General features: G+C 41.2%; 11 protein-coding genes across 14 annotated transcripts in view; 4 read left to right on the forward strand and 7 right to left on the reverse strand.

The window, feature by feature from the left end:
• Positions 1-327: 327 nt before the first annotated feature.
• kdm4ab (lysine (K)-specific demethylase 4A, genome duplicate b) lies at positions 328-15,798 on the reverse strand. Of its 2 annotated transcripts, none has more exons than XM_061295219.1 (22): positions 15,664-15,798; positions 14,231-14,391; positions 12,075-12,250; positions 11,857-11,971; positions 11,333-11,526; positions 11,198-11,247; positions 11,010-11,113; positions 10,793-10,930; positions 10,345-10,568; positions 10,057-10,220; positions 9,388-9,983; positions 8,601-8,715; positions 8,332-8,507; positions 7,877-8,087; positions 7,346-7,425; positions 6,687-6,742; positions 3,294-3,402; positions 2,267-2,458; positions 1,930-2,100; positions 1,731-1,850; positions 1,568-1,660; positions 328-1,481 (listed from the first exon to the last, which is right to left on the reverse strand). In XM_061295219.1, exons 1-22 carry the CDS (start codon positions 15,674-15,676, stop codon positions 1,344-1,346), a joined length of 3,396 nt encoding a protein of 1,131 aa, XP_061151203.1. In that variant the 5' UTR covers positions 15,677-15,798; the 3' UTR covers positions 328-1,343. The 2 variants fall into 2 exon arrangements, with proteins under 2 accessions (XP_061151203.1, XP_061151204.1); XM_061295220.1 differs by having other exon boundaries at positions 15,533-15,702.
• A 314-nt stretch (positions 15,799-16,112) lies between these two features.
• Positions 16,113-21,870, reverse strand: LOC133165506 (protein ABHD8-like). The gene is made up of 5 exons (XM_061295221.1): positions 21,606-21,870; positions 19,799-20,617; positions 19,197-19,367; positions 18,811-19,027; positions 16,113-18,735 (listed from the first exon to the last, which is right to left on the reverse strand). The coding sequence occupies exons 2-5, from the start codon at positions 20,596-20,598 to the stop codon at positions 18,523-18,525; spliced, it is 1,401 nt and encodes a 466-aa protein (XP_061151205.1). The 5' UTR covers positions 20,599-20,617; positions 21,606-21,870; the 3' UTR covers positions 16,113-18,522.
• Positions 21,871-22,721: 851 nt separating this feature from the next.
• Positions 22,722-23,856, forward strand: mrpl34 (mitochondrial ribosomal protein L34). The gene is made up of 2 exons (XM_061295222.1): positions 22,722-22,849; positions 23,263-23,856. Exons 1-2 carry the CDS (start codon positions 22,794-22,796, stop codon positions 23,567-23,569), a joined length of 363 nt encoding a protein of 120 aa, XP_061151206.1. The 5' UTR covers positions 22,722-22,793; the 3' UTR covers positions 23,570-23,856.
• Positions 23,857-24,259: 403 nt separating this feature from the next.
• On the reverse strand, positions 24,260-33,451 carry ano8a (anoctamin 8a). The gene is made up of 18 exons (XM_061295684.1): positions 33,298-33,451; positions 32,703-32,813; positions 31,669-31,801; positions 31,370-31,508; positions 31,133-31,229; positions 30,701-30,817; positions 30,493-30,620; positions 29,796-29,957; positions 29,442-29,594; positions 29,125-29,251; positions 28,986-29,041; positions 28,810-28,884; positions 28,226-28,723; positions 27,798-27,974; positions 27,472-27,663; positions 27,238-27,369; positions 25,744-25,854; positions 24,260-25,489 (listed from the first exon to the last, which is right to left on the reverse strand). Exons 1-18 carry the CDS (start codon positions 33,449-33,451, stop codon positions 24,872-24,874), a joined length of 3,180 nt encoding a protein of 1,059 aa, XP_061151668.1. The 3' UTR covers positions 24,260-24,871.
• Positions 33,452-37,479: 4,028 nt separating this feature from the next.
• plvapa (plasmalemma vesicle associated protein a) lies at positions 37,480-41,289 on the reverse strand. The gene is made up of 6 exons (XM_061294793.1): positions 40,641-41,289; positions 40,160-40,229; positions 39,325-40,049; positions 38,062-39,235; positions 37,912-37,972; positions 37,480-37,827 (listed from the first exon to the last, which is right to left on the reverse strand). Exons 1-6 carry the CDS (start codon positions 41,034-41,036, stop codon positions 37,794-37,796), a joined length of 2,460 nt encoding a protein of 819 aa, XP_061150777.1. The 5' UTR covers positions 41,037-41,289; the 3' UTR covers positions 37,480-37,793.
• A 6,492-nt stretch (positions 41,290-47,781) lies between these two features.
• nr2f6a (nuclear receptor subfamily 2, group F, member 6a) lies at positions 47,782-52,789 on the forward strand. Of its 2 annotated transcripts, none has more exons than XM_061294794.1 (5): positions 47,782-48,050; positions 48,547-48,641; positions 49,678-50,006; positions 50,093-50,339; positions 50,482-52,789. In XM_061294794.1, the coding sequence occupies exons 1-5, from the start codon at positions 47,782-47,784 to the stop codon at positions 50,751-50,753; spliced, it is 1,212 nt and encodes a 403-aa protein (XP_061150778.1). In that variant the 3' UTR covers positions 50,754-52,789. The 2 variants fall into 2 exon arrangements, with proteins under 2 accessions (XP_061150778.1, XP_061150779.1); XM_061294795.1 differs by having other exon boundaries at positions 49,681-50,006.
• A 21-nt stretch (positions 52,790-52,810) lies between these two features.
• Positions 52,811-65,987, reverse strand: LOC133165279 (uncharacterized). Its single transcript, XM_061294797.1, has 14 exons — positions 63,885-65,987; positions 62,288-63,331; positions 61,145-61,326; positions 60,887-61,058; positions 60,752-60,802; positions 60,505-60,613; positions 57,497-58,041; positions 57,227-57,430; positions 56,975-57,136; positions 54,955-55,109; positions 54,637-54,873; positions 54,306-54,477; positions 54,075-54,116; positions 52,811-53,758 (listed from the first exon to the last, which is right to left on the reverse strand). The coding sequence occupies exons 2-14, from the start codon at positions 63,305-63,307 to the stop codon at positions 53,657-53,659; spliced, it is 3,153 nt and encodes a 1,050-aa protein (XP_061150781.1). The 5' UTR covers positions 63,308-63,331; positions 63,885-65,987; the 3' UTR covers positions 52,811-53,656.
• Positions 65,988-67,758: 1,771 nt separating this feature from the next.
• Positions 67,759-107,950, reverse strand: kcnn1a (potassium intermediate/small conductance calcium-activated channel, subfamily N, member 1a). Of its 2 annotated transcripts, none has more exons than XM_061294791.1 (9): positions 106,482-107,950; positions 89,001-89,474; positions 87,559-87,654; positions 86,588-87,006; positions 76,291-76,432; positions 76,116-76,226; positions 75,742-75,869; positions 72,775-72,844; positions 67,759-71,470 (listed from the first exon to the last, which is right to left on the reverse strand). In XM_061294791.1, exons 1-9 carry the CDS (start codon positions 107,859-107,861, stop codon positions 71,165-71,167), a joined length of 3,126 nt encoding a protein of 1,041 aa, XP_061150775.1. In that variant the 5' UTR covers positions 107,862-107,950; the 3' UTR covers positions 67,759-71,164. The 2 variants fall into 2 exon arrangements, with proteins under 2 accessions (XP_061150775.1, XP_061150776.1); XM_061294792.1 differs by lacking the exon at positions 106,482-107,950 and adding an exon at positions 100,522-100,570.
• Positions 107,951-128,391: 20,441 nt separating this feature from the next.
• Positions 128,392-130,818, reverse strand: si:rp71-39b20.4 (potassium voltage-gated channel subfamily V member 2). The gene is made up of 4 exons (XM_061296019.1): positions 130,292-130,818; positions 129,583-130,216; positions 129,266-129,391; positions 128,392-128,709 (listed from the first exon to the last, which is right to left on the reverse strand). Exons 1-4 carry the CDS (start codon positions 130,816-130,818, stop codon positions 128,392-128,394), a joined length of 1,605 nt encoding a protein of 534 aa, XP_061152003.1.
• A 799-nt stretch (positions 130,819-131,617) lies between these two features.
• rps28 (ribosomal protein S28) lies at positions 131,618-132,702 on the forward strand. The gene is made up of 4 exons (XM_061295396.1): positions 131,618-131,683; positions 131,975-132,022; positions 132,304-132,426; positions 132,562-132,702. The coding sequence occupies exons 1-3, from the start codon at positions 131,645-131,647 to the stop codon at positions 132,424-132,426; spliced, it is 210 nt and encodes a 69-aa protein (XP_061151380.1). The 5' UTR covers positions 131,618-131,644; the 3' UTR covers positions 132,562-132,702.
• A 7,333-nt stretch (positions 132,703-140,035) lies between these two features.
• Positions 140,036-142,104, forward strand: part of angptl4 (angiopoietin-like 4) — a 6,098-nt gene continuing 4,029 nt past the window's right edge. Inside the window, exons 1-3 of the mRNA XM_061295892.1 lie at positions 140,036-140,645; positions 141,438-141,548; positions 141,951-142,035. Coding sequence (XP_061151876.1) covers positions 140,160-140,645; positions 141,438-141,548; positions 141,951-142,035 — 682 coding nt within the window. The 5' untranslated portion in view covers positions 140,036-140,159. The remainder of the gene's footprint in view (positions 140,646-141,437; positions 141,549-141,950; positions 142,036-142,104) is intronic.

The following is a 142,104-nucleotide window of genomic DNA, read 5'->3' on the forward strand; positions in this document are numbered from 1 at the left end:
CTTACCTGTTTTTGACGTTTGGGCATATGAAGTTTACAAGTTGAGCCCTCGGGCATTGTTAAGTCATTTTCAGATGACAGAAAGTGACAAAATGGCCGCCTCCTGAGATGGATACAAATAGATGGATTTTGCTGCTTAATTCCTAGTTCACGAATGCAATCAATATTTATCTGAATATGGGTTAGACAAGTGGGGGCACAAAGAACAGAATTTGTACTTAATTGTTTGGGGGGGGGGGGGCACAGTATGTCTATTTGGACATAAAAACCGTGAAAAACTGCAACATGCTTAATTCTATTTCATCAAAATCACTGACACACAAACATGTTTTTCTTATCCCAAACTTTACTCAAACAGTCGAGGGTTTAACAAAGACCGACTTAATGGTACTTTTGCTCGAAACCAAACAGTGACCAGTCACTAAGCAGTACAGATATTATTTGTACTTAAAGCAGTTAACTAAAACGGAATGTCACCCTCACCGTGTTTTTCATTTGGGACTGAACAACTACTTTTTTATTTTGATATCTAAAGCTAGCAGTCACCAGACAAAAAGGCTTAAAGTTGAGCTCTTTAGTGGCCACGTGTTTCACAGTGGCAGGTGAATCCAGGAAAATTGACCCAAAACAAGTAGCTGGAAAGCTATTAACAGTGTGCCTGAAAACCTGCCATTGTTTTAATAAATATAAATACATCTGATGTTTTCTACAGATAGCGAAAGGGACAAAAATAGTTTATTTCCTCAAACTGAAGTCACCCGCATAAATTATTTCGTAACATAGCCAAAATAGTCCATAGGCTTTATGGGGGGGATAAGGCTAGAGTACATTTCTCCAGTTGTCACAGTTGATGGCAAACAAATTGTAATGAAGTTTGATGGGATGGGAACGCGATTAAAACCTTGTTGACACGCTCCATGAATAATGTTGAATTTCTTTGGGCAAATGCGATGTGACAGTTTGTCAGATAGTTAATGGAGTGATTCGGTCCACACTCGGCATCTTCACAGTTCTGTTCATATCATGCTCCTTAAAAGTCACAAGTGGATGAAAAGTTGTTAAATGAGAAAAATGGCTTCTGAGCTGCATATAGCTGACATGGGGGCGGAAAAAAAACATCTTGCCTCAATAAGTAGTGCAACTTTTGCCTACTTAATTACTGGCTGATGGCTTCTTCCCCTCCCAAAAATAAATTAAGCAAAAGGAAATTTTACAGAGCCTGATATGAAAGAGTGTGATTCAAAGCACAACAAAATCTTTAGAGTCACAGCCGTACTTTATAAATATGAAACCTGGCAGGCTGTGGAAGCAAATGAGCCAGGAGGAAGGTAAAACAAACCAACGTCACTCCATAATGGCTCGATAAATGATGGGCTCGATGTAGTCCTCTCTGTAACGGGAGTTGATGACCCGTTGTCGTTTGGAGTTCTGTTTGACGTCGTCCTGTGAGAAGAGCTCAAAGCGCATGTCTGACGCCACCGACTGTTGAGGGAAGGATGAAAAAAAAAAAAGTGGTAGCTGGGTTCAAATTGGTACGTGACATGAGTTGTAAAAATACTGAGACTTACAAATCGCGATTTGACCCGTTTGGGCAGATCTTCATCCAAGGTGTACACGTCTTCACGCTTGACGGAAATTTGGGATTCATCTTCAAACTCCACCTGAAAGCCAGCAGATGTGTAAGTTGTCTGGCTAAGACATTGCAATTCATCTGCAATATTATTGTCCTACCAGGTACATGGGGATGGAGTGGGATGCCACAAACTTGCCGCCATACAACAATCCGTCAGTCCATCGTACTGACACGGCAGCACCCTTTGCAGGCGGCCCAAGTCTTGCACAGTCCCGATTCTGGAGGGAAAGAACAGCTAACTGTCAAGACGGACTGAGTGAATGGAGCCCAGTGGACTGACGTATGACGCTTGCTGACCTCAATGTCCTCTGGGAAAAGGTTGTCGCTATACGAGCCGTCGTCAAACATAACCTCGTAGAAGGTGGCGCTGGTCAGGCCCACCACCTCGCTGTGGTAGTAACGACCATTTCTGTATTTACTTATCACCTTCTGGCCCACTGACAGCTCTCGCATGGAGTCTTTATTACGCTGTGGACCACAAGAGGATGATTCATTTAAAAAAAAAAAAAAACTATAGTGGACTAAATATGGAATTTAGCTATGAAATGGGAAACCACAGTCTTTCTTTAGAGTTATCATCTTCTGGGAGGTTTTTTAATAGCATTTGTACTAGTTGCCAGCGACAGATAGTTACCTCAATAATGCCAGTGGCTTTGTGCCGGTGACAAGTGATGAAGACAATAAACGGCCAGTCGTCCGGGTGCATGAGGACGCCGGCGGCCTGTGCGCAGCTGGGGTGGAAGGCCGTGGAGCAGCGTCCGTGGGAGCACTGCACGCAGCAGCCTGTCGACTCCCTCTTCATCCGTTTCCTGCAGAAAGCGCATTTCTGCCAAAGACAAAAGAGTCACGTCAGGCGGGGGTGTAGAGGGGAAAAGGTTTCAAGCAGTGGGGTAAAGTAAGGGAAGTGCAAGTGCAAGGGGAAGGAAAGGAGGAGAAAGGAAACAAGCGTGGGAAAGATTAAAAAAAAAAAAAAGGTTTCAAGGGAGTGTTGAACACAACAGCAGCAATTTGGGGGATATTTAACAGCTTCCTTCTGGAGTAAAAATGACATCACATGCACTTTTTAATATACCGTTTTTTTCCATGTATAATGCGCCCCCATGTATAATACGCACCCTAAAAATGGCATGTTGATGCTGGAAAAAAGCCTGTACCCATGTATAATACGCACCCAAATTTTGACTCCTACTTAAGTCCGTAAATGTAAAATTATTTCAGAAAAAAGATCATCTTTGGGAACAACCGGATGTTATTCTGCCGGTCAGTATCACTGCGCATGGGCTAGCAAACTCAATAGCCAAGAAATGTTTCGGATTTGTGTAGGGTACATTGTGACAGCAAACGAGCAGGTGATCGAGCAAGGGTCTGATACGAGACCATTGTGTTCGTATGGAGCGTGTTTGAAGTGAACACCAGAGAAGAAAGCGCATCTGTAATGGCGGCATCCATATCATATCTGGATTAAAAAAAAATAATAATAATAATTTCATATATATATATATTTTTTTTGTACCCATGTATAATGCGCACCCCAGATTTTAGGACAATAAATTAGTAAAATTTTGCGCATTATACATGGAAAAAAAACGGTACTTTGATGTTAATTAAAAGGTTGGCGGGTTAGGGCTCGAGTCATTTATGATCTGTTGGGCCTCTCTTACCAGTCTGAAGCGAGGCAGCGGGATTGCAGATAGATCGATGGGACGCCGCTCTGTGATGTTTACAAAGCGAGCTTCGAGCACAGTGATGGCGCACAGCACATGAACCCACCTGCCACACAAATAAATATGACATTGACTCAAGACAAACAGAACAATGTCCAGGGTGCAAAATTCAGCAACATTCCTACATTTTCGACATTCAATAAGACTTCCCTTTCAAATATAACTGCAGTACGTATTTTAAACATGTTTAAATTGTATAGTTTAGAGCAGGGGTGTCCAAACTTTTTGCAAGGAGGGCCAGATTTGATAAAGTGAAGGGGCTTTATGCCATGCAAATACACACTGTTATAAAACAAATTTCATTGTCACAATTGTCTTTATTAATCAAATGACAAAATAACCAAATATGAGTCACTCAGGCAGATGTGAAGAACTCTAAAAACACAAATTCTGCCTTTCATTCATATCTGAAGAGTCAGATAACATTGAACAAACTGTATGAAATATCTTAAATTTACATGAGTTTAAAATTACTTTTGCCTCATGAACATTTTAAACGGGAGTTATAAGTAATGCAAAGTTGTCTGTTATTATTAAAACTTAAAACTAGTGAATTTTGCCCGTCATTTACATTATTTTTCAGAAAATAATAGTTTCTGTCAGGTCTACAGGTCCATAACATTAACAGTCTTAACATGGCCACTTCGTAGCTTGCTTTAGTAATATTTATTTTTGACTCACAGTCCCGTGTGAAGAATCGCTGTTGTGATGCCAGTTCAGCTTGGAGCTGCTTCACTTTATCGGCGCGGTCACTCCCTGTTAGCTGGTAGTTTGTGTTCGCATGTTTAGTCTGACAGTGTCTATTTAAATTGAAATCCTTAAACAAGGCAACCGTCTCTTTACAAATTAGACAAACACAATTGCCTTGATTTTCAGTGATGTACAGTAATCCCTCGCTACATCACGGTTTGTTTATCGCGGTTTCACTACATCGCGGATTTCTTTCGCGGTTTCACTACATCGCGGATTTCTTTCGCAAATTGAAAAAAAGAATTAAAAGTTAAAATAAAACTTCTAAATTGAGGAATTATGGCACAAAACTTGCCCACACGCCAGCAGAAGGCAAGGAGTGCCCACACAATTGCAGTGCGTACACTTGTACTTTTTTTTTTTATATTGTTATAGAAAATTGTTATAATAATAAGAGTTCTAAGAACATATTTACAGTATATACCATTTTTTCCCATGTATAATGCGCAAAATTTAACTAATTTATTGTCCTAAAATCTGGGGTGCGCATTATACATGGGTACAAATTTATTTAATTTTTTTTGAAGAAAATCATGGTACAACAATTTTTGAAGAAAATCTTGTCACGGATGGAGTGTGGAAAGGAGCGGGGCGACCAAGTGCAGCTTGGACCAGGGTTTATTGGAGGAACTTAAAACACAGACTTGGTAAACTAATTGTGATAAATAACTGGAACATCACTCAAATATTGGTGATCCCGTTGAGAGTCTCACATATTTCTTTGCTATCGAGTTTGCTACTGCATGCGCAGTGATACTGACCGGCAGAATAACATCCGGTTGTTCCCAAAGATGATCTTTTTTCTGAAATAATTTTACGTTTACGGACTTAAGTAACCCGGCCGGGTCATACCAAAGGCTATAAAAATGGGACCCATTGCCTCCCTGCTTGGCACTCAGCATTAGGCGTTGGAATTGGGGGGTTAGATCGCCAAATGATTCCCGAGCGCGGCGCCGCTGCTGCTCACTGCTCCCCTCTCCCCCAGGGGATGGATCAAAATCACACGGGGATGGGTCAAATGCAGAAGACAAATTTCACCACACCCAGATGCGTGTGTGACGATCATTGGGACTTTAAAAAGTCAAAATTTGGGTGCGTATTATACATGGGTACAGGCTTTTTTCCAGCATCGACATGCCATTTCTAGGGTGCGTATTACACATAGGGGTGCATTATACATGGGAAAAAAACGGTATACTTCTACCTTGTTACAAAAAAAATGTATAATAATAAAAGTTGTTCTAAAAACATATTTACAGTTTGTGTTAAGAATTCTCCATGTTATTCAGCCATGCTTTGATCTGAGGTAGGGTGATTTATTTTGAAGGCCGTTTTCAGGCGATACCACTTCCTTTTTTACGTTCTTGTACATATGTTGGTTACAGTGGTACAGGAGTCATTGGCGATGTAACTGTTTCTCCTAACAAGAGAAATGAATGATCACGTGTCTAACCTTTAGGACAATGTAGTATTGCTCCAAATGTTCGTTTAATTTCCTTTAGAGGCCTGTTTGCGCGTGTTAGCAGTAGCACGATCGAGAATTAGCATCTTTCTGCTAACTCGTTAGCCTGCCCAGTACTTCTTCTTTGCTGCGGGCCAATAAAAACTGGACCACGGGCCGCAGTTGGCCCGCGGGCCGTAGTTTGGACACCCTTGGTTTAGAGGTAGGGAATGGATAACTTCAAAGGTAAACCTTTGCCTGCTGTCCAGTTTCCAAAGAACATTCATTCATTCGAGTGTGAAAGATAAAAAATTGTGGGTTCAATGTGCTCAAGGGTTGGGTTCAATGTGCTCAAGGGTGTAAGAATATCTTTAGCTCAGAAAACACTTTTCATGTCAATGGTAACAAATTCTTGTTATATTTTAGCCTCAACATTGGACTGAAAGAAACTTACAAAAAGCGTACTTGTAATTGCATTCATACTACGAAAACAAGAGCAATATTAGAGCTAAAAAAAAATGCTCGAATCATTTTTAGTCACATGACAGGAGGCTATGAGGTGGGAGGGGATTAGTTGAACAAAAAGCTACTTTTGGTGGCGATTGATTTGCAGATATGAATGGGAGGGGGGCTCTCTTTAGGGCAGTGCTTCTCAATTATTTTCTGTTACGCCCCCCCCTAGCAAGAAGAAAACTATTCGCGCCCCCCCTCCCCACCGTGACTATCCTAACTTGTCTTGTAAGTCGTAAAATGTTGCACTGTCGCAAACGTCACAGAAGTAACAATGAGAGCGCCACTGCCCCCTGCTGGGAAGATGCGCAATTACACTTTATTCTAGTACTGCAAAAAAATAGCCTGTTCCCCAGGGTCACACGCGCCCCCCCAGGTATAGCACGGCGGCGCCCCACTATTTGAGAAGCACTGCTTTAGGGCAATTCTTCACACTTTGACAGGAAATAAAATGAAACACAGACGGTCACACTGCACTACACTAATCATTAATTTGCTGCTTTTTCACTTATAGCGTGTCACCAGACAAAGTCAAACAAATCAGAAGGGCTGAATTGCAGAGTTGGGCAAATCAAAAGCATCCATCATTAACGAGGTGCCTGGACGATCGGATGGCTAGGATTACTTACTTGTCATTGTTGGCTCTCTGCAGTGCGCCGCCTCGGAGAGAACACAGACAGCAGTCCTGGAGCAAGAAAAAGTGGGTTGATGCTGTTAAACACTGAAATTGAATCCTGATTCAATTATTAAAATAAAAAAATATATATATAACGGAAATTTATTTGGGTCACGGGTTTAAAAAGAAAATCAGTAAGTAAATTAAAATTCCCATTGCATTGAAAGACATGCACTGGAGTGCCTAATTGGCGGGCAGACGTGTCCATTAGTGTACAAATATTGGTCAATATTTCCGGATCGTTGCATAAAAATGAAACGGAATGCTGATAACAACAAATTCGATACAACTTAAAAACAAAAAGAGGAACAATGTAGTTCACTAACAATAACGCAAAAAAGGAAGGGAACACACCCAGCACGACTAAAACGGGAGCACAGCCAAGTTTACTTTCAAAGTGATGAAAACATGTCCCATTTAAAGTAGATCACTTTTTTTGCTAAAAAAAAAACAAAAACAAAAAAACAAGGCAGCAATTTAACCTCAAGCGATCAGTCTGGGTTCCTATCATAGTCACGCAACTTCATGTGGAACCTCGCTGTGTTTAACTTGGCTGTTCTTATCAACCTAACAACAGCTTACAATCAATAATTGAAAGCCCGGCAGACAAACCTCAAAGGTGGCATCAGCTTTGCAGCGAGCACACAGCCAGTCATCCTGCTCTGCTTCGTCTCTGGTTACACCATAGCAACCTGAGCCAGACAAGAACACATTTTTTCCATTACAGTTCATTTCTTAGGATTTAGAAGAAGGGGAAAAAATCCCAGGTCTTTAGTCATTAACTATATGTGTTTTCCTCACTGTATTTATGGTAAATAATTAAATAGGCTTCTTTCAACTACTGTGTGTGTTAAAATGTCTTTTCATGAATAATTATCTTGGGGTACAACCAAGATTCAAGAGTTTTTATTCGCCAAGTGTGAGCATGCCAAACAAGGAATTTGACTTCGGTAAATCACACCCTCTGTTCAACATTTAGGTGACTAATAACACTCAAGACATGTGAAAAATGGCAAATGTTCTCAAACATCCCCTGATCTTAAACTCCCAAAAGGGCAAGGAAAAACTCAATACTCCAGCTAGGGGAAATGAGAAACCTTGAGAAGAGTAACCAAGATAGACTCAAAGGAAAAAAAAGCTTACTGGTGTGTACTCGGACGCAGCATTGCGAGCAGCTGACCAGCCGGCTGATGCCGTCCTCTGTGATGTGTGGGTTGGACAGCTGGCCTTCCCCGCTATCATTGGCCTTGTTGGTGTGCGTGTTAAAACACATTTCAGGAATGAGGGGTTTGGACCACTGATGACCTTGGCGGTTCACCAACGTCACACTGGAATTGCTGTTGCCGGCTTCAGACTAAAAAATAAATAAACATAAAGCAAAGCTCTTCTCCGGAGATATGTATGTATGCAATATAACGCCCCCTGGTGGCCAAGGGGCACAAATACAATTTGAGATTTTAGCTTTTGAGTTACCAAGTGTCATCATGAAACAAATCATCTGCATAATGTATTGTATTCCAATGTTACATTCTAGATAGCAAAACTGTGTTTAACAATAAAAAGAAATTGAGGCTGTATATTAAGATGATGCCGCTCACCTGATGGTGGGTGTAGAAAAGAAGGCAGATGGAACAGTAAGGAGCCTGTTTACCCATTCTCTTATTGTACTCCCACTCCACCTGGGGGCTTAAAGGTCGACACTGCCACAGCCGCCGAAGTGGTTTTGCCCACTCCTCTTTCTCTTCTTGCTCCACATCCGGATCCACATACACGTCTACAGAGCAAATGTAGGTTCAATTGTCATAAATATGCTTAACATTTTGGGAGGAGTGTTTTGAGAAATCCAAACCAAATCTATTTGTCTTACCATCATCGCTGTATGCCTCTCTGAAGAGAGGATGGTGCCGTGGAAGTTTTCTGAGGGCTTCTTGTTGCTGTTTCTTGGTGACCACTGACATACAGTAGGACTGCTCTTCTGACACCTGGTGGTGAAATTAGATTTAGCGGCAAAACTTCAGCGAACAAAATCCATCCATCCATCCATCCATCCATCCATCCATCCATCCATCCATCCATCCATCCATCCATCCATCCATCCATCCATCCATCCATCCATCCATCCATCCATCCATCCATCCATCCATCCATATTGCATGACATCCTTTACAGTTCAGAGAAACCAGTATTGGGAGCTCTGTACTGGTCTTTTTTTTAGGTCCAGTCTACAAGTACTTACACTCATTGGTTTGTCGTCCGTTGTTCGGAACTGGACGAATACAATTCAACACACTTAACAAAATAGTTTGTGCAGCCGTGCCTTGAGATAGAGGAGCTCAATTACAAGGTCTTTTTTTCTGCAACATTTCAATCCTAATGGGGGATGAACGAGCAAAGATGCTCTGAGATATGAATGCGGAAAGAATTCAGTCTAACCCTCACATCTCAAGGCACCAGTGCCTGCCCCTTCGAGTTCTGCCTTGTAGTAAATTAGTCACCATTCCAAGCGCTAAAGAAAAGCAGGCAAATGAGAGAGCCACTTCAGAGCCACCCACTGTCATATTCAATTTTGTCAAGGACCAAGATTAATTGATTAATTTCATTTTTCATTTCAATTTCTAGGCATGCCTTTATAGGAGGATTTTAACAATACAGACCTTCCTTTTGTTTTGGTTCTTCAGCATCTCCACTTGGTCGACATGGGTGGGCTGTGCAACGGCGGTGCTCTCGGCAATGGCCTTCACCGTTGCGTCCTGATCGTCAACGGACACCGAAACACCCGGCGTGTGGTCCTCCACGGAATTTTCCGTTTGTACAAGCTCTACTTCGCTAAGAGCGATTGGTGATTGTGGCTCCGACTCAGTGCTTCCGCTGCCCAGTGCCTGAGATGCAGGCAGCGCGGTGCCTGAGAGCTGGAGATGGCGCGGTTGATGCTCTCTGGCATAGCTGTGCACCTGCAGCATGGTGTGAACCGGCTGTTTTGCTCGCGGGTAGTTGTGCACTTGCAGGATGTCTTTTTGAGTGAGGGTCCGATGGAAGAGCAGGCTGGCCACCCCCATTTTACGGGAAGGTTGCCCCGTGGCGCTCGACCACGTTGCCGAGGTTGACAGATGACCGTTTTGGGAATGGGATGAAAATGCAGGCGGACGAGTCTTGGTGTAGTGAGGCGTGTGCCCCGAATCTGAAGTGTTTAAGCGGTGAAACGGATCGATCAAGGTCAGCTTTGTTGGCGTGACAACCAACTTTGGTGGGCCTGTCAATAAAATCAAACAGCTGTTAAAGCAAAGCGCAAACAAAGGCCCGTAACAACGCACAAGTAACCGTACCTTTATTCCGCTTGCCATCTTGCGACGTTATACGTGGTGGCAAAAGATTCAGTCTTGGCCGCTTGGCATACAGTGTCATTTCCTCATCTGTATCTTTAGGAACAACTTCGTCGGGCAGCTGAAGACACACCCGGTGTCTCTTAGTCTCAATTCTTTGCAGTGGACTAAAGATCGCACAAAACGGAGCCATATTGAGGAGACTTGAAGGAAGGGCATTTTTCAGACATGACATGACCACCGTTGTTCACTGTGTGAATATAGCAAATATACCAAAATGGAGTCCCAAACCTTTTCCGCTCTACGTCATCCCGCCCGCAATTAACGGAAAAACTGCTGGTGTTGTAGATGATGTTAAAAGAATCGCCCAGGAATTCTTTGGCCTCTGGCGTGGGCCTGGAGTGGTCGATGGGCGCCGTATCTCGTCCTGCCAGCCACAGTTCGTAGCGATCGGGCTGAAATTTTTTGACAAACACATCCATGGAGATCTTCACCATGTCCTTGCGGCATGAACACTGACAGAGAAAAGCACAAGTGGGACACAATTGAGTTATCCACCATCTCCAGTTTGTTAGAGCCTTGATGCTATGTTGGAGAACTTGAAGAGTACAGGCTGGGATGTTTCATTGGCTTCATGTCATTCAAAATTCAGCAATTTTTGTGATACAGGGTGGGGGTATCATTTGCCTACCAGCAAATGAAGTGGAAGTATTTGACGGTCATGTTTAAAAATTCTCACCAAGACTGCTTGCTTGCCATATTCAATCCACCTCTGTGTGGCGAAATTGGTGGATTCGGCACAGTTGAAACCATGGTTGAAGCCAGCATGATAAGCATAAGGGAACGTGACCATGAACTCGCCGGCATATTGGGTAATCTAAGAAAAGCAGGTACAAAAGATCATTTAAAAACGCCTCTCGACAAGACCTCACGAGATGAAACGACTTATTTCATACCTTTTCAAACGGAATGCCATATTTCTTCAGTATTGAAGGTGATATCAAGGTCATCTTGTGCCTCAAAAAGGCCTCACAAGTTTGTGCACTGCCAGAAAAGAACCCTAGAGAAGGGGGAATGTTAGGAGAAGTTACTGTTAAATCACGTTAATGTAAATGTGTCAATAAATATTCCACTCGTGTCGCACCTTGAGCCAGACGCTCAAATCGTCTCCCATGCTCTGGAGGGATACAGTACCTGCAGACATTCAAATGTGTCTTGTCACTCAAGATGCATTTGTACTTTCAAGAAACATCATTTGTTGCCTTTATTTATTAATTACCAGGATTTGGGTTCTCCAAAGTGCAAGTAGTTGATACTGTAGAGGTCCATGTCCTCAGTGTGCCACGCAAACGTGGTCTTCCACATACCAAAATACAGGTAGGGTGTATTCACACCCTCGATCGTGATGCCACTTTCAGACTCCACTGTGTCCAAAATGGTATTCAGATGACAAATGTTCCACTCTTTGATATCCTGGAAGAAAGCACAACAACATAAGAGTTAAACTTGTTATTATGTTGGCATCATGTCATCTGATTGGTTGTGTTTATAACATGAAGGGGGGAGGGGGTGACTGTTCTCAGACAGATTAGAACAGGAAGTGCGCTTTTTAGATTTTAAACTAGCCTAATAATAGTTTATTTATACATATTCTTTTCATTTTTAATACAGTATTGTAACTCATTGTTTGCTAATTGTTCATGACTCAGCACCTTTGAATTTGATGTACATCTGACTTTAATATAGACTATAGCCCATTATTGAGAGTATAAAACAAAAGAGTGACTTTTGTCATCAACTCACTGGATTGTATAGACTGCCACCAACATCGGCCCCATATATCGGAGGATTGAATGTCACGTTCTTCCAGTACTTTCTTTCCAGTTCATCAAAATCATCATAGTGAGGGCTACAGAACCTGCAAAAATGGACAAAACATTTTTTTGTTTTTAAATCACGGGTAAAAAAAAAACAAAAAACGATCACATTTAAAACAAGGGAAATGTAAGTGTTTGCTTTACTTGTCGCTGTTTGCAAGCTTGCGAAATTCTTTAACAGACATTGATTTCTTCTGAATATTGTACTGCGTGAAAAGGCCCGACTGGCCTGTCACCACTTGCTGAATGGGTGCAGGAATCACCAAATCGTCTATGTCATCATATGTATGTCTCGGCTTCCATTCCTTTGGTGGGACCACCTAGACATGAGGGACAAAAAAAAGATCACTGGTCATTGTTTGCACGATACGCAAAACAAAACAAAAAAACACTATTAAAAAGCAGGGCTGTGGACTCGGTCGGATTTTTGCGCCGAGTCCGAGTCCGGCTGTCCATTTTTTCTGTTAATTCATGTGACTGCTTAGTCTTTATTCAAGGCTAATTTAGATAAAAATCTAAATAATTACAACAGTTTTGTGATGGCTTTGTCTTCATTAAACATATAAACAAATACAATAAACAGATACTTTCAAGTTGTAATCATTAATTACACCATTATAGCTCAGACATGTATCTAAACACAAATAATTAGTGACGACCCCACAACTATCGAAACACATCAATGATATAAGCTGGGTGACATAATAGTCCTTGACATTGGTACATAATGTAAACATTAGCCTAAGTGCAACTCAAAGTGGCCGCATTGATTGTAACTTACGCTCCATTTCCCCCCCAAACCTAGAGGCAAAACATTGTCTCGCTGCTCTAGGTGTTGTGCTTGATTTGGTTCCCCCGTGAGATCTTGTTCCCCCTGCCGCGGTAGCGCGCACGCCTTATTTGGAAAGCGAAAAAACGATGTCGTACGGCGTCAGCACTATGCTGTTTTCAATAATAACATGAAGAACTCACGTTTGCGTCAGTCAATTTAAATTTTTATAAAGGATTATTCTCATTTGATGTCTTTAAATTCACCCGCGTTCTGCCATTGAAGCGGGGTGCATTCAAAGACCAGTCGTACAGACGGAACACTCATTCACTTCACCAAAACGCAACAATATAATTACGTGAGCTCTTTGCATAAACCTCAATGCAAAGAAACTCTTTACAGGCTACAAGGAGTATATATATTACAAAGGAGACTTTGTACTTAATTGTGATCATCATTCATCCATCCATTTTATTTTATTACTCAGGTATTTTCAAACCAAATTAATATTGTTGCATTTATTAATTTGCTTTAACATGACAGCGCAATCTAATTAAAAGCTGACACTATACTATAGCAATGTCAAACGTGTTCATTTAAGAAAAAGCCACACACACGTTTTGTGATCAAATCTTTCATAACGAGAATGATTGGAGTGAATTGATTTTACAATTTTTATCCCCCCTCCCCACCATCTGTCACTTTGTTTGGGACAAAAGGAGCCTTCAGAACTGAAATTTCTTCTCAATTATTCATTCAACCCAATTCACTTTCCGTCTGTACGACTGGTCTTTGAATGCACCCCGCTTCAATGGCAGAACGCGGATGAATTTAAAGACATCAAATGAGAATAATCCTTTATAAAAATTAAAATTGACTGACGCAAACGTGAGTTCTTCACGTTTTTATTGAAAACAACATAGTGCTGACGCCGTACGACATCGGTTTTTGTCCGATTGTCAAGGGGCACTGAAATGGGCGATAATATGTATATTTTCCTTATGTAGTATGCAATACCTGCATCTTACTGCTGTTCTTAACACTAGAACAGCGGCTCTTTTGATCTACCTCTAACGGCGGGGTGCGTCAATTGACGCTCCATCGATGCGACACGTTCCCGTCGCACATCACATGTTGCCCACGTCATGTTATCGCAATCGTCTTGTTCGAGCGCTCGCCCCGATTAACATAATTGCGTGAGGATATTGCAGCGGAGGGACGAGTGTAATTGTATCATAGTTTATGGAGAAAAACAATTTAAAAGGGACATTCGACATGCTGTCAAATCAGTCATATTTAAACTTGCGCAATGACATCGGCATGCGGTCGCGGAGGAAAACGTAAGTTTTGGGGGGAATTTTTAGCAGCATGGGCGATAATTAGAGGTATCAATGTTTTTTTTATTTATGTCATTGCTAACACACACTGGGCGATTATTAGAATATGGGCGATAATTAGAATAAATACGGTAATCATCACTGTCACATCAAGTACAACGATTGCACAAATTTAATCAGCATGAAGCACATACTTTGGCCAGGCCTGCTTTATGTGCTCCTTGTGACTCCATGTAGGCAACATATCGGCTGAAATTCTTGAACTCCTCGGCAGTGGGGTAAAATGTCATGATCCCCTTGGAGCCATAGTTTGGGGGAGCTGCGTCTGAAGCCATCCCAAAACTGATGGCAACTCCTGCACCCAGCAAAGAGAACTTTTATTCACACATAGAAATGACAAGAACTGGGTTGCTTTGTTGACATTTTTTTTTTTAGCGTACAACTCCTGAGGGAACCATCCTAAGGGATGACTAAAGTTGAGTCTAAGAACTAAAGATGAAAGAACCTTGCAGTACGTTACACCTGAATTTTAGCATACAAGATAGCACAGTGCTTGTCAATTATTTTCTGTTCAGCTTGTAAACGTTACATGAGCAAAACTTAGAAAATACGGCTTTGAGCAACTGATGTCATTTTCAGTCGACAGCAGGTGGCAAAGGGCGTTTTTAAAAAGATATTACTTGTACATGAAAAATAATAAAGTATATAAAGTAGCAGTAGAGAAAATATTAACTCCTTACTAAATAAGCAAAGCATCCCTTAAAATTACTTTCTAAAATTTACTTTCTAATATGTCCCAAGTTATTTCTAAACTAAAAACATTGTAAATAACCGAATTTTGGCCCCTTTAAAAGCACTGTATATTTTGTCAATATCTATATTATTATTATTTTACAAGCGATAACACTTCAGCCGTCTCTGGTTGGTTCAACTAGCTTGTCTTATAACTCGATGCGACCTGTCGGCTAGCGTTAGCTCATATGCTTACTCGCTCTAAGCCCTATCATTATGTATTGCAATACAAATGTCCATCGCCTGCAATGAACAACATTTATTTCCCCTGTTATTTTAGCATATCCCACATTTGCAAAGCTAGTCCTGCAATATTTTAATACGCAGTTCACACAAAGCAGCTAGATAGTGGATGGATACCTTACGTGGGATATGGCTACTTCCCAGGAGATTATTTCCTTCCAGTAACATTACATCGAAAGAGAAAGCGAAAAACAAGGCCGACGAATATTTGATTGTTCTGACAATGTGTCTTGACTAAATGTCACATAACAGCTGTCCCACCCTCTATATATTATTTTGCTTCTTTCGCGTAAATGATTATTTCTCAATAAATAGTGTTCCAGGAATTAAACTACACCCCGATGGAACCACAGGCTTTAGCTGTCGTTGTAGCGGTGCAAAGCTAACAGATCAGCATTTAGACTTCACGGACTGCACGATTCTGGTCAAGTCGAAAGCAGACGCAACGTTTGGTTACTCACCTCTTACTCCACCGCGGACCAAATAATAGTCACCAGTGCTGTATATTTTGTGTGATTACCAATCCACGCAGCGATACACGTTGAGAAAAACGAGCAGTTTGGCAAGTGAGTGCAATCCGAACCTCCATTACCTCCGATGCGCATGCCTGGCCGGATGTTGTTTGCCACATTACGCACGGGAGACGTTGAGCCAATCTAGTCACGGAATACTTGACAAAACGCTGATAAACATCTAATTTATAAACATGAGAGGAAAATGAAAGAAATTAGTTATGGGGAAAAGTACAGTATTGAAATATACAGTATTTAAAAATAGTCATCGTGGCCGTGGAGTCAACGATGCAAACATGCGGGTGCCGAAGTATGCAGGAGTTGGCTGTACTAATTTAAATCTGTCTACGTCAAGATTATTAACTCATTATAGTGATTATCAACTTATTATAGTTAGCCAAAGCTAACGAAACAGCTAAAACTAAAATAAATCATTAACGAAATAACATTAACGATAACGCTTTTAAAAATGAGAACTAACTGTACTTAACAAATTCTTATAGTAAAGCAATGTAACAGAAACACCCAAGACTGTGAAGATCAGTTTTATTTCCTGCCAGGAAAAGGCACATTCATACAGTGTGACTCCAAAGGTGTGGATTGTTGTTATATGCATCCACATTCAAGCAGTGCATATCTTTTGATTCCCATGAATAAATTCAATAATCACATTAATACATTTTTGTTAATCACAAGAAGATATAGCACTGAATCACTAACAATAAGTATGCACACTTGTAGCAGAGAAGGAAGTACATGTGCACCCTGTAACTCCATACACTTTTACTGACCTTTCACATCAAAATAGACACATAGCACATAACATTACGTTGGTAGCATTGTTGATTTTGGGGTAAATCCATAAATATTAAATAATATGTAGAGGCAACAATTTGAGTTGCTCTCATTTCCACTTTGATTTAGTTGCATAAAACTGTTCTTGTAGCGTCCTCTCTCTGTCCAAATGCATATACTGTACTGTATAACAGAGCAGCATTGTGCGAGAAGCAAGATTTGTTTTGGTTAACTCATTTGATTTGAAGCACTGTACAACCAGTTTCAAAAGCACCTTCCATGATAGCCCACTGCCGACAGAGATCAATCATAAAGGTTTTCTGTACTTGAACTCTTACTTTACTGTCCCACTATGAGACAAGTCAACACTCATGAATGAATGTCTTTGAGTGAGCAAAAACGACTGAGATCATTCTTTCTTCTGGGCGGACTGGAGAGTTTGCAATAGTCCGCAAAAAAAAAAAAAAAAACACCCACACAAAAGATTTTGAAGCGGTTATTACGATAACAAATTATTACGTTGGACGACGGCTGTTTGTGACATTTCAGAATAAATTGTAATGTACAGTGGTGCCTTGACAGACGAGTTCCTTTTGTTTTGTGACTGCTCGTATTCCAAATCATGTAATGTGTTTCTTAATAAGGAAAATAGCTACGTCTCCCATTTCACTTTCTAAAATCATACAGTGATAACCTAATTGAACCGATTGTAAAGAATTAGTTTGTGCCCCTTCCCTAAATTATTGCAGCTCCTTCTGGTGGATGTGATTTGGCCACCAGGGGCAGTATACTACAATCACGAGGACACTCCTTTGACTCTCTTAAGTGCCATTTATATTTTTACATAGATGCTTTTCGTTAGCCCATTTATGGCATGTCCCATTATGTGTAAGCTAGCAGATTCATGTGACTGTTAAATACACAAAAATCTATGTGCACGATTTTCTTTGTTTTCTTTTAGATTTGACGATAAACTTCAACTACAAGTGGCAAATAACAAGCCTCTTTTTTGAAGACTTGTTTACTGTCTGCCAAATAAGTGAGTTGAATTTAACCATCCCAACAAAGGCTTTTGTCTGGAGAAAAAAAAATGTCTCCCAAGGCATCACTGTCTATTTACAGATACACTGTAACACAATTTGATTGAAGCAAAAAGCATTGGGTAAGACAAAAATCCTAGCTCTGCACAAATGCAGCGCCTCAATAATTTTATTTACTGAGGGAATTAATGTGTTCTTATTTTATATATATATATCTACAGCATGTTTTGTAGATTCTTTTTAAATATCCATGCAACCGTGTGGTAAATAACATACAAACATACCCTTTGGGTTGTCGTTGTCGGGCGGAATCATCGTAAAACCGTCGTTTCTTTTGGAATAAAACTGCATATTTCTTTGAGTTATTAGAAATTGTATCGTTAAAGAGAGCATACTATTTTTTAACTTGTAAGAATAATAGACCCATATAGGGCCTTTGCAATAGTATCAATTGATGATAAAAATGAGGAATGGAGCAAATGTAGCCATAGGTTTCCACACGACAGCGACAATATGTAATTTAAGCAGCAACAGCTCAAAATATTTTCCAATCTATAATATCTGAGTTGCAATATATGTCTGGATAGTTCTGTACTATAAGTTAACGTTGCATAATTTGTAACATGTCCCGTAAATGTCCGTCCAGGAATTTCCACTGGACAAACAGACATGAGAGCTTGAGTCAATTTTTAGTGTATAATCTTGCAGCATTTGACGCAATATAAAAGACGCAGGCAAGGAAATCCGCACATTTCATGACTTTTGCACGTCGCAGTTGTTTCCGAGAAACACGACACACTCGTCGTAACTTGTAACAGTGCTTTTGACCTCCAGTCGTGTGCACAAAAATAGGTATGAGTAAAAAAAAAATGCACAATGACTTTATATTTGCATCAGTTTCTCTCATCTTTGTTCTCTGCTTGGCAACGTGCCAGTATTCCAGCTTTATCTTCAAGCACCAGCGGCCGCCCTCTTCCTCGAGCCTTGGCCTTGTATGTAACAGCTCTCAGCCCGGAAGCAGCCTGAAGAACATTTTGACAACAGCCACAAAAAGGCCATCTACTTAATAATTCCTCGACAAGAACCCGCCGGAATCCTTATTGGTTATTTGTCATTGGACTTGCTGATTCTCGGCATGCGGAGAGAGTCACTGAATGCGACACACTTCTCCATGTCTGTCTTGCCGCTGTCTTTTTTGGACATGTCGGGCTCCCATAGAAAGAACTCGTGAAGGAGTGTGTTGACAGTGTCGGGACACTCCATCATCACCATGTGACTTCCTTCCTCGATGACTTTCAAAAAGGCAAATAGGAGGATCTAAAAAAGGGAAACACCATGAATCCAAATGCACACGTTTCTTTTTTTAATCAGTGTTACCGGGGGACCATTTACCTCTGCCATTCGTTGGTCTTCATCCATGGGCACAAACTTGTCACACATGCCATGAACCAGAAGGATGGGCACTGTGAGCTCAGCATGGTAAACCTCATCGCCCTCGGGCCAGTATTGGCCGCTCATCATGGCACGCAGTACAAATGGAGACACATTGAAGGCGTTGCCCTGCTTCAAAAGCTGCTTTTCTTTGGCACCCTGATGGGCAAATCCAGCTCTTCAATTTGAAAATAAATAAGTAATAAAATTAGACTTGATGACTGGGCAATTATGAACACCCCACTTGCAGAAGCTATACTGTATGTTTCAAAGCCTAAGAAGTCAAATTGAACTCTCCCACATCCCCATTTTTTAATCTTGTCTAATGTTGGTGCAGATGAACTTACTTGAGGAAACTCCAGGCCAAGCAAGGGGACAGACAGTGGAGGACACACGAAGGAAGTTGGAAGATGGAACAGAGGCTGGGCTCCAAGGCTGTGGGACCGCCTCCATTGATCATAACCACCTTGTGGACCAGGTCAGGATATTCGTGGGCCAGGAATGTGCAGAACGACACTCTGTAAAACATAGCATGAAGATGTTACCCACTAAAATCATGTGGTTTGAAACAAAGCTAAATGAGGGTCAGACAACATTTGGAAAGATTAGCCGATTAATCGGTCATCAGAATTTTATCCTGCTCAATATTGATATCAGTATCATGTCATACTTGGCAATTATTTTTTTGTCGAGACTTATTATGTTAATGATTTATCATGGTGATTAGGATAAAGATATATTATTCCATGCAACATTTTTATTCTGTAAATACAGTACATTTTCAAATAATCAATGTTACAATTTGTGAACCCTGTTTTTTTTTTATTTTGTGAGTATTTACTATTTTGTTAACCATTGATGGATATGAAAATCTAAAATCGATTTTTACTGGGCTGGCAGTGAATGAGTTTTGAGGAGTAGATTGGCTGGATATGGTCTAAGCACTTACCCATAAGAATGGCCAATGAGAATGTTGCGTTTACGAGCGTATCTCTTGAAGATGGCGCGTAGATCCTCCGCCAGAGCGTAAAAAGTGTACGCTGCTGCAATCTGTGGGGCCGTGCTGGCCCCGTGCCCCGCCAAGTCCGGCGCAATGATCTCATAGCCCAGCCGAGAGAAAAAGTCCAATTGGCTGCTCCAAATGTCTAACGAGCCTCCGACACCGTGCACAAAGAACAACGCTACGTCCGAGTGCGTCCCCTTGCAACTGGAGATCACTCTCTTGGAGTCGATCAGCACGGTGCGCTTAGGCTTCCTGCGTCGGCGGCGGGGAGGTGGGGCGGGCTTTTGCTCACCGGGAGGTGGAGGAACAGGAGGGGGGACAGGGTTGGGGTCCGGAGACGAGGCCAAGTCTTTATAGTCAGCCAGCTCCACTTCGACAGTACTACACGGCTCCAGATCACCATCCTGGCACTGAAGGATCTCAGAGTGCAAAACATCGCCAAGATTCTCAATCACCAGCTGGCCGTTGCGATACACTGTGATCTTCCTCTTGCAGTGGACACCGCTGTTAGTGTCATTTTTAGGCTCGTCATGAACAGCGTCTTTCTGCTCCCGGGCCGCGGCGTAATCGTTGCTGATGACCGTCTGACGCTCGGGGACGATGTGACGCACTCGCAGGACTCGTCCGGGTTTCACCTCCACGAACTCGAAACCATCGGAGGGCTCCGTCGACTCTAATGGTAAAACTAGACGGGCGGCCTTCCCAGTTAGGCAGCAAAGTATTCCTTCTGTGATGGTGGTCAGCATGGTGACTTCCTGCAACAAACTGTACATGATTTGTGTCAAAAATGTAGAATGGAAACAGAAATAAATACAGTTAATTGACATGATAACAATGGCATTTGTGATACTTAAATTGAGTATTCACTAACTATGGTTATTACATCTTCATCTTAACACATATGTCCGAGTAGGGGTGGAATAAAAAACATTTTAGCCGGAAACTGAAATTTGGGATCATTAAATAACATTTGGGATCGTTTGCTAGTTAGAAAAGGATTAAGAGCAGCTACTAGTGCGCTTCCATCTTATTTTTATTTTTATTTATTTTTTTAAACAGGCGGTAACAAAATAAATGCATAACAAGTGACAACTGACTCTGAGTCACTCAAGACGAAGATCAACTCAACGTCCCAACAGTTGACTCCAATGTCACATGTATGAATATGTAAGTGTGTGTGCGCGTGTGTGTGCGTGTGTGCAGACAGCAAAATGCTGTTCCAATTCCAATTCATCAACCCTCCAAAAAAACAGACGATGTGCTGTCTGCACTGCATAATATTTAGGTTGATCCGTCTGACAGCTGATTCACCGTGTACTGCTCTTTATTGTCATGATTATTATTACTCCAGCGTACATTGATACACATGTTGCCGCATGGCGCAGTTTGGCACAAAATGTGCGCACTTTCAGTAATGCGTAACGCTAACCTACTTCTTGCTGGTGCCAGTGATAATCTTGCAACAACCGCGTTAAATGTGCATGGCTATGATGACTCAACAACAACAACACCTCCACGCCGCATACAATCAACGCAGGCAATTTCATAACTGGACTTTGCATGATAGGACTTGCATTCTAAGATTCAACGAAAAAATTCCATCTAACAACGTCCAGGCCGTATTGTTTTCTAAATGACAACAGCTATTTTTTTGCGCCACCATATTGTTGCAGATGACTTTTATTGCACAGAAGACCATTAGACCGCATTATATTTACTGCACGTTAAAATATATTATGTTGTGTGTTCTTACCTTCTGCTCAGATTGATGAAGGTGCTTGGAAGTCAACCAGATGACCGCCGAGGGCCGACAAAACCATGTATTTGATGCTGCAAAAAAGCAAAACCCCTTGCATCAGCATTGTATGAAGACTATCACATGTTTTAGGACGACAGAGCGTGCATGAATAAAAATGCCCAGTTTGGATTGTGATCAAATGCACATCTGGAAAGAAATGCAATGTTTTTTTTCCTTTCCCTTCGCTCAGCATCAGTCATTGCGCACCAAGGCAGAAGTACCACCCAGCCCCGTTGCCTCTCTCTGCGCAGGGCCGGCTTTACTCCTGACAGGCAGCAAAATGAGCCAATAGGAGCGAGCCAAGCGCTTAGTTGTGGCCAATAGAAGCGTGTTGGTTCTTGTTGCTAAGGCTTGGCAAAAGCAGTGCAGCCCTCCTTGCGCTTGGCTGCAGGTCACAAGCAAAGGACTCGAGGACTAAGCAAAAGCTACCATGAGCCTTGTGCTTTGTTTATTTGATAAATGAACACCTGACAAATCCCAGATATTATTCAATGTCTCATCAGTATACATTACAGTATGGAAACAGTGCAGTAGGTTTTGTTAGCCTTATACTAACAAGCAGAAGTACTGATGGGTGCCAAAAGTATTTATCTTCTGTACTTAATTTTTATCATCATATAAATAAGAGACTCCTGGTAAAGTACTGTAATTTACACAAGGTGACCAAAGTATTTATATATTTAAGATGAAATAAAGATGCATGCAACAAAGACTCTGGTAAAAATAGAAGTACCAACTCAACACATTTCCTTAAATAATAATTACATGTTATATTATTATGCAATAATAATTACACACATACACATATATATATATATATATTATATATATAATTAAATATAACATGACAAAAAATCTATTTGCACAAAAAATGTTTCCCTCACTTCATTTACATGGCTCTCGTACTGAGAAGACAAAAAAAACCCCGCAAACTAAATTCATTTTGACAGGAAAATCAGGATGGAAATGAAAACAGGGTTTCAAAAGAGTTGTTGTTGTATATGCAGTGTCATTTCCGAGCTGCAGATGGCGCTGGTGTACTACTAACTTGCATACTCACTTCCACCGTCATACCCAGGACGTAGAAGAAGAGTCGTGACATTCAACGTCCACATTCTTCTGAAATTCTGCTATATTATCAAAATGAATACTATTCTCACATCTTTTTCCCGGTTGCGCCGAATAGCACATTTAAATAGGTAATCATACACTCCTTTTCTTTCTTGTAATTGACTGATATTTGCGTCTTAATTTGACGCATAAGCGTAGTATGAGGCTAGCAGCCTGCCTAGTTGACCGTGCAACCAACGTGTTTACTAAGGTAGTTGGAGTTGAACGCTTTAGAGAAGTAAGCTAACTAATGTGGAATAAAACATTAAGATTTACAGCAGTGCAATTCTAAAACGTTAGCCAAATGTGTCTCTTTGTGTTGATGTGCTAGAAAAAAAAGACGTTTTTCAAATAAGCTTCAAAAGGGACATATATATATAGTCATCTGATTAAATCTTTGATTCCCTGTTGACCAGTGCAATCCTATGCATTTATTCCACACAAAAGTGACAAAATTGTGTTGATGATATAGACTGTTCATAGTATTTTCTTCTTCCTCTAGCATCCCAGCAGTGAATGGGAAATCTCACCTCCGTTTGTTTAGCAACTGGCTTGTCCCCAGAGCTCCTGCAGATCAGCAGATGTCCGCAAGTGGACTGCTTCTTTCCCAAGCCAAGGACATGGGAGTCTTCCGGCAGCTTCCGTGGCAATACCAGCAGGTGCGGACAAGGAAAAGAGGAAATGAGTATCAGCCCAAAAACCTGAAACGCAAGAGGACCCACGGCTGGATCAAGAGGCTCAGCACACGAGGAGGAATTGAAGTGATCCTGCGGCGAATGTTAAAGGGACGCAAATCACTCTCGCACTGAACGTCGGTGTTGGAAAGCAGGGCTTGGGAGTCTTTGTGGTTCTGAAATCCTGGAGGTGCTAGCAAGCCATTAGGAACTTGTGTATCGTGTGGAAAAGCGATACTCGCTGTGGGTTGGGCATTCTTACGCGACGGGTGGGAGGATTGAAACTGGTCTTCAGAAAACAAGTCGCAGTTGCCTTGAGAAATACTATTTGTGCTTTCTGTCACCAAGAATGAATCGTTGATTGATTAAATTACCGTGATGTACTATAAAATTAATCAATAAAACATTTGTTGACCAGTCTACTTTTTGGCCCTTTTACGTTTTTAATCAATGACTGACAAAGATTTTTGTCTGAATATTGATTATACAATTACTTGTGTGTCTCTTATTATCAATCAAAACAGAGTAAGTGATCTGGGAAATACACTAACAACACAAGACAGAGGAATGAGCATTCTTCAACGACACTTTCAAAAATTATTTCTCATTTCAGAATGTCTAGCTATTTACACAGTATCCAAATTAATAACATATCCAAACTCTAATCAATCGAGACACGTTTTACTCTGATGTTTATTAAATGCATACTAATTTGACTTGATTCAAGTGATTTGCATTCGGAATACATTCACTAATTCACGTAGCAAAATAATTCATTTAAAAAAAAATCAAATTTGAGAAAAATATAAGACTTTTCATGGTCACAGTGACTAAAATGTTGACTATTGCAGAAGAATATGTTGGCTTTTTAAAGTGCTAAAGAACACATGGACAGGTGACTCGTGCACTGTATGCATTCAACGCAGGCTTGAAAAGGAGAACCAAGCCTGGAATGGGACTGAGCCATGCAATAGTTTCATTCAGAGGGTCACATTCACTGTACATCTATTTACACGGAAGCTGTAAGAACTGGTAACATAGTTTGTGCAAAGGTGCATTTAACTGTTGACCTCATACGTGTTCAGCAAGTATGAAAAGCCGTTTAAGCCTTGTTCCACATGTAATTAATGGGAAAAAATATTCTGCTGTCTAGCAAAAAACAAATCCCCCGCAGGCAAATGTCCGGAGATGAGTTTGTGCTCTTGAATTCATGCACTCTTGTGGTATTAGACAAACTAACCACACGCAACAAACAAAACAAAATGGAGGGTTTGTACTTCCCTTGTCAAAATTGGGACATGAATCCAAATGAGATCGTGTCACAGCTAGACTTGATGGCTTTAAACGACTTTCCATAGGCCAGACTTGACATGTGTCACTACTGTGCAGGTGCCTTACCTAGTCCTCTTCTTTTTTTTTTTACACTCAAAATGCTGATTAATTCTTCGAGCCTGAGCTTTCTAAGTCAGCCTCTCCTTTATCAGACTCATTTGATGGCAATTCCTCATGAGTCGAGTTGAGGTCAGCCTTGTTGGCATGGCAACTGTCCGGCTGGCCGGGAGGCTGCGCTCCATTAGCACACACTACCGTTGCCTCCGACTTGCTGAAACTGAACAGCTTACCCGGACTGAATGTCCTGTTTGGAGATTGATTGCGCTCCTGGCCGCTAGAGGTCGCCGAAGAGCTCCCCGTTGATCCTGGTGATCCCGCGGCTGTAGCTGGTTCTTTTTTCACCTCTGTCGACTTTAAAAACTTGAGGAACCCCGGCAGCTTCGCCTCTCCACCGGTGGGTGACTGAGCAGGGGAGCGGGAGCTGCCGGAGGAGAACTTACCCTGAAGGGGAATGATCTGCTTCAGCTTCATCACATTGTTATTTCCGAGCAGTGAGCTGGGTCTTTTGGGTTTTCCGCCCGCCGCTTTTTCATGGTGGTGCTGGTGATGAGCGTCTGACTTATGGCACTCTTGACGTGCCTCCGCCTGACGCTGAAGGTCCTCCTCCTCGCGGCGACGTCTGAGCTGCTGCTGGAAATGTTGCTGTGCCTGTAGTTCATGCCTCTGATTGGGAGGTGATAAGTGGAGAGGGTCGGGGTGAAGGAGAAAAACATTTTTATATTTGTCAGAACTGTCATGACTTGACAGCATGTTAAACATGATGTGTGGAAAAAAAATCAGATAAATGCATCCACTCAACATGTAGTTACAAAATACTGTCAAACCAAAAGACACATCTACACAATTATGACATCACTTCACATCAGACGCAAACCTTGCGATGGCCGAAGGTCTTTCAAGTTATATCCCAACTATACCTTGAAAGCTTCCCTTCGTCGGTATTCTAGCTTGGCCATCTCTTCTGCTACCCAAGCGGGGATATCAGGGATGGCAACATGGATGACGTACTTTAGGAGGATGGCAAAGTGCTGTAAACCACCAGACCACAGAGGGACACGCACACATCACACATCAAGGTCCATAAGTCATATTTTGATTTTCATTCTGTATACAAAAATTTACATTTGTACAAAAACTCCTGTGAGATTTTGTGTGGACCGTTACAAACACACACTACTGGGATTGCTCCACTTAGCTCTCCCTGGACCGAGAGAGGACGGACAAGCATTACATAAAATGGATAGATGGATGCGTGATGAATATAATGTATGAACTCAGCTACCTCAAGAATTTTACATCATTAAAATTCTGACATTTAGAAGATTGATGGAACATTGTAACAAAACGCACCAATTCTCATCTCATAATTCAGCAACCCAAACCGGCTTGTTTTGGATTGGATTGAATAGGCTCCATGCTCTGACACAGAAGAATAATTAATAAAAGTTTCCAGTCGACAGATTGATTCAAGGTGTTTTCAGGCAGAAGCCAAATGCTTGCAGTCCCAGACAAACTGTATAACTCGAGACGTAAACTACTCCAGAATACTAAACAGTATGCATCACAGCCTGCTTGCATGAATATTAAAAAAAAAAAAAAAAAAAGTCTCAAGCAGCATCTGTTCACTAAAGCCTGAGATATACAAACGTTTGAGGTTATTGGAAGAGTTTTATTTTTTGGGAGAAAAGCATTTTTTTTCTTATAATTGTTCAAGACACTTGAGTCATTAATTTAATGTTATTACAGTGGTAACTACCGTTTTTTTTCCATGTATAATGCGCCCCCATGTATAATACGCACGCTAGAAATGGCATGTCAATGCTGGAAAAAACCCTGTACCCATGTATAATACGCACCCAAATTTTGACTCCTACTTAAGTCCGTAAACGTAAAATTATTTCAGAAAAAAGATCATCTTTGGGAACAACCGGATGTTATTCTGTCGGTCAGTATCACTGCGCATGCGCTAGCAAACTCGATAGCGAAGAAATGTTTCGGATTTGTGTAGGGTAGATTGTGACAGCAAACGAGCAGGTGATTGAGCAAGTGTCTGATACGAGAGCATTGTGTTCGTATGGAGTGTGTTTGAAGTGAGCAGCAGAGAAGAAAGCACATCTGTAATGGCGGCCTCCGGATCATATCCGGATTAAAAAAAATAATTATATATATATATATATATATATATATATTTTTTTTTTTGTACCCATGTATAATGTGCACCCCAGATTTTAGGACGAATAAATTAGTTAAATTTTGCGCATTATACATGGGAAAAAACGGTAACAGTCATTTTAATCATCATTTAAACTTTAAATTAATCAATTAATCAGATTTAAAATGGTCTTTATTTAACAAAACGTGCTTTTCTCTGATAAATAACATTTCTAAGTGCGTATGACTGCATCGCTTACCTCCAGCAAAACAATGGAGATGACAGTCATCTCAGGACTCAACCAGGGGAAAAGACGCTGCAGCTGACCACACTGACCAATCAGGTAACAGTTAACAATAATGGCTATCAATCCCATGGCCTCCATTGCAGTCTAGGGGTTCAGAGAAAAATCCATTTTTTTGCCGCAGGCGATCATAGACCCCGATACAAAGAGTAAGCCCCGAAGGCTTTTTGGCCGTCCGAGCGCACTGACCTGCCATTGCCCGATGTTCTCCACCCTTTGGCCAAACGGCCTCTGCAGGCCCGTACAGAGCTTGAGGGCATCGCTACGGATTTCGATGATATTGTTGATGAGCGCGCACATGGCCGCCAGAGGAAACGCAGAGGAGAAAAGCACCACGTAACCAAATTGAATGAACATCTCCTGGTAGTCCTGAAGTGTATCCTGCATTAACAGAACAGTTAGGTTGACAGGTGAAATTAATATCACAGCATGTCCACCTGTACTCTTTGTGATTCAAATATAAACAAATTTGATTTAATGAAGACTAATTTAATTTTCATTTCTGGGCAAACCACCTCATACGTCTGCATACAGCTTTCAATCTCAGCCTGCGCTAGAGTGACGGTTTGGGGTTCTTCTGGTGGATCCATCCAGGATTTCTTGTCCTCTTTGGCCTCATCCATGGTCTTTCTTCTCTGACGGAGACCATTTGATTCTTTTGAAGAGGATACGGCGCTAATCTCTTTGTTGTCCTGTCAATGCAAATGAAAAGAAAATGGACTAAGATGATTTTGAAACATTATTTTAGTAATTTGGGATCATAGTTTGAGGTATATCTGCAACCCTGATTTTTGTCCGTTATAAACATTTTGGAGTGTGTCAGGGGTTTTGGGTCTTTAACCTCCATAAAGAATTGTATTTGATTTGATTAAACTGGGGGAATTCCAAACAGAAGCATCTTACGTTTTGGAAACAAAATGGAAATGAAATACTGCAAGCACACCTGAGCCAGCAATTCAAGGTCGCTGTCCTCATCACAACTGTCAAAAATGCTAGATGGATCCATTCCGTCCTCTACCAGAGTGGGGCTGTCCTCTGGGAAGTTGTCATCTGCCGTCTGCCCTTCCGCGGCGACATCCTGGTAGTCAACCTTCTCTGTGAAGCTGACTTTTCGTTGCTTCAGCGCACTGTCATTCATATCCCACTCTTCTTCCGTCAGCCTAAATCCAGCTTTCAAATCCCCTCTCGTCTTTAGCTGAGTGTCGACACCGGTGCTGTCGCTGGCCGGGAGTCCTCTGCGCCCCAAGAAGGAGTAAGCCGTCATTGACGCTTGGGCCTTTCCCAGAGCCAGGCGGCCATACTTGAGCATGATGGCTTGTAGAAGCTCCCACAGCACCTTGGGGGTGAAGACACCCAGCTTGTTTTGTTCGTAGAGGTAAGGCTGGAGGACCTCCTTAATGTTCTGGAGGAACTGACGGAAAATCAATAGTGTCGCAAGCATCTGTGAAGAAATGGGAAACTTGAATCATGTTCCATTTTATGGGCAAAAAATGAATGAAGAATGAATAATAATTATTCTTGTCTCACCTCCTTTAGTCGCTCCATATCCTTGAGGTAGAATCCAATGTAGAAAAGACTTAGGTAAGAATTGATGAACTCAAACTGTACAACAACAGAGAACATCGCAAGTAGTCAGTCACACTTAAATGAGTACTGTGATACAACTTGTAAAAGTCAATGAGGGTGGGGGGGGAGTGACTCACAAAAACCATCTTGATGATGAGATTATTGTCATAGGCACTCTGAAGTCTATAGTTTTCTGGAAAATTAACCAGAATCATCGAGCCATTAAAGCAAATCGTGTGTAAATAAAAAAGAAAAAAAAAAAAAGGTGATGCTTACCCATGTCATTGAGCCAATAGGCAATCTTCTTATAAACCTCATCACATATGGTTACAGTGATGGCCAGTAGGATCTTGGGAATAAATCTTGTGATGCCAGGAAGTTCCTGAATCTCCATTACCACTTCCTGGAAGGCCAGTTAGTAGCTATATTATACCTATTTAATAGGGGCTATTCATTTATATTTGTACATCAAATCCCTGCAGTTCCTTGAAAGCACAGGATGAATTGTATAGTATATTTAAACGTGTTGTTTAACCGAGGATGGAACATATTGAAAGACACACAAGCTTTCTATTGTGTTCTGTGGGCCAAACCTGCAGTTCCAGACAGAGGAGCATGATGAGGAAGACAAAACAGAGACAAAGGAGGCAGATGGGGAGGCTGACTAGCCATCTGAACATTGCCCTCTTCCATGGTGGATAGTAGAACTCTTCACAGCCTGTTATGGGACTACAGCGTTTTACGCCCTTGGGGTAGAACAACAACAAACCAAACTATACCATCACAATGACCAATGTTAATGTATTGGGAAATAAAAAATACATAATGGTTTATTAAAAACGTTTTTTCACATTTACATTGGCTGTAAATAATTTTCTTTTTTAAAATACCCAAAAGACTTCATTCAAAGGTATCATACCTCTCCTGAATTTAACAGTGATGCTTACCCTGAACTGCGGTCTTGGCTCCTCCAAGGACTCTGCAGGGGTGTCAAGGGTCCCCCACCTGTAGGCCAACTCGGCTTCTCGCCTCTTCCAGCGCTCCAAAAACAAGGTTGCCCACACAACATTGAAGAGAGCAAACACCACACAGCAGATATCTTGGCTGGTCTAAACAAAACAAAGACACAGATACTGTCCTTCAATATCAGTATTGGGTCTGTGGAAGGGGCTGCCCCCAGACGTGATGGCCCAAACATGCATTCCTAACAAGCCTTCTATTTCTGAGGTCCCTGTGTCAACCACATGCTATGATATATGCTTTAAAGCGGAAGTCAACCCCCAAATTTTCTTTGTAATAATATTTTCTGTGGAGCCCGACTAGTCGAAACACTGTGTTCGAATTATTGTTTCATTTGTGGAATATGAATTAAATTTACCTGTTTGTATCCATCTCAGTGGCGCCCATTTTGCCACTTCCTGTCGACTGAAAATGACATCAAGATGAGCCGTGATTGGTTGCGACTTGATACAACTGTCATGTCATTTTCAGTCGACTGAGATGGATAAAAACAGGGGAATTTTGTTGCTCACCTCATTTTGCACAAACACAATGTTAATCAGAATATCGTGTTCAGACAAGTAGGGGCAAAACAAACATATTATTGTAAAGACAATCTTGGGGTTCACTTCCTCTTTAAGGTACCTGATCAGCCTCTGCAAGTATCCACAGAAGAAAGCCAATGACAGCAGGGTAAAGCATAGAGTTGGTGTAGAAACCAAGCCAGGCAAAGTACATGCCGATCTTCACTCCAAAGTAGTCGCAGATATCGTCTGCATCATGGGGGTAAAGGTACTTACAGCAGCAAATATCAAACAACTGACATTTCTGTTGGTGATTTCCAGTTACTTACCCAGAGGCTGCCTTTCACAAACAGCCTGGACCCATGATGTCATCAGCTGATTAAGGATCCTCTGCTCGTGGAGAGGAAACATCTGATGGATCACACCACGGGCTACCAGCTCTGGAACTAGACCACAGACCCAAATTTCATACGTGATGCCAGCCTTTGAAAACAGGACAGTAGTGATGATAATGTATGATTGCATTGTGGCTTAAGTTTCTACAGTGTTCCCTGATGTAGCTTCTCAAAGAGAGCTAATTAAGAGCAATAAACCACAACAAGCACACTCGAGCAGGAGCTGCTGTTAGCCACAGCTCACACCCAGACACTCACAGAGGTCACACCCCACCGCATTAGGCTGCCAGACTAAAAAAATAAAGTTAGGTTGTTCAAAATGTATCCCCAGATGGAAGAAGTGAAAGCCAATGTAAATAAGCATACTAATGGGTTGTCCCTCCAGAAAGTGAATGTTGTGAAGCACTTCTCCCTGTTTGGCTCGCAGGTTGTCTAGCCAATACTTGATGATGCTCTGACGCTCCTAAAAGGAAACGAGACACATCTTCCTCACTTGACATATTTCAAAGAATAATTTTTGCGAAAGAAATACGACATCCTGTTATCCGACATTAAGCAGTACGATCCGAGATTGTCATCAGAGCACCATTTTTGACATCCAACCTGGGAAGTAAAAAAGCAGAGCTCGCTCTCGATGTTTTCATAGATGTTGTCCTCTTCGCAAGAAAAGCGTCGCATCCCGCCACCAAACTGTGGCTTCACAGCCTTGTGCATGCTCATCTGTTCCGCTCCCTGCAGTAAACTGAAGACAAAAGTGCAGCAGGATTAAACCGGAAAATAGCACTGTGCGCAAGCTAGACTGTTTCTGTTTTGAATTAGTGAGTTCATTAAAAGAAACTGTCGAATGTTTCCACATTTAATGAGATAATACGATAGAGCCGGCATTCCTGCGAGAGTCTTACTTCTCAAACGTAGTGGTGATGAAGAAGGCATAAGCCTGCGTATGTTTATGCTGTCGGACTTGAATACTGACTTGTGGGACTCCAACACGGATCTGGTTCAGGAGCCACAGCAAAGTGTGGTCATCCACTGAATCTAGAGAGACAAAGCAAATTATAAGAAATAGAATGTATTATATGACCAACGAAATAAATAAGACAGCCATTAGTGGACTTTCTAACCTCCGACTGCACCACTGACAGGAAAAAAAGATTGCTTGTTCCTTTGGGGTACACTTTAATGGTACTGCTCATCGTAACTTTAATATTTAAGGTACAAGGTGGTCTCATGATTAGCGCTACTGAGCACTTTAGTTTCAGAAGGGCATCATTTTATTTTTACTGCTGTTCTATTCCTGATTATGCGTCCAATTCTTCCAAAGACTGACACATCATGTCTTCAATCAATGTAATACGTTTGCACGTTAAATATACACAGGCTGTCTTTACATAGGTGAGCAGTCCGTATTGATGGAGTTGTTTTATTTTGGACTATGTTAGGAAATTCAAGTAGCCAGACAGCATGCAGGTGACATGCAATTTATAACTGTTAGATGGATTTGGTATAATACAGAAAAGATTTTGAGAATGCTACCGATACCAGTTTCTGTACTTTTAAAACTTCTCTGATACCGTGAACCAATACCACATCGAGTCAAGTTTTGCATCCCAGTGTTGCTATTGAATCTTGAATGTCGAGCGTTATGCAAGGTTGTGAGCTAATGCGTAAAATCTATTCACGACGTGGTAGACAAGGTGGAATAAATCAAGCTAGCTTGCAACATTGTTATAGAAGGACATCTGCTCACTGTCTGGCGGAGACTCTCTCCTATAGCTTGATTTTCAAAGAGAACTTCTTACAATAAAAACAGTTCTGAGTGAAATGACTGTGACGTGCTTCCGTCTAGGAAGCATGCAAAAAATGTATTTCATATTTGATCAGTCTTTTTGGTGTTGTGCTATGAAGTTGTTTGCAAAACAGAGATGCTTTACGGTACCTGGGAATGTCATCAGGATGTCGCAGTTTTCCGTGGGAACCATCTTCAGCCAGGACTTCCTCGACAATATGTAGTGTCTGGCCTGTAGTAGCCTCTTTCCAAACAATTTATCTAGAAGGGGGATTGAAAGATGAAAAGTTGCATTGTCTGTACTAAGTCTTACATTAAAACTGCTATGTATTTCAAACGTTAGCATCAAAACAAATTTGTATGTCGATGTTACAGTTTTTTTTTTTTTAACATTTACATTATTCCAGTGTCAGGTATGTAATAATCATCTTGCCACGAATATTCACTCCAATGTTTTAGCTGTTTTTTCATTTGTAAACAGAAACTTGCCCCAATTTTGTTGTACTATATGACAAAAAAAGGCGTTCCATTTCTATTTCATTTTGTGCTGGGTGCAACCACCAACACCCTCAGTGAAACTGCATGGACTCGACTCCTAAGATTTATCAAGCACCATGACGCACTGGGAGCCATTCAGTACCACCAACTGCATCACATTGCTACCCCCCCCAACACGACCCATTAATCTCCACTTCACTTTAAGCACAAATGTGTCATTTTAATGGTGTGTATTTTGTGCACTTACCGAACACGCCGCGTGTTGCTGAAGAGGGTCCCTGATGCTGGTCGTTGTTCCGACGCTGCAGCTCCCCCGCGGGCGTCCTCTCCATCCTCTCCGCTGCACAGTGCTGGCTGTCTGCGGCATCGCTGTCAGTCGCTCCGCCGCCCGTCGCATGCATCCCGCTTCACATGTATCCAGGTAGAGAGGGAGTGGTTGGACCACGATTGCGCAACCCACACAAACACACGACTGTTAATTTAATGTCCAACTATTACATGCGAAATAAAAATCCTCGCAATCCGGACGAGGGGGAGCAGGAGAAAAATGAACATGGAAATGACACGTTAAGGAGCCCCGATCGTGACTGGCTGGTGACGACAGAGAAGGGGAAATACCGCCTTTGCACGACTGGAAACAAATGATGTGAATGTAAGTATTGTTGCAAAACAGAAGCCTTTCAACAAATCAATATAAACACAGGTTCCAATTTTATTGATAGAGCGGTGCGAATAATTGTTACACCTGCCATCTAATGGAAGAGAATGTTTAGTGCGGCCTGAAAAAAATTCAAGTTACTTAAATAAATAGGTAAAGTAAATTAATTTTAGCCAATCATTTTAGACAAATTAGGTGAAATTAGATGGTTGCGTGTTTGTTGTATACTTCACGTTAACACAACTTAAAATTTAAGTGCACCAGCAGCTTTGAAAATCTAAGTTAATGAGGATCAGAAGAATTTAAAAGTTCTGTTCATTTCTAACTTGATACTGAGTTCAAACAAAAATTGTGCAGATGATAAAAAATCATTCCCGAGTAAAAAAGTAGAAAGAAAAAATCTGCATTATTGTAATGCACATTTTCAATATAATTAATCATTCGTCATGTCTGTAAATCAAGTTGACAAAATTGTCTAGTTCGTCCAAAATGGAATTTTTCACATAGTTGCAATAATGCTATGATTTGTACTATGGTCTACATTGGCTGTCCTTCAGGTTTACAAAACATGTACCTACCCCACCAATTTGAGGTGCAGATTTGAATGTCAGCGAGTCACAACGGACACTAGAGGGCGCCCCACAATAAGCCTGAAGGCCAATATGGAGAGGACAGAAATAGCAATTATTTTCAGTTTATAATCAGTAGTGTAGTTCCATTCATTCCCTCTATAACACTTCGTCTTCTTTAGTTTTTACAGGTGAACTGGGGCCTATTCCAGCATACTTTGAGAGACAAGCGGGTTATACCCTATACTGGTTGCCAGCCGATCACAAGGTATACTGAATTATGTATAGAAAAACAAAAACTCACACATACATTCACACCCTATGGACAGTTTCGAGTGTTCAATGGATGCCACTCTATTAGAGATAGGAAGTGGTCTTGCGGATTTAGTTGCTCATTTTACAAGGCCTAATTACTGTTGAGGCTGATACCAAACGCAAGATGATAAAGACTCTGCAGTAACCAGTGAGTCTCTTGGGTTGAGGCGAAGCATCAAAAATTAAATCCCATGCTGTGGCTTTAGCTCCATTACGTGTCATTACAATGCAGATGCCCGGTAATCTTCTGCACATCGGTGCCTGTGGGGAAAGCTTCCTAGAATGCGAAGGATAATCAGTGACACAAATAAATGAGGCAGTGTTTTTACGGATTATACTAGCAATTTTGACAAACAATAAAGCATAGTGGTTTTTTTTGCTATTGGTGGGCTGGCTGGCCTGTTGTTATCTCTCATTTTTTATTTATTCTTTTACATGCCTATGATCATTTAAACTGATGTGTCAGTAATAATAATAATAATAATAATAATAATAATAATAATAATAATAATAATAATAATAATAATAATAATAATAATAATAATAATAATAATAATAATAATAATAATACATTTCTGGATAAATTGTGTGTGAAGGCTATTTGGCTGAATCAAAACTTGTGGAATGTTACGGAAGATCAGTAGGCATTAGCTAAATAGTTTAACGTTGGAACGGTATGAATCGGTCTAGAAATGTAGAAATTAGAGGGGAAAAACTGAACGAGTCCAAATATTTGTGGGTCTAGTAATGGGGAGAACATCACATGCCAACTCCAAGACTGTGGTATTGTTCTTAAAAAAAGGAAGCTATTGGTGGATATTATGTAAAGTATCGGAAAGCAGTAGTCAAGTCAGTCTTTTCCTCAGCATAATTCTTTCGCTGAAAGAGTCAAAGGTCAAGGTCACTGAGTGTGACAGAAGAGGAAGCCCTCAGCTAAGGGTATATACAGTATTTCCCCTCCCAACTCAATGGCTTTACCAGGCAAAGCCGCGGGCCCGAGAGACAGTGCAAACAAATAGGAAATGCAATTAGAAGTCGCAGCAAAGGAGGACATTATCAACCACACACAAAAGAGGTCAAATGTGTCCAACCCCCAGGTGAGGAAGGACATTGTAATCATAAGCAGCCATTCCCTTTCCTGCACCAGGAGTGCCTGGAAGGTGGTCGGCCAGGCTGCGACACAATAGACGGCTCAATGTTCGTCATGTCATGTGTCATTGCTGAGAGGCGACATCCCTTAGGCACAGCGAGAGACTAGTCGAAAACATTTTTGAAACATTTCCGCCCCTTAGACGTGTACACATAGTCAAAGTGAAACGCCACAAAAAGTATATTCAATATATTGGAATCACGATAACCTTGTGACCTTGAATTGTTTTACTTTAAAATGTAATGTCCTGGAATTGTGATGCAATGAGGTTAAATTCCTTCCAGAACACTATCAAATGTGTTATTGTGGAAGAGGAGTGAATACGGAGATGCGCTGACAATGCAGGAAAACATTTTGAAATGATGGTGAATCATGTTGGCATAGAACACTGTGCAAACATACTTTCCAGCCAGAATGTACTGGACAGTGAGATAAAGCAAGTTCCCACTTTTAATATTGTGACATTTGCCCCCGGTAGTAAGCTCTTGAGTCTATATGTGGAAAAGTACTGGATATTATACAAAGGAAATCCTTTGGAATAGCATTCAGTCGCATCCAAGCATTAATTGGCACGACAATATGAGACAATGCACACTGGGATTTAGCCTAGGCTCCAGGCATCCTCTCACAGTCAAACAGACAGGATGTTTGTGCGTTCCTATAGTGATGTTTTGCTTGGGTGTACGGTTCGTTTTGTCTCTGTGGCTGAAGAAACCAAATTGAATGGAAATCATCAATATCATTAGATTGTGTGCTGCAAAAGTGATGCTTTGAATGATAACAGTAATGATAAAATGCTTTATTAGGAAAAGTAAATGAGTCTCATTTGATTCTATATATATACTATAAATATTTAAAGTTCTTTTTTTTAAATGTTTTTGGAAAACAAGAAACAATAAGTTCAAATTTAGAGTACAGTCGCTGTGATTACCATGACTTGGATGACTGTTCTGTTTTGTATAAGACAAAAAAAAATATCTACTAAACGTGTTTCTATTAATATTATGACAATAACTCAAAAATGATTTAAGTTTGAATTATGCAATTAGGCTAATGAAATATTGTTTTATATAGTTCACAAATGTTCAGGTTTTTTGTTGATATTGTGACAATAAATTAAAAAGAAAAGGCAATTATGCTATCAAGCTGACAAAACAACATCATAAGGTAGTTTATATCATTTTTACATTATATGTACATTTATAAAAAATTTGTTGAAGTCATTGCAGCTCCCTGAAGAAAAACCAGAACTACGACGTGGCCCACAGTGAAAAGAAGTTTGCCACACATGCTCTACTAAACTGTACGCTAGCTTTTATCTCAGTGGTTGTGGAAATCAAATTTAATGCAAATCTTTCTGAATCATTCTTTTTTAGTTTTACAATGTTTTATAATAAAAGGTCTTGACACGCATTAGAGTCAAATATAGCTGCCCCTGTGAACACTTGCAATATATTTAGATTTTGTTTATATAGTGGATTTCCATGTTCTTTTTACAGTCAAGTACAGTGTATTGTTTTCATGGACATTTGTGGATGTTCCACCCATCTGCCACCATCAGGCTGCTGAAAGGTTGGCAGGTAAAAGTAAACATGGTGGATGGATTAATTACAGCGGCAGTAAATCTGCTCTTCAACTCAAGGGGTAGGGGAGGGGGGGCTTAAGTGAGGTGTTTGGAGATCATTGCAACACAATAGGTGACGCACAGAGGGACAAACACTTACTTCCGAGTCGGAATGCAGTAATATCTCAAGTAGATTTGTTTATCAGAAAGAGAAGAGCACAATTGAACAAAGACTTCTGTATTTACATGTTTAAAAGTACTGCATGAACTTATTCTCACAGTTGTACACAATTAAAGATATATAGTATGATTAAAACAGACTTCACATTCTATATAAAAAAAAGTGCTTAAGTTTGTCTGTCCTTTTAACGTGCATATTTTTGTATTCAACAGTGTATATCATAAAGCAGATTTATTAATACCATGGTGAACTTGGCGAGCTGTGTTGAATTGATAAATCTCTTGCAGTGTTCCTCGTCATGATGGACTAACCCAACATTCTGGAAAGCTCTTGTCGCTCTCTGAAAGGAAAAAAGGCAGATATTGGATGCAGATTATTATTTTGTCAACTACTATCTGCAGCTCTATTCCATGATCATACTCACTCATAGCCGTGAGACGGATTGATGATACGTTGCAGATCTTGAAGGTGCTGAGCAACGCTGACTGTATGCACAGAAAACAAAAAACATTCATCTGTCATTTTCATTGACAACACTGTAAGCAATACAGCCTTTTATTTTTTTTTTAATTACCTGATCCACCTCCCAAACCACCAGTCCTCCCCATTCCAGGTGAAGATCCACTTGATGTTCCTCTTCCTATTCCAGTTCCCGGTTTACTTTGTCCTGTGTTACTGTTGCCTAACCCTAATCCTAAAAAGGGAAATCCAGAACTGGATGACCCACTTGACCCGAGGCCCGACGAGCTTTTCAGACTCGAAGTTGGTTTATTATTCATCGAACCAGTTGATCCTTGTTTGTTTAATCCTAACCCAGTAGAGCCAAGACCCGAAGTGCCCAAACTTGTTGATCCTTGCCTGTTTAATCCTAACCCAGTAGAGCCAAGACCCGAAGTGCCCAAACTAGTTGATCCTTGTCTGTTTAATCCTGACCCAGTAGAGCCAAGACCAGAGGAACCCAACGCTGTCGAGCCAAATTTATTTAATCCTGACCCAGTTGATCCAAGACCAGAAGAACCTAAACCCGTTGAGCTTTGTTTGTTTAATCCTAACCCAGTTGAGCCAAGCGTCGAGGAGCCCAAACCATTTGATCCAAGTTTATTTAAACCTGACCCAGTGGACCCCAGAGTCGAGGAACCCGTCCCAGACGATCCCAATTTGTTTACTCCTAACCCAGTCGACCCAAGGCTCGAAGAGCTCAACCCCGTTGATCCGAATTTGTTTGATCCTGACCCAGTTGATCCAAGACTTGAGGATCCTAACCCTGTTGATCCTAATTTATTTAATCCTAACCCAGTTGAACCAAGGCTAGAGGAACCTAACCCAGTTGAGCCTTGTTTGTTTAATCCTGTCCCAGTTGAGCTAGGATTCGAGGAGCCCAACCCAGATGAACCTAATTTATTTATTCCTGACCCAGTTGAGCCAAGACCTGATGAGCCTAACCCCGTCGATCCTTGTCTGCTTAATCCTGACCCAGATGAACCCGGATTTGAAGAGCCCAACCCCGTTGATCCAAATTTGTTTAATCCTGACCCAGTCGACCCGAGACTAGAAGAGCCCAACCCAGTTGACCCTAATCGGTTTAACCCTGAGCCAGTTGACCCAAGGCTTGGATTTGAGGAGCCCAACCCAGTCGATCCTAGCTTGTTTGATCCAAACCCAGGTGAGTTGAAGTTTGAACCAAAATTAGCTGACCCTCCCCTCCCAAACTGTCCTCCACCAGCTCCCGGCAAGCCACCGAATCCACTCTGGAATCAAATGAAATATATGTTAACTTGGGAAAAACAACCTTCATTAAAAATCAATAACATAGTCACACACCCACACATAAACTCACCTTGGCCATGCAGGACATGTTGAGCCTCCTGAGTTGCTCTGTGAGGAGTTCAACATCTTTATTTCTGTAGTTGACACTGTTTTCAAGGACTTCGATATCTCCGTTCAGTCTCTTTTTTTCCAATAGAATCCTCTCATAGTCCTTGTCGTGTTTGAGCTGAAGCTTCTGTATGGTTTGTTTGTGCTCTTGGATCATACCTGTGCGGTTTTGACTGCACACGCGGTAGTCATCAGACCGTCGCATGTTCTCAGCCTTCAAGCGGCTGTTCTCCGACAGGATCTCAGACACCTGACTGCCTACACTATTCAAGTAGCTTTGGAACCTGTCTTCCACCTCTCTAGACAGACTGGTGCAGTTGGTGCGGATCTGCTCCAGATGCTCCCTCTGTTTGTCACAGGTGAGCTGGAAAGCAATGTGAGTTGGGAAGAGGGATTCAATCTTCAGTAGAAAGGTTCTTGAGACATTGGAGATGCCACTCAAGGACTGAACAAAGTCGTGTTTGCATCTTAGAGTGTTGAGCTCAATCTCCTTCAGATGAACTGCCTTTTCCCTCCTTAGATGGATGGCCTCCAGGTCAAGGTTATCCCTGTCTTTGGCAATCTCTTCCATTTCCATCTTCATTCTCTGTATTGTTTGTGTAAAATTGGACTCCACAAGTTCAAGTTGAGCATTCACCCGCTCCATTTGCAACTCACAACCTAGAGCCGTAGGCATAACTCGCAGGTCTTTAAATAAAGCGGAAGACACGTTTTAGCATTTTTGACAGTATATCAGCAGTTGATTTGAATTTGAACATATATTAATTAAATGATTCGGGCTGAAATGTTGCACTTACCTATTTGTGGGCAACTGGGTGCTAAACGTGCCTGGTTCTTGCACATCAGCAGCTCTATGTTTGTCTGTTGCTGTTTGTTGGATGGCAAAGAAAAAACAGATCAGCAAAACAGTAAAAACAATAGACAACATTGATTCAACATGAAATCCTTGTGTGAGAAATCAGAATTGTATCTTATTAAAAGATAAACAACTTGTCTGGAAAAGGTAGCAGAAGTACGTATTTTCAAAACCAGCATTTTCCATATTGCGATTGTGTATGATAAAATACAAAAAAAAAAGAAAAAAACATAAATAAAAAAAGTATGATGCTGCGAATTTCTACATCACTTGCAATAATACGATGTGTGATCAAATATATATTCTTGAAAATATTAATTAACATTTTAACTAAACGCTTACATGGCTACACATCGGGTCACATGGCTATTTTGTTATCACCATTAAATATGCTCACGCTAAAACATCTTAAAGTTACTCACCTGCTTCTTGTCCAGGTCTTGAATAAACATTACAGAGATGTTTGACAACCGACGAAGTCTCAGCAGGTCCCAGTCATTGCGGGTCTTCTCCGTCAGGGTGACATTGAGTAAGGTCGTCAGGTTCTTCCTCTGTTGCCGGAGGGCGACGTTCTCGAGGGAGAGCCGACTGAAGCTCTCCTCCAGGTCCTGTATGCGTGTTGTTGAAGCGGAGTCCTGCGTCTTACCATAGACCAAGAAGAGAACCAGGCTGACTATGATGAGCGATTGAATCAGCGAGGAAAAAAAGAAGATGATTCTCAAGTAGTAGCCACAGCTTTTGCCCTTTGAGCGATACTGCATCTTCTTCTGGGCCTGCGGGCTGGTCTTGGACACGTGAGAGTAGCCGCTGCTATACATGAGTGCCGGTGGTTCAAACAAGGTCCAAGAGAAAGAAGCACAAGTTCCTCCTAAGCGAGATCTATGAAGACCCTGATTTATATGAGAGCAGCTTGGAGGCTCTGTCCACGTATTTTAGGGCTGGTGCCCGTTTGTCTGACAGAGCGCAAAACACTTCAAAAAGAGAGCAGACGTTTCCTTTGGATGGCGATGAAAACATGAGAATCGATCAGATTGTGGGTGAGGTGTAAACACGGGGTTGGAATTTATAAACTGCTTGGCCACACACTTCCCATAATGGGAAGTTAGTTTGACTTCAGACCCCTCCCATCATCACTCAACCTACTACGCAGGGTAGGCCGGCTTTTTTGGGGGATGGCACACATGTTCTGTGCATACATGCTTTGTGATCATATGTTAAAATCACAAACGAAATGTCGTCAGCCTTTTAATGTGCTTGAAAGAATCATAGTTGCTTCTAATCTTGAATGTTTTTTTTCCCATGCAACCTGGTATGAACATTTCTACAGAAGACAGTCAGTTTCAGTTTGTTATCTGTGAATAAAGCCATCCATCTCACCCTGTGATACATGTCCTCATTCATGTGCCAAAAACATTTTTTATGGGATCCTGAACAGTAATTTCCGGCGCACAGCCGCGGGGAGGACAATGGTTTATGTTGTGCTCTATGGGAGGTTCTTTGATGCATCGTGCCTCAAGTCCAACTTGATGACGTTGGTAAGCTGCCCTCTGTCTCACAGGACGTGTGCACGCACACACACATTCAAAATGAAAAGTAAGGGCTTGACAGTAGCAGTCACCACTTTTTCTTCCTGCCAGGCATTGTTGATGTTCCAGACCTCATCTTGACAGGAAGCCGTAATTCATACAGATGTTGATGGCCAAGCGTTTCTAATGTCCTGGATTGTAGATAAAAAGGCGGCAACAAACGCAGGATATTTGAGAAAATGCAAGACATAAACAGAGTGTAGATTGAAATGAATTTAAAGAGGTTTGCTTTCATACTGTAAAAACATCAAGACAGGAAGACTGCAGTGGAGCGTTTATTCGTGGTCTATTCACGGATTGTTGGCTGACAAGGTGTTCTTGCCAACTCTGTATGTTATTTAAAAAAAACAAATATGTTAATTTAATATGTCATTTGTCAAGACAAGTTAAACAGAAGTTAATTTGATATGAACCCAATTGAGTACATTTCTAGATTTCACGTGGAAAGGTGGAATGGAATGTTTGTAAGTCATACAAAGTTAAAGTGAAGTTAAAGTCCCAATGGTCGTCACACAGACATCTGGGTGTGGTGAAATTTGTCCTCTGCATTTAACCCATCCCCATGTGATTTTAATCCATCCCCTGGGGGAGAGAGGAGCAGTGAGCAGCAGCGGTGCCGCGCTCGGGAATCATTTGGTGATCTAACCCCCCAATTCCAACCGTTAATGCTGAGTGCCAAGCAGGGAGGCAATGGGTCCCTTGTTTATAGTCTTTGGTATGACCCCGCCCGGGGTTCGAACCCACAACCTTCCAGTCTCAGGGCGGACACGCTACCACTAGGCCACTGAGATGGTTAGACTAACAAAACATCCATCCATCCATTTTCTGAACTGCCTAGTCCCCACGGGGGTCGCGGGTGTGCTGGAGCCTATCCCAGCCGTCAACGGGCAGTAGGCGGGGGACACTCTGAACCGGTTGCCAGCCAATCGCAGGGCACACAGAGACAACCAACCACTTGCACTCGCACTTACACCTAAGGACAATTTGGAGTGCTCAATTGGTCTACCAAGCATGTTTTTGGGATGCGGGAGGAAATCGGAGTGCCCGGAGAAAACCCACGCGGGCACGGGGAGAACATGCAAACTCCACACAGAGGTGGAATCGAACCCGCACCCTCCTATCTGTGAGGCAGACGTGCTACCCAGTGCGTAACCGAGCCGCCACTAACAATACATCATAAACAATATTTATAATTGTGTAATGAATAGTAAATATTAAATTATATCATAAATACTAAATAATGATTTATGGACTCAGTGTTTTTCATCCTCATAATTGCTGATTACAGTGATTATGACTTCACTGCTGCTTACAATCAAATTTGGGTTATATCAGACAACTCTTATGGACTGTGGGCATATTTGGCTCAATTGTATTGTGTAATCAATTATATTACTGTATGATTCTAATATTGTTAACATATCCGTACTCAGGACAGAATTGTCTGTTTGGCTCATGTTTGTTCAATGTTATTAATTTGCTTCTCTATCCACAAAGTCGTCCAAACCAAATTGTGCACCAGAAATGGTAACAATGGCAAAAAAAGAAAAAGGCAAGCAGTCATCGTGGATTGCAGTGCCACTCAGTGGAGCACTGCGACAATTACAGTTGAACAAAATAATTTACTTGGGCCACATAACACCTAATAAAGATCTTGATTTGTTATTATGAAATAGTAGTAAGAAAAAAACATGTGGTCTAAACATTTGTTGTTATTATTACAATAGTAATAAGAGCTTCCTATCATTTGCCTGACCTTTATTTGACTAGCAATGACAACAAACAGGCAAAGTGTCAGTATGCTGCGAATTAGCTAATTTCTAACTTGCTCTGAGCTCTGGTTATTCATCTCACAGACACATGCTACAATCAGATGACTGGCGTGAAGAAAGAGCTCTCTGTACTTTGCACGATGGGGAGACGAGCTAAGAGTGCACGACGAGTCATTAATACTCCTTCTGCCTCTGTGTTGACTCACAAATACACAACACAGCGCTAAATAGGCAAAGTGGCGACAGAAAGAGTGGGGACATTTTGCTACCTTGTATGACATCTTATTTTCGGCTGTGATAGCTGATAACGTTCTTTAGAAGCGGCTTTAAAGACAAAACGCGAAACAGTTAGTCCCCCGCTTCTATCGCCAGCAGATGTTTTCCTTTTGACCTGCACAAAAGGCTTCTGTTTTGGTTTCCAGGGTCACCCTTTCTGCAAAGGTCACAGGTCACCCTGGTCTCAGGGAGAAGCTGTCACGACAAGTCTAAACAGTGACGGCCATCGGGGCGTAATGAGAACGGCGTCCTTATGAGAAGGGATGGACTGCACAGACGCTTGGTGATTACTTTAGCTAAAGACCTACTTTCCATATGTTGGTGTGGTTAAAGCGACACTGCTCACGCCCTGAGATTGAATTACACGAGTGGATGCTTAAGGGAAGAGAGCTGGCCTAACTTAACATTCAGTCATGCGGTGGGTGGGTGTGGGGGACGGACCTCTATACAGACCTTAAAGGTTAACACAAATGTTAAGTGAATCAATAGCTGACTTGAGAAGGGCTCGGCCTGCCCCGAAATGTCACATGATGAGGTTAAATGTCCAACAAGTTTGTAGCTCTGAGCTATCACACCACCCAACCCCCCCGTAGGAAACACTTGAATGCATTTGTGTTATTGACATAAAGACAGAAATGTAAAAAGGATGCAGAGTAAAAATACTACTGAGGGACCACTGTTGTGGCAATCATAAACGAACGCACAAAGTGCTTGACAGTTTATGAGAAAAATAAAATCACAAAAAAATCCCCCTATGCAATATGCTGCTTTAAACAGTTTAAACTGCAGCTGTCGGTGTGCCATTCTAGGCACGTGTTGACTCAACATGCACGTCGACAGAAATATTTTGCTTCCTCAACACGAGTTGTGGGTTGGTTCAAAGGTCATGTCACTTCTGCCCCCTTCAGTATCCATCACACCCCCACTGGAAGGGGAATGACAGACACGGGAGAGACTTTACTCACTAAAAGCGCTCCACATTCGATGGCTCAGAAATGTTACAAATATGTACCATTTGTTCAGGGCTTTGTATTTAAAAACAGATTATGCCTTTCTTAAAGTGTCATTTTTAAAACTGAGTTGTTGTTTTTTTGGTATTGCTCTTACAGTTTATATTTTCTCATACCAGTGTCTGTTAGATGTGAGGATTTTTTGGGGGGTGAGAGCATTCTTTTTGAAAAAACTCTGTATTTAATCTTATCTATGTAATATACTATTTAAAACATTTCCTATTCTTTAATTTATTTACTCACATGATGGATGTTTACATTCAGTCAAATCTATCAACTTGGACTTAATGGCATACTATCCATTTGTCGAGTCTGTTTTTAATGCGTGAGCATAGAAAAGGGTTATATAAAAAAAGTTACAAAAATAACAGTAAAACATCATTCACTTGACTTCACCTTTAACGCTAACAGTGTTGTGAAAATAGCACAAAATTAGCAAGGATGTTGCAGGATACACCTTTACATGGACACAAACATTAAGAAAGCACAACAAAACTGGTATATTCTCGATTCTGGTAAAAACGAGTTATATCGCTGCAATTTAGCAACGACTGACTACTTTGTGTCTTTCCATCAAATCTTTGTATTATCTGCATGTGAGCACCACACTGCCCCCTGAAGGCAAGTTTAGTTTAGCACATCCCACAACAGAAGAGACACGCGCGGCAAACAGTGGCATAATTAAGGGGACTTTTATTCAAATTAACACACAATATCTCCTCCCCCTACCCCTCTGAGGACCTATTAGCTGCACAAAGGGGCTTGGACAATGCTTCTCTGTGACACACACACACTCACACACACTGTGGTCTCCAAGGGTCTAGCTTGGTTTTGCTTTAGGAATGCCATAAAGGTGTTTGTGTGGAGAGTGGGGAGGGAGGCAGAATGACTTCAAATCTTTCATCACATATGAAGATAAGACAACAGGTTGCATTATCATCTGTCTTCCACAGTGCTTTCATAGGTGACGGCAACCCCCCCCCCCCCACCCACACACACACACACACACACAAAGACCATGATCAGTGCATTTACAAGCAGATTCATTACTTATCTCTTATCCAGGCTTGTTCTGGGTGCGCTCCTCCTCTTTATCTGCGTGTGACCTCGGGCTTTTGACCATAGCCAGGGGGCCAAAGTGTGTTTGACCACTCGCTGTGTGCTCGGCGATGAGCCTGAGAAATGAGCAACGACCATAAAATGTTAACCTTTTATTGGCAGTACAAAAAGGCATCCATATACACAAGAATTGAGAGGCTGGCTGGAAGGCTTGAGCATAGCATTTACATGAAATAGGGAAACAAAGTTGATATTTTAGCCATGAGGCTGACAGTGAAGCTTTGTGTCAGACAAAAGGCCAGCTTGCTTGTATTTGTTGCAGGGAGTAATCTGGTATTGTGTGGATGTGTGTGCGTGTGTTTGGAGGCCTTGGGGTCATGCTCTTTGCATCCCAGCAGAGAGATCCTCCACATTCTTCCTCTGTGTGTGTGTTGCCTCACACAGCCCACTCTTTTTGCTCTTTGACTCCAATGGCCATATAAGGCAGCCGGCACCATGGCAACCACAGGGCTTGAATAGTAGTGTCAAATCCCTCAGAACACACACGCACACACACACACCCCTCCCCCTCTGCACACTCTCCAGCGCCCTCCTTCCCTCCCTTTGCCTCTCGCTCTCTCTCACTTGCTTTGCTTTATCGGTCTTGTGCCAAACACACAAATAGGCTAGAAGAGAAAACAGGAGGGAAAAATGCAAACGTAGACAGCGATCCGACTTGTCTGTAGCTTTGGATTTTCTCTTGAATGCTAACTGGATGTGCGGATGCCCGGAAAGAGAAAAAGTAAGCGCACCCTTGCTTGCCTCCCCCACCTCTTGCCACAGGGGAAGGCGCACACACACACATCCACACATAGATGAAAAGCAGCAGCTAGGCCGCACATCATTAGTTCTTGGTGGCCAAGCACCAACAAAAGACTTGCAAACGAGAAGCTTGGAGCACAGCTAAGGCTTCTGGGAAGGAGGAAGCAAAGGAAAGGACAGCACTTCCTTGTGTTGAGCACATATTTCACTGTGTGTATGTGTGTGTGTTTTTTGGAGGTCAACTTGACAGTCCAGACGTGTTTTTTTCTTTTTTTTCCCCCATGGAGCCTTGAAGCAAAGCCTGCAGCTATAGGAGCAAATGACGTGGAATCGCTTCACTTTGTGGGTCACGATGGTGCCGCTGAGAGGATTACGGCAGAATAGTAAAGCTGCACTCGCTCTCTGGATGGAGGACACGACGATCTAGCGGGAGAGGATTTATAGCGACGGACATATTCTTGTTCAATCGGAGGTAAGCGGTGAATGATTTATAGAAGGAGGATAGCAGTATGGGGAAGAAGGAATTCAACGCCCTATTTCAGCCATTAGCTCAAAAAACTGAGCTGTCCATGTCTGTTGTTTGTGTCTTTGTGCAACATTTATCACCTCATGTCATTTACAAGAGCTTTCCCATCTCTCCACAGTCGCTAGTGGACTCATTGTTTACAGTGAAGAGGATCCCTCATCCGGATTAGACGGCGGCTGAACCAGCCTTAAGGGTTGGACAAGAGGACAAGACATTGACATTTAGAAGGAGAGACATTTAGAGCAAAGCTAAAAATTGAAAAGTTACACCACTCGGACTATTTCCAGGTCATAGTGCAGTGGGAGGAGACCGTTCTTGTTTTTTCCTGCCAAACACCCCCCCCCCCCCTCCTGTTGCCCCCCCCCCCCCCCACCTCTCTCAATACTATCTCCCTACAAAACCTGTGGATATTTTTCGTTCGTTTTTTTGTTATAAAGCTTCCAAAGAAGCGTCTGCTGATATTCATGTTACCTTGACGATTCTTAGCTGCCTGACTGTGGCGTGCTCTTCCTCGGTGGTTCGGTAACCAAGCGATGGCCATGGTGAGTGGGGGCTGGGGAGATCCCAATGGCGGCACCAACGGACTGGGGGAAAAGGGCTACCTGAAGCGGGAGGATGAGGACGGCTCTCCCCAGGCGGGAGGCAGCGACATGGAGGCCGGGGAGGACGACAAGGCTTGCGTTTTGGACTGTGTGGTGTGCGGCGACAAGTCGAGTGGGAAACATTACGGCGTGTTCACCTGTGAAGGCTGTAAAAGCTTTTTCAAGAGAAGCGTACGACGTAACCTCAGCTACACGTGCAGGTGAGAGGGGCATGACGGCAAATGTGTGTAGTCTGGCGACGAGCCGACATTTTTGTAGTTCCTTTAAACATTTGGAAAGCTCGCTAAAGCACGTAAGCAAAGATGTATTTCTCTGTAGGTTAATTTGTTGTCATGCTGTAGATTACGGGTGTTTAATGAGTTCCTACACAACAAATTGATGGATACCTTGTTTTGGAATCAAAAGTCAAGAACAATAGTTTGGTCAACAATTGTTCATATTACTGTAATAATGTAACAACAAAATTCAAGCATCAGTGCAATTGCATTTCCTGAGCACACACTGTATTTGAAAAATAATTTACTTCCTAAATGTTTTATAATATTTCTGATGGAGTGACAATATTTAACTACTAGTTTATTTTAGAAACAAATCTAGAAAATAAGTGCAATGAAGGGAATTTCATACTTCTGAACAATACCTGAGGGAGGATTTCACAAAAGTACTTGATCCTCACCAACAACGACTCATTTTCAGGTCTAATAGAGAGTGTCAGATTGACCAGCACCACCGCAACCAGTGCCAATACTGTCGTCTCAAGAAGTGTTTCCGAGTGGGCATGCGCAAAGAAGGTAACTCTTTTTTTTCCTAATATGGCACCATATGGGTTCTTTCACTTCAAAGTTTGATTGCCAGTTAGATACTGCAGTCCTGTTTTGCTTCCAACACCCTATTTTATAGCCGTTAACTATATATGCATGTCCAGTCAATGCCATGTACTAGTAGCCTTAATCTAGTTTGTGTCATAGTGACAGAGATAAATGCATTGCTAAGACACCCAAGTCCCTCAGCCTTAAGCCAGTAAATGAAGCTGGAGTAACCCTTTAGGCGCAATCCAATAAGGTAATTCACTCCATTTGGCAACACTCAATTAACACGCTGTTGGGGTTGCTTGTATCAAACGGTTTATATGTAGTTTCATTCAATACTTTTATTCATTTTTCAATACTATGGATTTTTTGTTCTGGATTGGGGGCGGTTATTATCGTTAGTTTTGGGACTAATTCAAATCAAATAACCGTGCCTAGGACATAATGAGTGTCAGCAAACTCGGACGTAGTCAGAGTGGCTAGTATCTGACATGTCTGTGTTGTTTACCTCCCATGGAACAGAAAAAGAACATAAAACAAGTTAATGAGACACATTATTGCTCCCCGTAGAGAAATTATCTTTGCCTGGGTGCGTCCATGGGAAGGTCAGAGTTCAGGGTCAGCCACAGAGTAGCATTCCCGTGGCTGATAAGAATTCTGCTTGTTGCTTTGTGGATAGCTGTAACATGGTCACGGTGCAAGCATTGTATCGTTCTCTTGATAACGCTTACCGAGCAGTGGTAAAAGGAAGAATACTCGCATTAAGGAGGTTTAATCTGCATCCCTTTCTGTTGAAGAAAGGCCGCCTAATCGGTGAACTCCGGTCTGCCTATAATCTGACATACGTATACCGATGGTTGAACCCAGTTTTAACTTTTTTTTCCCTCTCCGTTTTCTTTCCCAAATCCACCCTCCACCCCACCCTCTTCATCTTTATCTGCCCAACTCTTATTTTGTTATCCGTGAACCCTCCTCTCCTGATGTCCCCTTCCCCCTTGGTCCCCCAACCAAACTACAGCAGTTCAACGCGGCCGCATCCCACCGCAGCCTAGTCTCAGCCCGACCCTCACGCCTATAGGTGGCGCCAGCGGCCTGGGAGGCAACGAATTCTACAATAACAACAACGGAGGGAGTGGCGGTCAGCCAGTTTCCGAGCTCATCTCGCAGCTGTTGAGGGCCGAGCCGTACCCCAACAGCCGCTACGGGCACCAGTACAACCAGCAGGCTGGTCCCGATAATTCCATGGGGATTGATAACATCTGCGAACTTGCCGCCCGGCTTCTCTTCAGCACAGTAGAATGGGCCAGAAATATTCCTTATTTCCCTGAACTGCCAGTGTCTGATCAGGTTAGTAAGAGGTCTATTAATAACGAGATCTTTTACTTGATGGCAGATGGTACAAATCCACACAGTGAAACCTTTCGTGACCCCAGGTGGCCCTGCTGAGGCTGAGCTGGAGCGAGCTGTTTATCCTCAATGCGGCCCAGTCGGCCTTGCCGCTCCACATGGCGCCCTTGTTGGCCGCGGCGGGCTTCCACTCGTCACCCATGTCGGCGGAGCGCGTGGTATCCTTCATGGACCAGGTGAGGGTGTTCCAGGACCAGGTGGACAAACTGACCCGACTGCAGGTGGACTCCGCCGAGTACAGCTGTCTCAAGGCCATCGCGCTGTTCTCACCAGGTGATAGCTCTTTTTCATTCATGCCAAATGAACTGCAGCGCCGTGACAGATTTACGTAATCACTTCTGCCCCCTACTGGATGATCGTAGTCAGGTCAAATACCAACCCTGGTAACTTCCTGCTCCCTCTCTTTCTGCACTAGATGCCTGCGGTCTGACAGATGCAGTCCACGTGGAGTCTCTCCAGGAGAAGGCTCAGGTAGCTCTGACCGAGTACGAGAGGATGCAGTACCCGAGTCAACCTCAGCGCTTCGGCCGCCTTCTCCTTCGCCTCCCCGCTCTACGCGCCGTACCCGCCAGCCTCATCTCCCAACTCTTTTTCATGCGCCTGGTGGGGAAGACCCCCATTGAGACGCTCATCCGAGACATGCAGCTCTCTGGAAGCTCCATCAGCTGGCCCTATGTGCCTCTGTGATTGGAATTATTTTTCCAACTGTGATCCATTGTGTTGGCGTTGCTGAGAATTTGACAATGCAGCATCTTCGATAAGGATAGTACTGATGGACAGAGCACACGGTTCTCTGGCGGGGTCTTCCCGTTGGAAGACTTGGAAGTCATTTGGGCGGTGGGTGTGAAACAGTTCACGCTGAACAAAATGAAGTAAAACCAAGGAAAATTCACCAAAGTTCATCCTCGGATCAATGCACAAAAACGGAGAAGAACACTATCATAGTCTCTTGTGTCTGCTTGAACGTTAGCTGGTCAATGATTTGTTCCCAGCAGTGACAAGAGACTAATACCTCATTTAACATCAGGATGCTCTCATCTGATATTTAAAATAAAAAAATAATTCTGTAAATGTTCCACACCAGAAACCGCCTTCTTTTTTGACAACCGATTTGTTATTAGGTCTAGGACTCGTACATGCATCCTAAACATTCATCTTTGTTGCTTCTTTTCCAGAATGCACATATTCAACATTGGAACAAGCTCTGTCTGAAAGAGAAATCATTGTAACCATTATCTTAATGCGTGTCAATAATAATTTTATAACAAACACTAGGAGCCCTATTTTCATGCCCATCTAGCGCCAAGCGTAGTCTTAACTGTTTTGGAATTGTCCTAGACTCGCACAGGCAGAAGAAGGCGTTTGCGCCGTTGTGGAAGAGCACACAGCCTCTTGACCAATAGAATCACAGAAGCAGAAATTGACTACCTAGGGTTCGTCCATGAGATTAGGGCACCCAAGGAAAGTATATGTAGTCTGAACTGCAAGATCTCCTCATACGAAATATTTTGTCAGCCGTGTCTGTGATGTGGTCAATTGAAGACTGCCTTACACCCCCAGTCGTGCGTCTGTATGGGACCCCACCAAGGGTGATAAACTATTTTATGAAAGCTAATCATTTGTTCAGTTAATTGATTTCTCAAGGGACTGTTCCATGCTGTTGTCATGTTCATGAAATGCAATGACATCCACCACAAACGCTCACTGAGCTCAGAATCCGTCTGCCTGCACCTCAGTCAAATCCACCAAAGTTTCATTCGACCACCTTCGCCACAACTTTGACCTACTTTTAGCTAGACTAAAATTCGGTCACCAAATTGCCTGATGTGCCGGGGGCGTGCAATAGAATACGCCAGAATGCCTATGAAGGCATAGTGCGGTCTACCAAATTGAAAAGCACGCAAAACTAGACTTGTCCCGTCAGGAAAATAAAGATGCGCCCGTTTTTACGCCGAGCACATGGGCACCAGTCTACGAAAAATAGAGCTCAATGGGTTTACATGTTGGAGCTTTGTGTGTGTAAATATATGGAAGGCAACTTTGATTTCCTTTTGCATGTTCTGTTTTGGAGCGCTTCTCAGTTGTATCATCCTTTGTGTACGTAATTCCTTTAAATATCAGTGTTGCTATCTCTGTTAGCTCCTCTTTGTGTTTCTGTGTTTACATAAATACCTCTCTCTAAAGATCCACGTTATCACTAAAGACTGAGTGCTGTTGTACTTTGTACATGATGTGAGGTGACTGAGGATTTAAAAAAAAACTGCACAAGATTTTGAATACCAAAATGTCACATGTCTACCACTTGGTGGGCTAAAGAAGGCCCCTGATTCAGCAGCAGGACTTACCTCACACTAGTAGTTTTGAGACGCTTTGTTGTTGTAATGAATATCAAATATTTTAGAAGAAAGAACACAAATGGAGCGTAATCCTTTTGCTTCTTGTTTTGATCCTAAAAGTGATCTGGATGTGCTTATTTTAGTCAAGTCACACATCCATGTCATTCATGAAGATTAGCTCGACAGTACAATTAACGGTTTCTCTTGTTTTTGTGTTCCTGAGTTCTTATATTTGAGTTGTATGTATATGGCAAGGATATTAAAAGAGATGGCAAGTGTGTCTTTTGTTATGTATGCTTTTTTTTTCTTCCAAACTTGTTGAAAAAAAGTGTTGCAATTACAGCTGTATGACGAATGCCAAATAAACACTGCAACGTGCACCACAAACGTCTAATTCTATGCATGTGCTGCAAAAGAGGTCCTTCATTTATTTGTATTAAATATTCAAAATAAATATATGGAATGTTTTATTTCATTATATGTATCATACATTGGATATAAAGTCTACACATTTCTGTTCAACTGCCAGCTTTTTGGTGTGAAAATTAAATTTGTTAATGGAGAGAATGAAAAAAATCTTTTCAACACTTGCAAAATGAAATATTTTAAAATTGGTTGCAAAAGTGTGCACACCCTCTTATCACCAAGGATGTGGGTGTTCAGAATTAAACATTCGAATGTGAGCCAGTACATTCATACCAACAAGTGCATTTGATAAGCCCAAATCAAGTTTAGCTGTTCAAGTAGGCTTTTCCTGACATTTCTTTTTACACTTTGCAGCAAAAGTCTGAACATTTTGCCCAAACATTGCTTGCTATTCTGAACTATTTCTAATTGCCTTGACTAAAGCCCCATTACTAAAGCCACATCCCAATTATGGGAGGGTGTGCACACTTATGCAACCACATTGTTCCAGTTGCTTATTTATACTTGCCCTTTTGAAAAGTATAAGGTCATAACAGTGGAGAAAAGGAAATTATTTATCGAGCTCTCACCTTTGTAGCTCACAAAATCCTGGAATTTGCCCAGGGGTGTGGTGTAGACTTTTTATATTCACCGTAAGTGATTGTCTTTCACAAAGGACTATGTTTTATTTGAGATTTTCAGAGCAAAGTTCACTAGCTGTGCCGGTAACATTAGTGCAACATGGTTGTAAACAAAGTGACCAACGTTTTTTATGCATTTTGTCAATATAAACATGCGCAGTCAAAAGCTGATTGTGTCCTTCTTCAACCTTAAACTGATAGACATGCACTAGCAAAGGCCTTGGTCAAAGTTTTTTACCAGGAGTTTGATGTGGACCAGTTTTTGTCGAAGTTCCTTGCTCTCCTTTTTCTTTGCTTGATAATCTGGTGCCTTAAAGAGAGATATGTATAAACATTATTGTTTAAAAATGTTTGCAACCCAGCTGCTGAAAAAAATATTCAGTTTTAATCTGTAACAATTTAGTAAATAGTAGAAAAACAATTATAGGTTGAAAGTATGGTACTTTACATTTCACAAATCTGTAGGAAAAATATTCTTATGATTATGTACGCAATAGTAAAAAAAACAGTTTATAAGATGAAGTATATATTCATCTCTATAGGTATTTAGCTAATTGCTATTAGCTTTAGCATCTGTTATGACTCAAGATTTTGATTGTATGTAACTGCACATCTGTTTCACTTACCCTTTTTAAATCTTTTAGTCTGTTATATTCATCAAGCACGCCCTTAGAATGGAACCAGAATAATGTTATTAATACACTTAATAAGTACGCATTTTCTAATCACGACATAGCACCAAACAAAACTGTCACAAAAGTATTTCCACTCAAATCTTTCTTGATGATCTGACAAACCGGCTAATACACAGCTCAATTGGAATTTGAGGGAAAATATGCAAATGTGTTCCTAGCTACCTGATACTTGATGGAGTCCTTATCCAGAGAGTCCAGTTCTCGACTGAGCTCGTGAATCTGGTCACAGATGTGGTCCATTTCTTTACACAGGCTCTTATAACGACCCAGCGACGAGTCAAAATCTCGCCTGTATTGTTGGCGCTGCTGGTCAGAGAGGATTTCGGGGTACAGTCTGCACATAGAGTACATTGTAAATGAAATATTTATTTTCCTCATAATTGGGATGCTTCATTTTGTTTATTCCTACAAATACATAATTGTTTTGTCTTCATTACAAACATTTGCAAAAGCTAAATGAGTATCTTTCTTTGTCAGCCAAGTGTGAAGTCACCTGAAGAGGTATTGTTCTTGGTCTTGTTCCAGCTCATTAGCAGTGTCTCCTCCAGTGTTGTAAACTGTTTCATTTTGGAAGTCAGCCATCTCACTTGCAGCATGATCCTCGTGGTTCCTCTGGTTCCTTGAGGCGAGTTTCCTGCCGCCATTACCAGAGGAGCTGTTGCACACTACGAACCTGCTGTTCTGGTATGGATGCTCGGCCTCTTGATGTTTGTTGCTATCCTCACAGAAACTAAAAAAATACACAATCAAGCAAAACAGAGTATGCTGTCGCTGACACTTTTCGTTTGCATGGCAACAAAACAAACACTACCTGTTGCCGTTCAAATTTCCATCACCGTAAATGAGCCCTGTATCGTGGCGGTGCGACGTTGCGCTGTTTCCCCCACAAAAGTCAGAAGCTGCTTTCTCTGACATAACAATTGTTGGTGCCTGCTGGGTGCTCCTTCCTTCTCCAACACGGTTTACCTAACGCAGTAAAGAGAGAAATTAGGTATTCCGATTTAAATAGAAATACAAAGACTTGAAAAAAACTAAAGCAAAAACAAACGGAACAAAAAGACAGACTGATTAAAGTAGATGTTCCTACTACTAAATGTAGTCATTTGCACAGAAATAAATTGTGTCACAATTGTTGGAGGAACATATGTATATAGAATATATAACTGCTGTCATATGATCTAATGCATCATTAATGACTTCTCATATTTGACCTATATATCTGGATAAAGAGCAATGAGGATGGCATGGGGGAAAAAAACCAGCTGGTAACACAGATCTAATGATCCGGTAGCAAATGTACATTATCTAATAGAGTGCTTTCTCTTGTTTGCATCCCCTCGGAGCCGATGCTCTAGTCCACTTAGTCATTCAGGACATAAAATGACTCATTTAAAGACATCTATAAAGTTAATTCAAGGCTTGTGGTTTTCAGTGCATTTTACAATATATTAAAAAACATCAAAGGGCTCAGAGGTACTTAGTGCTGAATTATAGTAATACTGCGAAACTGTCATTCAAATCTTCCTGATTTTGGGAGTAGTTCTTGCGAGTTACTTGGTTACTATTACCTGGCCAATTTCTATCACTCTGGCGTAAATTAAGCAATGAGCTGCATTAAGATATTTTAATTGTGAAAAAACAAAAATTAGAGAAAGAACTATAGAGTGAACCCCAGCATATTTCACAATCGTGATTTATTTACGTGCTTATTTTAAAACCAATCAATCTGTTATTCTATTGAACAACTTCCTAGGGATACAAATTCGATGTTTTTGCTTTGGCGCCATCTAGCGGCATTACTTTGTCAAGGATATATAATCGTTTGAATTCAGAATGTTTTATTTTATTTTATTTTAAACACCGTATTTCCAATCCAATTAATTCCCTACATACTAATCTGATTAGGTTGTTTTCATCCCATGGTATTGCAATTAACATGATATTAATTCTGTTTTTTTCCCCCGTTTTTTTTTGTTTTGTTTTGTTTAGTCTCCATTAATTCTAAGTTGCGTTGTCATGTCATGACATTTGATCATATATGATTCTTGTACATGGAGCTAACTTTTGGGCTGCTGTGCAAACCCGGCCAGACTGAATCATTTACTGCCACCACTCTGTGGAGATTCATACAGCAGCACAGTGGCAACCCAATCCTTTTATACATTATACATGGCCATACATTAAATATGCTTTCCCTGCACTGCAGTACACTAGTGGCCCAGCTTTCAAATGAAGCCACCTCCCAATCACTGAGCGAATGTAGGCCAGGGCTTCTCTGGGCCTGGCCAAATGAATTTTCTCTCCTCGATATATATTCCTGCTTGACTACTGTCGGCCCGCTGCACAAGGACTTCTTGGAATGACATGGGATCAATAAGAAGGACTTTAGAGAGAAAATTTTGAGTTGACTTCCCCTTAAAGCCTACACAGCTAGTATTGCAATTTGATGTAAAAAATACATTCTTGAGTTCTCATTTAGATAAAAACAATTATTTCGCAGTCAGTGAAAATAATTCATGATTATATAGTGAGAGATTTAAGATGATTTAGCTGAGGTTGCAGTACTTCTTTATTGCTATGAGAGATTCTACTATGTCTGCTTTTATTGCAGCTATCACTAGTTAATGATCCATCAGAGTGAAACCTGGGTGTGCCTCGAATAAAGTCAACTATCGTTGAGTCAATAACAGTTTGTACGACTATGTGGAACTTGGTCGTGAATGGTCAGTTTCTGCAAAAATCCATTGTGATTTTTCGTCTGATGACCCAACATGGCATCAAAATGAATAGTACATTTTCAAAAAAAAATGTTTGTAAATAATAAATCTCACCCAATCTTGTACATTCTGCCCCTCTGTCTGCCTGACCAGTGGCTTGTCCCAGTAGATGTTAGCTTTGCCATGGCGCCAAATTTTACTGCGGGTCTTCCAGGAGTAGAAAGCAGCTAGTGACAGGCCCAACACCACCATCAGACCCAATGCTAATGCTACCGCCTGAGAAAAGAGATCATCAAATTCAATCCATAACTTACCGGTTACCATAAATATTTCATTCCTAGTTTTGATCAAGCCACAGATACCGACCTCCTCCGGGTCCATGAAGCAGTAGTGGTACAGGTACTGATTGTACATGGGAAAGCCGCCAGGAAAGCCAGCTCCTATACTTCCACTAATGCTGGGCCTGTCTGGAATGTTCTGGCACATCATCAGGATTGGATTGTACAGCATGCTCTGTGAGCTCTGAGACATTGGGTTGACCCCAATCACAAAAATGATATCAATGATGCCCTGCGATTGGAAGAAACTCAGTCAGAGTCAATGCTAAGGCCTCGGATGACCAAAACTATGCCACACCTGAAGAACAGCTAAGATGATGTCGCAAATGAACACAGTGAGATAGAAGCTGGAGCCTCTCATGACCCTGGAACGGGAGAAACCCCCCACCAGAAACCCCAGTGAAACCAGGAAGTCGATTGCAGCCATGGAGATCATTGCGGCTTTTGCAGACTGCGGGGTCATGTAGGAGCTACTGTAACCATAGCTACCGCCGTAGTACCCCTGCCCCGCCCCTGGAACACTCCCAGCACCACCAAGAGGGTACCCAAACCCATTCATGTCCCACACCAACGTTGACGCCACGCAGGCGAAGATGAGGAAAGACATGAGCACTGTGGCTCCGTGGAAAGTTTTGACGAAACCAGGAGGTGAAAACCATCGGTGGAAGTCTTGAGGGGTCTCCTCCATGTAGGGCTCGTCCGCAGGGGATTTGAAGGCGTAGCCGACATATTGACTCTGAGGGGAGATCACGCTTCTTGTGGGATGGAAACTGAGGGAGGTGGTGCTGTAGGGCGGGCTGTGCGGAGCCGGGCTGTCATAGCGCCGAGGTTCGTACATGGTTTAGTACCACAATTACTAAAATTTCATCTGGAGGAAGGAGAGAGAAATGATTCAGTGCTGAGGTTGAGGTATTGCTGATTTAGCATTGGAGGTTCCATTCATTCAACAGTGGACACATTGTGCACACCAATTTGTGTCCCGAAATGTATTTCTGACGTTGATTAGAAAGATGTCTTGACTTTATTTCTTGCACATCAGGTATTTGAGATATTTACATTTGAAAATACCAATTCTTAATGTTCTGTTTCCACACTTCACTGCTTTTCGGTGAGCAGAACCCGGTCTCAGGTATCTCTAGCTCTCAGAATTCACCTCTGGCATGGAACTTGAACCAGCAAGCTTTTAATAATTCAGACTGGATGGGGATGAGTTTATTGTAAGGTGAACAACCAACATTATGCTCCTTTCTCTACTCTGTGCTAACTTTCACTTCTCTTTTTTTTTTTTTTTTTATTCATGAAATATTATTCATGAAATATTAGTTAAAAAATAACGCTCGCTTTATGCTCTTTCTGTAGCACCCAAAAATGTCACAAGGTGGCGCCAAAGCCCTCCCTAATAGGAAAGTAGTTATCGGTGTCAAGGAAGTGTGTCAAAGTATACGCTTTGTACGGTGGGAGGAGCTATCCTATTCACAGAAACACTTGGTCTCCCACCAATGATCTACTTTTATTTTAGATGCCATTAGAATTACATTTGAAATGGGCATTATTTATTTGCCTGATTGAAATGATCAGAATTGTTTTCTAGCTTCTGCAGACCTTGCTAATTATCTGAATCAGGTATGTTGCAACGGGGAGACATTGAAAGCACACCGACCCTCGAGTTGCCATGCTCAAAACTATGTTAACATTAAACAAAGCAAAACAACTTACCTGAACTTTCAACTTTGGACCCTCCAGTTTAACTTGACACTTTTAGTCTCATTCCCCACCACACACAGTGACCTCTGTAAATTCTTCTCTCATGATTCAGCCGCAGGAAACACACCGAAGAAAAGAAGAGTGTGCTTTCTTCTTGCTGCAGCCAGTGGGGAGCCGCCACCACTCTGCTGGTGCCTCAGCAAAAGTGAGCCCGCGGCCCAACCCACGTTGGACAACACGTGTTAAATTTGTCTGGGAAGTGGCTGGACTTTAAAGGGAAGGACAGTAAATTATATATGATAATAATAACAACAACAACAACAACAACAACAACAATAATAATAATAATAATAATAATAATAATAATAATAATAATAATAATAATAATAATAATAATAATAATAATAATAATAATGAATTAGAAAAAAGAACAAATAATTACATTTTAACGAGGCAAAAATATCAAAATTCACACAATAAATATCACGGGACTGTTGATCACATAACTGCTTACTATCTGGTCACATTGTGTAGGTGTACCTAATGCTGTGGCCAGTGATAAGCGGTGATGTCCATGTTCCCTATTATTAGTCAATTTATAAATTTGTGGGCCAAACAGAATAACGTATTTGTCATTAAATTAGCGACCAAAAATGAAATGCAAACAGTCTTGACTTTGTACAGAGGGAACTATTTTTTTCTGATGATCGTAGCTAATAATAAAAAATAATATACATACTGTGTCGTCACTACATAGTTTAAGCCTTCTGTCATGGTCAGTGTTTTTTATTTTGATTAGGTTCGTAGTGTCATGTTTTCCTTGGCCCTGTCCAAATACTCTCACCCCCCCCCCCCCCTCCCTCTGTGATGCTATAATGGTGAGTTTTTGGTTCCTAGTGTTTTCTCTTAGAGTTTTGATTCATTGGACTCTTTGATTCTGTGTTTGATAAGTTCATTTATGACTTCAAATTGTCCATTAATGTGAGTGTGTATTTGTCTATATGCTCCGTGATTGGCTCGCACATTCGTATAGGATAATGAATGGCTGGATGTTAGTCAATGGAATTGAACAGAAGTGAGGCAGTTCAAAGGTCATAAAATAACAATAGAATGCAACTTTATTTAGTGAATTTTACAACAGCTGTAACAAAGCACTTTACATATAACATAATAGTACTGTCAAGATCTGTCACAGTTTGTTTCCTTGTTTTAATGTCATAGTTTCGTGTTTCTGTGCATTTTGCTTAAATTTTGCGTGGGGTGGGGGGCCAGCTTCACGCTGCGTGTCACTCTCTGTCGGATTGTTATCGTCACATATCTTCTTGTTTCTAGTCTCCGTTCTGTTCTGTTATTCACGTCCCTAGTCGAGCAACTATAACTATAAACTCTGGTCCAAGCTGCATTTGGTCGCCCTGCTCCAGTCACTTAGTCCTAACCACAAAGATGGCGAAAACTGTAAATTAATCTACAGTAGTAGTAAGTATGAAAACCAATAGTGGCCGTGCAAATAAAAAAATGTAGAAAAATAAAGCAACATCTTGTACATTCCTCAGAAAATTATGTCTGTCTATTCACAATAATATAATAAGATGTGCTGTTATCCTTCAAAACAAGTCGTATCTTGATCAAAAGCACGGATTCTGTTTTTTATGTGCGTCAATTTGGCTTTCAAGTAGTCACAACGTTGCTTTTTCTCCAAAAAAGCAGGATCCTAGAAACAGAAAATACAAATACAAAATCAGCTGTGATCCAATTCTTTGTCTTACCTAGACTAAATTTTACACAACAGTGTACTGGTATTTGCAAATGAGCTGCTTTGTCAATTAGAGGCGACATTATCATCACTTACACTCTTTTTCAGCTCATACTGCTTTATGATATTTTGAATCTTGTCTCGATCCTGGAAAAAAATATTACGTCATGTCTTTGTTGTGAAAGGGGTGTGAAATATTACCGACATGGGTCATAGCTTCACATCTCCTACCTCTCTACTTTTTCCATCCGTGATGAGTCGTGCCATGACAGCATCCAGCTCACTGAACTTACTCAGGGTGGCACTGATGTCGTTGTAAAGCTCTTTGTACTCTTGATACTGGTCATTGAACACAGCTTTGTATTTCTCCCTTTCTTCCACGCAGCTGATCTCCGGGTACTTCCTGCGAGGGGACGGATATGACAATTTAGTTGTCAGATGGATTCAAGAATGTCCATTCTGGTGGATGTTTCCAAATTGTTGGCTTACATGACATAATCTGCAATGATGTGCACTTTCGGGATGCACGCGGGGCTCTTCTGGATGACAGAGGTGAGCACATGCGGCCTTTTTTGACCTTTGCTTCCTCTCGCGTCTGCTTCGGGCTTGAAAGATATGTGTTTTGCCTTTGGTGGGGCCAGGAGGTTGGAGCGAGCGCTCTCCCCCGGCTTCTGAAGATACAAAATTATTATGTTTTGTCCGTATCTGAACAAACACTACTCAGCAAAATTAATTAGGCTTTTGGGTGAAATTTCAAGACATTACATTTAATTAAATCGATCCTACGAAATGATTTGGAGGGGAGACTCACTTAAACTGCCGTACATCGTTTCCACATGTGACAGCAGAATTGACTGCACCTTGTCTATTTCTGTCACATTGAATGCACTAAAGCAAGCGCGCTGTCAGTTAAATTATGTTCAAGTGTTTGCCAGCAAAAAAAGCTGATACACCAATACGGAATAAAAGCAAACTCACTGCAGATTGTCTTGACTGACATTAAATTACATCAGATTTGCTCTCCCTCCTTTTGTTCTGCAGCTGAGTTTGGCTTGTGTACTTTACTTTCATTAGTGGGATTGCTAATGTCACTTATTATAAATCTGCGGCTTGATTTAAAAAATGGAATGAAAACAACTTGGCAGACCATTTGGTGATGTGATGTTCAAGTGGTATTTTAACTTGTGGATTGCTGAGCGTGAAACCAAGGCATAGACAAAGGCATAAAAATAAGAGATAATGCAAATCAAGTGATAGACTCAAGAAAATGTTTCTCCTGTTTAGCTTATGTGCCCAATCATATCCAACTAGTCTTTTGTATGTGTAATTTATTTCATGTTGTAAATAAATATGACTGCTAAAAGCTAACATTTATGGTAGCTCAACATGTGCTACCGTGGAGCCATGTTGCCAAGGTTATTTTAGTTAACGAAAACAAGTAAAATACCTCAAATTAAAAACGCAACATTTTCATACTTTAAAAAAACTGAAACTACATCTTACATTTATGCTAACTAAAACTAGCCATACAGTAAATATTGCCCAAGTCAGCCCCTACTGTAATGGCTTGTTTGTCAATGTGTCCTAACAAAACATGAGACAAAAGAAAATTTAGCTTCAAGTGTTCCTTACCATCACCTTGTCCTCAAACTCCATCCTCTCCCTCCGTCTGGCCTCGTGCCGCCACATTTTTAGCGAGACCACAAAACTTCCCAGATACATGGTCATGTTGATAAAGATGAAAGTGGTTCCCGCCATCTGGCCGCCCTCGACTCGGCACAGACCGGCCAAGATGGGGTTGATACCGATGGTCATGTAGCACAGCCCCCCGCGGTTCAAGTCGTTCACGTATACTATGGCCGCCGCCATGTACAGTAGAAACAGTGTGATGTTGATGAAGGCCTCGGTCAGAGGCCACCAGGGTGCATCGAGGAGGATGGTGCGATAATACATAGTCATTCCCAACACCAGAAGGATAATCGTCAAGACCCAACACACTCCAGCCACCGACACGACAAAGGGAGTCATCGGTCCACTGTAGCTGTATCCCGACAGGCCCAGTCCGTTGTTGTAGACGCCATTATACAGCCCGTATGTGTTGGACCATTCGCTGTCTTTATGGATGTAGCCGATGATGCAAGCGACGACCATAGCCCCGAATAGAAGCTCAATGCCAGCCAAAAGTCGGAGCAGGCCTGGCCATGACTTCAAGTAAGAGTACTTCTGGTTGTAAACCTCCAACTTCTCAGCATAGTACTCGGCTGGATGGATGCTCGTGAGTAGAGAATCGTCATTTGGGCTTTGACTAACTTCTTTTAAAAAAGCCCTTTCCGGACTTTCGTCCCATTTCGTGCGTCCCAGAAAGGGACTTACAGGAGGGCTCACCCTGGTTCCGTCAGGGACAATCTTGATCTGACCACTGCTGGCTTCAGAGTCGTCCAGGCTGTCTTTTCCCCACTTCCATTTCATGCTGCCCCATGAAGTGGGGATGAAGGATTTCAGCTTAGTCAAACTCCCTTTTGTATCATTATTGTCCTTCTGTACAGAAGGGGGTGTACGTGATGTGCTGCTTGTAGAGTCATCATCACGTGAGATGCTTTCTGGTATGGGTGTGTGACTCACCCACACGGGCACTCCAGTTGGTTTCTGCATTGTGTAGGCTGATTTCGGTATTCACTGAAAAAAAGAGCCGTGACATACGTAATTATTCAGTGAAAAGGAAACCAGATTGTATTACTGTCTAATGTTTTTATGTACAAAACAAACTTTGAGTAATTGAGGCCGCCGCAAAAAATCGCTGTAGAAGTCCCCTGTGCCTTAGTTTTGACACCCTTGGTTTAAACCCTAGCTTTATCGCAATTTTTTAATACAAAAAATATAAATATACGTTGCTCACCAACATATTTCACGTACCACTAGAGGGCACTGTAATGTACTAGTACCACACTTGATTCACTGCATTAGCGGAAAAATAATGTACATAGGCCATAGCCTACTACTGGTGCACCGAATTGCCTTACTAGTAAGGTCATGGACCCTCAGCAAGATAATAAATATGTATTAAATGATTAACTGACAAGGATGAATTCTAGCACAACTATATGTTGAACTTTCACCCATCATAAAGCCGTACTGGTTCACAGTGAAACATAACGGCAACAAACCACAACATTGCCAACAACAATGTCACTTTACCTGACAATGGAAACTAGCTGAGATCCAGACTTACCTTCAGACCTTCTCCATGTCTTATTGCTCCACTCGTGGAGGTATTTAGTTTCCGCCCTGGAACTGATACGGGCAGCAAAAGGGCTTCTCGGTCTGCCAGGCCCACTAGGCCCGGCCGTTCTCAATCTCTCTCAAGTGACTCACTGTGGGCTTTTGATATCCGCTCAAACACACGCACGTGCACACACGGAGGGCGAGTAGGTGGGAGGTGAAGCTTAAATATTAAACCTGAACTGCTTGTGCTGAGAGAGAGAACGAAAGAGAGCGAGAGAGAGAGGAGAGATTTTTTTTTTTACATTCAATTTGCTTTGACAATCGAAATTCCGAGATCTGAACACAAGATGGTGGCCAACTAAACATAAAAGAAATTTGTTTCATTTTAATTTCGATTTCTTTGTGTCTTGGCATGTGAAGAAATTGACAATAAAGCAGACTTTGACTTTGACTTATGTCTTTTAAACAACCATATGAAAGTGCCTTACCAAAAAACATGCTTTTAAATATTCTTGAGTATAAATATATTTAAAATATTTTTTATTAATTGAAACACAAGTTTTAGTTTGCGTACAACAACTTTTTTTGTGTCATGATCTGGTCCATCTGTCTGGTTTTTAAAATCACTTGTCCACTAAATTGTGTAGCTGTGTATATGTCAAACTTCTTGAATGATTCATTGTTGCTTCAATTCTACAAATTGCCACTAGAGAGAAGCAGACTCCTGGCAGTCTTACTATGTTTCCCCCTGCTAAACGTTTTCTCTGCTCACACTCATTTCTGCTAACTTTACACGTTTTTGTTTTCAGTTTGTATACCTGGCCTAACATTACATTGCTTAGAGACCAGATTCAATTCAGTTGGGAATCGCAACAGAGGAGAACGTTTTCAAAAGATATATATTTTTTAAATATTCATGATCTGTTCAAAAATAAGAACAAATCAAATTAAGAATTTAACCAAATTCAATTGAATGAAATAATTTCCCTCACAATCTCAAGCCTGATTAAAAATGATTAGCCCCAAATGCCATAGGAATCAAAACGTTGCTAATTGCTATGTATTTATACATGAAAAAAGAATATTGGAAAAAAAAGAATCGCATAAATATCAAGGGGGGGCGGGCAGTTGCTTTTGGATTACTTAAAATAATTCAAGAAATTATTCCATCTTTATAATGTGAACACTGTAAATGCAGTGTAGATTTTCATGTTGAGACAGCTCAGGGCAAGGACATCTGGAGTGACCCCCATCTCCCTTCTCCACCCACACACATGCTCTCAGCAGGACTGGTGACCAATAGGATAGTCGAAGTACATAACACAGCCCACATCCTCAAGTGAATAGCGTCCCACCAGTGGCCTGCGGCGTCCTCATCTGCTGCATTGCCACTCCACGGCACAAGTAGTCGTAAGAAATACACAAGCAGCACATAAATGCAATACTCATACAGAGGGAGGCATTTGTATGTCTCATATACACACAATTAATAGTTAAAATGTTACTAACCTTTAAAATATTCATATGGAGATTGCTCATTTAATGTGTATACCTCCAAACTAAAAAAAATCACAATAAATTCTTGTGTATATATAGTTGTTCCTTGACTTAAGAAATTTCGTAACTTAAGCCAATTGTACCTCAAATAATCTTTTTTTTAGTAAAATGAGTGGGAAATGTCATTATTCAGTTTCATCTTCCCCCCTTTAAACAGCAAAACAAATTGGATTTTATATTTAATGAGGACAAAATAACACTCAATAATGCTGTACTCTGTAAAAGATTGAACAATTTGCGTTACGCCTGTCTTTCCAGTGTGCCCCCATAGGCCACCTGAGGGCAGTATAAGACAGGCACGCAGATATACTCTCCTTTTTATTTGTTTCAACTCCTCTAAGCTCACCAGTACGGCACTAATATTAGATGTTCTTCGCAGTGGATAAGGATTATATGACTGAGTACTGTTATAGTATATTTTTGCTGCACTGTAAATGCATCAGGCATTACTTTACTCTTTTACTTTTACTCTTGCTTGACTGTTAAAACTCAGAAATGTGAATATTTTTTATTAATGCTCACCAAAAAACACATTTGTGGATAGCAAAATGTGAACACTCACATCATCTACAGACACCGCCAGTCCTGACGCATGGCCTGTGGCTTTAAGGCAAGAAAATCCTCCTTCCCCAGTAAAATGAAGCTACTATAGCAACAGCCACCTCATTTGTATCCTCTTACTCTGCTTTCGTTCTTGGCCGACGAGAAATGAGACATACAGACGGAACGGCAGAGAGAGAGAAAAACAACGGAAGCTGAAATAAGACACTCAAAAGAACATTTAATGGAATGAATAGGCCCTCCACACTCACTCTGCACCTCTAGCTTAGTGTGCATTAAAGAAAAAAAATGTTCGGGAAGATCAATACTTGTATTTTCTCCGATTTCTCAATTGCACAGCAAAGCCCGTTAGCTGTTGGTGATTGGCAGGGCGTGAAGCATTATTCAGCTGCATGAAGTTTGTCCGTGCGCAGACACAAAGGGAGAAGAAAGGGGCCGGCCGGGCATGGAGATAATAAATGACTTTCCTTGCCTGTCGCAAGCTGTCCCCAAAGGACCTTTGGACAACCTGTGATGATCCTTTCACTGCTACAGGATTCCTTCTCCAAGTGTGAGGGTCAAACGTAGCATTATGAGCTACCCAAATGTCATCGATGGGTTAACCAAAGCAGCATTGTGGTTCGGACTGGTGCCAGCAGCCTTCCGATCTGGCTGTAATTAACCACGCTGAGCCCTATTTGTACATGTAGACACGAATAGAAGCTTGTTGTTTGACTGCACCGCGGAACAAGGCCTCAGCGGCTGTTTAACTATAGTAGCACATTAGCTTGATCACCTGAATGGTGTGTGTGCAGTAAAATGGTACAGAATGAAATTTTCAAAGTGCCTTAAAAAATTTGTACACTTCAATCAAGTCAAGAATATATGACTGCGACTACTGTTGTATTGAATATCTAAATGTGGCTGCACTGGTCAAATATCAGTTGCTTAATTGTTATGTTAGCACTAGCATTAAGCTAACTGGCTAGAACAACTTCGATATGTACCGTTTTTTTCCATGTATAATGTGCCCCCATGTATAATACGCACCCTAAAAATGCGCTAGCAAACTCGATAGCGAACAAATGTTTTGGATTTGTGTAGGGTACATTGTGACAGCAAACAAGCAGATGATCGAGCAAGCGTCTGATACGAGAGCATTGTGTTCGTATGGAGTGTGTTTGACGTGAACAGCAGAGAAGAAAGCGCATCTGTAATGGCGGCCTCCGTATCATATCCGGATTTAAAAAAAAAAAAAAAAAAGATTTTTTTTTTTGTACCCATGTATAATGCGCACCCCAGATTTTAGGACAATAAATTAGTTACATTGTGCGCATTATACATGGAAAAAAACGGTAAGTTATTGACACTTATGGTCACAATGTTAGTACAATAAAGCGGACAAATTGTTTTCTTCAAAATTCTTTTGAGTTTTGCTGCCATTATTTGCCATCTATAGGTCATCATATATTTTTAAAATGCTGCAAACTATGATTTGAAGATACTTGAATATAATCTCAGAATACACGTCTTGCATTACCCATAATCATAGTGGCTTGAAAATTTGACATACTACGCCAAAAAAATAAAATAAATGGTGATCTACTGAAGTGGGGTTCAGATTTTGTCATATTCTCATCGGATTTTTCCTTTAATATTATTTGTGTAGCCCTTATACTCCTTCAACTCCCATAAAAAACTCAGCCTGATGGGAGAAAAAATTAATTCAGATGAGATTTAAAAAAAAAAAAAAAAAAAAGAGACAGAAAAGATAGACTCATGTATCGATTGGGAAAGTCTTTAATGTTGTGACCTTGGTGTCTCTCCTTACTAGGACAACAGTTGACCTGCAAAATTAAAAATCAGCAAAGTGCATACAGAGAACATGTCCAACCAACCCATTTTCCATTCATTGAACGTATCCCTGCGCTAGCGTGTACGTTATGCATCACGAGGCAATGTGCACAGAACAACAGATGGGTTACATTTCATTTTAGGTGAGTGTTATTGTTCAATAAAGTGTTGATTTCCTCTCAGGGTGATAAAAGACTGCTTATCTAATACCATCGGAATACCAATGCAAGCCCCTGACTTTTAATATAAAATGTTTTCAAGAAGAGAAAATTGACCAGGTAGTTAATTCCGAAATTGTGTTTTGGCAGGGCTTTGTATGTCATAGTCATTCCTGTTCAAATGCCATTTTTGTGATATGAAAAATTGAAACCATGATAAATAATTTCCGATATTGTTCCAATATTAATAATCTAACCTCTACAAGTCAATTGGAAAAAAAAAAAACTGGATAAGCGATTTGGAAAATGGATGGACGGGTTGCACAAGTGTTTAACACTTATCTCAGTAGATTTCTCAAATTTCAATTGACCTCTACAGGTTGTAGGTCACATTAATGATGGAAAAAGTTTTGAAATTATTTAAAGCATTTGAGTAGGAGCGAATATAGATATTTTTGGTAACATCAGTAGATCAATCAATCGGAATATTATGGGAAATTGAATTCATCTCAATAGTTCAATTCAAAAAGGGAAACTCATATGGCCTCCTGGAAATTGTTTAAAGGTTTCAGTTCATTTGAGTGAACTATTCGAATTGCTTGAGATCCACTTGGGAGTAAAACAAAAATGTTTCACTCAAATTTGTCTTTTACTCTTTTGTATTAGTCTTTGAAAATATTCACTCTGCCGGCACACAAATTATGAATCATCGCTCATCTTTCTGTTTTCCCTCTTTGGTATGATGACAGCATCGGACCTTCCTACCCTGCGTAACCAAATATTACACACTCACAAAGCACGACCTGAGGGTTCCCCTCCTGTTGTAGTTATCTTTTTCGATTTTGAGATCTTTACTAGAGGCCATTTTGGAAGCCGCTTTGTGTGACTCATATCGATAATGATGACAGATGACAAACACGAGGCTAAACCTCACGACGTAATAAGGAGATTGAAGCATGAGACATGAACAGGCATCAAGCCGCTCGCCATTAGTCGTCCTAAGTAATCGTATGACATTGATTGAAAGGGAAGCCATAATGACATTCGTTGATGCGAGTGGGGCAGAGGAGTGTCGCACTGTACAAGGAGCTCGAGGTGGGCATAGGGGGAGTCATGCTTCATCAATTCAAGCTTGAAGGGGCGGGGTGGGGGGATATGTTCTTAAATGGAACACTCAATGGTGGGTCCGAACAATTAATCGAATTTATTTGTTGAGAAAAATATATGGGAAAAGGACCTGATTGCAATAACAATGTTGAAGAAAAAAACTTATAATTTTGAGTATTTTTTCAAAATCATGTCGCCGTAATCCAGTGTCCCAAAATTCTTGTCAAAATAAAAATCTGTTTTTTTAATATATATAAATTCTTTCTTTTGAAAGGATTTTAAAAACAGTGATGTGCAACTAAAAAAAAAAAAATCTTGTTAGTTCATTATTTTCCTCATGTTGGTTTCATTTGTTCCAATGGGAATGGTTCCAGATTTTTCCATGGCTGATATTCCAGCAAAACTCCCAGTACTTTGTTAAGAAATGCCACTCTTAAAATCTAATTTTGATAACCTTTCGAAATGTAAACTAATGATTCTCCGAATTCACTCAAAGTGGATTTTAAAACTCTTATCTTAAAACTTATTCTTCACATTGCTTCATTTGAATTTCCAACAAAACAAACGTTTTTTTTTTTTTCTTCTTTTTGGATTGAAATTGCTCAGGGACCAATTCAATATTTTGTAGCCATGACATTTTTTTCACTACTTTTATTCACGTCCTTTCAGAATTTCTTTTTATAACCATTATTTTCTTTTGCCTTTTGTTTTTAAACAGGGAACGCTTTACAGAATTTGTATTTAGTGCAACTCTCTAGGTGCTACAAAAAGTAATTTTCTGTAAAAAAAAAAAAAAGAAGTGACAAACACAATCAAATAGTGGACATATATATAAAAATTGCAAATCATTTCGAGTTAGCAAGCCATCCAGGGAACAGTACGCTCAACTATCATTTTCTTGCACAGAACCATGCGAAGGGACAGGTTGTTGTTGTTTTTTCTGCTCCCTTTCACTCACTTTTGACTGTTGACACCAGCAGCCATTATCTTTCGAGTGCCGTGGCTCTAATTAGCGACACTGAGGAAGGTGCACTAAATGTTATGTATGGGTGTGCAGCATTGAGCTAAAAGTGAATTCATTTTCATACAAACACACATAAAAGACACTTTCGCTCGCTCTCGGAACATTCTCCATTTCCCCCCCCCTAATGTTGTTAGTATAAATAGAAAAGAAAAACGATTCTCAAAGCAAGGTTGCTCAACAGAGGCCATGTGATGCATCATTTTAAGATCTTTTGATATTCGGAGAGGAATGTATCTGAAAAGGGAATGCAATGCTGTAAGTCAGACTGTTAACATCGTAAAAAAGCTCTGAAATTAGTAATTAAATAACCCTCTACTATTTATACATTCAGGCACTGAAAAATCACATGTCAATATGTAACTAAAAAAGATAGTCGCTCTCATTTTCCCTTGGTAAGAACAAGGAAGTTGAAACCTTGAAGTTGGCAATTGTGTACTTTTTTTTTCCTACCCAGTAGTAATGCCGTCGCGCTCGGCTGGCGTGGGACACGTTGCTCCTCTCCAAAGCGTTAGCAGCTAACCTACGGGAAAGAATCCATGACACCGGTCTTTTGAAAGAGGAATCCAAAGTTTTGTCTCACCCTCCTCACCGAATACAACCACGTTCATGCCCCGCCCCCTCCCCCAGGTGGTTAAGGACTCTCCGGTGTGATAGCCAGCTCTCACCCCAGTGACCCTGACCTCAGTCAATTTTTAAGGGCTTTTACAAAAAAAGCTAACTTGAACAGCCATACAATGGCTAAAACATAAACCATATCTCTACTTTATCTCGGTTTATTAGTCTTTTTCCTTTTGTTTCTTTTTTTGTTGTTCAGATGTCTTTTTTGGGGGGATTTCTTCCCCCGCCCCACTCTTTTCTTTTTTTTAGTTGCACTGATCCAGTCGTGCGCTGAAACACTCAGTCACAGCGGGAGAGAGATGGGTTTTTGGATTTAATCGGTGTTACGGGGAGAGGGAGGTCAGGATATGGGCTCAACATCAGTCCGGCGACGGACTCTTTGAGAGGGAAGAAGAACAAAATGAGGAGATGGATACGGAAAGGTGCTTCTTATCCGCTATCGGAGGAGGTGTGTGGTGCGGTGGACGGCGAGCGCCGCCTGCGGGTGGTGGACGTCCACGAACGCTCTGAGCGTTCGGAGCGCTCGGAGGCTAGCGAGGCGGGTCGGAAGCGGTGAACAAAGCCGTCCAGGAAGTCCTGCTGCTGCTGGGTTATGGCTTGGGAGATGAGGCAGGGCAGCGCCTGCAGGCTGCCCGTCACAGAGTCCAGCTTGTCCTCCAATGTGCCGATTCGTTTGTCCAGCTCCTCGCTGCGCTCCTGGAGTTCTGACACCAGGTCGTACATCACATTCTGGGTCTACGAATGGAGAAACGGTGTTGGATAGTTCAAGACTTCATAAGCCATCAAGCAGCAATTAAATTAGATATCCAAAAACTCAAAGTAAGTCTGATTCAGATTGAAGACTTTAACGCACCGAAGCCACTTTGTCAAAATCAAATCTCCTCAGCGACTAAGGGTCTTTAAATAATAATTTTCCATAAATTACGAGTGTAGATTGAAGATTTTTATTCTAAATGTGACACCGTGATAGAAGGAAATGTTAGCGGTGAGATGGCGAGGAAAGAGCGGGGCAGTTTTTCAGCAAGTCAGCAAAGATTTTATCTTGCTGCCAATTTAACAAACCGCCTCCTCCATTTATAGCCAGAGATGCTCTTGAATGTCTCAAGCATTAGCTTCATGTTCCTCATTCACGTAATGAGAGGCTTTTCACAGTCGACGTGGGATCTGCCAATGCCAGCATATTCTGTCTCAACTCGGAAATTGGCCCTCTCAAACCTTCGGGAGAATTTTTGTATGTAGATGCGCTCTTTTAAAAGAAAAAGACACGACCCGGTAATTTATCCCAAATGATTTTGCAAACCACCCAGATTCCTGATTTGCATTCCGATATTAATTCAATCTGACAGTTAGATATTGGATGTTGGATTCAAAAGGAGACGCTCAACTACCTCCTGCACACAGATGGAATGCAATGGAGGAGCAGAGGAGGGAGGGGCGAGTAAACACACATTAAAGGAGGTGGCCTTGTGACCTTTTAAAACACACACTGGAGTGGAAATGCCAGCCACATCAAATGAGGTTGCAGGATAGCGCCTCCCTTTGAACCGTGTCTTTGCTCTGCTCTGCTCTGCTGCCTTGCCTCGCCTCGCCTCATATCTGCGGCAGGGCCGAGGCCGCCGAGGCATGATGCGTCCCCCTTCTAACCTCTCTGTACGCCTTCCGGGATCAAGACGCCTTCTCTCTGCTCTTTAACGCGGAGTTTCTGGTCTCAGCCTTGCAGCTTGGAATGTACCCTGTCAGTTTAGATTGTAGTTGCCAGTTCAAAGTGGAGCAAAGTGCGTAAATGCGATTCAACGCCTAGATCGGTTTTGGCCTATTAAAAAAAAAAAAAGAAAAAAAAAAAAAAAGATACTATAAGAAAATGAATAAAAAAAAGAAAAAAAGAATACTACTATAACAAAACAAAAACAAACAAAAAATATACTATAACAAAAATAATTTAAAAAATTATAATAATAGTACTATAACTATAACTATATATAATTATACTATAAAATAAAATAAAAAATAAATTGTATTTGGTGTTACTGAAAACTTGCCTTCGCTAGGTCCACCAAGGTGTTGGCCTGATCGTTGAGCTTCCTCTGCTCCATCTTCACACTACGCAGTCTGGGCGGAGACATAAGGAAGTCGAGATGGGGAGAAGGGGGCGGGGCAAAGGAAAGACAAGACCAAAGAGAATCGGGGAGAATTGCAAAAAGAGTGGAAGGTAGTAGATAGTTTAGGGTCATGAAAGGGGCCGATGGGGAAAGAAAAGGAGGAGGAACAACACAGTTTGTTATCAGGAGCCCTCGTGATATGAAATCAAAATCAAAAAATGCCATTGCGCATGCTTTCCACTTAATCATCATACATACATATATATATATATATATATATGCTAAATAAATATATATGTATAGAAATTCAAGCATTTCCTGGTCTTTGTCAATTCAATAGCAAACCAATACATGCAAAACGACGGAAGCATATTACATTTGTGTCTCGTGTTTACAAGCAGGTTCTTGATGATGTAGCTTTTGCTTACGTCGGTAAAAAGAGAGCGAGAGGCATAGTAAGGTTGAGTACATTACCATCATTGTTGTTTCATTGGAATAGCTGTGAGAAGTGTTAGCTAAACTTGCCAACTAAGCATCAGATAACTCAAGCTGTGGCTAATGTAATGAATTCAGTAAAGTGCGACTTACTTCGCCCAGTGGCAAATGAGAAAATAAAGCACTTGCGAAATGGAAATTAATTTTCGGCTAATATGAACGCACAAATCAACACGATGTTTTATGCGAGACATGTTATCGTTAACGCTTATATATATTTGTGTTATTATCGATGGTTGTAGTTGTCACCAAGAATGCAATATGCTTCCATTCTAGCGCATCCTTCAAATCAAAACATTCTCATTGGTTATCACCCAAAAAGAAGACATTTAAAAAAAACAAAAAAAACAATGACATGCCCATTGTCACTGCCACACCCAGTCCAGTGCCAGGAATTCCAAAACTTTTTTTTTTTTGCGTGCAGTGGCTGTGAGTGGTGTAATACACAATGAAATGTGTTGGTTGTTGTAACATGACGTGTTTTACTGATGGGGCCTGAAATGAGATGTCAAATGGCGTCGCTTCGCTTACATACATGATGTCGTTGCTCAAGACACACTTGAGTGTGTCATTGATGGCAACGTTGCCATTTGGACATCACCTAGATGTCTGTTTAGCAAATTGCTAGACAAGATAGAACTCAATGGCTTTTATTCATGTGCAAACTCCCTCGTGTGAGCTGTGCATATCATATTTCCGCGCTTACGCTGTGAAGACAAAAGTGCTGCGGTGCCTTGAGATACAAAAGACGCAACTTTACTTTATTCAAACAACCCTGTGAATTATTAATATAAAATCAAAGGTAATTTGAGATTTTTTTTTTTTAAATACCTGTCTCTTTAAAATGTATTCGATGAAGAATAAATGAATTAATTATTTATTGGGTAAAAAAAAGAAAAAGGGGGAGCATAAAAAAATCATACCCCAGCCAAAGTGAATTGGGAGCTAAATTAATCCTGGTGTGCACAAGTTCCAATATCATTGATAAATTTAGAAATTCAAAACACTGCAATCATTTCAACCGGATTAGAACGAGTATATGTGTGCTGTGTGTTTGTGTTGACAAAAAAAAGTGGGCGTGCACAAAGAGTTCTCTCGATGCAGGTTAATATAGCCAGCCTCCAGAGCAGCTATATTAATCATGGGCAAACATAGTACAGATGAAAATGAACCGCTAGGCAACAAAGCTCACATGCTTCTTTCTTGCTTTCTTTCGCTTTCTTTCTTTCTTTCTTTCTTTCTTTCTTTCTTTCTTTCTTTCTTTCTTTCTTTCTTTCTTTCTTTCTTTCTTTCTTTCTTTCTTTCTTTCTTTCTTTCTTTCTTTCTTTCTTTCTTTCTTTCTTTCTTTCTTTCTTTCTTTCTTTCTTTCTTTCTTTCTTTCTTTCTTTCTTTCTTTCTTTCTTTCTTTCTTTCTTTCTTTCTTTCTTTCTTTCTTTCTTTCTTTCTTTCTTTCTTTCTTTCTTTCTTTCTTTCTTTCTTTCTTTCTTTCTTTCTTTCTTTCTTTCTTTCTTTCTTTCTTTCTTTCGCTTTCTTTCTTTCTTTCTTTCTTTCTTTCTTTCTTTCTTTCTTTCTTTCTTTCTTTCGCTTTCTTTCTTTCGCTTTCTTTCTTTCGCTCGCTCTTTGTTTTGCTTCCTTTCGCTCTCTCTTTCTTTCGCTCTCTCTTTCTTTCTTTCCTTCCCTCTTTCTTTCGCTTTCTTTCGCTCTCTCTTTCTTTCTTTCGCTCTCTCTTTCTTTCTTTCGCTTTCTCACGCTCGCCCTAGGAAAGCCTCCACCATCAACACCAGAAGCAAAACATGGCCGCTCTTTTTTTTCCTTTTTTTTAATTTTTTTTAATTTTTTTTGTCCATTCCCTTCAAGAGAGCACGGCAAGCAAGATCGAAGTCAATCGAACACCGACTTCAGTGAAACAATGGCGCTGTGTATTTTTGGTTTGTTTTCGTTCTTATTTTGGCAACACACACTCTGTTCATGCATGTCAAAGGCAGACACGGAGGAGAGAGGAGGATGTTGAGGAGACAGAAGGAGGATACATAGAAGACTCAACTTACTTCTGAGCTCTGCGGTGATAGAGCAAAACAAAGACAGAACACAGTACAGTTTTAACCGCACGACATTCACAAAACGACCTTCACAATTCTCACTTTAAGCACAAGGTCAAAGGGGGGTTGGCGGGAAAAAGGGAACAGAGGAAGGGGGTTGGGACCGTTACACTACGTTGTCGTGTATGTGTGTGTGTGTGTGTGCGTGCCTCACAATCAAAAATCAAAATATACCTATTTAGAAGACATCTTAAATGGTGTCTATCACTGAAGCAATCTGAAATTGGACATTATTCTACATGATTTTTTTTTAGGTTGGGCACTCTGAATCTCATTTATGGGTGCTGGTGCATATCACTTGATATGAACTTACTGGTGAATGGCTTGGAGAAACTTGCGTTGGTGTTTCCGCACCTTGGCGTGATCAATCTTCTTGACCAACTTGGTGTGTTTATAGATGAGCCATGTTTCCCTGAGTACATTGGCAGCTGTGTTCTTTACCTGTGAAACAAGGAAACAAACTGGGATGCTCAGTAGTTGTTCAGGCAAACAAAATTTTGAGTGTAGGCCATAACAAAATGTAAAATAAAATAAAAATAGGTGCCTCCTGTGATGAGGAAGGAGAAATTCTAGTGAATTAAATCAAATAGAAGAACCACTACCATAGAATGGAATGTGATCCATTATAGTTTTCCAAAGAATTTTTACATTGCCTATGTGTATAATGGCCACTAGCTGGTCACTCACTCGTTTGCAGAGTTGCGTGTCCATCATGAAGTTGTGAACGTGCTTCTCTGCCTTGGTCAGCTCCAGCTTCCTGGCCACCACTGCAACCACAAGTGCAGTGCAGCCAGCTCCCTGTTCCACAAAGACAAGTTGACACTCGGAATTTATGATGGGCAATGTGTAAGGGAGAACCTACCATAATCCCTGTAAGCAGACACACGCCTTTCCCACAGTACGTGTGCGGTACCATGTCCCCGTAGCCAATGGAGAGGAAGGTAATTGAGATGAGCCACATGGCTCCCAGAAAGTTACTCGTCACTTCCTGTTTGTCATGATACCTGAAGACGAGCACATGTGGGAGACACGCAGTGAGTAAGACGGCACAAAGTTTGGGGAAGGGTGGACATGCTAAAAAAAGTGGAGAGATGCATGATGATGGAGGAGTGGAGGGGTCGTATTTTGGGAAGCTGAAAGGTAAAAAAGATGAAAGTCAAATCAAGTCAGCTGGATGGAGAATCGTGTTTAAAAGGAGAGATGCACTGATAACGATATCTGGTAGTCGCATTTGTTAGATCCTAAAAACTAGATTATAAGGTGTTCATATTATATTATATATATATAAATTCTTATTTATTTTTTGTTTATTATACATGTTTTGTGAAGATAAAAGTGAGTTGTAGGTAACACCATGTATCCTTAAATCAGTTTCGATATAATCTGTCGTGTAAATAATGGTGCCTTTCTGGTCAGAGCGGCCACCATTCTTGTTTAGTCCTGTTAACGGCTATGATTAAAGGCTATATAAATAATATACATAAACTTGACTTGCGCTGCATTCAAGTACAATTTGTAAATGAAAGTGCTTGTTTATATTTTGCTGTACACTAAAATTAATTAGTAAGGGAATTACATTTTTACATTGTATCAGTGCATCCCTATTTAAAAGTAGGAAACCGATTTGTATGTAGTTGGTCACATGACGTGATGAAATGGGAGATAATGAAAATGCCAAAACATATTTCAGGTTCAGTGACTGTTTGTGAGGCGAATGAAACCAAGGAGCATTCAGAAATAGGCCAGTTGAACGCTTATTGCTGTAAAAATATATGAGAATCAATGAGATACAAACGAGAATGTCGCTGCGAGGTGAGGAATCCCAACAGATCAAACTGGGTTTGAACACGACAACCAAACATACTCTCGTGTCAGTTTATCCCTAAATATATGTGCTTCCGCATCCAATTAAAAGCTGCCGTATTCACATTTGATTGTAAATCTACTACCATGGGGTTTATAGTGCCCCCAGCCAGGTTTGAAAATGTAAATGATCACTCCTAATTACGTTGCCTGCTGAAAATAGATGACAGCCATGCTTGAGGTGACAGTGCAAATGCCCACTGTGAGGATGCAAGGATATTGGACAAAAAGACACACCACACCGTACATAGCTGCATCCATGATGACATTCCCATACCTTTTCACTGAGATACATCCACCTTAGCCCCCCCCCATTCAACTCGGCTGATTATTCCCAATGGGCTGTCTAGGAGGAGATCAGATATGATTTAATTTGGTATTGAAAATCAAATATTCATCAGGCACTTTGGGACAACGGTTGGCTAACATCCTCCTGACAAGACAATGTATGTCAATTTAATTTCTTGGGATAGGCCTCAAGATGTTCTAAAGGGAATTCAGTCTGGGCTGACAATGAATTGCAAATTAAAACGCCAGCAGTGATCCAAGACTCAAAATTGCTCAAATAATTAGCCCCACGCCCTTAAAGAGCCCAAACTTTAAAATTCTTTGGCATTTAGATGCAGACATGACTGCTCAATCCGCTCCTCCCAGGCAGCGCCATAGTCCTCCCACATTCAACCCATTTCTTCACCAGTTCTTAAAATGTCCACTCGCCCTGTTTCCTTTCATGCTCCAAAACGACAAAAGTTTTGTTCTCCTCTGAATGACAACGAAAAAAGTGCAGTCCGTGAGATTCAAGCTTCACTGATGACATGCAGAGAAGCAGTCGGTACAATACCATGCAGGAGTCAAAAAGAATACCCCCCCCCCCCCAAAAAAAATAAAGCTGATTGCATCCTGCATGCTTCAGGGGTAGTATATTGAGAGCAGGTAGGGGGAAGCTCTGCAAAGTACTGCAGTAAGACCATATGGAAGCGGCTATTATGTCTTCTCAGATGGATCATTTGTAAACAGTGGCACAGTATTAGATGTGCTCATTAACTTTCATACCGCTGTCTCTTTTACCTGCGTCTCAACATTTCACCAGCTGCCCTTTGATAGTTGCCCGGGGGCTTAACTAGATCACTATTGCGTTCATTTCATTTATCTTGCCATCAAGGCGAGTTGAAAGGGAGTCAAAGACGGACTTATTCCAAAAAAACACCCAAGACCATATACAGTGGAACCTCTAAAGTCGATGAAACGTTCGGGATGACTGTACTCGTGTTGCTTGTTTGAGCTTTTTGTGAGTTTTTTTGCACTTAGCTTAAACAAAAAGCCATTGGGAGAAGAATTCAAAGAAATGTATACAGCGGTACCTTGACTGACAAGTAGAGCAGCAGCTTCTGATTACTTCTCGAATCGAGTATTCAGATTATCCCATTTGTATCGTCAAACACAATAACATATGCGGAGTGTGGAGAGTTGGCTGGCTGTTAGCCGGCTAGTTAACCGGTGGGCTAATACGCGTGTTGAGAGACTTGCCGTTAGTTGCGGCCATTTTCTATGAATGTGCTTATGTTTTCTAACCTTTTATTCAATAAAATCATTGAAAGGGCATCAGCAGCTTTGTAGACTAGTTCAGAGGCATTATAATACATTCAAACTAGCGATGGTAGCTTATATTAAATTAGCTAACAACAATAGCTAGTGTATGTGTGGAACGAATCGTGTGCGACCTTAAAGGTTCCACTATATTCCATTACACTAAGAGGAGGGCAAAGGAGAAATAAAATTAAATGACATCATTTTCTAATAATTGGCTACTTATATATAGAGCAACATCTATAGCAAGAAATAGAGCAAAGGTCATTTGGGAACAGAGACAGAGGTGGAACAGATGCGAATCATCGCAAGTATTTGAAGGCTCTCAATATACTGTGAACGTTTGGGAAAAGAGCTGGCACCACTTTAGACCTACTCAAGGACAAGAGCTTAGTTTCATCCCCATTTAATAAAATCTTCCAGCACAGACACTTTGTAAGCATAATCTCAATTATGTCATTTGACGTTTACTTTCAAGGGCTATAGGTAGCATAATATCATTCAACATAATATATTGGGTTGGGAAAATCAATCAGTGAAATTAATCATCTATGTCCACCACAAATACATCAGTTCTCATATCAGTTGTGCCGTTTCATAAAAAGCGCTAATTTCCTATGTGTCCGTGTGTGCGTCTATTTGAAGGAGTGAAAGCCGAAATCAAACACATTGAAGATGGGGAGGGTGTGAGAGAACCAGACACTCTGCACAAGCATGCACATTCACACAAACCAGTAGCAAAGATCTGATTTGCAAACTATTCTTCTAATTTTACATCAACATAGTTCCAGATGGCTTTTATGCTATAATGAAATTATATTAATTATAGGATTGGTTAAAAACGACGGCTTCCTTTTAAACGCCTGTCTTTTATCGGGCTAATTCATTTCATCTGTTAAACCGCCATGACACGGTAATTTGGAATCATTAGCCTATTTCCGAAAAGAGCTGTGCAATCCTTGAGCTTTAGATTCCAAACTTCATCCTTCTTTTTGTTTCAAGTGGTTGATTTAAACCACATTCACACGCTTCTTCAATCTGCAGCAAGTGTCTGTGGCAATCATTGCCACTTTCCATAATCTGGATGGATTCCCGTCCAGAAAAACAAATTAGGAAAAAAAAAAAAAATCTTTCAACCAATGCAGCTCTTGCTCGCATACATTTGAGCACTAACTGATAACGCATAGCGATGCCACTTTGCTAATCATAGTAAACATGAGCAGTTGATGAATACCAAATTGCCAAGGTGCAAACATCACTGCTACATGTTGCTAAGCAAATCAATCAAGTGTCAGCACATACATTACAATATGGATTGGCACATTGGATTTTGTAATGAATATTTGTCTCTGCTCTTAATTAGCCAAATGCTACAGAAGGGATAATACGACATTTCACTGTGCATGAATACCACTCTAGATAAATAACTGGAATATTCTTCAGCAACCTAATCCTTAACCCAACAGAGAATGTTCTTCACTTATTGAAGCCAAAAGTGGTGACAGCAAAAGGCACAAAGAAGCAGAAAGTGAAGGTGGCTGCAATGAATGGCCTGGCAAAAGCATTCATGCAAATCTGCCAGCTACTTCTCTTTGCCCATGCTCCCGCAATTGCTACACTTGGACGACAAACCATTTCATTCCCAACTTGATAATATATATATCTTTGACTCTGCACCATTTGTTTTTAAGTCATCTCTTCCAAAACAGACTTGCAAAAGTTACTGTTGGATAATGTTCCTCATGGACATACGTAACTGAAGGTCAAATGCTGCCGTAAGATCAAAACTGTAAAAAAAAAACATATCTCATTTTCTGTATAGCTGTATATAGTTTGACAAAAATAAATACTAATAAGAAATAGTAGTAGACAGTACAAACTTACCTGACCAGTACTAAATGTTACAAGATACAGTGTAAAAATTCCTACCCAATACTATGATTAAAATCAGTTAGCTTGACAAAAATTCTCAAGATTATAGAAAGTCTGCCCATCAAGAAGAGTGGAAGCTGTTCTGATGATTGTTGATGTTCATGAGACCTAGATAGGCTCATATAAAGTACTGCTAGTGATGTACCGATACTAACAAATAACTCCGATACCAGATCTTAAATCTCAAATTGTATTATCGGTCATTTTGATATGAATGGAACGGTCCAGACTGTATGTTTTGTGATGCAATATCTCTTCTTCCCATCTACACTTAAATCATTAAGCAAATGAATACAGACAGCACTTTAGTGAATGATTATGTTTCGTACATTACTATCAATCAACTGAACAATTACACTGAAAGTGCAGGCATGGTTAGCATGATGGATTTATGCCATTCTTGTTTAACTTTAAGAAATGGTGTGACCTGACTTTGCAGTTTGCATGCATTAATTCATCTCAACTTCATGTGTGACGTTGAGTTGTGTCTCTGAGGTTATCAGATATCAAGCACTCTATTACAATGTTTCTCTGAACACCTTTGCTGAGTGTGTCAGAGCCACGCTTACATAAAAGCAAACTGTGATAAAAGCTGGCAAACCTTCGCCACAAACCGTGTCCATTAAAAACAAAAAAAGTGTTCCACAGGTAGTTGTTGTTTTTGTAAAGTGAGTGAGCAGCGATCTGGGGAGACTCTTTGAAACACAAATATGCATTGCTGGTCACCTGGACCAAAAAAAAAAAAACACATCTTGTACTAAAGCCAAAAGATGGCTCCAAGACCAACCTTGCCAAATTTCATGTAAGCAAAACACATGGCCACAAAAGTTGAACATGAGTATATTATATGAGTACTACACAACATTTGTATATTTCAGGCAAATGACGATTGGAAGTTACCTTGTTAGAATTATTGCTATTGTTTTATAAAATATTATGAGGGAGTAAATCAATAATTAATATATTGAAATCTGAATCTAAAATAAAACCATGATCAGTATCTACAAAATAAATAAATATCTCTCAATATGTTGTGTGGAAAAAGATTCACGGTACATTATCAGTGGGCAGGTTTGTTGCCACTGAGAAACATTAAGAGTAAATGATGTGTTAAGTGCTAATGTTTGGTGGAACAGCTGTGGAAGGAGTGCGTGTGGGCTGTTTGGGCCTGAGCAGCGAGTGTGCAAAGTCACACTGATAATGTGTCACTTTCAGAAAAGGTCACCGGAGCATACAGTGCCACTTGCCCTCAAGGTTGACATCAGTCACATTAACCGTATCCGTCTTTGTTACGGTGTCAATCATCGCAAACATGCGAGGAGTTCACACACGCACACACACACACACAAACAACCACACACACGCAAAACACACACACACTGTCGAGGTTTTTTCTTGGCTCTTGTTATCTGAATGCTGAGGCAAGCGTTCACATTAAGTAAGGAAACAAATATTTGAGTTATTATTTTTGCTTGTTTTTCAGCAGATTAGAACTCATTAAAACAACAATAGAATTTGGCAATTTTTCAGGTTGCATGAGCTAAATAGTCAGTACAAATAACTGATGTTTATGCAGATGGACAGAAAAGCAATAATGCCTGTCAGATCACTAAGATGTCATAGTTTGAGTTTGAGGTGAATTTTTTAGAATGGATAGTTGGGAATTTTACAAATATTTTAAGCAACACACTTTCACTGCAAATTGATTGGTAAGCTTTTCAAAACTTATAACCTTATTTAACAAAAATGAAAAAAGACCATAGTTTTGTGGAACTAAGTATCAATATGATAAACTATCAAATATATTGAGTAAAAAGGATTCCAAGACTGCTTCTTGAGACGATGTTACAAAGTTATAAAATGAGTGTGATAGAAAAAGTGAAGTGATGGTTAATTTAAACCATTGCTTACTTCTCATTATTCAACATGCAGCGCCACAGCTTCATAATGGGAGCCGAGCAGCGCTGACAACGGGGCTACGATGTGCCCTCGAGAACTTTGCACCATATCATGTGTATTTTGCATAGGACTGAGCGATGAACGGTGCAGAATAAAAATTCAACTGAATATCGCATGAAATACAAAATGATGCTATTCAGTTTTAGTGCATCCCTGTAAAATAAACTGCATATTATCCGTTATAATTCCTGTAAAGTCTGACCAATTCCTGTTAGTTTCCCAAAACATTTTTGCCACCCTATTCCTCCGTTTAGATTATGCTGTGATATATTAGACAGCACAGGCCTTATAATAATAATAATAGATAATAATAACAGTAGTAATAGTAATAATAGTGGTAATAGTTAAATAATTAAAACAGACTGAGGCATTTTGGATTTTACCACAATCTGCATCGAGGTGCGGCCGACTTGAAACTCAAACCCGCTAATCTAGACGGGGTTGCCCTATGAGAGAAAGTTAGCCAAACATCCTTAAAGCTTGTCTTTCAGCTAGCCTCTCATATCACCTGGAAATAGAGTACTTTGCTTCCGTTAACAGCGTTAAAGTAAAGCAGGAGACGAAGAGAATTAGATTGCAGATTTTCGAGGGGTAAAAAAACAACAACAAGAGACCAGGGAGGCAAGCAAGGCATGCATGAAAGTGTGTTACTGAGTTTGGGGTGGATTAGGCCTACTTGGCTCGGGATGGATACGGAAAGGCATAGGGACAGGAAATCAGTCGTGGGGAGAGATGAGGCAAAGCATGCCACGTTAGATGGGTACAGTAAGAGATCTGCAGGGGATCAGTCGGGAGTAGGCGAGAGCGGGAGGGAGCTGCAGGGGAGCGAGGCAGAATAGTTAAGGAGCTTAGTTGAGCTAGGTTAGCTCTGAAGATGGGCCGCATCAAGACACAAGGCAAAAGGGGCCCAGAGTTAAATCCATCGATGGCAACATTAATATTCCGTCAACCCTGCATCCCTCAGTCTCTCCGCTTTGCTGTCTTTCATTCCCCTCATCTAGGCATTTTCCAGACAGACTCCATGCTTGTCCAATCTCACACTGTTATTGCCCTCTGATGGGCTCAGGAGCGCGGTCAAAGTGCAATGGCGCAGTTGACAGAAGATACTCAAACAGCACTTTGGGAAACAAGCGCCTCTTATCCCCCGCCCCTTGGTGGGTCTTTTTTTTTTTCTTTCTTTTCCGACTTGAGATGGGTTTAAAAAGTAAACATGAAAACCCGCATGCTGTTTTGATGTTTACTAGAAGTGGTGGTGGTAGGGCTGAGGGAGATTTGTGATTTATGGATGAACAAAAACTGGAGATGCTGCAGTCTGCACTCAAACTCCCCTTCAAAAACGTCTCAGTTTGAAAGCAACTTACCTTCCTATTTTTTTTCCCTGTCTTATTTTTTTCCATTCATCATTGCTGCACTACATCATAAACACACAGCCCTGACACCAATGGTTACATTAAATTGCATTAAATGACTTGACATCTGTCCTCTTCTTGGATGCGCAGACTGTCTGGCAACAGACTACTTCCTTTCTAGCAAAACAAAAAACAAAATAAAACTTGGGCAGCGGACAGAAGTCTGCAGAAACCATTACAGCACTATTGAATTAAATTGTGAAGGGAGACACATAATGAGATGGTAATGAAAGAACAAAGGTTTTCGCTCCTCAAACAAATCTTGGAGTTGGTGCTAAAACGACTTTTGTCCAATATGGATCTATAACAATTGCATAAAGGAAGGGAGGAAAAAAACAGAAGCCACAAAACGCTGTCCGGCCATCCTGGGAAGGTGACGTGAAGGACAAATCTCCTCCTCCTCCTCCTCCCGACCAGCCTCACACAAGACAAAATAGTGAGCAAAGAGACGCTTGCTTCAAAGTGCTGCTCTGCTATGCCCCGAAAACCTGGGAGGAATCCTCTTGAAGGATGATGTCACCTTCATGCCAACCCAAGAGGTCCTCCCTAATCCTTCTCTGCAGTCTGCCCACTAAATTTGGAAAAGGCCATTCATAATTATTTTAGAAGGGGCTTGCCCATTGTCACCACTAAAACCCTGCCCACCCAAAATCCCGCTCAGGGTAGCAGTGGCACCAGCTCGTTACAAATCTTTTTTTGTTGTTTTTTTTCCACAGCTAGAGAGCGAGGACTCACATGGTATCCCTATGGAGCAGCATAGTGGGGAATAGAAAGTACAACAAAACATTATAGACACATGCACACACCCACACATTCATGTGCATGCTTGCACCCATTGGTCGAGACACACCCGCGTCCGGACACGCATGTTATTCCAACACTGAAACCAAATCACATGCACGTGTCATGGGAGGTGTCCGAGTGTTTTCGTGTGTGTGAGCAAACCAATCACTGCTTTCGTTAGACCTTCTCGTCTAAATCACATTTTGACCCGAACACTGTTTGTTAACATGACAACGACCTAGTAAAAAAATAAAAAATAAATGATTTTATATGTCCTGACCTGACCTGCAAAAATGTTGTAATGTGCATGCCAGGCCTGTAGAGGGCGATGACATTTTTTAAAGACACAAAGCGTAAAACAAAGCGTAAAACAAAAATGCTAGAATAGCATATTCACAGTTTCACTTGGATCAACTTGGTAAAATAAATTTCATTTAGTCGCCCTACCATTGATAGTTTGCCTGTGTTTAATTCTCTCCATGGCCTAACACCATAGTACATCTCTCACTATAGCACTGTGAAATGTCCTGTGTAGGAATTTCCCTATCCCAAAAAGAAAATTTGAGACCAGCTTTCAAATGTTTGCATTTTCAGGCTCCTCAATACTGTTGTCATGTAAACAAATAGCCAAATAACACAGTTTTCATATTTCTACATTCAGAATGGCCTCTGGTAGAATCAGCACCTTAGCTGTGACTTGTACTGGTCGGGGCTTTTCTTTAAATGTACTCAATCTCCTCACTCACTCTGAGGATCTCAAACATTCTGGGACCATTATTGGCATCCCAATTGAGATTTTGAACCCACTATCCAGCATTGACAGGTTTTGAGGATCTCGGGTTCGGCGTGCGAGGGGGGAGGTGGTTAGTGAGCAATGTGAACTCGGTGGGGTAGTTAAGAGAAGAGGTAAGGGGAAGGAAGAAGTGGGAGGCAGAAGCAGGCAAGGTGGGCTGCAGGAGTTCACCAAGCATCAATAAGTAGGCTGAAAAAGGAGATAGCAAGCCGTCCTCTTAAGTGACCCTTCATTTTTTCAGTGCAGCGCACAATCACATGGTTCTGACAAGACCTGCTGCAATGGCGCTCTCAACCCCCCGCCCTCCCCTTCCCTCCAACTATGCAAAGATGACTTAGAAACATCAAAGCTGGCATTAACGTCTCATTTCCTTATGTAAATGCCAAATGAGGAAGGAAAGAAAAATCTTTTCCTTCCTCCCTGCCTTTTTCATTTCAGAAAAACGTAGCTGCCCCACCCCCTTGAGACAGTTGTGCAGTTTGGGGCAGAAAACGGGTGAGGGGGGGATCCAGGGGGGCCGTTCTGCATTACCAAAACAAATCATTCAGCAAACAAATAATTAGACACTCATGAATTATGGACAAGCTGTATAGCGATAACCACGAGGCGTGGGGAGTTGTGCAGCGATTGCTCGGCTACGGAATCGCGTGTTGTTTTCAAACAGGCAGTGTGGTGAGCGGGCTGCTTGTGCTTGTGCGCCTTCCTGTCCACGTGCTGATCAGAACAATTGGATTCAAGTGCAAATTAGTGACGGAAAACAATTTGAAAGGTGAGAGCTAGTGAAGGAAGCCACAAAGTGTTTCAATCGGACATTATCCGATATTCGTGTTTACCTCTCGCAGACGCGCACGGTCCATGCAGCAATGATCCAGGACGATATACTGAACACTAGCAGCACAGTTCCCGGGCAGATGGTCATGAGCGTTTTCATGACAAAGCGCGTGTTGAAGTTGATTTTGTTGAGGGCGCCGATGCTGCGAGACGAAGCGTCCGTGAACAGCTTGCTGTGAAGTAGCATGACCCTGCCGATCAGGTAGAGTCTCAGGAACATGGGGATGGAGAGGATGATGTCCACGTCGGCATCCGCCACGGATGGCGCGTACGTAAAAGCCAGACGGGCCTTCCACGTGAAGACGTACTGGCCGGGGATGGGATGGATGGCACACACCAGCAGCTCCAGCACGATGAAGAAGATCCGCTCATAGGTCATGGCTATCCTCCAGTCATCTGCACCGTTGTCCACCATAAACAGCTGAAGGCAAGCAGACAACATGACTCGCTGGAGGACAAAGAATCAACCGCGGCCGCATTGCTCCGTCTTGTCATCCTGTTCCGAAATGATATTGCGCTAAGGACGTAGCAACACAAACACAGTTTGAGTGCCGTTTGGCCCAAAATTCACATGCATGTCTCAACTCATGCCCACATGAATCTCTGAAAAATATTTTATAGTATAAGGACATAAGCAATTTCCTTTAGTAAGCACTTATATGGACAAGAGATAGTTATAATGTCCCTAAAATACAAAATACAATGGCTAGATATTTTTCTACATTCACGGATGAGCGCCAAGTTTCCACCAAATTTTGAAAGACGTTATTTGCTACGTTGTTTGCTAAATTAAAAAAAAAAAGCTTATTATTAGCAACAATTTGTAATTTCTTTTTTTTATTTCAACATTCTCATTTTTATATTACCATACTATGACATCACAAATCAAATCTCAAGAACCACCAAAACAGCTGGTAAATACTGTTTCCCCCCCCCTGTAATCATTATTTCTATCATAATAAATTAGACTTACCTGGATTTCCCGTGCATGGTACATTATTATAAGACCAAGCAGTATAACAGTGGAAAGGCTGATAAGGCATTTCAGTGCAAATGAATATGAAGATTCCTATAACGAGAGAGAAAAAACACCACACTTAGACATAACACACCATATGAATAAAACATTGCAGTACAACTTTTACTTGTAAGTATCATGCATCAACCTGATTTTCTAAATAGATTCCTAATTATTCTGTTGCATGTTGCTACCACGTCCGACAGTTCGCTAAATGACAAATTCAAAAGGCCAGCATATTTAAATGTTGAATCTCGGTCTCTTATAGATTAAAAAAAAAAAAGTGGAAATGGAAACAAATGGCGCAATTACTGGTTTAGACAAGGAGAATAAATGTCCTTATATAAATGCACGTACGTACAAAGTGGGCAATACGCAGCCTACAAGCCTATACACAAGCACGACACACACTTCTTATTAGCTTAAAAGTCTAAGTGAGGCCAGATAATGGAGTTTACACACAAACAGCACTGACAGGACGTGGCTAAACAATGAAGCTGCAGGTGTAGGTGCAGCTTGATATTGTTCGCGGACGCCGTTCGCCGTCATCTAAACTAGCAATTAATCAAAGCACAGCACTAACAGGGGGACTTTCCATTTAATAGCAGGTGCAGAAAAGGCAAGGCTAGCATTAGCGGGGCCCCACCACGGAGAGAGTCACTGGTGATAAATACACCAGCTGGATGCCAGAGCTGCTGTGCTCGTGTGTGTGCGTTTTGTGTGTACATGTGTAGAAGGGCACATTAGGGCCATACATCTAGAAAATGAGAGAGTGCAAGAAAGCAGTCGGTGCCATTTGATAAATCTCTAAACAGCTGCCCGGCTACAACGGGACAGTGATCATGTGGTTGTTATTTCAATAAAGACACCGACTGACAAAGAATGACAAAAAAAACAACAAGTGGAACAATATCCTTCGGAATTGTCAGCGGAATGACCGCGAGCGTGCGTGCCGCTCATTATCGCAGTCTGTCCTTCTTTGGTCTTGATTACAAAATGTATTTTTAGCTATCTACTATATTGCTTTGCCCTTCGGGTCGGCAACATGTTCTCAAGATATTCCGACGTCTGAAATTGTTTTAAGAAGTCCCTGGTGAAATAACATTGAGTAAACCAATTAATCCACCTGCCAGAGGTTCAAGGAGTTTTCAATCCCAGAGCTCGGTAGCTCTTAATGTCTTTCTCTCCGGCAGTGTTTGAGAAAATCTTGTCTAGGCCTTAAGCGTTATCTGTTGTGACGTGGGATGAAAAATATACCGAGGCTGACAGAAAATGTGTCATAAAGCGCTACTGGAAGGATGACATGTCATGGGAGACAATTAGCATTGGATTCCAAAATGAATGTCAAAAATAGCCATGCCAACTCTGGCGCTTCTGATAGCACATGCACAACATACCTTCGTGTAAACCCCCCATGACAGTTCAGTCTCCGTCACCATGACAACGATCCCAAACATTCCAAAGATGAGCGCGTAGTCACTAAGACGCTTCCGCTTCTCGAACAGCGCCCTCCGGTGGCCCAGTTTGTAGCCAATGTCTCTGTTTTTCTTTTGGGGCGCCCTACCTCCGCCGCGCCCGCTTCCCTCCCTGACCAAGCTTTCGTTGGACGCCTTGCTGGGGTCTTCACCGCCATTTCCCTTGGACACTACCACCTCCAGGCCAGAGCTGTGCAGCGTCTGCAGGGGCTGCGTTTCCGAGTCAAGCTCCGCGAGGTTGCGGCGCGACGAGGACGCCAGACTGCCCACGAGTGGTCTCACCACGCCGCCATTGTACTTGCAGGTGTTCATAGCTATCTGAGGGAGTCGTACGCTGCTCTCGGAGAGGGAGGGCTTGGATCCAGCATGGTTCAGCTTCTTCTTCTCAGTAGTGGCCTGCAAAGAGGACCGAGAGTTAAAACAAAGAATTTGTCTTTAGTCGGCGGAGTCACTCTAATTCTACTAAATTGGAGCTTTATTTAGACAAAAGTAGGGCTTTAGTAACACATTGTGGCACATCTTGCTGTCAATGAGCTGGACTTGAGAGTTGAGAACCTTCATGTATGCAAACATAGTGCTTTTCCACCATTTTGTGGCTTCGCCGTGTCAATTAACTATGTTGAAGTGAATTTAGGGGCTCCATTTGGACAAAATAGTGCTTTGCTGTTATTCCATCGCATCTTGGTGCCAAGGAACTATGTTGAAGTAACTTAAGGAGTTTCATGTAAACAAAAGTAGTTCTTTGCTGTCATTTTTTGGGGAAAATACAGAGTGGTATCACGTAGACTCTTGTTGTTGTCGAAAGTGTGTTAAACAACAACATTCGGTTTTGTGCTGCATTTGGACGCCAGCTTGCGTGCTGGATGTACAAATGCATCAAAGTTGCTCTAAAAGGAATAAATAATGAATGTACCTTAATGTATAAATAGAACTACTGTATATAACCAATAGTGGAGACTAAAGTGCAGAAAAAGTGCAGAAAATTGAATCTTTGCCCTGCACAAATTTAGGTATGAAAGATTGATGCTTTCCGGACTTTCTCTGCTGAGCGGAGTAGCAGTCTGCGCAATCCAGAGGAAGGAACCTTCTCAAATCAAGCATGGTGCAGGGGCACATGTAGATAAAATCAGAGTAGGGAATATTTATTAATTTACCACTAAAGCTCAGTAATAAAAATATATGATTTCCCCTATACACATAACAAGACTTGCATTATTGTGTTTATCTCTTGAAAGTGTCTTCTCCAGTTCTGCAGACAAAAAAAATCTGTGCAAAGGTCAGGATTGCATCTACCTGCCTGTCTATTCTCCAGAGACGAAAGCAAGATTATCTAAATGGATTATGAAAACTTCACATGGAACAGTGCCTTTTTCTGAAACTAGTTGGTGTGTGTGATGATAGCACTGGTGCACTTTATTAGCCTTGACAGAGCATCCCTAATGCCTTTAAATACGCTGGTGGGAATAAAGAACGGAGACCCTAATGGAAATGTACCAACTCCAGTCCTGCGATGCTATCGTCGTGTGCATATTGTGGCTCTATGAGAACAGGATTGAAGGTTAAGGATTAGTGCAGACCATAGCATTGCTAATCCCCTTTTCTGTATTAAATTGCCTTTTAATCTGTGCTATTAGGACACTTGTACACACTGAAGACTGTACAGTAAGTGAACTGTGGGTTTTAATGAAGGGAAATATCAAATACTGGAATTTGAATATCAAAAAGTGCTTAAAACACTATATACCACTAACATCATTAGCAAAGCTTGAGGGATATTGATTGGGAAAATGAAACTGCTATAGCATTTCATTGAAAGGGATTAGGAAAGGCCCCCGAAAATCGATTCTGCCATAAATATTTAAAATGTCTTTGTGAGTGCCTTAACTGGTTCTTAGATGCGCAGTAGCTCAGCCTGTCAGTCTTTTGAATGTGTAAGCATCACTTTTGTTGTACTGTATGCCTCCCAAGATCTAAATGCCTCCAGACTAAAAATGTCTCTCAAAGCACCTGGAGTATTTTTAACTTGCTCTTTTCTCCGATGCGCTGGATATGTAATTGTCTGTGATATTGTTTTAGAGTTTGACAGAAGGTCGAGCTTTGAAGACGATACAACGGCTTTCGACTTTGTAGCCGTCAATATGCGAGATTTAGACAGAGTGAATGCGGCTAACATTTAACACTATTGCAGATGTGTTTTGTTAAGATGCCTGAAGACTTTATACCAGATTTGGCATTAATTGATAATAAAAAAAAAATAATTATTACATTTTTAATTCTAGATGACCAGATGAACCAACAGCTAGCTTTCAGCTACTACTACCACTGTTTTTCTCACTATAAGGAACAGATTTTTCCTTGTCATGAGTTAGGGTCTCATACATTTTAATTGGAAAAGTCATTTTCTGCTCAAGACAAATTATTCTTGGAAGCTGGACAAGCCTGAATTCTTGTTGACAATGTGTGGCCAAAGGGTTAATATTGCAGCAAATTGGTCACTTCCTTTTATAATGTCAATTGTTAGTTAGCATTATTGACATGTGTAATGCAGTAAAAGAAAAACCTTTTCTGAAGACACGACACAATATTGTAGCCGCATAATTTGGTTTCCAATTCCCATTCACATGACAATACATCAGCGTAATAAGGCCATGTTGTGACAGTCATGGACAAAAATGGGAGCCTGACATGTAAAAAGAGAATGATCCAGGAAGGTAAAGGATAATTGAAAAGGGGGTCGGAGCTGCTTTTACATGCTCAGCTTTAGTTACTTCTTACCAGTGGTCATTTATCATTGAACCAGGTCAACTCTGTCCCAGTAGTTTGGAATTTCTCAGAGTAATAATTTTCAGAGCAAGTTAGTGGGTTTTTGTCATTTAGATTTTCTTTTTCACCAAATCTTTCATTTTGGCTTTGTTTTATTAATTCTAGTAGTTCATTACCGTATTTTTCGCACCAAAAGGCGCACTGGATTATAAGGCGCACCATCATTTAATTTTTTATTTTGGAAATGATTTCATATATAGGGCGCACCGGATTAAAAGGCGCATAAAATAGAAGCTATACTGCAACAAACTGAGGTTGACTAGGGTTGCGGTATGCATCCACTAGCCAATAATCAATGAGCCCTTTGTGAACAATCGCGTTTCTCAAACAATCTCCTATAAAATGATCAGAACTGACGAAAGTTCGATCTAACACTGGTACTGCTTACCTTTGTTTCCCTTCCATATCGATCCGTAAATTTACTCAAAACATTAACAAAGCAGCCTATTTTGACATGAAATAGCCTTGTGCGTATAGCAGCTATTATTATAGCATTAGCCACCCGCAAACTCCCATGGGCCTCAGCTCGCAGACCCCCATGAGCCTCAGCAAAGTGTAAACGATCGCGTTTCTCAAACGTTCTCCTATAAAATGATCGGAACTGACTAAAGTTCGATCTAACACATTGGTACTGCTTACCTATGTTTCCTTTCCATATCAATCCGTAAATTTACTCGAAACATTAACGGAGCAGCCTATTTTGAAATGAAATAGCCTCGCGCGTATAGCAGCTATTCGGTGACGCCCCCTGACTACAGTTACCGTAATGTTGGGAAGCGATGCGACCTTGTAATTTACTAGTCGTACTAAAACGTACTAAAACATTTTGGCAGAGCACTGTGTACAACCAGTATGGATCAACAAATTCATCAATTGATCCATATATAAGGCGCTCTGCATTATAAGGCGCACTGTGTTTTTTTGAGTAAAATGTAAGTTTTTAAGTGCGCCTAATAGTGCGGAAAATACGGTACTTTAAATTTTAAATTGTGTATTTGTTTATACATTTTTTTTTATTTAAAAAAAACATCACAGTAAATAATGCGGAATAAAAATGACCTATTTTGCATTTTCAATTGTTCTAGCCTACCCCAAAAAAACACAAAATAAATGAGAGAAACTAGAAGTCTAAACTGCTTGTCATGATTCATTATTTGAGGTTGGTCATTTCCTGTAGAGAATAAACAATACATTCCTGTGATTATTGTAATATTCTGTCTACATGTGTTGCTGCACCATTTGTGCTCTACTTTCTATTGTTTAAAACTGTTATAGCACAGCTACATCAATGTTGTATCTCAAAGTACCGACCCCAGTACTGACCGTCAGTAAAAACAAGAGAATCCTCCAAAGACATTTCCACACAAGCCCTCATATCACATTCCAGGCCGCTAAACCCCCGCCATCACTTTTCACATTCCCTTGAAACCTGACTAAACGAGCAGCAGAAGGGCACCGCAGGCCAGCGTCGCCCCTGTTGCTGCCACAGCGGAGACAGAGGAAGGTTGCCTGCCCGAGCGACCAATGGCTCAATTTCATTCTGAATGGCACGCAGCATCCAAGCCTCTATGAAATGGAGCCTCATAATCAAATTGAAAAGCCTCAGTGCAGAACAGTTTAAATGAATGCAACTCTCTGCCTCGCTCCTCTCTCTCAGCCTCTCTGCTGCCAGCTCAAATCGAATAGAAAATGCTCATTGTTTTGTGATGTATGGGCTTACAGTGATTTCCAAGGCTTATGCACCCAAAAAAATATGTGGCTGGGTGCTTATGAACTTAACAGCGATGGACGGTCAGGGCCAGAAAGTCCTTCTCAACTGACCTGAACGTCTTATAGAACAGGGACTTTATACATTCAATAAAAATACATAGATATCTTCCATCTAAAATGGTGCATCTCTTCCATTTGCTGATGCTTTCACTCATTATTATTCCTCAAACTGCAATTTAAAAAAAACAGCATCACCATAGCAATTCTTTCGCCAAAACAAACATACAAAAGAGGAATAAGTCAACTTTGGAACTGATGCTAAAATACTTCTGAGGTTGCATTTGACAAGTTAACGTGGATTTAGTCAAGTGTTTCCGCAGAACACCCAGCGACATAATCCACGTCCAGATACTAGCAAATAAAATACGAGGGCTAACCGAACCTCGGCCGGGCTTTGGCTTCCGTTAAATATTGATGCAGAAACAAAAGAGCTTGGGTTGTTTGAGAAGATTCATGTGCATGAGTGAGTGTACTTGATATTATCCATTAGCATGAGATGTGGTTGACATGAAAGGATCGTCAGGAAAGGAGAAAGAGCGTCGCACTTGGATTGAGATCAAGCAGTGAAAGGGACATAAAAACCAGAGGAAAGAAAGAGAGGCTCAATAACAAAGAAGGAACATGGCTCTCAGTGGATATCTTTGCCAAGCCCTGCTGTGATGAAGAGGCGGGGGCAACGCTGTCCAGTTTGTCCCTCCACACTGGATGCTGCCACATTTCTGTGACAGGCCAGCAGGAATCAGGCTTGATACGTCCGTCCCCAACCAGCATGTGGATCATTACTCCTCGCTGATGAGAACAGAGGAAAAATGCAGCGTGCAAACCCACACATTCATTACGGAAATCTCCCTGAGCGCTGTGGTGACAAAAACAACAAACACATGAAAATGAATGCTTCACATGGATGATTTTTATTTTTCCCATTTTAAGCCCTCTATAAAATAAGACATTTTAATGGACAGGATTTGTATTGAATCGTTATTTGTGATTCGTCGATTGATTTTTGACACCTCGAATTTTTGTCTATCTATGATCACCTAGATTCACTGTGCATTCACTGCATGACTATCAATTAGAGATTAAAAAGTTGTTAAAAACAAGTGCAAAGAAAAAGGACAAAGGCACACGCCTTGGGGAATGTCTTCTTGTCGGGACTAATAACACCTTGCGCTCAACAGAGACTCAATGCTATGATAATTAGCTTCCCAAAAGGTTATTGCACATGTCCTCGTGCGAGAGTGTGTCTTAAAAAGTAGGTTTAAGTGATTGGCGGGGGGGGGGCAAGTACTTTTCCAGTGGGACAACCACCACCTCATTAGGAACAATTTCAATTTTGCGCAAATTACAGGGGAGGGAGTGTCATTAGAAACTTCATTTGTAGATTGGGGCCATAAAAGGTGAAGTGTGCTTGATAAAATGATGTGCAAATTAAACCTGCTAATTGTGACAGTCCTTAGAAACATGTCATGTCTTGCCTACACAAAATCTGTGTATCTAACTGTGCAAAGAGCATTTTAGGGTGTGTCATTCATTTCAAAATAAACTAAGGTGTTGAGAAATGTTTTAGATTGGGATTTCTGATTCCAGCCATTTTTTTTTTCCTTCTGCTCAATACAATATGCCGTGATGCATATCGGGAGAAATAAGAAAAAAGGTCACTTGAATGGTGTAGCGTACATCTCACCTAATTGGTACTTAAACAAAAGTGGACTTGACCACGAGGGCCACTCCAAGCGAACTATTTTACACTTGGTGACACGTCTTGAATGACAAAACACTATTTCAGGCCAGAGACAGCATGTTTTACAGTGATCATTAGCATATCTACAGCCGGTTCAGAAATGAATGGGGGAAAGGTTTCTATTTTTAGATTCAGAGAATTGGCCAAGTCATGACAGTTCACAATTGGGGAGCATTGTTTAGACAAAATGAGTGCTTTAACACCACCTTGTAGGATCTCAGTTGCTAAGATATTACCCTTTGGAATTTAAGGAGTTTCATTTAGACAAAACTAGTGATTTGCCACCTGCGATTGGAATGAAGTCGTAATAATTAAAACCAAGTTTTAAGGCTAATTGTGCTGTCCGTAGAAAATGACATCACACTAATAGAAAAGTCAAGGAGCAAAAACAAATTTCCATCCAGTCAGCCTTTTAATATCAGGAATAAAAATGTTTACAAATGAATTTCAATTACTATTAAATCTCAATAATGTTCTTCAATATACTCCACATTTAAATGGTCAACCTTTTCCCTCTAAAAAATGAACCCCAACTGAGTAGAGAAAATATGAGCTCCCAAACATTTAACACGACAATGAGAAAATTAGAAATGAGCCGATATCAGGTTTCATTCGCCTCCCCTCATAGAGTCACCCGGTTCCAGCATCGCGTCTGCCGTACTCATCTTCCATACAGTCAAGCTAATTGAATATTCTTATCTTCTCCCAGCCACCCACTTTTCTTAGGCTAAAGTCAAACATAGCAGGACACTCACGTTCTCCATTTTGTACTTTACAGCCCTGGAAGTCATCTCTGAGCCGATTGAACCCCAGATCAGACACCACACACACGACAACAGCTTTCTTTCATGGCCCTCTATTACATCGTCCATGATAAAAGTTCAGAAAATTGTACTAATGCCCTCAAGCCACAGTTTCCCAGCAGGACTTTTTTTTGTTATGGAGAGCCGCATTTGCCTAATGCCCCTTGGGCTCTTTAGCGTAAATTGCTTTTATGGAAAAGAAGAGATGGTGAAAATGGACTCTCGTTCGAAAAAAAAAAAAAAGCAGGCACAGATGGGTGGCTTTGTTTGTGAAAGGGTTAAAGTGAAAATGCCTGCGACAAAGAGGGAAGCGTGCGGACCACAGGCCCATTGAGGGGTTAACAGTCGGTGGGTGGCTGATAATGGAGGCTAGAGCAGCTGTTTAGGAACTACAGCACGCAGAGAGGCAAACACCATAGAAACCAGTGCGCCACAAAGAGGCACAGGGAGACAAATAGAGAGGAAGAGGACCTCATGCCAAAATTGTGGGAAACCTACAAGAAAATTACATCAAACAGGCGTGTTACTGAAATTTATTAGCATATCCATATATCTTTTAATATTTTAAAAATAGGATTAGGGTTTCTGAAATATAATTAAATATTTCATGCACGTATAAAATTGAGATTAAGATTAATAAGATTAATTGAAGTTCCTCTTTTGAAAGATGTTAAAGTAGTTCATGTAAACATAACAATTGTTGTATAGACACAAAAAAGAACACTTGGGAATTACGTACCTGGAATTCACCATAGAATTGTGATCAAATTTGATTCTGAATGTTGAGCTTCCTTTTCGCAGCAATATTTTGTATATTTTTTTTGTTTTGCCTTTCCCACATCTGATTGGATAAAATGACCTGAGGAATATGTGTTATCACGCCTGTTGTCTCGGGCATCTGCGTGATAGGCACCACATTTGTTTTATTGGGAATCACTGGTGGTGCCCTGGCTCGCTCGGATGCGTGTTTAGATCCCACTTGATTGTGTGAATACGAGTGTAGCACGCACACACACACACACACGCACACACACACACACACATTTCGCTGTTCAAATGCCAGGAGACTGATATATCGCTTCAAATTGTTTTCTGCCATGAATGTGACATATATATAACCTATACAAGGCAATTGATTTTTTTTTTTTAATCTGTCCAATAGTTCAAGTGCCTTTCATTAACTCTAAATAAATTTCAGATGTTCCAGTAGGCTTTTCCTGACATATTTTAAGAAGCACATAGGAAAAGGTAGCTAAGAAGAATTTTCCACACTCCCAACAACTGCTTTATCCACGTTTGTTCAGCTAGGGGTTTTTTTTTTCAAGTCCGGTTCCATTCAGATTGCCTTGTGTTTTTGAAGCCTGTGCGATGGAAAGGAGCCACTGTGGTTGGCAAGAGACAAGCACACACGTTTTGCATATTTACACACGCGTATAGATCAGTGACTGAGGGATTTTGTTTGGACCTTCTTCCCATTGAATTATTCTTGCTAGTACAAATAACTTCAATTTGCCATTTTCTCACAAGGCACAGACTGAATGCTTTTCAACATTGTTCACCGTGAATATTTAACTGTGGCCGGAAGAGTATGTGATTGAGTTTTACACAGCAATAGTTGAGTATCATGTTCTCTGCATAAAGTCGTGCACCTGATGATGAAAGTTAGCGTCTCCAAAAAGGGAGCTTGTGTTGCCTACAGTACAAAACACACCACAATTCACAAAGCAAACACAACCACAACAGCAGGAGAAGCTTTTCCAAATTGCGTCTCTTCCTGGGCTGGCAGGCGGCTGATAGAGCCAACAAAATAGGATGAAATAACACATTGCTGCATCTTGCAAACATTCACAAATAACCAGCAGACAATAAAATGACGCAAGGAGGGTGACAAAATCGGAAAATAAACACACACGCACCTGTGCTTTGACACACACGTACAGCTGAATCGCTCCTCGCCTCACGGTGAGCGACAATTATCTGCTTACAGCTGCATAACTCACACTCGCGTCGTCTTTTGTATTGTGATCATGCCTTCATGTAGGAACAACCTCGGATCAATAAGCTAATTAGCCATAAAGCTTATGCACTTTAGTGATTCATTATATTCCTGGCATCTCTTGACCAGCATCTCTCAGGAATGCCTGTGTAGATGAGCCACGGCCATTTAGTAACGTAAATTCAGAGATTTGCGTCGAAATACATTTTGGAAAATAATTGCTGAAAATACCCTATTGGCCCGAATATAAGACGGTGTTTTTTGCATTGAAATAAGACTGAAAAAGTGGGGGTCATCTTACATTCGGGGTCTAGACATTATACCCATTCACAACGCTAGATGGCGCTAGATATCTTTATAACGAATACTGAACTTAACTCCCCAGGCCAAAGTGAACCCCTGTCACGAAGAAAAAATAAATAAATAGCGGTAGCACCAAGAAGAAAAATAAAAAATAGCGGTAAGAAATAAAAGAGAAGAAAATAAGAGAAGAGATAACGGAAAATGGAGAAACAGTAGGTTTTTTTACATTTCAGAAGCCATTCATTTACAGATGTGATTGCACTTTACTTTACATATTTAAACGTTCAGATATTAGATATATTTTTTTACATTTCAAAAACCAGAAGCCATTCATTACAAATGTGATTGCCCTTTAGTTTACATATTTAAATGTTCAGATATTAACATGTGATAGACAGTTTTTGCATGATTTGAATGAGGCAAAATAACATGCTTTTCTCTCGAATATATTGTTATAATCATTTGTTTCAGATGTACTGCAATTATTTTCAGTATAAACTAGGGGTGTAAATCGCGGGTTTTCTCACAATACAATATCATATCGATACACAGAAGCACGATACAGTATTTGCCGATATCTTAAAGCCTGCTGTGATTCATTCACAATACATCACGATATAGTGCTCTACGATCGATATAGAACAATATCCTGATTTATAACAATTCATACGCAAAATCAACAAGGTACTGTAAACTCTTTAGTTAGGAAATTACAAAGTGCTTCCAAACGAATGACTTGAAGCCCAAAGGGGAGCGAATTTCCTCGTCTTCTTGGACACTAGCCATAGCACCAGCCCAGGAGCCGCGTAGTTGTCGGCTCCCCTTTCACGTGCCTGCTCTGCTCACAACACAACACGCCGCGCACTGCTCCCGGAAAGAGGAAGCAAGCAAGAATGAACTGGATTTCAAAATAAAGTCGCGTCTAATGTCCGAGGTCAAAAACGGGCGATATAGATCGATGTTTACGTTTAGCATCGATGCCAACAAAGCATTATAGAGCATTATATCGGTTAATCGATGTGTATTGATGAATTGTTACACCCCTAGTATAAACATTTAATTTGGTGTTCAAAATGTATTTTTTCAAACTTGAGTCTTGAAAAAGAGGGGGTCGTCTTATAATCAGGGTCGTCTTATATTCGGGCCAAACTTTTTCACCATTACTGTGGTCTTGGTTTTGTGGGCGTGGCTGAACAGTGACCACTCCTCTTCTGTATAAGAGCTTCAGCGTCGCACAAATTTATGCAGTTAGCAAGCCACAGCGCAAATTCACGCAGTTAGCTAGCCACGGCGCAAATTCTTGCAGTTAGCTAGCCAGCTACGCTTCCATCCGGAAAATACATTTTATTTTATAGCGTTCCTATGCCTACCTGTAACTACGATTTTCAGCATCCTTTTCTCCATGTTACTATACTGATTTAAAGAAAATTTGTGCGAATAAATAGTAATGACAATGTACTTTCAAACACGTAAATGTGGCTGAGGTCCAAATTTCACTGCAAAAGAAATACACGTGCTACGAGGTGACTCAGTCTGTGAGTAAGCAGCGAGGCTCACGGCGACTGAGGAAACCCCAAACACGCTTCCTTTCCACTCTTTGTATTCAACTGGACCGCAAGTAATTCAATACGCCTCTCCTTGTGCCCGCTCACTCAAACGAAACGCTAAGCGAATGAACTCTATCAAGTGGAGCACCATTAGAACACCGGCCGTCGTATCGTTCTTTTTGTGTGCGGGTCAGCCGGCGGTGTACACGTGTGTGCAAGCATGTGCGAGGAATGACTTGTAAACCCAAAACACAATCTTGCACGCAAATGCTTGACCAAACTCTAACCCTCGAGAGAGCCGCCGCTACACAACACCCGGCTGCTCTCGCCATGGCAACATGCAAGTGGTAACGCATCTATTTCAGTCAGAGCAGCAACACTTAAACAGATGCAAAAATAACTCCCAAAAAATTAAAATAACACCCATCAATTATTAAAAGCGCTTCACATTCATACTCACCAAGCATGTGTGGTGCCAGCTGCTGCCGAAAACTGAGAGCCACACACACACACACACGACGCAGCGCCTTCTTTTCATACAATTGTTATCAGTTATCTACAGCAGGCCTCGTCACATACAGAGGATGTGAACTCGGATCTTCCCAGAGCCTGACATTTAATTGTTCGGCGCCGTTGTGTTTACTTTAAAGGTGTTGGCTGTTCGCGCAGGCACAAATGCAAACGTCGGTGGAAAGACGGGAGCCTAATGGCAGGAAAACAAAAAAGAGGCCCTGTGACAACACTGAGTGGCGCGATAGACAAAAGTTCGGAGCGACGTGAGGTTTACCGAGGCATTCGTTATCGGGGCAACAATGCTCAAACGTTATTTCAAAGCCAAGGCAAACACATTACTTGTACAAATACCATGCTGGTCTAAATTCTAAATTTGGGTTGCAGTCTAGCAACATGGCGGATGTTGAAGCCAATCATAAAGAACGTTTGGTTTTGATTGAAAATAATGCGAGTGCATCGAATCAAACCCAATGGAATCGTTCCACTTTGGAATATATCGAGATACGTATCCAATCGTCTTTTATTGGAGCGATACATCTTTGAGGGATTCAACATCTGACAACAAAAATACATGACATCAATTACAAAAATAAAAATATATCTGACTAGTGGAAAAAACTGTTAAAAGGCAATTGTGCTATTCAGATCAAACCTGCAGTAATGTCAATTTATCGGTTGGTAGCTTAACATGCTTGTTTTGTAATTTTTTATAAATACCAGGAATTGTAGTTGAGGTTTTATCTGAAGAAAAGACTAATTAATTTACTGGGCAATCGGTTTCTTCCATGCCAATCGCGGCATTTTTTTTGTAGTGCACTAAACAAAAGAGTTGCACCTCAAACATTTTTTTCATGTGTACTTTTAAGTTTGTGGAATACACGGGGAAAAAACATCTGATGATTTTGATTAACTTTAGTGGACTGCTAGACAATCACCTAAAGAACAATCCATTACATTTTGGAGGCATTCCAAAAGGTTTTGTTTCTTTGCAAGATTACACAAATACTAATTCACTTAGTTCCGTGAGACTTTGTGGAGACACACTCATTACACTTTGGTGCAGATCCAGTTAGTTAAAGTTGCTGATTCAGGATTTTTTTTCTGCACCTAGTCTTGTTTAATTTCTCAAGGAATTTTATTTAGTTTATTTCGACGTTATTACGTTGAAAGCAAGACTTATGTTCTTTGTTGGAAAATAAGCCTTTCTAGATATCAACAAATCCACCATTTTGGTTTTGGTAGATGATGATGTCCCTGCAGGGGATATCACCATAGCAGTAAGTGGCAGGCATTAGAGTACTTACACAGCCTATCACAATGGACGCAGTAATGCATCTTTCAAAGCACAATGTTATTGAGGCAGGACACAATATGGCGCTACCCCCCCTACCGGTTCAGTGGGCTGGCTATTAAGTTTCAGGGTGTGCTTTGGGATATTGTAATCGTATACACTTTATCAGGCTTGTTCTGTCACAAGTGTTTTGTTTATGGGATTTCAAACAGGGCCTGGGAAGGTATGGGCTGCCTCATTAAGAGATGTAACCACGATCACCACCCAAATTTTGACTTAAAAGTGCTCATATTTTGGTTGAATGTGCAATAACGTCACTGGTTTCCCTCGACTGTATAATTTTGCCAGTCATGCCCTTGCTAGCATGCAAGCATGGCTAACTGAGAATTTGAAAATGTCCTCTTTCGCATAATCATGCTAACCCAGTGATTTCAAGTGGCAAAATGGCCGCCCCCTGTTTGACTGCTTAGAACAGGGGTGTCAAACTTGTTTTTGTTACGGACCGCATCGTAGTCATAGTTTCCTTCGTAGGGCCATTATGACTGTCAACCCAAATAAATGTATGAAGGGCTCATGTTATACACAGTATAGGCTACCCAACAAACTGCTGAATAACTAGTTTTGAAATAAGAGACTAGTAAGAACTGTTTAAAGTTTTGAAAAGATTAATGGTAAAAAATAATTGCTATTTTAAAAGTTTTGAAAAATTTGCAATTTTAGTATTAACACAAAGTTGATGCACAGGTTATCTTCGCGGGCCAAATATAGTTACACTGCGGGCTAAATTGGACACCCCAGGCTCAGAACATATTTTAAACAACAATATTGGATAGACATTTTTTAACTTTGCGTTTAAGGGTCATGTGAATCAAAGTGTGCAATTGAGGTAATTGGAAAAAGATGCACTAGTAAACAACAACATAGACAGTACCAATGACAACTCGGTAATAATAGGACTCAACAAGACAGAATGATGACAGCTCATAACAAAGGCTACTTTTACGTCAGTCATTTTTGCTGATTTTTCAAAACGGAAGTTTGGAAGAATTGTTGAAGGTGGCTTGCTGTCCCACCTTTTGTTACCGGTGCCAGCTGCAGCATCTTAAAAAAAGGAACCCGGTGCATTTATTTGGATGCCTCCTTCTGTTCTTGTCTTGCCTCTCTTGTCATGTAAAAAGTTGACCTCTCCGGCACCTTGCACAAACGCTGAGGGGCGGCAGTTTTGAGGCTCTTGCTAAAAGGGAAATGAGCCCTTATCTCTTTAATATGCATCCCGTCAGACATCTTGAGAATGTTCTCATGCGGTAAAAAATACAAATTGCGCAATTAATGGTGGCAGTATTGGAAGGGTGGAAGTTGGGAGATAATTGTTTCATGAGGCTTTAGACCAAAATGGAAATATGTCAAAACCAATTAAGGACAAACAGTGCTATTGTTAGACTGCATTGAGATCTGAAGTGTTATTATATGCATATATTCATTTTCGACTGGATTGTCCTCATTACGGTCGCGGGTGAGCTGGAGTTGGTACGAGAGAAGGAGTACACCTTGGACTGGTCGCCAGGCAAATGCAGGGCACACAGACAAAAAAAAAACATTCACACTCTTAAGTGCACCAAATGTGCACAGAACCCAAAGCCAAGGTTCGAATCCTGAATCTGGAACTCGTGAGGCGGGTGTGCTGTTAATTAAATGTTAAATAATTAATAATTTCATTCAGTGTTATTTTGTTGCACCAAATCACAACAAAGTTGCCACATTTAACTTGAAAAAGTAAATTAGAGGCGCACTGGGTAGCACGTCCGCCTCACAGTTAGGAGGGTGCGGGTTCGATTCCACCTCCGGCCCTCCCTGTGTGGAGTTTGCATGTTCTCCCCGGGCCCGCGTGGGTTTTCTCCGGGCACTCCCTTTTCCTCCCACATCCCAAAAACATGCTTGGTAGGCCGATTGAAGACTCCAAATTGTTCCTAGGTGTGAGTGCAAGTGCGAGTGCAAATGGTTGTTTGTCTCTGTGTGCCCTGCGATTGGCTGGCAACCGGTTCAGGGTGTCCCCCGCCTACTGCCCAATGACGGCTGGGATAGGCTCCAGCACACCCGCGACCCCCGTGGGGACTAAGCGGTTCAGAAAATGGATGGATGGATGGAAGTAAATTAGTTTATTTTCTTGATTACTTTCATTTCGTTACTTTACTGATTACTTAAGTTCAAAAGTAACTTTACAAGTTACTTCAATTGTTAGATTTTGAAAATACTGACAACCCTGCTTCATAATAAAATGACATTGAATTTTGCCATTTAATTGGAAGTTCATTTTAACAGTTACACTTGAGAATGTTTGTTTTTATTAAAAGTAAAAGCAACCTTTTTGACTTACCATAATTATTTGTACTTAGAAAATGATGAGTGTTCTCTAGATTTCACTTAAACGGTTTCTTGTTTTTAATACCTTTTTAAAAAAGACAATCTATCTGGACTGCATTGGACATATGTTCATGTTCTATTTTAAAGGCAAACATAAAGGCTCAACATTCATAATGTACATTGTTTTTACACAATGGTTACATTTGGGGACCAAATCTGATGGAATTTTTGCTTTCCCAAATCTGGTGGGACTTTCTCTTTAAGAATGTATGCATAACTGAGCTGTATCTGTGTGGGGCTTTATTTATTTTTCTTGTTTTTGATGGAGTCTAAAAAATTGTCAACAGCATATTTTAGCTTACAAATACAAATCTCACTCCTTCCTTCATTGTACAGACAGAGCGATGCGTTACCTAAGTTTAATGAGTTCTTGTTATAATTACTTTTTATAATATATTGCATATATTGTACATATAATAACATGCCTGACCAAAAAAAGCTCAGTTAAGCATTTTGACCTCTAACTGTATGAAAACGCCCTCTAGTGGTATTAAAAAGAATCACTAGGTGTTCAAAATGTGCATAATGTTACATTTGCTTAAAAGTTTTTCAAAGTGCAGTATTTAATCTCATAAGGCTTTTTTTTGTTTTTTAGAAATAACGTGACTTTCTTGTCTTTTGCTTGTTGGATGCAGACTACAACTCAACCTTTCTTCAAGAGCTGAACACACAAAACCAGAATACTTTCCAGTATATCCAAAGTGTCTGATAGCTAAGATCTTGGCAGCGTAACTCTCCCACTTTCCCTCGACCGTTGATTTAATGCCCTGCAAGAGTTTATTTTATGATTCCTGTCTGACATAATTTACTCAGGATGTCTATATTCATGTTGTTATTTAGAATCTCTCAAGCAAACAAAATAGCGGCCTTCTTGACACATTCATTGTCACATTTTTAAAAATATTACAAACAAGCCATCTGAGGCTCATGCTCTCGTCTTATCCATCATACCATAGTGAGTGGTATGTGAAAGAATCACAAAATTAAATGTTAAAAAAAAACAACTCGGATTTTTTTTACCATTACTTTTAACCAACTGTAATATGAGTAATATATTGGTGCCTTGAGATAGGAACAACCTGATTTAAAAGTGTTTCAAGAAACGAGCCATCTTTTTTTTTTTTTTGCTTTGACTTATGAATTTGAAATATTATGCCGTATGATGGCCGAGACCTCAACTCACTTGACAGCAAGCAACAGTTTGCCAGCTAGTGAACAATTCATTAAAAAAAGCTTCACGCTGTTTAGTGCCACACCAAGTTGCGGTTTACTGTTAAACTAAACATAAAACAAAGACAATGTCACGTTGCGCATTTAAAACAACCACATTACTTTGCCTTAAAGTCTGCTAGCTTAATGCTAACACAGAAGAGAAAACACTGCAGATGACTTTTGTGGCAGTGTTAACACACAACAACACACATAAACAATTCATCTGGCATACATTATTTATCCTCTGCGTTAAACTACTAATATCTATCAATCTACCGCGTGCTTAAAGTAGTTGTGAAAGTCTTCTTCAGTTGTGTCTGCATGATTGCATTACACTGCCTCAGATGGCCAAGTTGCACCCACGAGAAGAAGCAGCGATGAATTAGAACAAAATGACTGATCTGTACCTAAATTCTCCTCCAATTGTGAAACGGCCCACAGTAAGGAGGCAGAATACGGACGAAAAAGGCCTCTGCCGTACTCCACCTTGTAAGCATACGCGCAGTATCTGAAGTGAGTTGGGAGGAATGTGGAGGCCTTGCCATGCAGTGACAGGTGCAGTTCCAGCCGGCCGCGGCCACATTAAAGCTGACACTGAGCAGAAGCCCAAACATGAAAATGCTTCCCCGTCTGAGCCGGGGAAACAACAGGCGCTTTTGTTTGCGGAATCACCTGCCATGGGAGCCTCATTTGAATATTTCAGTGGGCTGTGTTGTGTGCAATAGCAAAACAACACCGCAACATGGAACAGGTGTGTGTGCGCGCTCACGGGGCCAACTGAGACATAACGTGAAGAGAGCGTTAGATTGTAAATAAGACATATGACGTCTTTTCCCCGCTTGCAAACAAGCAGTCATATTATAGCGACCTTCTAGAGAACGCACATAACCCCCAAAAAAGCTGCAAATACGCCAGGCGTGGTCATTGAGTCCAAATTTGTGCATGTCATTGACAATTTCATGACACATGAGTGTGCGATCTACCTTGCGAAGCTCGATGCGTATGCTCTCCTCTCCTTTATGCGGGCTCTCGGGCCACAGGTGATAGCTGGAGCCGTAGTTAGGGCTCTCTCTGCTGCTGTTGCTGTTGCTGTGGTTGCTGCTGCCAGTCGCGCTCGACTTGGCCGCGTCCGCCTGCTCTGTCGCCGGGGGCGTTGCGCCGTGCGGGTCGCCTGGTGCGGGGGTCCTCGCGTACTTATTGCGGTCTCGGGCTTCACAGTGATGCCCCGGTGTGCTCTGCTGCTGATGTTGGTGCTGCTGCTGCTGCCGCTGCTGCCGCTGCTGCTGCTGCTGCTGCCACTGCTGCTGCTTCTGCTGTTGCTCCTGCTGTTGCTGCTGCTGCTGCTGCTGCTGCTGCTGTTGCTGTTGTTGCTGTTGCTGCTGTTGCTGCTGCGGCGGCGGCGGCGGCTGCTGCTGTTGCTGCTGCTGCTGCGGCGGCGGCGGCTGCTGCTGCCGTTGCAGCAGTGGAGCTTGGTGAGTTCTACATAGCTCAGAGCCACTGGCGCAGTGGTTGATAGGCAAGCTACTGCCCACTAGTAGCTGCTGCCGCGCTCTTAATTGTGGTATCTGTTGCTCCTGCGTCTGAGGCTCGAGCGCTCTTCTGTCAGTGCACCTTTTCTGTGAGTTTGCACAGATTCCTTCAGGGGAGGAGTCCCTCTGTGGGAGTCTTGGATGACAGTGCTGCTGCTGCTGCTTCTGCTCTTGCTGCTGTTGCTGCTGCAACTGCCTGTGGTCTCGTTGCCCCACTGCTCCTCCTCCTCCCCTGCAGCGTTCCACGATGCTTGCCTGTTGGTAATTATTGTCACTCCTTCCCAGACGATCACCCCGTTTGGATTCCCGAGAAAACAGCAGTGAGGAGGAGGAGGTGGTGATCGGTGGTGGCGGTATAGGCGGGGGGAAAGGTGGGGAGGGCTGCGGTGGTGCGACGACGCGATGGTGCTGGTTTTGTGAATGGGTCGCCTCCTGCGTGGAAAAACTGCAGTGGCAGTTTGAAAAAACCGGGGCCGGAGCCCAGGGCTCCTGCTTCAAAGTGGCCGGCTCCCCGGTGCTGCCTTCGGTGACGCCTCGCTCTCGGCGGGCGCTGTCGCGGGAGCCCGCCCGAGGCGGCGTGTCTCTGCCGTGCGGCGCTCTCGGTGTGGGCTGGCTCACGCACGGGAGCTCCTGGAGGCTCCGCCGGTGAACGTCGGTAGTCGAAGCGCGGTCGCGGTGGTGACAAGAAGAGGGCGGGGGCGGCAGGCTGAAAACAGGCGCGTCTGGCTCCCCGCTCGGCTTGCTGCTGCTGCCGTTGCTGCTGTTGCTGCTGCTGGCTCGCTTCTGCTGGGGGATCTGGTGCTGATAGACAGCTCCCGCGTACCGATGCCGCATCCCCCTGATGGCCGAGTCCCGCTCTGGTTGCTCCTTTGCCGTGCACTGCTCCCACGCCCGTTCATTGCGACCAGCCCGGCGGAATAGAAGAGACCTGTATCATTGGTAGCTCTGGCCGGGAACTGCCTTAAAACGTCACAGTTGTGCCAAAACACCGCCTTCGATTGGGGATGATGGGTCCATGCCCCTGCTATGCGCACAGGTTGCAGCGGAGCAATCGCATTTGCTGGGACGAGGATGTGGAGAGGAAGAAAGGTGTGGGAATTGGGCGATCAGCTCAAGCCGCCGTGGATCCGATAGATCTACTTTGTTGATGTTGCCATAACCACCCTCCATTGTCAGAAATCACTTTTACTGCCACGTCACCACGGGCCCGTCAAATATTAACATCCAAGCAACCCTCAATGAACCTTTTTAATGGCGCAGACACGGTACACTCATTGTTGGTTCACATGAGGCAAATGGACAGAGTGCTTTATTTATTTTGCACGTCATACACAAGGCAACTGAACAAAACAACTCTAGATACTTTCAAAAGCAAAGCAAAACAGAGAAAACTAAACCAAAATGACTTCATGAAGATTGACATTTAAAGTTTTAAGTAATAAATTCAAAAACATAAAGCAAAGGGTTGGAAACTAGCTTTCTAAAATTACTAATAACCATACAGTTACATTGATTTAAAAATGCTTGGCATGGGAAAAAAAAAATCAATCTGAATTTAAACGCATCTTCACTTCAGTTCATCCATTTGCAGCATAACTGCTTCACCGTGTTTGCTTTTAAGTCTAGAGAACTTAAGTCAGTAATTAAGTCAGTGACTAAAACAATAATTGTTTCAAATAGAGGATTTTATTTTTTTAAATATATTTTTTATTTCACTTTTGCTCCTGGAAATTTTCCTGCAAAACTACATTTGCAACACGACTATTGAATCCATTAGCCTCACGATGCAAAATCATAAGTGCCTGAAATCCTCATATCGGTCGGAGACAGAAACCAACACTTATCAATTATGAGCCTCCTCAAACCAGTCAGAGAGGCATTGCGTAATCTGCAGTGCGCCAAGTGTGCTTGCCCCCGCACTACGTTTCCACAGAGTCTTTTGCAAAAGATGGATATTGAAAAATTGCTTATCTGGCTTTTCGCTGATCTCTGTCAATCACATCTGTCCACATCAACATTTGATTGTGCTCGATGTATTTTCTTTCACCTTGCCCCATTACCGTGTACGCTAGCAGAAATTATTGTAATGACGTGGTCACATCGTATATCACACGTTGGCACAAGTCATTCCTAACGCCGTATGGGGCACGGAAGGCTCCAAAGACTGCAACGGTGGCACACTTAGCCTTAACACAGAGGTCCACTGTTTTATGTCTGCAGGGATCCACAGCCGCATGCCAGGGCCGCATTAGAAACCTGATCATTTTCATTAAGTAATTGGCTGCTGTGACCTGTGTGAGTTTCTTGGCAAGATGGAGTTTCATTTGTTAGTTTGGGCAGCAATGTTACTGTTTCCGCATGAATAATTAAATCTAACTTTACAACTCCCGGACACTCAAATAAACACTCTTTCACTGACTAGCCAAAGCGCACATCTCCTCTGTCTTGCTTATTCCACTCTTTTTTTTTTTTCTTTCTCACGACTCTAACTTCAATCGCCAGCTTTCAGTGTAATAGTTTATTCGCAACTGTGTAAAATTAGCAGTTGTTTTTAATATTATTGCATGACTGTTTTTACATGGTCTCGCCATACATTAGAATTTTATTTTATTTTTATTTTTTGATTTCCTAGAGTGAATGCGGCTAGAAAATATCCACACAATTAACGTGGGATCGCGTAGTTCCCTTTTAAGCTTTAGGCCATCGTACACTAATTTGTGCAGTGTGGTTGCCAGATGTCCTTTAAAAACCATCCGTCATTTTACCTTGCCAGCATTAAATGGGTGATTTAACTGGCGTTACATCTCAGAGCTTGGTGTCTTGCCCAAACTCGTTGACACTGCAAAAGCCTGTTTGGAAATATGAAACTGGAAGTGGGGGTCTCTTTTATGGTATTCTCTCAAACCACCTGATCATCAAAGTGTCATAATATCATTCAGATAAACGTCCGTGTCCCTCCAGTAGTGAACCGCAGTTCAACATTTGTTTGCTTAAGCTGAGTTTTATCTCACCCGAGTGCACACGGTAATGTAAGTCATATAACGTCCTGTTGCGGTGCCCCAAAGGTCTCGGGTGTTGGCAAAGATGATTTTGCCTTCAGCAGAGAAAAAAAAATCGGATATGGTATGCTGCAGGGACAGCGCCGGACCTCCGTTCAATGTTTCAACAAAGTGACATACTGGTTGAGAGTGAGCGAGCGAGAGAGATGCCATACTGACATGATGCTGCGATGGGAGCGATAAGAGACAAGTCGTGACTCAAACCGGGCTGCTTCATTACGGTGCTGGATGCAGCCGGTGTGAAATGATACCAAGGGAAGGGTGGAGATGGTTTGTGGGAGATAGGCGCTGCCAGCCACGGTAGCCAGAGAAGCAGGGCTTTGCGGCCATTGCTGGAATTTATCTCCAATAGTGAAGATCATTAGTTTGATTTGCTCTGACGACTCAAATGACTAAGCAGCTCCGCCATCTTTCATGAAGCAGCAGCTATTGTGATTTTCCTTTGGAGAATGCGTGTGTGGGAGGGGGCGGTATTTGGTACATGGGCCTTCAGTGGGGACTTACCCGACTTAATCAATCTCGATAATACCACCACTATCACCTTGGTATTTAAGAACCAATCAATACCTAATATACAGTACTCCGTAAAAAACACAGCATGTATTTTTGGAGGGATAAAACAGCAATTTACATTAAAGCACAATAAAATACAATAAAATTTAAACAAATAAATACATAAATAAATACATAAATAAATAACCAACCAGATATTTATAACAGTGAACCCTTGCATATTTGTGGTTTGACATGCACAAATTTGCCCAAGCGACTAAAGCAGTGGTTCTCAACCTGGGTTCGGTCGAACCCTAGGGGTTCGGTGAGTCGGTTTCAGGGGTTCGGCAGAGCCTCCACTGCGGAGGTCCAAACACACCTGTTTTATAAATTCGCATATCTGAACTGGTCTCGCAAAGGCAACAGCAGAAGTCACACTGATTTGCTGGTATGTCATTTGTTGTGAATTCATGCATTGTGTTGGTTTTATTCTTTGGTGATGTTTATGCACGGCTCATTTTGTGCACCAGTAATAACTTCTCTGTCTTGAATTTGAAAAAAATAAATATGTATTCACAAAAGAGCGGTTCGGTGAATGCGCATATGAAACTGGTGGGGTTCAGTGCCTCCAATAAGGTTAAGAATCACTGGACTAAAGTATGTTAGACCCATTGTTAGCCGCATTTCTCTATTTGTGGGTAATTTATCCGACAGCATCTAAGACGTTATCTCACCAGTCTTGTGGTCGATGCCTCTTATGTCTGGGTGTGGTGATGCGAGCCACTCTGAAGCAGCTGCGTGCATAAAAGCACACCTGCTTGTTTTGACACAGCCACTGGACCGTCAAGCTCCTTTCACTCGTGATGTCACCACATTACCTAATCCGCAATTTGTACAGGTGCCTGCGTGTGTTGAGGTACATGAGTTTACCCTCGTAATGATATTATGCTTTAGCGTGCTCCGGGAACATGTGACATATATTGTACCGTAGCCGTGTGTGTGTATGAGACCACCACACAGTGGCTGAACTAAAATATGCTAATTAGAAATATAGCGTGGTAAACGCTCAATGCAAAAGTTCAAAGACTCGGCCCGTGTCTCATCATCAGAGCCGTGAACACAAAGGAGGTGACCGGGTGACCCCCTCCCACTCGACTATCTATATTAAGCACGGCCAAGTAAAAAACAGGGAAGCCCTTTTTTCAAACAGTTAGCACATCTTAGCCACTCAATCTACAGTAGCCTTAATAATGTATCATTACATTAGCTCAAGCTCATATTGGGTATAATTGCACAGAAAAACAATAAAAGTAGAATAATAAGATCAAGTAACGAGAGTATTCTATTTACAGGGGTGTCAAACTCATTTTTTTCGCGGGCCGCATTGTAGTCATAGCTTCTTTCAGAGAGCCATTATGACTGTCAACCCAAATAAATGTATGAGCACCTCATAATATATAGAGTAAAAGCTACATAACAAACTGACAAATAACTTGTTTCCAAATCAGACGAGTAAATACTGGTCAAATATTTAAAAAAATATACGTATATTATTAAAAGTGAAGATAATTTCCAATTCTAGTAATGACACAAATTTGATGCACAATTTGTCTTTGCGGGCCACATAAAATGATGTGGCGGGCCGTATCTGGCCCCCGGGCCTTGAGTTTGACACCTGTGTTCGATTAGATTTTAAATCAATTTCAAAACATTGTGTCTTGCATCATTCTTTGACGGGGATGAGCAAGCAGGAAGTCGAGATAAATTTTAGACCTGCACACATCATGTCTAAAACCTGCGCAGGTGGCTTCCGACTTAACAAGGCTCTAAGTGTGCAACTTGAACATTGGCTATGATTTTGAGCTGGCTGTGACCGCTCCCACATCGGTGCAGTCCTCCTTCTCACATATTCTCTGGCCTGTCCTCCGAAGCACTAGTCGCAAGAGAATAGTAAAGGCCAAATTATTTTATTCGTGAGCACAAAGAAAGAACATGCTGTGTAATACACCCCTTCACCCAATCACAATAATAAACATATTGTGGATTTATTAGATATTCTTTCAAACTACAACCATAATAATAAACACATTTAATGATCATGTCAGTCCGAATGGAATTGTGAAGACGGTGTTTGTGATATGGTTCTAGTATTGAATACAAAGGGAGTTCATAGAATTTAAAATGAACCCAGAAGTCCTGCACTGGTGCTGGTGAGTGTGTAAAAATACAAATGTAGTTGGCTTAAAAAAAAATCTAATTAAGCTTCAGAAATACAAGAAAAAGGACGTACCTTCTCCAAGATGGGTCTCCAATCTTCGGAAATGACTGAGAGAAAAAAAATCTATAGTCTCAGATAAGAACAGTGGCTTCGGCTCTTCTTTTGTCGTGTGGAATATGAGGGAATCCACGTGCAGTGTTTCCCCGTCTCATCGTTTCAACCGAGAGTCAACTCGCTTCTCTTCTCCACTTGTTAGTGTAGCCAATGCACACATCTTGCCTATAAAATGCTGCTTTATCTTTTTTTTGGGTGGTGGTGGTGGTGGGAGGGTTGCTCCGCGCTCAAATAATTATAAGAGTGCATTTAATGTGATTTAGAGTCAATCGATATGATTTTTAGAAATATTGGTTGAAGACTATAACGAGAAATCTGCGGTGGTGTGTGTCCTTCCCTAGAACAAAAAAAAAAAAGCTGTGACAAATCAAGAAAAGCAGCGAATGGATTCGGGGGTGGGGGTATGACCTTGTGTGTGCTGACGTCCCCAACCCTTCCTGCCTCCTCCTTTCTCTGAATTGATGCGGGGATCCCTGATGCTATTTTTAGACTAGTGGTGAGCCGCGTGCGTGTGTGCGTGGGTGGAAAAGAAAAATAGACAAGGAGGAGGAAAGGAGCCGCCGTGGGGTGGAAATAGAAGAAGACGAGATGGAGGGAGGAAAAGAGGAGAGGAGGGGAGAGGAGGGGGTTCCCATGCCGACTTCATCTGCAGCACACACACACACACGCATTCTCACACACAAGCACACACACGTACCCAACTGTGAAAGCTTTGAATCGTGACCAGCCAAGAAACGCTGAAAGGCTTCGCACAACAATACTGCTTCCTTTCTACTGGCTTTAATTTAATATGGACACAAATGCTCTGCAGCAATAATAATAATAATCCAGAGCAAGGATGAGGATGAATGTGGCTTTAGATTTGTCTTGTTTGTAATTCTCCATAGCGGGATTTTTGTGCTGTAATAAAGGGATCAAATGTGCGAATGTGGAGGCAATGTTTTTTTTTGTATTGACATTTATTTGCAATGCATCTAACAATGTGTAAGCCAACTATCATATAAAACTGATTTGAACAACTGACTGAGAACAGCATGGCTGATGTGGGATGGTGGAAAAAATAAATAAATGAGAGAGTTGCACACAAAGCCCATTTGAAAAAGTGAGTTTTAATCGTCTCTTTTGATTTATTTGATTTATTTTTGAGCGTCATCTTTTCATTGACAAAGACTCTCTTCGATAGCCAGCGAATGGCCACAAAATGAAGCTGTAAATCTGAAATGGGGAGCTAAGTGGAGGGATGCTTGGCTTGCAGGGAGCGGTTTTATTATTTATCACTGGCTGGCTATTTTTAGCTGCGGCTGCCGTGTTAGCGTCAAGGGTTTCCAGGTGCATGGATGGCAGGTTTCCCCATCACCTGCAGGTCACACAGCGGGGGAAGGCCCAGGCTTAACAAGCACAGGGGTAGTGGGGCAGGATGGGGGGTGGGGGGGTGATTCAGAATTGCCCTCCAAAGATCAAATTTAATCTGTGGCGTCATCTGCAACACAGGAGGAATATTACATATTGATATTAGCAATGATGGTCCAAAGATATAATAATAATAATCATCATCAAAATTATATATACGTTTATATATATAATTGTGCTGACAAATAATGACAATAACTTTCTTGTGGTAATTTCAGATAAAACATGTTGTCAAATATCAGACTTGACAGGTTAGCAATATTTTGGCCACAGTAGCTTCGGAGTAAAGTAATTACCTGATTGCATACGCACTTAGTCTCATCGCAGTACGTATTACTTTCTTCTGAGAAAGGTCCACAAACAATGATTACGTTTTCACAATGGATACATTTGACCTCTGCGAGGCAAAAAAAAGACAAACATTGCCAAAAGGTTGTTTTAAACACACGAGTTAATTTGTTTCTCCTCCTAAATGGGGAGGAAGGTATAGCAGGGGAATCAAGAGAAAGGCTTGGAGTGCAAAAGATAAAAAATGCGAACAAAGGAGGAGTCTGATGCGGGGAAGGACACAAACAGCCTTGTCTGATTGAGTGGGAGACAGTGGAGGGAGGGGCGGGGGGTGATAAGGGGGGGGGGGGGCTGGCTAGGTAGAGGGCGCACAGGGAGACAGAGTGCATTAGAAATGATTGCGGAGCAGTGATAGAAGGAGCGTGATGGTGGATGGGCTAAATTCTGATGTTCTGGCTGATAATGCTGCCTTGTGTCCTAATGAAAAAATCCAGATGCTATCGCTTTCTCTCTCGCTCTTCGGAAAATGCCAGACGTCCTACTCTTCTCCTCTCTTCTCTTTTACTCCTCCTTGGTGCCACTCTCTTTGCTCTTGAGGGCCCTGTTGGCCGGGGGGGGATTAAGTTTAGCTTCTCCTTACAGCCAAAGTGTCCTCAAAATGTTGACAGGCTGCAGGCCCAATCATCCACTTTCTGGCCTGACCATGTCCGCTGTCTGTCTGTCTGTCTCTGAGTAGCTGCTTGTAATAATTGGATTTACCGTGTACTGTATTATGTTCCGGTTCTTCTTTTGGGGGGTCTTCAGTTCTCTCACTCAGAAATTTGGTGGGGAAAAATTGCCTGTAATTGCTGTAATTTTTTTACAGAAAATAATAAAATTGTTCAGCAGAAAAGGGACATTTTTTGTTTTGTGCCACAAAAAAAAAAAAATGCAGTGGGCCGTAACTTGCTCCTGAACCTCGAGTTGGACACCTTAAGTCTAGCTGCTTGTAAACGTCTATTTTGCTGGACATCTTGGCTTGCTTGCTGGCAGCTCCTCAAAGCTGCTGACTACAGCTTTAGACATTGAAAACGTCGAGATTGAAGCGGCCGTCAGAAGAAGCAAGTGCAAACTTTATGAGGCTAATTAAAAAGGAAGCCACAGGAAACACTGACAGTCAAAGTCCTAATTAAGGAATTAATGCGGTATACATAGTTTTCGTTTGTACTCATCGCCGAGATGTCATTGCATGTTGGGAAAGTGCTGCTCTTACTCATAGATGACGTCAGTTTAATTCTCTTTAATGGAGGGACATGGTTTTAACCTTTCGTCGCGCACAATGACTATTTATTTTATTGTTTCTTTTCCAAGGGTTTCAGGGAAGTCACTGGAAGTCGACTGCAATCAGTAAAATTGACTCTTTGCCACATTTCATAATCGAGAAGTTATTGTACTGACATTTTTACATCAGAATCCTATTGTCATGGCCAGTGTGAGACTTACGCAAAGTGCAGTTTAAAAATGGAGACCCGACGTCCAAATTTGGTCAATTTCATCTGTCCCCAAGTTGTCTGTTATTTTTATACAATGACCAATTAAGAGAGTAGGTAGAGTTTTGAACTTTTTTTTAAGAAGTCTGTCTGGATCCAAACGCACAGCAAGTAGCTTTTGGTCCACTGAAGAGTAGAAGCTTCCTCCCATCACTGCACGGGCCTGATGTTTGTTTGTTTGTTGGTAATGGGCCAGACAGATGCTTGCCATCAGTCCGCAGTATCCTCCATGTGTCACTAACGGACTATTTTCCCCCTGGTGCCGCCTCGCTTTAAAATGTGTCATTTTATTGTTCTGATTTCTCTCTCCTGCCACCCCTAGGGAGTAGAATATGATTTCACAGAACATTAAGTGGATGGGATCTAAGGGAATAGCAATGGTGGCGATGGTGGTGGAGAACGGGGATCTGGCCTAATTAAGTAGTTCTCCACCTTCAGCCATCCTCCTTCCTCCCATGTTTCCTGAAAGCTTAGCAACTTTCTCTGTGGAGTGTGAAGGGCAAAGACGACTCATAATCCTTGTGAGTTTAGGCGAAAGAAAAATTGTTTGTGGTGTCGTCGCCTGTGCATCCATGCAAGGATGCTTGTGCAACCTTTATTTGTTTAGTCAAAGCTCCAAATATTTTATACATATTTTGGCTTGTGCATTCATTATTACTTTATGTCAAAATAGTGTGGATAGAACATTAACATGGGAAAATTAAAAACTATACTTATACATAATGATTCAATTTAAATGTATTGTACATAAAACTTGAATTAAATATGTACCAAACAAAAAACTGATTAAATGCAATTTTTGTACCTCAATTAAATTCAACCGAACTTTATAAATATACTGTACTGGATTTAAAAAAACTGAAGAAGAGCAAAAACTCAAGCCATTGCAACATTGTACACAATCTGAACATTTCATTCAGTGATACTTTCACATCCCACTAGAGGGCACTTGCATACCGCTACAACTCAATGCTGTCCAGTAAATGTGTCATTTAGATGACAAAGGTCCGAAATAGGTTGGGGGAACAAGGGGGTGTTCGCTGGGACATCTCATGTCCTCTCCGGCATGTCAGGCGCAGGGCTCGGGCAAGCGTACGGTGATTGATGGCAGAGCCAAGATAACATCTCATCGGAGCGCGATACACAAGGGTGCCGAGCAGCATGGTGATGGACGAGTCTATAGACACTACATAAAAATCGAACCCCGCATATATAACACATTCCCTGTTCCCTTTCTCAACTTGTAATGTATAGTGATAGAAATTTGTTTTGCAGTCCATTGCTGCAGACAGTGATGGATGCCAAAATGAAGGAGCGCAAGATTCATTCTGTGTGTGTGTGTGTGTGCGTGTGTGTGTGTGTGTGTGTGTGTGTGTGTGTGTGTTAGCAGACATATTATGGAAATGTTTTCCTAGTGTTCCATATTTTCAAACAATGCTTTTGCCACTTATCGATTTACACAACAGATGTAAATATAAAGTCGTCAGTTTCAACTTGGCGGACATTTTGTGGTTAAAGCCAGTGTTTTTACCATCTACCATTTACAATCTACCATCCACATCCATCCAGATGTTAGAGACTGTTAAGAGAGTGGAAAAACGGTGATGGTCCTCCACATTATCAATCATGTACTGTAGCACAAAAGATCCCATCAAGGCAATCCATATTGGCCGCGAGACTCACATGCGCGGTTGCGTGACCCATCATCACATCATACAACACATGTCCCTTGTGTACTTTTGTTGCACAACACAATGCAGTGTTTTCTTAAACAAATTAACCAGTAACTATTGATATATTTATGGTGTTGAACCCCCACGGCCTCCTCACACATGCCATCCCCATGTGTTTCCTCAAGAAGCCTTGTTAGTGTGGCCTGGCACACCTGCATGTGCACACAACACCGACCACCTCAGCACTTTGTTAGCTTATCAAACTGACTTGTCGTCACGAATCTCTCAGTAGCTGATGAATATTGGATGGGAGTGGATAATACCTCGATGGAGGAGGCCTCCCCTCATCGAGGCAAGCAAGGCTGCACACTCAGCAAGTCAAGCGATGCCCACTGAGACCAATTCCAGGCCGTGGAAAGAACTCCCCTGCAGTAATGAACGAGATGCTGTGGAATTTGTTGATTTCATGTGCCATGTGCAAGAGGTCAAAATCCAGGGGACAGCGAGACCGTATAAAACAACAAAAAAAAAAATATATATATATATATATATATATATTATATATAGTATATATACATAGTATATATGTATATATATATATATATATATATATATATATATATATATATATATATATATATATATATATATATATATATATATATATATATATATATATATATATATATATATATATATATATATATATATATATATATATATATATATAACTAAAAACAAAATATATATATATACGTATATAACTAGAAAAATGTAAAATATACATAAAAATATATATATATTTATATATAATATATATATATATAATATGTTAATTTAGCAAGGCGGCTCGGTGGCACACTGGGTAGCACGTCCGCCTCACGGTTAGGAGGGTGCGGGTTCAACTCCACCTCCGGCCCTCCCTGTGTGGAGTTTGCATGTTCTCCCCGGGCCCGCGTGGGTTTTCTCTGGGCGCTCCGGTTTCCTCCCACATCCCAAAAACATGTTTGGTAGGCCGATTGAAGACTCCAAATTGTCCCTAGGTGAGAGTGAGAGTGCAAATGGTTGTTTGTCTCTGTGTGCCCTGCGATTGGCTGGCAACCGGTTCAGGGTGTCCCCCGCCTACTGCCCGATGACGGCTGGGGTTGGCTCCAGCACGCCCGCGACCCCCGTGGGGGCTAAAGCGGTTCAGAAGATGGATGGATGGATGGATGTTAATTTAGCAAGGAACACTGTATGAGTGTATGGGACATTCAGAGACATAATAGGGAATCATTCTCATCTCCATCTGGCTCCATAAACCCACAATTGAACCTTAAACCACTTCCCTTTCATCATCACTTGCAGTCGATTGTAATTCCAAAAAGGTTAGAGAAGGATTTCCCAGCTTGTGTGTTACCTGTTTTCATCGCAGGAACATAATCCATGCATGTGTGGGGATAAATCAAAGAATACGGAATAACGAAATCGTAAAGGTGTCCAATGACAGTTTAAGAGCTTCTCGCTCAATTCTCAAAGGCCCAATGTGAGAAAGCCTTCGCATTAAATTGAAATAAATGTGACAAGTTAGATGACTGTAAAACTCATGGTTTCCATCTTTCAGGCTTGTGTTCAAAATGTAAAACAAATTTTAAATTCAACAAACAAGCAACAGATTGTTTCAAATGTCGTTGTTGAAATTTTGAATAATAAATGCAAAATTTCTCATTGGATCTTTTCAAGCTACAACACTTAGATGAGGTTGTAACAATGTTCCCATTATGTCAAGCCAGTCCTTTTTTAGACATCCACTAAAGCTCCTGCAAGGAGCAATGAATAAGCACAGCTGAACAGATATGTACATGTATTATTTATTTTTAACACTGTGATTGAACCTTTTTTTTTTCTGGTATAGTTTCTTCAATCAAGCTAGAAAACCTGTCAATATTTGTTCATTCAAAGGACACTTTGAAAATTAAATTTGACATTTGCAAATCATGATCCATGCCACACAGCAGTGATTTATAGTGTTTGAGAGGGGATTTAGCACAGATGTTCATATCGATTGTATTCATATTATTGCACTCAAAGACAAACCTCGATTGTAAATAGGAAAAAGATTGTCCCCACCTCATATGTATATCAAAAGATCTTCCCAACAGATGGCCTTCGATTGCATTCAAGGCTTGGCTCAAGTTCAGCGTGTGATGCGGGAAGTGCTGTCCGCTATATACTGTATTGGCCCGAATATAAGACGATGTTTTTTGCATTGAAATAAGACTGAAAAAGTGGGGGTCGTCTTACATTCGGGATCTAGACATTAGATCCATTTACAACACTAGATATCTTTAAAGCGAATGCTGAACTTAACTCCTCAGGCCAAAGCGAACACTTGTCACGAAGAAGAAAAAGGAAAATAGCGGTAGCACGAAGAAGAAAAATACAAAATAGCGGTAAGAAAGAACAAAGATGAAAATAAGAGAAAAGATAACAGAAAAAGGAAAACCCAGAAGCCATTCATTTACAAATGTGATTGCACTTTAGTTCACATATTTAAATGTTCAGATATTAAGATGTGATAGACAGTTTTTGCATGATTTGAATGAGGCAAAATAACCTGCTTTTTCTCTCCAATTTATTGTTATAATCATTTGTTTCAGACGTACTGTAATAATTTTCTGTATAAAAATTAAATTTGGTGTTCAAAAAGTCTTTTTTCAAACTTGAGTCTTGAAAAACAGGGGGTCGTCTTATAATCAGGGTTGTCTTATATTCGGGCCAATACGGTACATCAGCTCATGAGTTCTTATTTTTTAAAAAGTGGTTAACATTTGGCTTTGTAATTTGAGAGCAATAATGTAGGACCACAAAATGGAAATATTTTTATGTTTACTATAGTAATAATAATCCATCCATCCATCCATTTTCGGAACCGCTTAGTCCCCACGGGGGTCGCGGGTGTGCTGGAGCCTATCCCAGCCGTCATCGGGCAGTAGGCGGAGGACACCCTGAACCGGTTGGCAGCCAATCACAGGGCACGCAGAGACAAACAACCATCCGCACTCGCACACAGGGACAATTTGGAGTGCTCAATCGGCCTACCAAGCATGTATTTGGGATGTGGGAGGAAACCAGAGTGCCCGGAGAAAACCCACACGGACCCGGGGAGAACATGCAAACTCCACACAGGGAGGGCCGGAGGTGGAATCGAACCCGCACCCTCCTAACTGTGAGGTGGACGTGCTACCCAGTGCAAGTAATAATTACTTCTGGGCAATCCCAACGAATGTATCCGGGGCCCATTTGGGGAGAGTCTGGGAGGTACAGATGCTGCTTTAAAAGTCATCAAATGACCCATAATACAATTTCATGCATTTCTTCAGGTGAACATTGGTGTCACACAGAGTCCGCCCACCGAGGGTCTTTATCGCACCTAAACTGAATTTGATATTCTCGTATTGCGCCAAAGATGGTGTAGCAATGACATTGAGAGACCCTCACCGCAAGCAAGCCGTGATCATTTCAAATAATTCCGATGCTCATTAACCTGGCGTTCTCCAGGCCTCGCACGTCACCTTGTCACCTTGCGGGCTGATGGAGCCTTCGCATTTGGTATTGATGAGTGCCAGAGGATAGAATGACAGCGCAAAATGAAACCAGAGTCTTTGTCGAAGGGGGGGTGCGGGTGCTGACAGTGGCGGCCGGCGGTGTGATTTAGCATTTGAACATTATCATTTAACAAGACAGGCCTGGTAAACACACGGCAGATTCCAAAAGGGCGAAAAGAAGGAGAGTGAAACTTAATTCTGCTTAGAAAGAGATGGAAAGAAGGGTGAGGGGGTGTTTAGGAAGCTCAAGTGGATAAAGGTTGAGGGCAATTTTCTTTAGTTTAGGGCTCTGTGGGTGAAAAAGGGGTAACTCATTTTTTATTTATTTTTATTTTTTTTATATTCACCATGTTGGTTTACAATAAAAAAGGTATCTACCTGAACACACACACTAATGAAATGCATTCAGTTTCAACCCATCCGGAAATCAATGCACCCTCATTCTTTTTTCATCGCGCACTGGGGTGAGCTGGATAACTGCAAGTTACACAAGCAGCTTCGCTTTGATTAGGTGAGGTGTACTGAGTGGATGGACATGACAATACACACACACACACAAACAGACACACACACACCTCCCATAGATGAACCCACCTGATAAGGGCGGCAAACAAGCCAAAGGAACATCTAATCTTAAGCGTGCTACTCCCAGTGACGTGGTCAGATGGGGTGTCATTGAAACTGCGTGCCTCCATTCAGGGAGCTTTGGACAACGTTACATCAGCAAGCAGCACGTGGACTGTATGTGTCGAGAGGAAAAGAAGCAAGTGTTGGCCACGAGGGGAACAGAAACACACCCATGTAACATAAATTGTGTCACATGTGAGAAGTGGGGGTACACATAACACCAACAGGACAAAAAAAAGACAAAACAATTTACTTACTGACGTTTGATAATGACCTCATATATAAAAAAAAATAAAACTGATAATAAAACTAATAAAATTTAAACTATTTTTTTTTTTTAAAAATCCAAAACCTAATAAATACCAAACTGCTCTAAAATTAATTAAAAGAAAATTAAAAAAATAAAAATGCAATATTATAACACGTTCCGCTAGTTTATTGACCTGTTTAATAAAAAGGCCCACAGATTTAACCTGCAAAAAATTAATATTTAAAATACTCCAGAAAATTAAATTTTAACACAAATACAAATCAGATTAAAAGTGTGTTTGACTGCAGAAATTCAAACTCGTACGTTTATCTAATGACAAATGTATAGAGTGTCCCTGTTCTGTCGTCCTCGACAGCTGATGCAATTGGTACGCTGAGACTTTCTGACTGCAGAAAAGTAGCCCGCAGTCGCTTTCAGCAGCAGCTGCCGCCACACTGTCGTGTACCAGCTCGGCTCTATTAGTTCAGCCTCGCCGCCTCCCTGTGGCCCCTGGCTTGTGACAAAGTGATAGTTAATGCTTCTGTATGTGTTGCCCGCTGCACATGCTTCACTTCTTTGCTTGGATACAATCAGCATATGCAATCAGATGCACGGGGAAGAAAGGTGGTGGGACGTAAACAGTCAAATGCAAATGAGAGCTCGATATATAATATAAAGGATGCTTTATGGCGACACAAGAAGCGTGATGGTGACATGACAACACCAAACAGTGACCGTCCGGTGATCCTCTCTCTGCAATCTGAACCATCGGATCACTTTTTCCACCGCTAGACGTAATGCATCCCTCTCATAAAAATAGTGAGGGAAGTTAGACGGCATTGCTGTAATCCAAATTTGCATCAGATTGTTGTTTATGAGGCCAATTTGCATTAGATTATTTTACTTGAAGGCTCACAGTTGTCAGCTATAATTATAACCCTACTTAGAAAGCCTAGATTTAGTTTGAAGCCCTACTTTGAAACTTTAACGCCATTTTAACACACCCTCTGATAACGATGATGTGGCTTGTGTTGAGAATTTACGAATTACATTCAAACTAATGTTAAAATGGAGGCAGCACAGACTTGCCATCTTATGTAGAAAAAAATGAAATGATTTATTTTGGTCTTGTTGTTTTTATATCACAAAAAAATTGGCATTTGAACTTGGGTGTGTAGACTTTTTATATCCACTGTATTTACAGAGATTTTCGGCCATTTAAAGAAAAACACAGTCCCAGCATATTTTACCAATATAAAGTTGATTGACAATCATGTACTATTTTTTTTTCCAAAAGAAGAAAGTGTTTATTTTCAGTACCCGGTGGTAACAAGGCTAAAGATAGTTGGTCTCAGTTCCATGTCTTGCAACCAGGAGATCAAAAAACACTGGAAGACAAGAAGAAAGCTCTCTTTGGTAGCTCGTCTTCCTCCCCTGGGATCTTCTCATTACGGTGTGGTTTCCTCATGCTGTCGCTCCTTGTCAGGCTATTGGCGATTGAGCAGTCAAAAATAAAATGAAAATCACATGACGATAAGGGAAAGCAAATGGTGCAGATAGTGAGTCACGTGAAGGCCCACTTGCTATAAAAACAGAAGAATGTAACTGTTCATTTCAAGTGTGCATTGTTTTATGGACCCTAGAAAAGCTCAATTCATCTATGACATTAATGTGAAGCAATGAAGGGGATTTTTATGAGAGAATATACTTTCCATATGTTTCGACACCGTGTGTTGCGAGAGAACAATAAAACAGCAGGATTCTTTCATTAATGTGCCTGCAGACATGCAAACATTTGACACGGCTCAGGAGTGTCGTGCAGCTAAATATCCAGAAAGCAATCGAATCTATTTGGACCTTCCTTTTGGAATGAGTCCGGGTTTTCAGCAGCTGTTGAGTGGAGTTAAGTGGACTACTGGGCAAGATGAGGACTTGATAATGAGGGTAAAGCGGCTTCAAAGGTAAAGTAAAATGATCAAGTACACTGGTGTCTTGTTTTAAATCGCTCTGCGACAATACACAATGCTAGCATGTGGAGTTAAGCCAAAAATTATTCACACCCAAAAAATAACATTTACCCTTTCTATGAAGACTTTTTACCAAATTAATACATATGAGGTTTCAGCCCGACGCCAGCCATTGGATCACATTAGATGTTTACGAGTGTACCTAATAAAGTGTCTGATGAGTGCAGATAATAATACAGTCCACTTGTGTTTTGAAGACTGTAATTTGCATGCAAGCAACCAACAACATCTGACAGTTTGTGTTACGCAGAGGCAGGCCTGCAGCAATCATAACACAAGCACACGCACACAAAAGCATGTGTCACCGAGTGTCCTTCTTTACCCCTGCGCACACGCACACACACACACACACACACACACATGGTCACTGGTGACAAAATAACACGCAAAGATTCAACGTGTGGATCTGTCACACTGACAAGAAAGACAACAAGGCGTGCTCTGCTAGCCTAACCACCATCAGAAGCACTGACCTATATTTTTCATGAAATTATATTTAATTTGATGACCAACAGTCTTCCTTTTGTGCATTATTGATGTACATCACAATATAGGCTATCTTCCTAACTCACGGTATCCCCAAGAAGGTTTATACTCGCCAATAGATGTCTAAGGATGGCAGCAAATGTCTACTTTTGTCTAATGAACCTCCTCAACTCACTTCAACCAACTTCCTCATCACCAAGATGATTTGTCACTAGATGAATTTGCAAATGCCAAAGCGTGAATATGAGTGGGTTCACCATATTGCATTTTTGTATAGTATTGAATGTTTCTATGCAATGACGTCATAAAGGGGGTGGATTAAGTCCCCACTGACGACCCAGGTACCAAATGCACAGTCCACCACTGACAAATATACCAGTGTCAAAACATGACGCACCCATAACAAATATGGCATCTTTAGCCTTGGTTCTGTACATTTGCTGTTGGGAAGAGAGCACTGGGAGCCATTTCATTTACATGCAAATTGACACCCACTAGTCCACCACACACTTGCCTGGATGTTTGTGTGTGTTGTTGTGTTTGCTGGCCCTCAGTGAAGCTGCTATTATCTCCTGCTGCTTTTCCTGTTCACTCAAAAGTGAACACAAAGAGACATGCAGGGTTTTTAAGTCCATTTTTATAGTCTTTTTTTTCTTCTTTTCAGCAGACGGTTCTTGTGGACTATGAAAGAGGCCCCATGCAGCCGATGTGTTTGTCAGCTCATGTTGGCACTGAATGAGGATGATGGGTTGGTGCCATGGAGGCTCCTTTGGACACGTTTCTCCTCTTTGTTTTGCAGGGGATGAAGGTGAGAGGTGATTTTACAACAACACACCAGAGAAAAACACAGCAGGAAGTAGGAGATATGCTTGATTATTATTTTGTTATTAATTAAATTCCAAATCAAATGGAAGCCACCTTAATTAGCATGGGATGCTTGTTGTAGTGACAATAGAAGATATTTAGCGCACTCTACTGGTTACCAAGGGAACTGCAAAAACATTTTGTCTGCCTCCAAACACTTTTCATTATTCTTTAATTACAGACAGACATCTCCAACGTTTTTTTTCTTAATTGTATTGTATTCCTGCAGCTAAACTATGAGTGAACGCTTAAAAAAAAAAAGGAAAGTAGGCTGTTCAATTATTGTTCAACAGTTTGACTAAATTTTTGTTTGTTTGTTTTGCATTATCTCGGGGTAGAACCCCCTGCTTTGGAAGTATATCAGCGTCTGAAGAATTTCGCAAGTACACTAAAAAATATAGTACGGTTTCAAATTGTAATGGCACTAGATGGCAGACATTTTTTGCCAATTGGAATGATATGCAAGACAAACATAGTACCTTAATAATGTTAACATTTTGAGTGAGTTGATATTTGTGGAAAAACTGCACAAATTGAGTTCATGCACTTGATATTGGTTTACTGATCAGCAATTTTATGCCAGCCTCAAATGGTATTTTTTATGCACCCCTTGTTGTTGAAATTACACCATAGCATTCTTAACGCCATTTTATATAACAAATAACTGCAGATACAATTTTCAACAGTCGTGATACGCCGTTTTCATATCATCTCTCTCTCCCCCACACATCATAATCCACAGGACTCGCACAAACGCAAGCGTCAGCAAAGACCCCATGGCAGCACCGTTCCTCACCCGATAGATTTAGCTGGGTAGAGAGCTCCAGGAGTGTAATATCGGATGAGATGACTAATGAAGAGGTTGAAGGGTCTTATATGTGTGCTCGACCTGAACTGATAGCTTCCAAAATGCTGAGGTCACAGAAGGTCTGAAAGACGTATTCAGCCTCGGAGGAAGGAAAAGCATGTGCTGACCTGGAGAGATTGAGAGTGATGAAACTTCATTCAAGGCCTCAGTTCTCATTGAGCTAAAAAAAAAAAAAAATGATGATATGAGTGCTCTTCTTCGAAAACTTCAGTGAGAACGCATTGGGTAAAATATATGAAAATAGCTTCACTTAATCTGATTTCACGTTCTGCTTTAGGGCAAGGGGTGTCAAGCTCAATTTTGTCACGGGACATTTTGTAGTTACGGCTTTTCTCCGAGGACCATTATGACAGTCAACCCAGATAAATGTTAGAACTTAGAAGTGATGGATTGCTAGTTTTGAAATCAAAAGTCAAGGACAGTTTGTTCAATTATCATTTAAATTGTACCCCTAGTGGCCAATATGACAAAAAGGTGCTCCTGCTTTTTTGTTCAATGACACTTTGTGCTCTTTCGTGGCTTAATGAACTTATGACAGGAGGTAGCCGACACAGCCAGCAGCACAGCGCAAGGTGTTGGGCCAACTCACTTTTGGCACCTACACAGCAATTACTGTATATGGAGCATGATGGGATTATGCCAACAACATCAACAAATGCTCTTTTCACAACTTGAGCAGTTTATAGGACCCGGGGGGGTCCCTCAAAAACACAAAAGTAGAAGACTGGACATTTGTTCAGGCACTTTAAGTGTGGTACCAGAATAGCACAGCTCATGATTACGCTTTGTCCTTGTCTGGACAGGAGGGAGGCGCAAGTGCAAATCCCAGTAATCCTTGACAACAAAAATGACACTGTTAGACTTGACGGCTAGTGTCACATACGGCCACACATGTCCACTTTGATGCACACACAGCATGTTTTTTTTGTTTTTTTTATAGTTGTGTAATTTATCAAAGGCCCAGCCCACAAATAGTGAAAAGCCATATATAATTGATATACATATCCATCCATTTTCTGTACCGCTCTGTCCCCAGAGGAGTCGCGAGCGTGCTGGAGCCTATCCCGGCCGTCATCGGGCAGTAGGCGGGGGACCGGTTGCCAGCCAATCGCAGGGCACACAGAAACGAACAACCATCCACATTCGCACTCATACCTAGGGGCAATTTGGAGTGCTCAATCGGCCTACCAAGCATGTTTTTGGGATGTGGGAGGAAACCGGAGCACCCGGAGAAAACCCACGCGGGTCTGGGGAGAACATGCAAATTCCACACAGGGAGGGCCGGAGGTGGAATTGAACCCACACCCTCCTAACCGTGAGGCGGACATGCTACCCAGTGCGCCACCGAGCCGCCCTGATAGACTAATGAAAACATTAATTCTTCTGACAATGCACATTGTAGTCAAATGTATTTTTCACAAAAACATAGGAATCTCCAGAATTCTACAATAACACCCCAAAATTGCTCCAAAATAGTCACTACAAATGTTTTGGGAATTTGCATGAAACAGAAACGTCGACCCCAAAACACCCTAAGTCAAATCACAAAGTAACAAAATCAGAGTCCTTTATTTTCTACACCTGAGAGAATTTTTACGCATTCTTTAATCATCTGCCACTGACAGCATGTTGTCAACCTTCACTTTGCATATCACCATTATAATTTACATGTGTGAACACACAAGTGAGCATCTTTGTATTTTTGGATGATAGCATAGCACCAGTATTGTCTGGTAGTTGTCTTCACTTCCTCATCTGCATTGTTCATAATGCTACTAAAGTGGCAAGCAGCTGCAGGTCTTTTGAGGCCCACACGTCTTAAGGCCGTTTAGGGTTAATGAGGTTGCGATCTGCCTGATTTTTTTATTATTTTTATTCTTCTCCCTCAAAAGTAGTCTGCCTTCCACTGGGCCGATAGTGAACCTCGTCGTCGGAGTCCTCGACCTGGGTTTGCAAGCAGTTGTTACATTTATTTCTCAGACGTCTCTCGAGCTGGAAGGTACGCTCTGTGTTTGAAAAGGTGTACTCTTGCTCCTTCAGTTTGGCGTAGTAGTCGGAAAACTTGTTGAAGAGAATGGAAATGGGCATGCCGTTGAGAATGATGCCGAAAGAGATGCAGCCAAAGGCCACACAGCGCCCCAGATAGGAGATGGGGACCACGTCTCCGTAGCCCACGGTGGAGATGCTCACCTTGACAAATAAAATAAATGTGTTGTTAACAATCAAGACGTTTTTGAATGAATCCACTGAACAGAATAATAATAGTAATAATAATAATAATTGTTGTTGTTATTATTATTATTATTATTATTATTATTATTATTATTATTATTATTATTATTATTATTATTATTATTATTATTATTATTATTATTATTATTATTATTATCAGTTGCTGAGCTTTTTAGGAGCGAGTTGCAAATTCCTTCAAATGTAATCACTGAGTCATTCCAGTGGATTAGACACACATAGTAAATCAATAGCGGCCCCTCAAAAACAAATACCTAAATGAAAGAGGGGGTAATGGACCAAAAAAAAAAGATTTAACAAAATAGATGACATATGGCAATGTCGGGGATTTCTGAAATGTGCCCAAGTCCAGCTGTTTGTTATGATAACATCATTGGATAGTTTTTCTTTTTTTCCATTCCAAAATAGGAGCCACCTGTTTTAAAGTCTGTCCTCCAAGTTTGCTGTCATTTTTAAATAAATATTTTGAGGAGGGCCACCCCCCTCATATCCTCACCGCTGCCCACCACCAGGCATCCGGGATGCTGCTGAATGGTGTTCCAGGTTGGTCCACCTCGACTGAATGCATCAGAGCTGAGAAGGTAAAGATTCCCATGGCGATGAAGAGAAACAGACAACACACCTAAAAGACAATCATGCAAAAACAACTGTTTAGTTTTTTTTCAAATACAACATTGTTGAATGCACAATTTTACATAGATTGATTGTGTCCTGTGAAAATAATTGGTTCAAACTTAACATATACTGCATTTTATTTTGGAAAGGAGCTTTTTGATTGGATTTCAGATTTGTTTGGATGTTTTTGCTTCCTACCTGCTCAGAACATTGACGAATGGTGAAACCAAACGCCCTCATGCCTGTAGAGTGTCGGGCGAGCTTGAGAATCCGGAAGATGCGCATTAACTTGACAACTTTGAGCACCTTGCTGACTTTGCTGACCCTCGCCATGGCCTTCAAATCTTCCTTTGCACTCATGTCCTCCGAATCGATCACAAACGTCTCAAACATGATCTGGATGAAGTAGGGCATGACGGCCACAATGTCGACAAAGTTGAGAGCGCTCTTGACAAAATGCTTGATGTCGGATGTGGTGAGCAAGCGCAAGAAGTACTCCATAGTGAAGAAAAGGATGGAGGCGATCTCCACCCACTCCATGTAAGTTTTGCCGGCCAGTTTGTATCTCCTGAGTTCGTCCACTGTATTCATCGTCATGGAAACGATGGAGATGAGCACAAAGAGACTAGAAAACACAGCAAAGGCTTTGGCTGGCATGGAAGAGTACGGGTTCTCCATCAGGTCCCAGAGAATCTTCCGAAGTTTGCCGAGAAACATGGTCTTGTAGCCCTCGTCGTCTTGGTGAGGTTTGATCTCATCGATGAGCTCCTGGTTGACCTTCAGTTGGTCTCTTATGTCATCCACTTTCTCCTCAAACAGAATACGGCAGCACCTGAGGAGAGCAAGAAGATGCAATCGAACCAATTTGACTCGTAAGATTAAACGAGAATGAAAATGAATACCACACCTTGGCGTGTCCTTCAGTTTCAGCCCCCAAAAAGCCATCTCTTCTTCAAAGTTAACAGGGCAGAGACTCTCCATCACCCACAAAACGTTGCTGCAGTAATAGTGGAAGATGTAATGGAAAAACATCGGGTCCCTGTCAAAAAAGAATTCATTGTTCTGAACGTTGTAATCATCACAGAGCGTCAGACGCTTGGACCGATCTTCACACAGGGCCAACATTCCAATTCTGGTTTTGGGGTGTCGCAGGACCAGATGTTTGGGAATGTGAAACACCTTCCCGCCCACGTTGAGGTTCACGATGTTTGGTTTCCTCAATTTTGATGAGTCCTTGCTCTGCGCTTTTTGCTCATCCACCGTGTCCAGGTTGTCCATGGATGTCCATAACTTGACAGAACTGTCCTGAGAAAAAGGGAATTCACCCTCTTGGTCCTCTATACTTGGTGAAAAGCTCTTATCCCGTTTAATCGTGGCAAAAAGACTAGAGCGCCGCTTCTTCAGCACTTTCAACTTGGGTTTAACAACCTCCATCGTGGCAGCTCCTCACAGCACCTTCAATTCTACAGAGGAAGTCAGTGGATGACAACTAGAACATTATTCCGCAGAATCGCCATTTAAACCAGATGGGGGTAAAATGCTTACAAGTTGAAAAAGCTGCAGTTCTTGTTTCTCAGCATGCAAGAAGATCAGGTGCATGGGTCGGGGATTCAGCTGCCTCACTGATTCTCTAATCCTATTGCTGCTCTTTCTGTCCAAACGCAAGTTAAAAATACTGTTCACAGGGATTAGTGTCGTGATTTAAGGCTTGGAGCTCTGACGACAACGAGAGTGTTAGGATAATGGTGTTGCGTTACCAACAAAGCTGTGAACCATCCAAGTCCATACTAATGATAAAGACTAATTCTGATGTGAAGGTCTAACCGAGTTTCAAAATTGAAAGTTGAACATTATGATATGCAATATTGTTAGGTCAAAGAAAATATGTAATAAATGAAAAGTTTACACATTTATTTAAGTAAGCCTTGTGTGCACTATTTGCCAAGTACCGTTTTGTTAAGATGTTTTGAAATTTGACTTGTTGGTAGCATAAAGAAAGCTCTCGTAGGGTTATACATAATAAAAGAGTGCAAGTGCACCATCTTCAGGTAAACGAGTGTATGGTCCACAGTCTAATTGCATTTTATTATTTAAAATTTTATTTTTCATTTTGAGTCCGGTTATCATAGATATACACAACTTCAATACCAAAAGTAGTACATATTAATTAAATAAATGTCAAACTTTAAACGACTCCGACATCGTTGTGTTTTAATACTTCCGCCTTTTCTGCGACGTCCTTTCCGGTCGAACCACCAACATGGATGCCAGCCGCGTGCAGCCGATCAAGCTCGCAAGAGTAAGAAAAGCTCAATTTCAGTTCGATTTATCCATTCGACACCATTATACAGTCTTTATGTTATTCAGTGTCCCACTACAAACCGATTTTTATTAGTTAAACGACAGTGTTTGGCCGGATTATTCAACGGCTCGTCTCGACTCGCCTTTCTGTTACGAAGGCCTGTCGGTCCGATTGCTAACTTCGGAAGCTAAGCTAACGTTATTAAACGCCGTTGATGCCTAGTTTACGGTTTTGAAATTTTCCAAAAGGTTTTGGCAGTATGTGATAAACATCTTATGAAAATTTCAGGTTACCAGGGTGCTTGGAAGAACTGGCTCCCAGGGACAATGTACACAGGTATGTCATTGTATGTCGAGGCTTAAATGTTTATTAGTATCGACTCATCAATATTCAATGGTGTCTATCATTGAAATTGTATGTTTTGATAATATTCCATATGTATTTTACCTTACCCAAAATTATGTATTAAAAATTACACCGGTTATTTAACTTCTGTCATTGAGTGTATAACCATCACAAGAAATTTGATAATTTCCTAAGGCACATCAGATTGGAACTCCCTCTCCCAGAAGTTAAATTTTAGATCTGAAATAACGAATGTCCTCGATTCTTCGTAGGTCCGTGTTGAGTTCATGGACGACAGTAACCGTTCCATCATCAGGAACGTAAAGGGCCCAGTCAGAGAAGGAGATGTGCTGACGCTTCTGGAGTCTGAAAGAGAAGCCAGGAGGCTGCGATAGGTGAGCTCATCACAACAGTTGTTATAGTTTTCGCATTTGGTATGTCTTGTTTCTCCAAGCTTGGTTACAAACATGCTGTATCTTAATTTATTTGTCTCAAATGGCTGTTTTTTCTCATTGCTGTTTTTTTTTTAGTATTCCTCCCTCCAGAGAGCCCGCTGAAGTTGTGGTGCTGGCCGGATGTTGTGGAGCACATGACTCTGTCAAGTTTCATACGCCAAGGCTGACATCTCACTCATTCAAATGTTTTTCAAATAAATATGGTCTGTGAGAAAACGATGTGCATGTCTTTTTTTGCCGTATATAACATGAAGTACAAGCAGAATGGTTTGTCTTTTTGAATCCTCAAATTGTTTGGTATAATGTGTAAGTTAAACCTATAAAAAGTTTTAAAATGGTGATCCAAATATTTCATTTCAAAGTAAGCAACTGGAAAAAGATGTTTGAGTGTTCAGTACAGGCAAATTGTAACAGCAACGTGGACCACACCGTATTTTGGAAGCTGCATCGGGAAAGGAGTGACATCCTTTCGTAATTTAAAATACATGACTGCCATCAAGTAGGATAATCGGGAATGCGCCTCAAACGTCATAACACCAAAAATCCGCTAGATAGCGCCAGAGTAACATTGTTTAGGCCTGACCACTAAACAGCGGACAGACACCACATATTCTTAGCCACTTGCAGTTCAAAAATAATTTTGCGACTATGTGGGGCACAGGTGTCAAACTCCAGTCCTCGGGGGCTGCTTTCCTACATATTTTTTAAGTTTGCCCCTGAGGACTGGAGATTCACTGGACAGCTAATTAAAAAGTGAATTACTTCATCGAACCACGCAGTTGTTGTAGTGTGCAGAAATGTGGAAATAAATGTTCCTCGCTTGACATAATTGTTCTCTTACTGTGCTGAATTGTCTTTGTGTGCTAATACACCTTTGGCCAATGAGTTGACTTTTCAGTTGTTGTTTTTGACCATGAAGGAATGCGTCTGAATTCCAGCTGGAGGCTGTTGAAGAATTCCAGTGGTTGTTTGAACAGGGAACCAGGTCAGTTTCACTTGTGCGTTGTCCACAAAATCTTCCGCTCCAGGTTGTAGATTTCAGAATTAATCACTTTGTATTTTTCCAACACTCACTGACGTTCTACGAATGAATATATGTGACAGAGATGTTGATTGCTAGTCTTTCGTTTATTTTTTTCTTTTGCAAAGTCTTAAAATTTGTCATGACACCTTTGCTGGTGTTTGCACACAGCAAGTAAACACAACCTGCTTCTTTGCTCACTCAGGCAAATGTGCCAACCAGAAAAGCAACATGAGAAAAGAGCAAACAAGTGACAAAGCTATAAGTAGAAGCAGTCGATAATAGGTTCTTCTGTGACAATTTACATATATAATAATCACGATGCCATGTTTCGACTAGTGGGGGCATATATTATTGCAAAAAAACAGCTTGACTTGAGTTCCACTTTTAAACATCTAAATGGCTCTGAGAAGGCCTGGGAGAAAATTTGGGGGTCAGATGAGAGTCAAGTTGAGCTACGTGACATCAATTCAAGCCACTTTTTTTGGCAGATGAAAAATATGAGCATGTCCCAAGAAACACCATCTGCACAGTGAAGCATGGAAGTGGAAATATTATATTTTGGGGTACAAGGGAGAACTTAACTGCATTGAAGGGGCAATGAAACGAGCCATTTCCTTCCCATCCCCAAACCAAGGCCGTCTCCTTATTTGGCCCCGTGTCATCAAGGTCAAACTCAGGCAGTAGAAAACAGCAGCAGCGAAACATGTCTTCACATGATTATCTGCAATATTATACCTCATAACATCAATAAAGACAAAGCCACTGTGTCTTCAGTTCAAAAACGTTACTATACATGGTCATTTGAAAAAAGGATGGTCATTTTGAAGTGCCCTGTGAAGTCACAATAAATATATTTCCTAAATTTTACACACCAGAATGTTATTAACAACTATGACAATTTTTAATGGATTTTTTTTTTTTTTATGGTATAGAAGATGAGGCTTTAAAAAAGCGAAAAATCAAGTTGTTGTCTCTGCTCTCAAGCGCCCTGGGCATGTCCGCTGAGTGCAGGCCTCACTCAACTGTCAGTCCAATAACAGTAAAAGCTTGCGACTTCGCCAAGCTGGACTTAAAAAAAAAAAGGCACAGGGCTTCAATTCACTAGCTCTCTGGAAACACATGAAAGCTGCATAAAAACCCTGCATGATCAAACGACACTCAAGGGCGATGTACCGCAATGAGAAAAAATAAGCACAAAAAGGAAGAAATGCTTGATGTTCGACCAGAAAAAGCCAAACATAGCCTGCGCGCTGTTGATTGCCTTTTAAAAGCGAGCCAAAGAGCAAAAGGGGAGACTTCATCATGCGAAGGTCACAAAACAAGCCGGCCATTTATTTAGAGAAGCCTCAAGATGGCCCGCCGCGCACAGGGCATACCAAATGTCCTTTTCAGCAGAATTCGTACACAACGTTTTCACAGCACAACAACGGCAGGTGCACACACAGACGAGAGGCCACGCTGGCTCACATGCTTGGTTGTTGTTGACGGCCGCTGTGGAGTAAGCAATGACAAAACAAAACTTTGTGAACTCCAGCCTGGCACACGGCTGCACTGTCAACTCATCCACATGTTGGCAGGCTTTGGACTAACCGCAGATGTGGCAGTTTGAGTTTAACAGACAGATGAAATAATGAATTGTGAAATGTTTACGTGTTATACAAAGAGTACAGTATATTTTTTAAAGTATTTCTAGGTCTTTTTTATTCATTCGAATAAAAGTATATCAACAATACCTTTTTATACGGCTATAAATCCAGTGGTTGAAACCAAGTAAATAAAATCCGTATATAATATTAATTGTGGGGCACGACATTTGAAGCAAACAAATTTCAATATGCCATGTTAAATGAACAGGTCTTTTTTCTTTTTTTACTTTTTTTCTTTTTTTTTTTGTTGAAAATTATCTGATCGACCCAGATTCCTAGTTTTCTCTTACATTAACCAATGACAAAAAATACAGCCATACCATATTGAATGGAATCGCAATCCTACTGAATCAAAACCAAATTGAATCGTTCCACTTGAATTGTGTTGTACCCAAAGTATTTAAATGTCAAATTATCTTTTACATGTTTATTTCCTTCATTTCATTTGCATTCGGGAGCAAAGAATAACTCATATAAAATAATGTTACTTCTGAGGACACTACAGCAATTAGGAGTAATTGGTGAGATTAACACAGATTATAGAGATTATTGAACCAATTGAGCAGATGGTCAGAGGTCACACTCTCACACAGCGTGCCGTGTCAAATGCATGAATGACACAAAGTGGATTTGCCTGTATAGTTTTCTTTAACGAGGAAGTCAACCCCCAATTTGTCTTTGAAATAATATGTTCTGTGCAGCCCAACTAGTCGAAACACATTGCTCTAATTAATGTTTCGTTTGAAATGTGAATTAAACAGGCAAACTTCACCTGTTTTTAATCCATCTCATGGGGCGGCCATTTTGCCACTTGCTGTCAACTGAAAATGACATCACGGTTTCCGAATCTCAGGTCACAACTAATCCCGGCTCACCAATTTTCTGAAACTGAGCCATGATTGGTTGTGACCTGAGACCTGGCAAATGTGATGTCATTTTCAGTCGACAGAAAGTAGAAAAATGGCCGCCTCGATTGGAAATAAACTGGTGAATTTTCTGCTTAATTCATATTTCACAAACGCAATATTAATCAGAATGACGTGTTTAGGCTAGTGAGGGCCCATACAGCATATTGTTAAGAAAATTTGGTGGATGACTCCCCTTTTAATTACAAACGGATCGCTAACACTTTTTTAGGATTATGATGAGTTACATTCTACCAGTCACGTTTGCATGAAAGTTTGCAAAGAGGTCAGTTGGTTGGTGGGAAGCAAGCACGGAACCACAGTAAAAATGGAAAAAGGGGGTCTGGTTAGGGACCGAGAGCAAACTTTAGGGAGCAAAACTCAGCACCTTGGAGACGTCTTGGTTAGAGAAAAGGGCAAACTGTCTTCTGGAGAGTTCCATCAGTCATTTGTGCAAATCCCCTGACATGGTAAAAATGCTTTTGCGTGATTTAAAGCATGGGATCTATCCTTGACCCTTGTAAAAGTGCTGTCTTGTTTTTCACTTAGGGAATATAATCATCCCAAAATATCACACGGAAAGCCTCGCTTCCAAATGACCTGCTCACGGTCGCACGCACTCTTGTCTGCTTAAGTGAGAATACCAAAGATAAACGATGCCTGTTAAACATAGCAAGCACTGAGCCAATATTTGCAGTCTCGGATGAATACGTAACACCGTAAATGAGGACACGATACGACTTTGTGCACCCATTAGGAGCCCAGAGCACACACAGCTGCCGAGGTCAACCACAGACCATACCGTACATGTATGCATAGTTCTGTACTTTTCTGCGTCCTGCCAGATGGGAGGCTCATTTGGCCCACGAACTGGACAGGAATTCGTCGATGAAGCAAACTGATCTTTCAGGCTTAAACAGTATAAAAAAATGTCTGTCTTGTTCCTCTATCATACCAACACGTCCATGCATGACTAGTGTGGAATGAACGAGAAGAATTTGCACAAGCTTGTGCGACACCTACGGAAAATTATTTGATAAGTTTAACATCCAAAAGATGTTTGATACAACTGAACTGTACTTCACAAATGTTCTAAATTGAAGCATTTCATTGCTATCCGTCTTACGCTGTCAATATAGTGATGAAGTTGGGCAATAGAAACTGATTTGTGCTCTTGTGCCACTAGGGGGCAGTAATGAGCTGTATTGGCTTGTAAGACAGAAGCCCTTTTGAGGGGAAACAGGCATGAATAGCAAATATGTCTTACTGTAGTTGCGCAAGTGTGCACACCCTCATACCTGGGAGGTGGTTTGGTTCAGAAATGAACAAATCACGTTCAAAATCATGTTAAATGGGAACTAACACATCCCTACCACCTATAAAAGTGCCTCTGATGAACCCTAAATAAAGTTCAGGCATTCTAGTAGGCTTTTTGGTGGGTACATCATTCATCATTATGCATTATCATACATCCCTTTGCACTAATTGTACAAATATTACTGGCATAATTTCTGATTATTACTTACCACCTAGCAATTCTTAATTCTTTTAAACCCTCCTTTGTGCTGGTCTTTGTCTGCCTGTCTGTCAAATATAATCCAAATCTCTGCAGAGTCACGCTAATAAATCAATAGCACGTAATTAGCGCAAGTAACATAATCAAGGCTGCCTTTCATTCATATTGAGTCATAGGCAGGGATAAATGAGTCATTAATAGAAGGAAGCAAGCATGAAGATTTTGTAACAGGGTTTTTTAAGCAATGTCAAATTGTTGTTTTATAGCTATTTCACTTTTTGTTGTTTTTTGCCATTTTATCACCTTATTTCAGGTACTTCCTTACACTTACATCATTATTTACACAGTTGCTTGGCATGCTATTTTATTGCGTCGGGCCCAGCAGAGGCCTTGGCTGGCTCTGGTTAAAGATACGACTTCTATTACACGTTATATGTGATATTCATAAAATGAATAACTTGTCTTCCACATGTTCTAGCACTCTTTTGTTCCACCCACTCTTCATCCCCTGCTACATGACGAAGAAAAGGGGGTGGGAGGGTGCTGGGGATTTACAGATGTTCCTTGCTTGGAATCTGTGTAAAAGGTCAGCATGCCGGTTGCGATGGGAGCGGCCATTTTGGGAAATTGAATAAGCAGCTGGGCTGAGGTGTAGATCAGCCACTGATAAGTAACAGCCAAATGGCCACAAAAATTCCTGACTATTTCCATTCACATTACTGAGTTTTTTTTTTTTAAATACACTGTTCCTCAACCATGCTGAAACATGAGATATAGTTTGGAATTCATAATGGATATTGATGATTCAATCCATTATGGAATGATTGATATGACCAATACTTGACATTGGCCTCATTTCTATACGATTCATTTGTTGGCTGGATCAAGAATGGAACTTTACAGATACAACAATGTATTTCCATTGGCAATTTTCTCACAAAAATAAAACCCAAATCACTTTTTCTCTAATTGGCTCATATGTATCAAATGTTTCTTGTAAATGGGTAAGAACAGTAAGAAGATTTTATTTTTCTGCCAGGAAATCAGCAGCTTTTGGCTATCTTGGCGGAAAAAAACACACACTCTTTGCTGAGGCTTTTGTGAGCATAAAGCATGTTTGTCACATTCCAGACACATAAGCAAGGGCCCTATAATTCCTCTGCTGCTCCGATTTTCCCCCGCAGGCACAGTCAGCAGTCAGCAGTTACCTTTCACCTACTTTGTCTGCTCAGTCTTTGTGCTGCAGTCCTGCATCACACTAAACTCCCAGTAGAGGTTGTGTAAAAAAAAAAAAGTGCGTGTAATGTGGCCCTAGCTTTTTTTTGTGCTGTGAACTTTCCCCTAATTCTCACACTGGTTCAGCTTCCCAGCAGACTTTTTTAAACACATTAAAAATGAAAACAAAGGGAATGTCATTCAAATATTCTCTTGAAGTAGCCAATTTTGTGGGGGCGGTTGTGTGTATGTGTGAAACCCTCCAATTGGAAAATATTTTACATTTCCATCATTGTTATCTTGATTTAAGTGGCAATCAATTGACGCAGATTTTTAAAAATTCTCTTATTGATTGATGACAATTGAATGTTATTTCTCTGGTGATAGAAGTTGAACAATGTATTATTATTTTTTGTACTCGACTATAATACAATGAAAGTTGAGTTATTACATAAATGATGATATTTTTTCAGCCCAGTGTACGACTCCCCAACCCTTGAACAACCTTTCCGTGTTGTTTGTTCTTGGTCAAGGCCTGTGAACAACCAACATTTTTTTTGCAACATTGCGTAATGATTTTACTTTCCTTAAGAAATTTGACACCTCTTTTTTGTTTCAATTGACATCTCTCATGTTGGAGCCATGATTCAATCCACTTGGTCCAAAGCGTGTTAGCAAACAGAGCTAATCTGATGCAGGTGTTAGTTTAGGGAATAGAAATGTACAGTGGGAGTACATAATTTTATTCCTCAAAATTGAATGATTCCATATTCTTTTCCTTCTCCTTTGTCTAAAAATGTAACTGTCCCTGATTACCACTTTTTTTTTCTTTTCTGATTGTTAAAGGCAGAAAATTGCCATTTGAAATAGTTTTTTGTCATCTATGTGATCTGCTTTTTTTCTTCCAATTGAAACAACTGAATGAACATCCTCTCAGAATGGACATTGTATAATTGTTGCCAAGGATTGTACAACACTGAATTTGGTCTTCCTTGTATACTGTAAAAATAAAAGCATATAGGACGACTGCGTATCAAACGAGTCATGAACTTTGACCTTCCCAGTAGATTTCGATACGGGTAAAGCAATCCCACATTATACAATGAACCTACAGGATAGCTCTCTCGAGACGATGGGTTCATACAATCATGATCCCCCTCCGCCTGGCTAACAGAGAGGTGGAGGAGGGACAGAAATCTGAGCGAGGGTGCGGCCCTCCTTCTCCTGAGGGAACCAATGACGAGCCGCTTGCAGCTTTGACACGAGGGCTGTGGAAGTATATAACATCTAAGCTTTGACTGTCCGGCCAGGAACCACAGCTCGAACATTCAAACCCAAAAGAGAGAAGAGACAGACACCTGGAGACAATGAAGACCACGCTAGCCACTCTGACTCTGTGCCTGGTGCTCATCATGGCCACGGGCTTTCCACTGGAGAAGAAAGGGAGCACGGAGAAGGAGAAACGTGTGCAGTTCGCAGCCTGGGACGATGTCAATGTCATTGCCCACGGCCTCCTGCAGCTGGGCCAGGGTCTCAAGGAGCATGTGGACAAAACCAAAGTCCAGATGAGGGACATCTTCACCAAGCTCAAGGTCTACAACCGCACCGTCGGCGAGCTGGGCAAGGAGAGCCAGAGGCTGAGGGCCGAGGGGGAGGCCCTGAAGGCTCGGGCCCGGGGGCTGGAGGACAGAGAGGGGCAGCTGCTCAATGTCACGGCCGAGCTAAGGGAGACCACGGACGAGATGCGGCAGGAGAGGGCGGCGTTGAAGGACAGGTTGAGCCGGCTGGAGGAGACTCTGGAAAATTCGGTACTGGGGGACATGAAGAATGGCACAGATGCACACAGCATCCAGGTAAGAAGACTTTTACCATTGAGAACTTTTCATACACGGGACTCACAAGGTGCTTCAAAATGTCAGCAGTCACAAAAAGTTTATTAAGGGAAAGCTACACAGTCCCTGTCGCGACACAGATTGAATTTGTGGCCACAAATATGATATGACGTCACGTGTGCATAAAATACTAATTTAAGTGTTTAGTATTCTTCCAAACTCAGGACACTTTGCCAAACAAATGAAGCGCACCTCTGTTAGAACCAGGATGTCCTGCACGAAGGTGCGCTTGATTTGTTTACCTATTTGTCCAGGAATGATAAGAATCTTATTAATTTGTATTTTGTGAACACATTGCAATACTAGGTGGCTAATATTTATGAGTATTTTGCGTGCATGCTATATTCATACATGGCTAGAAGTGAATAACTTGTGGTTACAAATTATTAAATTGTGACCACAAAATATTTTGTGCACAAATTATCCATAATTTGGCAAGAAATTTACGTGTAGAAGCGCTGGAGTGGGGGTTGGGTCTCCAGCGTCTCGCGATGAACGTGTTATACGTGTTGTACGTGCGTGGAAACAAGGCAACTTTTCTAAGCAGTGTATATTGGACACATCCGCACTCTCTATTACATAACCACCCGTGGGCCGGGTAGAGGGAAAATGGTAGTTTCACTTTGTTACAATGAACAAATGCTGGTGTCTGCAGATTAAGCGAATTTTATGCAAAGGTGCAATTAAAAAGGAAAAAAATGATTATGATCAAATGCCGATTTTCGAATTAATGCGTGTATTTTTTTCTTTTAGATAATGCTGGAGGCTCAAAACAGACGCATCGACGATCTGATGGAACGAATGAAACTGCAGCAGGAGAAGCTCGACAAGCAGAACGTGCGCATTAGAACCCTGCAAAGTCAGGTGAGCACGTTGATGCCAGTTTAGCACTTTGCTTGCTAAATGTATCAATTTTTCAGACTACTCAAGCAACTTTCACACCATTAAAATGCATTGTATTATTATTATTGTATTGTTTTCACAAAAATAAACGTGATAATAAAACAAACTCATCTTCAATTTGAGTAGTTAAATGCCAGCAAACTAGTTCTGTCTAATTGAAGTTAGTCAACTAATTTTTAAAGATTGTTGGCTTCAAGATACCACCAAATTGTGTACATAGACAGTAAATAAGTGAGTTTTCAAGGGCCCAAAAATAAATTGCACGTTTGAAACTGTAATTACATTAAAAATATATATATTATCATCTGGAAAGTAGCAATACTGGGAGATCAAAATATCAACTGTGTGTTTTTTTCCTTCCAGATTCAACAGTCAAGGCAAAGGTCGTTCACCAACACCGAAGGCTTCGTTGCAAGCGGCGGCGCCGAGCAACGCGACTCACCAGTCGGTAAGTAAAAGCCAAAAGGCGTCCGAAATCAGTTCTGACACGCCGCCTTAAGTGGCACACAATCTGACG

This window comes from Syngnathus typhle, linkage group LG13 (assembly GCF_033458585.1).
Source record: "Syngnathus typhle isolate RoL2023-S1 ecotype Sweden linkage group LG13, RoL_Styp_1.0, whole genome shotgun sequence".
Lineage (NCBI taxonomy): Eukaryota > Metazoa > Chordata > Actinopteri > Syngnathiformes > Syngnathidae > Syngnathus > Syngnathus typhle.

Coding starts and splice junctions, on each gene's coding strand:
- rps28 (XM_061295396.1), top strand. CDS start 131,645: ATGGATGCCAGCCGCGTGCAGCCGATCAAGCTCGCAAGA. Junction 131,684..131,974: donor AGCCGATCAAGCTCGCAAGA/GTAAGAAAAGCT, acceptor TGAAAATTTCAG/GTTACCAGGGTGCTTGGAAG. Junction 132,023..132,303: donor CCCAGGGACAATGTACACAG/GTATGTCATTGT, acceptor GATTCTTCGTAG/GTCCGTGTTGAGTTCATGGA.
- LOC133165279 (XM_061294797.1), bottom strand. CDS start 63,307: ATGCAGAAACCAACTGGAGTGCCCGTGTGGGTGAGTCACACACCCATA. Junction 60,614..60,751: donor AGTATGAGCTGAAAAAGAGT/GTAAGTGATGAT, acceptor TTCTGTTTCTAG/GATCCTGCTTTTTTGGAGAA. Junction 54,478..54,636: donor CAAGAACAATACCTCTTCAG/GTGACTTCACAC, acceptor CTCTATGTGCAG/ACTGTACCCCGAAATCCTCT.
- nr2f6a (XM_061294794.1), top strand. CDS start 47,782: ATGGCCATGGTGAGTGGGGGCTGGGGAGATCCCAATGGCGGCACCAAC. Junction 48,642..49,677: donor AGTGGGCATGCGCAAAGAAG/GTAACTCTTTTT, acceptor ACCAAACTACAG/CAGTTCAACGCGGCCGCATC. Junction 50,007..50,092: donor AACTGCCAGTGTCTGATCAG/GTTAGTAAGAGG, acceptor TCGTGACCCCAG/GTGGCCCTGCTGAGGCTGAG.
- kdm4ab (XM_061295219.1), bottom strand. Junction 10,569..10,792: donor ATGGCAAGCAAGCAGTCTTG/GTGAGAATTTTT, acceptor TTTCTCTGTCAG/TGTTCATGCCGCAAGGACAT. Junction 9,984..10,056: donor AGATGGCAAGCGGAATAAAG/GTACGGTTACTT, acceptor TTTTATTGACAG/GCCCACCAAAGTTGGTTGTC.
- si:rp71-39b20.4 (XM_061296019.1), bottom strand. CDS start 130,818: ATGGAGGTTGTTAAACCCAAGTTGAAAGTGCTGAAGAAGCGGCGCTCT. Junction 129,392..129,582: donor TTCGTCAATGTTCTGAGCAG/GTAGGAAGCAAA, acceptor ATTGTCTTTTAG/GTGTGTTGTCTGTTTCTCTT. Junction 128,710..129,265: donor ATGCCTGGTGGTGGGCAGCG/GTGAGGATATGA, acceptor TTATTTGTCAAG/GTGAGCATCTCCACCGTGGG.
- plvapa (XM_061294793.1), bottom strand. CDS start 41,036: ATGTATAGCAGCGGCTACTCTCACGTGTCCAAGACCAGCCCGCAGGCC. Junction 40,230..40,640: donor AAGACCTGGACAAGAAGCAG/GTGAGTAACTTT, acceptor TCCAACAAACAG/CAACAGACAAACATAGAGCT. Junction 37,828..37,911: donor AATCCGTCTCACGGCTATGA/GTGAGTATGATC, acceptor TTTTCCTTTCAG/AGAGCGACAAGAGCTTTCCA.
- mrpl34 (XM_061295222.1), top strand. CDS start 22,794: ATGAATACTATTCTCACATCTTTTTCCCGGTTGCGCCGAATAGCACAT. Junction 22,850..23,262: donor CGAATAGCACATTTAAATAG/GTAATCATACAC, acceptor TTCTTCCTCTAG/CATCCCAGCAGTGAATGGGA.
- ano8a (XM_061295684.1), bottom strand. CDS start 33,451: ATGCATGCGACGGGCGGCGGAGCGACTGACAGCGATGCCGCAGACAGC. Junction 29,958..30,492: donor TACTTGCAGAGGCTGATCAG/GTACCTTAAAGA, acceptor TGTTTTGTTTAG/ACCAGCCAAGATATCTGCTG. Junction 28,885..28,985: donor TCATCATCAAGATGGTTTTT/GTGAGTCACTCC, acceptor GTTGTTGTACAG/TTTGAGTTCATCAATTCTTA.
- kcnn1a (XM_061294791.1), bottom strand. CDS start 107,861: ATGCGGCATCGGTACGCGGGAGCTGTCTATCAGCACCAGATCCCCCAG. Junction 87,655..89,000: donor CATGGGGGGTTTACACGAAG/GTATGTTGTGCA, acceptor CTCTCGTTATAG/GAATCTTCATATTCATTTGC. Junction 87,007..87,558: donor ACCATGCACGGGAAATCCAG/GTAAGTCTAATT, acceptor GCTTGCCTTCAG/CTGTTTATGGTGGACAACGG.
- LOC133165506 (XM_061295221.1), bottom strand. CDS start 20,598: ATGCTGACCACCATCACAGAAGGAATACTTTGCTGCCTAACTGGGAAG. Junction 19,028..19,196: donor TTGGCCTGGAGTTTCCTCAA/GTAAGTTCATCT, acceptor TTCAAATTGAAG/AGCTGGATTTGCCCATCAGG. Junction 18,736..18,810: donor AAGACCAACGAATGGCAGAG/GTAAATGGTCCC, acceptor TCCCTTTTTTAG/ATCCTCCTATTTGCCTTTTT.